Source organism: Rattus norvegicus, chromosome 7 (assembly GCF_036323735.1).
Source record: "Rattus norvegicus strain BN/NHsdMcwi chromosome 7, GRCr8, whole genome shotgun sequence".
NCBI lineage: Eukaryota > Metazoa > Chordata > Mammalia > Rodentia > Muridae > Rattus > Rattus norvegicus.
Window position 1 is genome coordinate 92154366 of NC_086025.1, and position 144179 is coordinate 92298544.

Consider the following 144179-nt stretch of genomic DNA (forward strand, 5'->3'; position numbering starts at 1 on the left):
CAGGAAGCTGGAGTGAGGCAGGTGGGGGAGATGGGGGTGGGGAGATGGGGAGGGCAGCTCTGGGAGCTTCAATATAACATCCTTTTGTTACAAGTCCTCAGATAAGGCTCTGCTGGGGGCTAAGCCCATTTATTCCATTATACGCTAAAGCACTAAGGAAACAACAGAGTTAGTGTAAGCCCCAGTGAGTCAACTGTCAGTAGCAATCGAATTGACTGGCCTACAGTAGTCTGTTCTGTTGGTAGTAACCTCAAAAGCCAGTGTCAAAGTCCTAAAACCTGGAAAAAAGTTTTTCCTCTCAGAATACTTGAACCCTGTAAATGGCTGCTGGGCCTTTTCAGAAAGGGAAAGCCATGTTCTCCTAAATATTTACAGTGGTATCCATAGGCTCTTCCTCCTACACCTAACCTCCTATTTATCCAAAGAACTGTTACAAAACAGATATGAAGCCAGGATCGCCTGCGTGCATCCGGATTCTCTTGTGGCAGCCTGATTCTCCCATTGCAGGCTGATTCTCTGTTATAGCCTGATTCTCCTGCAAGAAACCGGATTCTGTGTTGCAGGCTGATTCTCCCGCATGCATCCTGATTCTCCTGTTGCAGCCCGAGTCTCCTGTATGCCACATCCAAATAAGCTGCTTTCCTTCTATCTCTTACTTTGGTGGAATCTTAATATTCTCCCCTAAGCTAAGTATCTTAAGCCATTTCTAGCACAGTGCACATTACATTTCTCTGCCATATGGAAGCTCAGACACACCAGAACTTCCTGCTTCCTAGGGAGTCTAAGTCCACAGAACAATACTTTTATCAAAAGAGGGGAAACTTACAGGAAAAATGTCAACACTAGGATCTATATTAATATTTTCTCATACTTTGAGCACCTATTATACATCAGGTTATCGGATGTTTCATCTCATTTATTTTTCACTAGAAGGCTCTGGGGATAACATATGATTCTGTGTCACAGACGGAGAAACTGAGGCACAGAGAAGTCATGCTGCTTTTCCCAAGAGAAACACATCAATGGATGACATAGTGAATCCCCTTGACTCTGATACCTGTCACACTATACTACATGACAGCCTTTTGTTCACACTAATTATTCAAGGTTCCACTCTCTACTGCCTGTATTACACCGATTTTCTCTAGATCTGCCTCAGCTAGTGAGATGCCAATTGGATGACTGACCCTTTCCCAGGCCCTTACTGAATCTCACTTAGCTCTGTCCGGTCCTCATCCAGATCTAGCCACTAACAGGTGTGCAGTATATGTGAGGCGATCAGCATGCACCAGCATTCCGCACACGTCCTCCAGGGTGAATGTGATGCTAATGAATTCTGATGAGGGAAGCTCTTATAAACATCATTCCAGGAGAAAAACCATCTCTATCATGCTGTCCCTTCCCAGTATCATCAGCTGAACCTTCTTCCCTTCCATCCCCCACCACACATCCTAGAGTGGTTGACAGTTTTGAAGCTGCTAAACCAGTGGGCGGGCATATGGAGTCCAGGAATATGGAGTGTGAGTGCCCTCAGATTCCCCTGCTGTGGGCCTGGTTAGTGAATGAATTCAGCACAGATGTGTGGAATGTGGGCCCTGAAAGGTCATCCTTGGCCCTGGGGTCCTGCTCATTCAAATCTAGACTTGCCAAACTCCAAGAAGTTCTGGAAGAAAACAGGAGCAGAGAAGGGGGTCCCTGGCTACACGGCCTCTCTATGCAGAGACCTGTTGCTTTGTCTTCTGTGGGGCTCTGTTTGGTCCAAGTAGTACAGAACTGCAAAGCGCAATAGGGCTTCATGTTGGCTCAGCAGCTGGCAGGGTATAAGGATAGAGTGTGTTCATTTTCATTTTGCCTTGGGAGATACAAACCAATATCTACTCATAGCAGACAAGGCAAAAACAGCAATGCTACCAGACTTCCACTCAAAACAGATGCACTAACTTGGGTTACCTACAGGACTATGCATAAAGGGCTACTTACAGGATCGTAGATGACTCAAATACATTACTGAAAATCCCGCCCCAGCCTAGGGGATGACTCACCAAAGCTGCAACCCTGGAGGCTCTGTGCACGACTTGCAGGCAGACCAGTAGACCACAGGTCCTTACTGCTTACATAACTTTACTGGCTGGTTTTGTGTGTCGGCTTGACACAAGCAGAAGTTATCACAGAGAAGGGAGCCTCAGCTGAGGAAATGCCTCCATGAGACCCAGCTGTAAGGCATTTTCTCAACCAGTGATCAAGGTGGGAGGACCCAGCCCATTGTGGGTGGTGCTGTCTCTGGACTGGGACTCTTGGGTTCTGTAAGAGAGCAAGCTTAAGAGGGGAAGCAAGCCAATAAGCAACATCCCTCCATGGCCTCTGCGTCAGCTCCTGCTTTCTGACCTGCTTGAGTTCCAGTCCTGACTTCCTTTGGTGATGAACAGCAATGTGGAAGTGAGTGCTGAATAAACCCTTTCCTCCCCACCTTGCTTCTTGCTCATGATGTTTGTGCAGGAATAGAAACCCTGACAAAGACAATAATCTTGAGGGGCCTTGTGGGTCTTTAAGTTCTAGGTGCTTCCTGAGATGTACAAGGTTGTTTCTTTCCTGAGCCTTAACCTCCCTCCAGGATGGGATGTTTCTATTGAGAGGAAATTCTTCACAACTAGACAGAATCTGGGACAGTACATGGGGGTGTCTGTCTTGCATTTAGAATCAGGACCAGCTTCTACCAAGAATGTCTAGCATCTGCTGTGCTGAATCACAATTTGCCTGGAGATACAGTTTCCAATGCTGTATCTCCAGTCTTGCTGGCCCAGAAACAGACTACTCTGTTTCCTAGTGGAAATTTCCCCACTAAAGAGGGTATTTTCCATTTGAACCATTGGATAAGTTTCAAATTCAGGGTTGAGAAGAACCCTGACATCCCACTGTGGTATATCATGTGCTACATGTGTTATCGCATGTTATAGGATCAATATGACTTTTAAGTCATCACCCATCCCCTTGAATGTTCTCAGGCACAACCCAAATCCTTTCTCTCCCTCTCTGGTGCTGCCACCCTCATCCAGGCCACTCTCACCTGGGCACTGCCATGACCTTTCACATGGTGCTTCAGTCTTGCTCCATCCTACTGACTAGATCAGCTTTTGGAGGGTATAAGCCTCCTTTGCTTAACTCTTCCTATACATCCCCGTGTGTTTAAATTTAAGGAACTCCACAGGAGGACCAACAGAGCCAACTAACCAGGACCCTCGAGGCTCTCAGAAACTGAACCGCCAACCAAAGAACATACCTAGGCCTCCCTGCACGTATGTAGCGCACGGACAACTTGGTCTTCATGTGGGTTCTGAGGGCCCCAAACAAGTGGAGCGGGGGTTGGGGGGAGGCATCCCAAAAGCTGTTGCCCATACATGGGATATGTTCATCTAGCTGGGCTGCCTTGTCTGGCCTCAGTGAGAGAGGATGTACCTAACCCCACAGAGACTTGAAGTGCCAGGGTGGAGGAAGACCCAGGCAGGAGGATGGGGTTAGGGCTGTGAAAGGGGGTGACTGGGAGGGAGCAGGGAGCAGGATGTAAAGTGAATAAGTAAAATAATAATAATAATAATAATAATAATAATAATAATAATAATAATAATAATAAAGAAAGCTCATGTTGCAGTAGCCTGTGAAATCCTAGCTGGTCTCGGGTCTCCCTCTCTCTTCTTATTTCCACAGCTCCCACTAATTGGCCTTCCTACACCTCTGAAACATGCTTCTGTGCTCCTACCTGAGTCTTTGTGTTCTTGCCCTTCTTTTACATAGAACACAGTTGTCCCTGTTGTTACAGCATCTGGCTTCTCACTGGTCCAGCACAGCATTGCCTCTGGGGCATCCTTGTTCCCTTAACCAGCGCTCTCCAACCCAATGCAGTCTTCATCCTGCATTGCTGATCTCGTTCCTTCATGACTGTGTGTCGAGTTCCTTTATTGGTTGGCTAGGTTTCATCTCTTTCTTTAAAATGTGAGCTCACTCATCCTTTGGGGTCACGGCCCTTTCTCCAGCACCTAGCACAGACAGGAGCTAGACTTGAACTTGTAGCCAAAGATGACCGTGAATGTCTTATCTTCCTGCCTCCACCTCCTAAGTGCTATAGTTACAGGCATGAACCGCTCTACTTAGTTTTAGTAGGGCCCTGAGATCAAGCCCCAGGCTTCATGCATGGTAGGTGAGCACTCTATCGTCTCAACTACACACCCAGACTTAGTAGAAATTCAGTAATGTCATGTTACGAATGCACTGGACATGGCCAAAGTATATGAAAAAAATGTATTACAACAACAACATGCCACAGAGGAAATAGCAAACTCTATTTGTGGTGGGGTCAGGCATCTTGGAGAAGCCCCGAAGCCAATCTGCGTCATAAAGCATGGTGCGAATTTCAGGCTGGGTAAATGGGATGGGAATGAAGAAATGGTGCTACCACTAGAACCATGTGTGTAATGAGCAGAATAAGGGCCTGGGAAGCCTCAACAGGAAGTGACCCTTGAGCTGAGGCCTCAGGGCTAACAGAGAGCACATCAGGCAAAGACAAGAGTTGGCATCACAGACTTTCCAGGCAAGACAGAGTTGTGTAAGAAAAATGGAAGAGGACACTAGAGAGACAGAGATGTCAGGACTGGATCATCCAAGGGCCTGCCTGACTTGACCAAAAAGGATAGATTATTCCCCAAGAAAATGTAGAAATAAACAAAAGCACACACTAAACAATTCACATATGCAGGAAAGGTGACTGGGGCCCCTGAGGAGATCTCAGTGGGACCTACATCACGAATTATAATGTGCACCCAGAGCTCAGGTTTAAAGGATTTAGGCTGCATGGATAACCAGATTTTCAGATTAGGAAGATTATTCTAATGCTAGCATGTGATCTCCTCAAACCGTCCTGTACACTTTAATTCCCATTGTGCTGTAACTGATACTTGGTAGAATATAGTGAAAGTTGCCACAGTTGTTGAGTCTTGCTGTAGATGTTCACAAATACTTATTCTTGATCTCCATCTTCAATTCTTTCTAGACTTGCAAGAAGCATATACCAGAGAATATGCCTTAAACTATAAACCACACTGCGAACTTGACTGCACTAAGAGCCACAAGATGGGGAGGTTATGCAAAAGAATATCTGTGAGCCTCTGGGTAGCCTTGCTGTTATTCCTTTGCTAATGTCTTCACCCCCACTGTGGGCCTCTGCAACTCCATGCCCTTTCTGCCACAAGCCTGTAGAGTTAGCAACAAGCTCACTAAAAAGCTCACCTTCCTGAGGAATGACTCTGCAGAAAAGTCTGCTGTTCTCCATGACCCCTGCCAGTTGATCCTCTAATAGGCGGAAGAATGTTACTTTGCTAATACTTAGGCTCAGAGCTCTTTTATGTATTTAAAGTAGCACAGAAAAATATTTCTTAGGTGTTCACACCCAATTGTACAAGTTGTGTTTCATTCAGATATTTCCAACACATCCTTTTTATTCCAGTGATGGTCATATTGAGTTTTTTAATATTATTATATTGATAGTTTATTGTAGATGGTTTAGAAAAACAATTGACTGTGGAATCTTGGTTCTGCCATTTTACCAGCCACATTTGGTGGGTAAAATGACTGAATGACTTCTATGATCTCCACAAAAAAAGACAGAAAAGAAAAATTTCATCCCAAGGTTACTTTGAAGTCTGAGTTAAGTAACTTGTGTGAAACGCCCAGCCTGCGTAAAATGCTCAGCAAGTGTTCAGCCCTACACTTTTATCATTTTGTCCCTTGTCAGTACCCTTAGCTGTGGTCTAGAGGAAACAATGACTGTCTCTGACTGATCTTTCAATACTCAGAATAAGAATTAAAGGTTGTCTGTTAACCTGTTTCTTCTGCATCTAATGCAAGTTCCTCATCCCTAGAACTTATCCACAAATGCATAGACTCCATGGGAGCCCAGCCTGGTGCAATCGGTGTCAAGGAAGCAAAGCTCTAAAATCTCATGAGGCTTCTGATTGTCCCTAAGTGAGCTTGGTGTGGAATCAACTTCTACATGACCCCTCCTCCTTTGACCTCTGTTAGCTATGTGAATTTAGTTTATAGACCTTACCCCCAGATGCATACAACTAACAGGAAACTGAACCTGCGGGAAGAAAACTGCAATTGTATCTAAGCCCAGCACCTTCTCATGGAACTACCAACATGCCCTCCAAAATGCGGGGCTCTGTCTGCCAGATGCTGCTCTGGCCCACTGCTCTCTGACTATTCCTCCCAATGGAATGACCTGCCCTTACGGTCGTGTTGGATATTACCCATGATTCATGAGAGGAAGGTCAGAAATACCCTGGGTCTCCTCTCAGTTCCTCCCATCACTAGCTGCATAGCCTAGACTCGAGTCTCAGCTCTGTCCCCTATAGTGACGCCTGCCTAATGAAGTTTCCATGCAGTTGATGAAGATAATGCATTAGCATGCCTCGTGTGGTGCTTGGCAAAGAGTGCGTGTTCAATAAGTACTAGCCTTTATGACAGTTATTATGTTATTATTAACAAGGAGCTATTATACCCAGCTCAGCCCATCAAAGGCAAATTTATTTCCTGAGTGTACTGTAACATTATTATAGAAAGGATAGCTTCCCACTGTGATTTTTTTTTCTCTTGGACAGTCCAGGGGCCAGAACTCTAAAGTCAAATAAAGCTCCCAGAGAAACCACTCCCATTGCTTGCTAGCCATCTTGGGTAGTTTATATCATCATTACTCAAGCCCATGTCCCCAACTTCACTTCTGTATCTGCTGTGTCTCTCTGCCCTCTCTTCTTCTTTCTTAAACCTCTGTGGTTTATTCGCTGGTTCTAAGGATGGAGTCATGGTCAGTGATTTTTAGATGCCACCATTAAAGCCACTTCCTAGAGCAGTTTAGTTTGGAGACCAAGACTGTGATAGTGAATCTTGACTATAACCTTGATGAGTCTGAAATCAAGAAAGAGGCATGTCTCTGGACATGTCTGTGAAAGCCTTAACTAAAGGGAAGTAACCTACCTCAGAGCCAGAATGGGTGACCCAGACATAAAGCGGTCCAAGAAAAGAGCAGCCTACCTGTGTCCTACCTCCACTTCTCTAGGGAGTCCATTGTAGCTGCTGTTGCCATCTTCAATGACATCAGGGACCAGCTTCTTTGGAATTTTAGCACGAGAGACACTAGCAATTCTCCAAGGATGTACCAGGCCTTCAGTACCAGATTGACACTGTAGTATCCAGATTGATACTGTAGTATCCAGCTTCGTGGACTGAGTAAACTACTCAGTGCTCAGCCTCTCCAGCTTGCAGGCAGCTATCACTGGACTACCCAGCCTCTGTTGTATAAGGGGAAAGACCCCATCTCAATAGAATGTATCCACTTTAAATGTATATGTATGTGCACGTGTGTGTTGTATGTGTGTTGTATATGTAAAAAGAGTTTAATTGTTTTCTTAGTTAAGGTTGCACTGCTGTGAACAGACACCATGACCTAGGCAACCCTTATAAGGACAACATTTCATTAGGGCTGGCTTACAGGTTGAGGGGTTCAGTCCATTATCATCAAGGTGGAAGCAAGACAGCATCCAGGCAGGCATGGTACAGGAGGAACTGAGAGTTCTACATCCTCATCTGAAAGCTGCTAGGAGAAGACTGGGTTTCAGACAGCTAAGATGAGGGTCTTAAAACCCATGCCCATAGTGACACACCTACTCCAACAAGGACACACCTCCTAATAGTACCCCTTCCTGGACCAATCCTATTCAAACCACTACAGTGTATATACACATTCTGCTGTTTCCATTCTGCAAGACAACCCTGCCTGATATGGGGATTTTGTTTATTTTTATTCATGAGTCTTGAATCCTGACAGCATTTCATTATACATCAAAATCTCTTTGAGGTCTTTCTCTTCTAAGGACCATTTATGGTTCATCCTACCAGAGCTCAGCAGGGTCCCGAAGATCACCGTCTTTCTGGAACCATGTTTCAAACCAGACTAAGAACCAGACTGAGAGTGAGCCTGACAGTTGGCATGATAGAATTAAATAGACCATAGTGACAAGGAGGCACTAGGAACAAAGGAATTCTTAGGAGAGTAGAGTATCAAACGTTGGCTCATCTTGAGCCATTATATGTAGCTATGAAAGCTCGACAGAGAGGCTAACCTTGGACCATTTGGTCATACATTATGGACTGTTTGTGAGCTAAACCATTATTAATATTTAGTCTTGCCTTTAATGGTTTTGATGACTTCAATAACTTCAGAAATAAAACCATTATTTTCAATTCCTGATCACTAGAAAGCCAAGAAGCCCTACTATATAATTTATAAATATTTTGTGGAGCATGAAGTCAACAGAGAACACTGTATTTGTATACAGTGGTAGCTTTGTGAAAATCCCACAGGAAGTTGGAAGAAAAGACCCTGTCCAGGACAGAGGCCTCTAGCAGTTCCAAACCATGAGCTGGTGGGAGTAGACAGGAAAGCCTGTCTTCCCCCACACTTGATCAACCTTGATGCCTTCTCTGTTCTCCATTTACGGGAAGGTTAAATGAGAGTATACTTAATAACTCTCCCAATAACATCCATTCCCTACACCCTGGAACCAGAGGACGTACAAAGACTTTGCAGATATGAGAAAATCAAGGATCTTGAAATGACCAGACTGTTCTGAATTATCCACATGGCTGGAAATATAATAATGGTGTTCTCATTAGGAGACAGAAGACAAGGGGGAGGAGAGGAAAGGGGAGGAGTGGTGAGGGAGGAAAGAGAGATTGACCAGCAGAGGAGTCAGTAAGATGACTGAAGCAGGGATAAGAAGATGTGGCACAAGCTGGGAAGACCAGCAGCGAGCACAAGTGTGAAGTGTGAAGGACGAGAGAGGCAAGAGACGGAGTCCCCCTGAAGCCACAGAAGGCCCCAGTCCTAGCAACACATCGATGTTAACAGTACACACATCTCAGGGCATCCAACACTGTAAAAACAAGTAGGAGGGAGGGAGAGAGGGAGGGAGAGAGGGAGGGAAGGAGGAAGTAAAGGAGGGAGGGAGGGAGGGAGAGAGGGAGGGAAGGAGGAAGTAAAGGAGGGAGGGAGGGAGGGAGGGAGGGAGGGAGGGAGGGAGGGAGGGAGGGAGGGAGGGAGGCAGGCAGGCAGGCAGGCAGGGAGGGAGAAGAATTCTGATGTTCTGGGGATAACCACTTTGTGGTTCCATGTTCCAATGTTCCAGCAGCAGTAGAAAGCATAAGGGTGAGGCTGTGTATATGCAGTAACGACAATTTTATTAATGGCCCCTGCCGTTCTGAAGCAGGCATTGTATCCATTCACTCCTTAATCCTGACTCTAGCTTTGAGAGTTAATGCTACAGTTTCAGAGAATGAGAGTTGGAGAGAGTAATTAGCTTCCCTACAATCAAACAGTAAGTGTCTAGCTGAGATTAAATCCCCAGCCCAGTTTCCCGGAGATCTAAGAGAGTACAGGTTCAATATGAACAGATGTATTAAGTTTTTGGGTTTCTCTCTTACTTATTTTTTAATTTGTCCTCTCTTGCTTCAAGATAAAGGAATCCCCTTAAGCTCCTCAGGGGAACTCAAGCAATCCTGTTAGCTCATTCTGAGGTCCTAGTCCCATAGGCGAACCTATCCTAACACATTTCCAAACAACTGGGTCTAAGTCACTTGTAGTTCACGAAGACCCAATTTTAGAAATACACAATTAATTCGGTGGATAACTAATACTCAACCATAATATTTAATAAAAGTAAAAGCATTAACAGGCATGGTGATGCATGTCTTTGATCCCAGCACTTGGGAGGCAGAGGCAGGCAGATCTCTGTGAGTCTGAGGCCAGCCTGAGCTACATAGCGAACTCCAGGACAGCCAGGACTATACAGAGTCTGACTCAAAATGCCAAAATAACAACAATAATTTTAAAATAAAATCATTAAAAATGTACCAAATTTTTGAAAATATAGCAGAGGACAGTAGCTTGTGTCCCCTCAAGGACTCACCATAGTGTTGCTTTAGCAGACCCACTCAAGGATGGTTAAGTTTCTTGACCAGTGACTCACAAAATTTTGGCCTCAGGATTTCTTTACACTATTAAAAATTAGTGAGTTCTTACAGTGTCTTTGACAATGTACATGTATTACAGATATATAATATTTTGTATATATATAATATTGTATATCATATATATGAGTTATATGTATAATATTGTATATACATATTCTTTGATATTTACCCATATAAGAAATGAAAACATATACTGTACAGATACAATATATTGTGTATATATTGTATATATGTATACAACACATTATATATATTGATTGATTGGTATTTACCCATATCACAAATTAAAACTAAAAAAATCAAATTACTATTCTAATTTAGCTAAAGCAACAATGGAAACTACTGTTACCTATTAATGTAAGTAACATGTTCTGAAAATACACACATACTTCCCATCACAAGACATCTAGGTGAGAAGAGTAGCATTATTTCACTTTTGGCAAAGTCCTGAAATGTTGGGCTCAACAGAAGACAGCCAGCTTCTTGTTTGCTTCTGTACTCACGATGTGGTCCGCAAGCTCATTTGGGTGAAGTTCATGAGGAAAATCCTTCCTGTTTAGACACATAGTTTGGAAAGGCTGGGATTAATGACTTCTCCAGTGAAGTATAGATCTTCTTTGATACACCATCTAACTATAGTAGGTTCTCAAACATTAGCATGGGATCTAAAACTGTTCACACGCAGAGAATGAACTTTCTGATCTTTGTTACCCTGTGGTCCACTGGTTCATCTCACATTTTAGATGGATCCTTTACTCACAGGAAGAGTTTTGTCAAATTAGTGATTATTCAGAAAATATTCATTCATTCAGTTCTGCAGGTCCTTCCAATGCTAGCAACAGTTCACCACACAATAACAAAGACAGCCGTACTTGTTTTAGAGCTTCAGTATGACCCTGTCATAGATACCACTTCCAAGTACCTACCCCAAATAATCAAAGTCAGCTAAATATAAAGATATCTCCATTTCCACACTCACTGCATATGAGTCTAAGTACGCCAGTTACAGATTCAGACCAGGTTCTCATCAATAAATAAATGGTTAAAGACAATGTACTGTGTGTGTGTGTGTGTGTGTGTGTGTGTGTGTGTGAGAGAGAGAGAGAGAGAGAGAGAGAGAGAGAGAGAGAGAGGTGGCAGAGTGAATCTGTGTATGTGCCATACATATATGGGTAGACAGACCAAATTGACTGACAGAAAGAGAGAAAGCTTAGTTTCACTTGTCTATAAAGAAAAATGAAATTATTTTTTTCCTTTGCAGTAAAATGGCTGGAACTGGAGGCATCATGCGAAGTGAAATAAGGCAGTCCCAGAAAGATAAGCAACCTCAGTGTGGAAGTTGAGAGGGGGGAGGGGTTGGCTATGAAATTTAAGGGGGCTATTAGGGATGTGGAATGGGAAGAGAAAGGGGACAATGGTGTATGAAGGCTTCATTAGAATGGTGGGTATGAATAGTTTGTTATAGGCACGATTGTTTGCATATGCTTGGCCCAGGGAGTAGCATTATTATTAGGTGTGACCTTGTTGGAGTGGGTGTGTCACTGTGGGCGTGGGCTTTAAGACCCTCATCCTCGCTCCCTGGAAGCCAGTCTTCTGTTTGCCTTTGGAACAAGATGTAGAGCTCTCAGCTCCTGCACCATGCCTGCCTGGATGCTGCCCTGCTCCCACTTTTTTTTTTTTTTTCCGGAGCTGGGGACCGAACCCAGGGCCTTAGCATTTGCTAGCCAAGCGCTCTACCACTGAGCTAAATCCCCAACCCACCTGCTCCCACTTTGATGATGATGGACTGAACCTCTGAACCTGTAAGCCAGTCCCAATTAAATGCTGTCCTTATAAGAGTTGCATTGGTCATGGTGTCTGTTCACAGCAGTAAAACCCAACTAAGAAAACAATTAAACTCCTTTATGTGATTAATAGACACTAGCTTGAAACATGTAGCACTTAAAATAGGTGTTAAGTTCGATTATTGAAAGATAAAGAAAATTCTTTTAGAAGGCAAAAAATATCCCATTTGTAAATACTCCCATTAATCTCAGGAACCTGCTCCTGTCTCCAGACTGTCTAGGCTCGGTGACAGATAAGAGATTCCAGGTTGTAATTTTCACTTGAAATTGCAGGTTTTGTCATTACAACAAACGCTGTCTGTAAGCTTCTTTGAAGTCACAGTTTCACTTCACATCTGAGAGGCTGTCTGCCAAATACTGGAGACTGGGTAACCAGTTTGTCAGTCATTTTCTTAAAGTAGAAAAGCAGTGCCTGGAGAACACTAGCCAGTGTAGCCATGACTCAGCCACACCACAGTGTCTCCACTCCACAACTGCCATGTTTACAGTACACAGAGAAGTATCTCATGGCCCTGTTTCCCCCTTCGTCCTATTTTGATATGCCACAAAGAGGTCAACTCAGGTTTTAATGAAATCCATACTTCCTTATTCTTTTCCTTTAAAGGTAAAAATTTTATTTTTTGAGGAGATTGTTACTGCATATTTCAGAGAAATATAGAAGCAAGCAAAAATATTCTTCCCTCATTAGGAGAAATTCGTATTTTGTTTGTTTGTTTTTGTTTTAAGGATGAGGTTGGTTTTCGAAAACAGTTTCTCTGTGTAGCCCTGGCTGTCCTTGAACTCGCTCTGTAGTCCAGGTTGACCTCTAACTCAGAGATCCCCCTGCCTCTGCCTCCCAGGTGCTGGGATTAATTAAGGCATGCATCACCACACCCAGCTATTAGGCTTCCTGAAGTAAAACAAGAATTATGTCTGTGGTAAAGATACCAGCTTCCAGGCAGGTTGGCACAACTGCCTTGATTTGTGCTGAGGTGACCATCTTATTAGTGTGCTGACATTAATGTAGAAAAATAAAAGCACTAAATGGAGAGAAAGATAAATCCTCCTGCCGGAAAAATACAATTAAATAGAAACCTCGATGATTTTAAACCAACAGCCATAACGGGCCTCTCAAAAGAAGTAAGGGTAGCCTCAATGTCTGGTTACCACAGTAACCATGTACCCACTAAGATTCCCCTTGAAGAACTATTATAAGATCACACTTGGGAGTCAATGACATTCAGGAGACACTTACCCCACATCCCATGCTAACCTTGACTGGGAAAACAGAGAAGAACCCCCACCCAGGTTCCCACCCAGGTCCCCACCAGGTCCCCACAGCATCCCAAAGCACCCTCCAGCACACACATGTCTTTTCTAGGCAGAATCCTTTTGGCGGGGTTGTTTATCTCTGCTCCCAGTTAATCCTTCCTGCCATCTACCAATAGACACATAAGCATTGATAGTCTGGGGCAGCCATTCCATGACTATTTATAGCTCTTCAAGAACGCTATTACTTTTTCATTTCAAGATGACTGATTTCTTTGAAAAGCTAATTATGGAAGCTCATAGAAACAAAATTTCAAAAGGTGTTTGGGGAACAGAGTGACTTGATAAATAATTATTTTTTCTTGCACTGAGCTCTTCAGGCACATAGAAGCCTTTATCCTACAATCCTCACTGCTGATTAGCGGCTCTTAAGAATCCTCGAGCTTTAGAGATCTGGGGGAGGAAGAGAGGGATGAGATTCACTTCGGGACGCAAGGTTCCTGGAGTGTCCCAGGAACACTAATCCAAAGTGTCCCAGTGGGGCTAGCAGAGTCGTTGCAGAGAACTCAGTGGTGTTTTGAGAAGACCTGAAGAGTGTCGGAAATGAATCTAGGGAACAGGCTGATCCACGTTTGGTGTAAGGTTGAAATTGAGACAATTTCACCACAGTGAAAATAGGTAAGCACAGCCAACCTCACCAGCTACCTGAGCCTCAAGAGCCACCAAGATGGCCTCCTCCATGACCTTAAGAAGTGAATCAAACCTGTACAAAAGGTACAGAAATTTCCCCCAGAGAAAGCCAAGTAGCCAGTCTCCACATAAATTAAACTGCCCCCCCCCCCAACCCGGTTCATCCCTTGGTGAGTTTTCTTGCTTTACCTTTAAGCTGGGCTTGTTTTATACGGAATTGGGAATAAGATAGCAATTATTGGTATAAAGCTATATCCAAAATTGTCTGGGAGATGAGAATCACACAAAAACAGTTATGAAGTCAATAAATGTGATGACTAAGAACACAGCTCATTCACTCTCTCTGTGGCATTAGAAAAGTTGTTTCAGGTTTCTAAGCTTTAGTGCCCCGCCCACCCCACCCCCCATCCCCGTATGGTAGGGGTGGCCTTAGTACCTCTCCCACAGGTTTGCTTTGGACAATAAATAAAATGCGGCCATACAAGTACATATATGACATTCAAAGCATCTAAACCAATTATGGCAACTGGTATTTTGTGGGTTTCCATGCCCACTGTTATCAGGGTCCATAAGTCTCAGTTTGGGGAACCTGAGGCTCAGAAGAGTGAGACAGGCTGGCTACCATCATGGGGAGCAGTGGGAATGTAGCTGAGGTCCAGGAACTTGGGGTCCACTGATGACAGACAGGGGCAGGAGAACAAAGATGTCCCTTTCTAGAGCCTGGTTCCAACAACACGCCACAGGGATCAGGTGTAGGACTGTAGAGGAAGCAGTGTGTGGGAACCTATAGGAGTGGTGGCACCAAAATCAGTAAACCACTTCAGTGACCCACCAGACTGGCCTGACACACCGTGTCACCAGGCTGACAGAAGGCATGTGACATTCCTAGACATCAGCATCATTCACTTCAGCCCCTGTCCCTGCCTCTCTGATCACATCACAGCTTACTGCGGTGGTTTGAATGAAAATGGCCCCATAGACTTTATATAGGCAGTGGTATTACTGGAGGCATGGCCTTGGTGGAGTGGGTGTGGCTTTGCGAGAGGAAGTGAAGGAGTTGGAGGGTGGGGCTTTGAGGTTTCAGAAGTTTCAGATGCTCAAGCCAGGTCCACTGTCTCATTCTCTTCCTCTCAATCCAGATGTAGAACTCTCAGTGTGCCACTATGCTTCTCTTCATGATGACAATGGACTAAACCTCTGAACCATAAGCCAGCCCCAGTTAAATGCTTTCTTTATAAGAGCTGCCATGATCATGACGTCTCTTCGCAGCAACGGAAACCGCAACTTAGAGAACTGTCTTCAGTGACAACAGCAATATACACACAAGGAAGCACACACACATCAGGTGTGTCAGTTACTCTTATACTACCATGGCCAAAATACCTGAGAGAGACACTTTAGGGTTCATTGCGGCTCTGCAGTCCACCATGGTAGAGAAGGAGGGTGACAGGAAAGGCTCCATGTGTGCCTAGCTGCTCTCCTGGACTCTACCATGAAGCAGTAAGTGAGGAACATAACCAGGAGAAGGCAGCAAGCCACTCCTTCCTACTCCAGGCCACCATCTCCACGGTCTGGTTTGCTTGCCAGCTGCCTGCTGCAAGGATCGCGGTGATGATGAGGACAAGGCTCTTCAGAGCCTCGCCTGGTTGGAATAAGACAACTTGAGAAGGAAGGCCAGGGATTTCCAGGACAGATGGTGTCATTGTCATGCCCCGTTGTCAAGGTCTGGAACACCTTCTGGCCTCCTGTCCATTGATTAAATGTGCTTTTAATTTTTGGTACCTCTTTGAGGTTCAAAGAAATTAACACACACACACACACACACACACACACACACACACACGGTGAGAAAACCAGGCAAAATGACGATGGAAACAATGAATTAAGGTAATAAATTTCTAAGCAGTAAGGACATTCCTCCAGTGATGTAAAGACTTCTCACTAAACCTCACCTTCAGTATACCTGAGTCTTGAGACAAATGCATGCACAGCCCTGTAGCAAAAGCTTTATACAGAGGTCATCACATCGATAAAGTCGGAGGTAATGAGAGAGAGCTGAAAGCTCCAACTTCCCCTCGTGGCTCTGATCCACGCTTGCAGGCTCCAAATCATCCTTGCTCTCCTCTATGCACAGCCATCCTTTCCTCTTAGCATCTAGGGCAGCTTCCGGCTCAGCACCAGCATGGGAACAGGCTTGTATAGGCTCTTTCCCTACCTGCAGCCATTGCACAGGCTCAGGCTCCGTGTTGCCTCCCTTAACCATGACACTCAGCTAATAGAGCCAGTAGAGAACAGATCAACCGGTGGAGGGCAGAGCAGCAGAGTCAAGCAAAAGGAAGGTTCTGGGCTCTTTTAAAAGATTGGATTGTTAAGCCGTCAATATGTTAGCAGCTTCTAACATCACTTTCCAAACCCCACTCATCCATTACTGGGCGGGGGGTGGTGTTTCAGGCCAATATTTTCATCTAAGAGTCTATCAATTCCCTAGGCATTGTCCTTAACCAGCGCCATTTGACAACCCTCCTAATCCTTTCATATTGTAGGCACAGTACTTGGTAGAAAAAAAAAAAGCTAAACGTTTAAAAGTGATTATAACTGTGCGGTTTAGTACAATTATAAAATGAAATTTTGGCTTTGGAGTCCTAATTGGGAATAGATGTTGGGCTCCTGCTTGCTTTCTAATCACTTGGCTTTAATCACATTATTAACTCTCCTAAGTCTGTTTTGTCCTCTATAAAATGGGAGGATAATCCCCGTATCCCTTTATGTAAAAATTAAATAATAAAATATATATAAAGTATTTTCTCTAGTCGTTTTTAAGCACTTAATAATATACCAAATATATGTATATGCTCACGTGCGTGTGTGTGTGCGTGCATGCATGCATGTGTGCGTGCTTCCCATTAGGAACCATTATTTGGGGATATTGCATCATAGCCTCAGAAACTAGGATAACATGCATGCTTGACACACTATGAAAAGCTAGATCAGTGGATGGATGGATGGATGCACAGGCAGATGGTCTCCAGAACAGACAGGGGGAAAACGGACCTGGAAACCATGCCTTTGAAGCAGAAGGTGTGTCAAGGACAGCCCCGCAGAGATGTCCCTCTAAACTTCTGCAGCATTAGGTTCTGCCGGATTTTTGTCCTTAGTTCCCCGGGGTTTGCTCCTCAGCCACCATGTTTCAGCAGATTTCCTTCACAGAATTTTATTCTGAAAACCCTTCCCATGAAGATAGCACCAGATGTTTAAAGCGGCGTCACAAGGCTAAAACCATGATTGGTGTCCTCACTTAACAGACAGGTAGGGTGAGAGTCCGGGAGGCGTGGCTGTCTGTTCATCATGTGACCTAATGAAGGGGAAGAACTCAGGCCATGGGGGAGAAGCCGCTTCTCTAATCCAATAAAATTACTGGGACGGCAATATATAAGGTCTCTTAAAACACCCTTACTGCCACTCGGGGAGACTAAGATTATAATTTGTGAGTGTTTTTATCAGCCATCTTTTGGTGCAGAGAAGGGGACATATATTGACTTTACAACGAGACATCTGAGCTAACTCATGCCTCTGCCCCTGACTATCTATGCCTGCAGGCAAGGTACTTTATGTCTGATTTGTGGTTTTTGCAATAATTAGAAAAGTGAGATAATCTCTCTGAGTTATAGTTTTGCAATAATTATAAAACTAGGAGAATGTCCCATTTTCTTGCTTAATTGTGGTGATCCGGCAGTGTTTGGAAACCAGTCAGAATTCAATCAATAATAACCCCCACTGCCTGTTTCCACTTCAGAACAGTGAGAAACATCAAGCCGAAAAGTAAGAGCACAGACCTCAGGGCTGGACTGCCTGAGTTTAAATTCCAGCTTTGCCAGTTGTTGCTTGTGTGGTCTTGGGCAAATTGCTTAGCTTCTCCACATCAGCTCGCTCTCCTGTAAAATCTTTCGGATAACGAACAGAGGTATCTTCCTCACTGTGTTATTTTATGATCAAAGAATTAACATACGTCACACACTTAGGATGCCCACCTATGTCCTGGGGATTCCTGTTTCTGATAAACTTTCAGTCAGGAAGCAATGGCAGAAATCCTTTGTGAGGTCGACAGTGTTGGCCTCATTCAGGCGGGAAGCAAACGTGACTTTACCTTTCATCCCCTCCCTGCCGTTTAAGATTGCACCTGGGTCACTCTTGGATGAAAGCAAATCAACTAAATAGAAAAATTAAAACATCTGAAGAGTCCTTTGGGTCTGTGGCCAGGTGTGAAGTCCCGTGGCACACGGAGGACAGGCATAATGGGCAAGGCTACTTAATTTGCTCTATTGGAACAAGGCTGGGTGACACTGCCTGAACTCTGGTGGAAAGACGAGCAGACAGACCTGAGGATGCCCATAGATGGAAGGCGGAGGGGCTCCCAGTTGCTGACCAAGCTGAGAACTGTTAGACAGATGTATGTACCTATACAGGAAAGCAGTGAGCGGTAGTTCTGTGCTCATCTCAGGCCTACGACCCAAGGAAGACACAGCTAAACTACTGTGGCACCTCACCAACTACCATGACTGATGACACTTCAGTCACGAGCCTGAAGTATCGCCGTGGTTCCACTCAGCAACACGAGGGTCGTGTAGTGAGTTCGGGTAACTGTTGGCCACTAGAGCCAGACTGACCACATTCAGGTACTTGCGATCTTTGCGACATTAGTCACATGACAGAGACTCTGCTCCATCCCATCTCAGGGGTTTTGGTTGTTTTTAGTTGATATATTGCTTTGTTTTGTTTGTGGTACTGGGAGGTCCTTACATATGCCAATCAAGTGTTCGGCCGCTGAGTTACAGCCGCTGTGTCTTAGGGCTTCCATTGCTGTGAAGAGACACCATGAGCAAGGCAAGCCTTATAAAGAAAACATTTCATTGGGGCTGGCTTACAGTCGCAGAGGTTCAGTCCATCATCATCATCATGGCGGGAAGCATGGAAGCCTGCAGGCAGACATGGCGCTGCAAGCAGCCAGGAGAAGGTCTCTCCCCGTGCCCGGCAGAGCTTGCGCACAGGACCTGAAAGTCCACCCCCAAAGTGATGCACTTCCTCCAACGAGGCCACATCTCCTAATACTGCCCCTTCCCAAGAGCCAAGCAAATTTAAACTTCCACACCTCCCAGCTTCCCATGACAAACATCTAACATGCCTAATATCTTCAAAATTACGGAGGATCTCTAAAGTTTCGCTGTGTGTCCTTTCCGCCTATCATACTCAGGGACAGCCTGGAGTTTGGTTCAGAGCCGAGCACTGGCAAACCCCAGAGAGGCAAAAGTGATGACTCCAGAACTGGTCCCAGCTTGTCAAGTTCCGTGCTCACTGGAATGCAAAAAGAGATGACGTCAGTGAATATGGAGAGAGAAGTCAATGTGGCCTGAGCTGGATCAGCCCGAGTGTGCACGCTCCGTTAGCTCACTACCCACAAGTTCTATATCCATTAAAACAGTATTATGTTAGAAAACGCCACTGGGAGAGTAGCAAAGGACCCAACAGCAGCTTTGACGGCCATTCCAACCTCTGCTGGGAGATGCTAAATCGTCACAGACACGATATCCAGAATTTTACAGGGAGAATTCTAAGAAAACACAGAAAAACTTGGGGCTGGTTTTATGCCGGACGCTCAACCCAAAAGAGCCACTGCCTGCATAGTTCTTGTCTTTCCAGGTTGAGCTCTTCCATAATCCTCCTCACCGCTTGAAACTGCCTGCCTATTCATTGTTAAAGTTTGTCTTCCCCTGTATGAATACGAACCCCATGAAGCAAAGGACTTTCCCAGCTTATCTACCCCTCACGACATTTGCATTTGTTAAATATTTACCGAAGAGATAAGAGAGTGAAGGTTCTCCCAGCTCAAGGCAGCCCACGCACGAGAACAGCTCTGTGACCACATCTGAACGATCTACTACCAATAAAGAAAACAAAAAACAAAAAACAAAAACGCTAAGGGCTTCCATTAGCCTAATGCTGGGCAGTTTCCACAGAGGCGGCAAGTATCACGTGACCAGCCCCTCTCAGGTTTACTAAGTATTACTGTTTCAGCTTTACAGGTGAGGGAAAATCAAGCCTCAGAGACATCCAATAATATCTTCAAGATCACATGACAGGTAAATAGCGGGATTAAAACTCAGGGAGCGAAGCCCAAGATGGGTCTCTGGCCCGTGCGTAAGGAATGCTTTAAAGGGAAATGGCCTCCTTAACATCAATGAGTCCTGCTCATTTGAGTGCCTGCCCACCTAAGAGGGCATCTACATTATCCCTACTCTATAGTGGGCGTGGCCAATTCCTGGGCGGGGAAGCCACTCGGGAGGGAGCTGTGGGAATCATCAATACAAGACTCCAAACAAGTCCCAGCTCCTCTCATCCGGAACCTGCTTCTTCTCTCAAGCTCTCAAGCACGCGTCTGCTGCACTGTATGCTCTGAGATCAGGAAGAAAAAAAAAGAAGATGAAAGAAAAAAAAGATGAAAACAGTTGATGTCTGGTCACTTGGGTCCTGCCCTCCCCGTTTAGAAATCTGAATGTGAAAGACCCTTAGCTTTCACACAGTTTCCGGCTTACACTGCTGCCTTGATTTTCCCAAATCAGGTCCTCCTTGTAGAAATAGATAAGGATCATTGCATAACTTGAAAATACAGGAGAAGCCATTGGATTGGGATATTTAAGTGTAGCCTGTGAGTTTGTTCGCTCTTGTTTTAAAAATCAGAACTGCTCTTTACTTTCAGTCTATAGTTAGTTGCCCGTACATTGTAAGGTTGGGAATAGTCTAGAAAACCTCAAAGCTGTGTGTTTGGCAGAGGACGGAGCAAGCCTGGTAGATTTGGAGGCTTCTCAGCCAAAGGGCTGGAAGGTGCTAATTTAGCAGAACCCTCCCCTCCACCTGCCTGTCTGATTATTTATACTAACCAGGGAAGGGTGCCAAGTGCACCTCAGGTCCCAACGCAAAACCAAATGGATTTAATATCAAGGATCCTCACTTACGTGTGAGGAAAAGAGCTCACACTTGGGCTGGTGGGTTTCCCCTTATCCTCTTGAGGTCATTTAAGCCACACCATAAAGTCAGAGATGCTGGTGAGCCTGAGAGATGAGGTTTCAGATCTACAGAAAATCAAATTCCCACTGCCTTATGTCTCAGCCTTCTCGGCCTTTGATGGGAAGCCATCAGTGTGACCACTTGGCCATTTTGACACTTGAAAAATCTCGAGTAAGGCAGGAGTGTAGCATCTGCATTTCTCCACCACAGAGGAAAGAGCTTTCCTTCTTCCTCACACCAGCTCATCTCAGGCCTACGACCCAAGGAAGACACAGCTAAACTACTGTGGCACCTCACCAACTACCACGACTGATGACACTTCAGTCACGAGCCTGAAGTATCGCCGTGGTTCCACTCAGCACCACGAGGGTCGTGTAGTGAGTTCGGGTAACTGTTGGCCACTAGAGCCAGACTGACCACATTCAGGTACTTGCGATCTTTGCGACATTAGTCACATGACAGAGACTCTGCTCCATCCCATCTTGCACAAAGCCCACAGAGTGCTCGCATGATAGAGCCATGTCATGGGTGGGTTCCCTCAGAATTTAAACATTCCCTCCCAGGGACGGAGAGAGACTCTCGGAAGCCCAACAGAATGTTGTAAAACATATAATAATCATGTTTTATACTGAGGTACAGAAGCAGTTGCTAGGGGAGACAAGACTCTGGTGGAGCGATTGGTTGTCTGAAAGTTGCAAGGACTCCAGGAATGCAGCTTCTGTGAGTGGCCACCCATGCTGTGGTAGACTACACGGAGATACAACGCTCAAGTCACCCATGTAAACCCACTGGACTGGCATGAATGGTTTCTTTGGTTCACTGTCACTCTATCAATCGGGGATAAACAGAAATGGTCTCTCCAGGAAATGTCACCCAACACTGTCATAAGGATGCAGACAGTGCCAGGCTACCCGTGTGAGAGCATGAGAAAGCTAAGACACGGTCACTGCATGCTGCGATAGTTGACTGTAGTCTTACTGGGGCACTTGGGGTTTTTGAGTCAGTCTCTGACTGTCTCACTCTTCGAGGTGAAGCACTAGGCTGTTCAGCTTTGGGTGAGTCAGCCTTTGCACAGCGCTGAGCCAGACTGTCCTTCCAACGCTGACTGTTACGGGAGGAGCCAAGCCCTATCTCAGGGCTGTGTGAAGGAAGAACGCCTTGTCCATGGTTGAATTAAAGCAGACCCTGACTTTAGGGCAGGCAAACAATGGAAATACAGGGAGGCAAGTGCTCTGAGACAGTCTTCCAGCACTGCATACAGTGGGAGAGAAGCCATTTACACCTCACCTTCCCTCCCCATACAGAGAATGATCAATGACTTGTTCAGAGGAAGCAGGCTTTCTTTACCAGGGCACGATGCATCTGCATTAGGGAGATTAAAGCTCGTTCCTCATCAACTTAATGAGTGTGGTGTCCGAGGGCCGGGAAGGCAAAGGGGAGACGGAAGCTGATACCTGCATCCCAGCCCCCCCGCTCTGCCACCCATCACCTCTGTGACCTTGGGAAAGCTGCTTGGTTCTCTAGCTCTGTGACCTTGACTATCCATGGAGATAATGATTTTCGCTCTGCCAGCTACTGTTGAGTGTCAAATGAGACACTGCCATGTGCACTGCTGTGCATGTTGTGCCAGACTGAGAGGAAGCAGACAGTACAATGACCACAAGTCTGCCCTTCCCTTCCTTGGTGGGTTAGTATGTCTAGGTGCACAGAGCTTCTTGTTGTTGCTGCTGTTATTCTTTGGGGGGTGGGGGTGGGGATACTAATTACACGTTTCTCCCTTCCTTTCTCCCTTCAATGACCCCTTATACCCCTCTTTGCTCTCTTTCAAATTCATGACCTTTTTTCATTGTTACAGACAAGTATACATGCATATGTATGTATATTCCGAAATACATAAAGAAAACTTGTTCAATCTGTATTATGTTCCTCGCATATATATGTTTGCTAAACCATCATAATCCCTAACTACATTCTAAATACTTCTCCTTACCCACAGATAATTATAGTCCCCACCCCTTGTTAAGGAAACTTACCTCTGCAACAGACAGAAATTATTATAGAAAACCATAGGCAAGAAAAACGCAGAGTTGGGGAGTCCAGTTCCAAAGGATACATCTACATGTGTGCTTAGGCATGATTGAGGAATAATGGGTAGAAAGATTGTAAGAGCCAATCTCAGGGAGTTTGCTGTAAGATTGTGTCTCCTAGGAATGCCAAGGGGAACACCCATCAAGCCTTACCAAGATGACCACCTAAACATGGACAAGTCCTTGTTTACAAGGACAATAACAATAGCAATGCTGGTTCTAGTACTAGAACAATGACAACAACAACAAATATATATATATATATATATATATATATATATATATATAGAGAGAGAGAGAGAGAGAGAGAGAGAGGAGAGATATCTAAAGTTGTGACATTTGTGTTTATTTTTACGTTAGTGGCCCCAATTAAGATGGTTAGTAGAGGGTATCAACAGCCACTGACCTGTGTATCACCTTCCTAATTTAATACTTAAGACACAGGCATTGCTAGATAAATCTTTCTGACTTAAGGCCTGAAGATCAAATCCAGTGTCTTGCACATGTTAAGCAAGCATTATACCTCTGAGCTGCAACCACAACCCCAGTATACCTTTCAAAAACATATTTGGGGACTGGAAGTATAGCTCAGTTGGTAGAATGCTTGCCTAGCATGCACCAAGCCCTGGATTCAATCCTCAGCACCAAATAAACCAAGCATGGTTTACAGTCTCATGACTCTAGAGGCGGAGTCAGGAGAATCAGGTGTTCAAGGTCACCCTCAGCTTCATGGAGAGTTTGAGGCATGAGATACATGAGAGCCTGACTCAATAAAATAAAATAAAATAAAATAAAATAAAATAAAATAAAGTATGATTAGAGTTGAGCTGTCCTTCCTCCCTAAATTCTTTAATTGATTATAACAAATCAACTCAACTCTACTCCAATACACAAGATACACAATACCATTTGCTGTAACTCTAGATAAACGATGCCATACCCTGGAAGCATCAAGAAAATGTCTGTCCATATCAATGGAGCATCACTAACAAAAATGTGCTCATAAGAGAAGTCATGACCTAGGTATTTCCAAAGTAGATTCTGTTGCCATCTGCTTCCCTTTCCTACACACCTCAAGGCAACCTACCAGGGACTCCACTTCTAGCCATAGCAAAAATAACACCATAGCTGCTATCTACTCTCATGTACTGACTGCTCTCCACACACTGTAACAAGTGCTTTATGTGAGCTATTTGCATCTCTCTAACAGGGCCAGAGAGAGAGAGTGAGTTGGACATGTTCTGGTGTCCACTAGGACAGCTGCCCAGGGTCAGTCAGCTAACGAGTCTAAAGTCAGATCCCTAAGGTCAGGCTCCAAGGCTAAGAATCTCTGCTCCTACACTCAAGCTCTCACAGACTAGAAAGTGGGCTTCCAAGATCTATCCCAAAGACCTCACTGCCCACTGCAGGTTTCTGACCCAGAGTCTCTTATGCTTAGCCAGGAGGAGCCTACTGCCCTTAGACATAATTCCTGCTCCTCTTAGCTGCTGCTCAGGGAATGCTTGACATCCAGATGTTTTTCTCTCTGCCTCCACACATCTGGTATCTCCAGCCTTCCAGACTCAAAATGTTATCTCCAGAAAACTCTTTTGGGACGCCCTATACCATTGAACCCTCCCTACAACCAGCACATCTTCCTTCTTGCTTGACAGAGTATTTTTTTTTTCACATTCTTTTACACTCCACACTTTACACTTCATCCCCGGCATTTAAGTTAGCACCACAGAGGTCCCTGTTCCTCTAGGATTTCTACAGACAGCATCTACATAGGGTCCATACATCATGTACTAGGTCTTGACTCAGCACTCAGTCTAGAAACCTGTGGGATAGAAGTCTGTCCGCCCTGCATCTCCCTGACTCAGGTGGTTTTGTCTGCCACACAAATGACAGATTATCTTCCTGGTTCCTCTCATACCCCTCAATTCAATTGATTCAGCGGGCCTTTGTGGGACTCACCAGTGAAGCACAAAATGGACCCACATGCTGCTGAGAGCCACCCCATCAATCAAGGACTAAAGAACAACAAAAATGCTTCCTAAGACCAAAATAAGTAATTGCCAAATTAATCATCATCTGTGCCTATTTGTCAATAGGTTCCACAATAACTCTCATCCCACCTCCTACCGGCTCACAGGGCATGATGAATTCTCAAGAAAAAGGTCTCAAGCTGAAGCTGAGAGCCTTTAAGGACTCACAATGTACCCTGTAAAGTCGATGGACTGCATCAACCTATCAGACACCTCCCACACAGCAGGTGCTCTGGTAGGTACTGGTGAGGCAGAAGGGACATTGTTCTGTGGTAGAGAGCTGAACATATGCATGGGCTCAGAAAGAGATGGACAGAAACTCAAAGGACGACTTTAGCTTGACCTTGTAGCCTTATGAAATGTCACTGTCCTTGGCCTGTGTTCAGCTCTTGCATATAGTGAGAAGCAGGTTATGATTGCATAAGGTGGGAGCTAACATTTATATAGACCTGGTGTCTTCATTAGGGTTTCATTGCTATGAACAGACACCATGACCAAGGCAACTCTTATAGAGGACAACATTTAATTGAGGCTGCCTTACAGGTTCAGAGGTTGGGTCCATTATCATCATGGCGGGAAGCAGGACAGCATGCAGACAGATACAGTGCTGGGAGAGGAGCTGAGAGTTCTTGATCTGAAGGCAGCCAGGAAGAGACTCTCTCTGCACTGGGTGGAGCTTGAGTCCTTGAAGCCCACCCCCACAATGACACAGTTCTTCTAACAAGACCACATCTCCCTCTCCAGCAAGGCCACTCCTCCTCATCGCGCCACTTCCCATGGACCAAGCATATTCAAATCAGCACACCTGGACAACGGGTGCTTCCTCCTTAATCACTCCGTGGGTAAAACTTCTTCACACAATGCTAGAGGAACAGGAAGAACAAATACTCAATTGGAAGGCCATGGTGGGAAGTCATGGAAATGTCTCCTGTAAATACAACCAAGCTCAAGAAATATTCCTTGGGTCTCAAAACACTCAAAATAGGTGTGCCATTGTCTTGGAGGCTCTATTGCTTTGATGAAGCACCACAGCCGAAAAAGCAAGCTAAGGAGGAAAGGGTTAATTTGCTTTATTCTTTCATATCACTGTTCATCACAGAACTCGGGACACAAACTCAAACAGCCAGAATCCTGGAGGCAGGAGCTGATGTAGAGGCCAAGAAGGAGGTACTTTTTGCCGGCTTGCTTTACACAGCTTGCTCAGCTTGGTTTCTTATAGAACCCAGGACTACCAGCCAGGGATGGTACCACCCACCATGGGCTTGGCCCTCTCGAATGATCACTGAGAAAATGCCTCCCAGCTGGATCTCACGGGGCGGGGATGGCATTTCTCCTACTGAGGTTCCTTCCTCTCTGCTGACACGAGCTTGTGTGAAATCAACACACAAAACCAAGCAGAGCAAACATACTAGCAGCTAAATGGTACCAGCTGCAGCACTGCCAGCGATTTCTCAAAGACTCCAAATCAGCACACCACAGAGGCATGCACACATCAACGTTTACTGCAGCACTATTCACACTAACTGCGGTGGAACCAACCTAGGTGTTCAAAAGAGGAATGGACGAAAATGTAGACTAAAACGTCTTCCTAAATAAGACCTGAATGATTTCAAGGTCAGTTGACATTCCAACATAGATGAAAAGTTTCAAGCAATGAACTGCTAAGGGGGGGGGGTGGGGAATGAGACTTCTCCAGAGAGTGGCCCTGACTAGGGGACAAAGGGTGTTGGGGGAAGAGGAGAGAGGCTAGGACACATGAAGGAATATACTAAACATGTAATATATACTTGAATAAAATTTAAAAAAATAAGAATGATAAAAAATGCTCCTAGCAAAATAATTAGCTTCAGAAACACTTTTTTTAAAACCTCAGATGGTGGCCCACAAATTAAACTATCTTCAAAAGTATCTACCCTCAGAATCTTAGTTCCCTGATTTGTGAGTAAAAAAGTTCATCTTCATGGGGAGTCCTCATGGGGAGGGAATGAGATGACTCTCAAAGTTATTCAGTGCTCCGCGGGTAGCTACGATGTGCCCTCACTGTTCCAGCTGTCAGCATCATGGCAGCGAGCAAAGCAAACTTAAAAAAAAAAATCCTTCTAGAGGGTGCAGAAAGGTGACAAACATCAAGGTAATAAAATATGTGGGAAAGCAGCCCAGCTTTCACATGAACAAAGTATTTGATACAAGATAGAACCCAAAGTAAACATTCTGTCTTTACATTATTGGAGAACCCAACTCCTTCAAAGCCATTCCACAGCCATACTCTGCATGAAAGGAAGAGGGGGGCATCTCAGTTCCCACAATTCTCTACTAGAGGAAAGTCAGATCATCCATGCATTCTCAACACCATGACAAAGTAAACAGTCCTTTGGAGAACAACGGTAGAAAGATTTTCTCATACAGCTTCATCTCTGATGTACTTTTCCATGAATTCAGGGGCCCACACATCTCCAGGACTTTCTTGCACGGGAAATGAAATTATGTTGAAGTATAACACAGATAACTTAGCTATGGATCTCTGAAATTGGCACTGGGACAGTCATGAACACTAGAACCAAAGATGGGACAACTACCTTAGAGCACGATTGCTGGATTCTAAGTCTGCAATTAAAAACAAAACAGAGTTTCCCAGCTTTGTCCCAAATATTTTTGTTGAAAAGCCTCACCCCACAGAAAGAAGGGCGTGTGCCCATGAACATATAGCAGGGAGGAAGGTACCATTCCAAAGCTCTTCCCAGCAGCATCTGGATCAAGAACCATGGAAGAAGACTGTGCAGGAGATCCTTTAGCAAGTTTGCTGTAGGCAGACAGCTCCCTGGGGTAGATACAGTTTCTGTTACCCATTGGGTCTAACATCCAACATCAGAGTGGGGCACAATGCAGATATCCTGGTGACCTTCTCCTGTCCCCCACAACATTCCACCCTGCCCTGGGCCCTTCCAGGATGCCCTCGGTTGTCCACTCCTAGTGCCTCCCTGTCCTCCAGCATCTGGTTGGGCTTCAATGGTGAGGCACAGGTGTTGAACCCAGGTCTCCCCCTGTGGGTGGAGGTGGGATGATGGAGTCCCCGTGGAGACTGTATAAAGGCCTGACACCTCATTCTATCCGTTCAAGGGAGTGTTCTTTCCTGTTGCCTGTCAGGCCTAGAAATAGTGACAGCTGCTGGGTTGCAGTACTCTGAGCAGTGGTACTACTCTTTGGCTAATGAAAAAAAAATCCCCTGTCCTGCATTTCTAACAACTAATTTATTAAACATTCATCAAAATAATAAGAGATTCCAGAACCCTCACTGACAAAGATAGTGACTAATAATGTTGGCAGAATGAACTCAAATTGATTAATGGACTCAAAATGTCTTCCTGTTCACATGTCAGGTCATTATAATCCAAATGAAAGACCCAAAATCTGGTTATTGAAATGACCTGGAGGACGCTTAAAACAAATGTGTGTAGGTTCATCCCAGACACATAAGAGACTGCTGGCTCCCAGTGAATGACGGGCCAGACGGCACTAACTTCTAACTGAAGGGCCTCCTTAGACTCCCTGGCTCCTTGGGAACTGTTAAGACTTTTGCTGCCCACATTGACTTATGGGTAGTTTCCAGAATAACTGAGCCTAGGGGAAAGGGACCTTAGCTCTTATGGGTTCCCTTCTTCCTTTAGGAGAAGGGCAGGAAGAAGAGACCAAGAACTTTCTCTCATCATTGTATGACGATTGTTGATGAAAGGAAGCCTTAGGACCACAGAAGGGTTGCTAAAAGTCTTCTATCATGCATGTACCTGTCACAACAAAAACTGCTGCGTGGCAGTCTTGGGAGCGGCATCTGAAGACCCAACAACAATGCAAAGAAGCAATTGGATTGGGAACCAAGTTGAGTCCACTATGTCTGACTGGCACAGTGGGGATGGAAGTGGGGTTCACCTCCGGTGAATTAGAGTTGCCTGTCACACATACTAGATGGGTCAAGTGATCTACCACCATGATCATACCAGAATGAATTCAACACTGTCCCTTATATCTAATGGGAACTGGAAACCACAGAGGGTCTGAACCCAAGGAAGAACTTGACTGAGATTCAGGCTGATCTCTGGCTGCAGTTCATCCTAGGAAACTCTCAGCTTAGAGCCCAGGCCAGTGTTTGAGCCCTGTGACTAGATCCTTCACCCCATCTCCCATCAGCTCCTTTTACAGTCAACTCTGAAGCAAAGGGACTGATGAAGGAAGGAGAAAGTTTTCACCACAAGGCGTGCCCCTGAATTCGCTCTCAGGAATTCCCATCCATTAGCTCAGAGCTCAAACCACTTGGCCACAGTGATGGCCTGCAAGGTCCTAGGTTACCACTGACAAACATATCTCACAGTGAGCACTTTCTGAGATGGGAAGGAGCCCCATGGTGACAGGCTGGGAAACCCATTCTACTGACCCAAGACAGGCCCACACATCTGCTCTGGAATTATCCACCAGCAGTAAATAACAGCAATGACAAAATTATTATCCAATATTGTATGACATTTGTCATGTTCAATTCCAAGAATTTATGAATTGGCTGCCAGTATCACTTCCATTGTATAGCTGTGAGATTAAGACACTTAAAGGTAATTACCTTAAGATTAAATGTTAGTAACTGCCAAGACTGTCTGTGTCCAGTGTCCAAGGGGTGACCTCATGGCTGTAAATCAGCCCCAGGGGAGCAATGACAGTTGCCTTTGCTCCACACACTTTGCATCTAGTCACTCACTGAGGCCTTCCCAGGGCTTCTTGGAGGAAGAGACACAGAGATTGAAGGGTGGAACCAGCATGTAATCCTCATCTCCCCATCCCAGAATCCTCATTACGAACCCAGTGAAGTCACTTCCCATGAAAATATCACCAGGAACTAATAGTAACAGTGTCTTCTACTTATGAAAATCATTAGAAAGTGCCAGACTGTGGTTTGTGCCTACACGACCTCACTTAACTCTCTCCTTACAGAGAATGAAACTGATACAGAAGGTAGCTGTGAGCCATATAGCTGCATTTACCCTTTCCATTGGGATGCAGTGAAATTGAGTGTTTCTTAGTGAAGAGATCATGCAAATCCCCAGACATGCTTTCATATGCATGCCTACCTCGTCCCTTGATTAAACAGCCTTTTCTAGGTTTCCAAAACATGCAACAAGGGACCTGTTTCTGGCTGCATCTGTCATCTCTAGCTCTGGTTCCCATGGACACTGGTTCTACAGGACCCAGAGACCGAATGAGGTGGAATGCCCAGGCTGTTGGCATCTGGGTGTGCATTCCATGAGGTGCAAGCTTCTGGTGGGACTGCGAATGGATCTAGCAGACCAAGCTTCCATCTGTAGGCCAGGCATCAGCCAGGAAAGCTGGATGGAGACCAGAGTCTCAGATACTAATTCCAGATCTGGGAGCTTTGATAGAATGGATTATAAATAGTGTTCTAGTTTGCTTTCCATTGCTGTAATGAAGCACTCTGACCAAGAGTAACTAGGGGAAGGAAGTGCTTATGTGGCTTATACTTAGGGTCACAACTTATCATTGAGGGAAAATGTGACAGGAACTCAAGGCACAACCCATAGAGGAACACTGCTCACCTATCCATCCACAGGCTCATGCTTAAGCAGCTTTCTTATATTACTCAGGACTACCTGCCTAGGGATTGGACTGCCCACAGTGGGCTAGATCCCATCACTTTGATTAACAATCATAATAACTACTCAGACATGCTCAAAAGCCAATCTGATCTAGGCAAGTCATCAATCAAGGGTTTCCTCTCAGATAGTTCTAGACCATGTCAGCTTATCAATTAAAGGAAGTGAGGACACAGAGCTATCATATACAGAGCATCTTTGGTGTACCAAGCACTTCTCTAGGTACTTCAAACCTACGCTTTAATTTAACTAACACAAAAACCTATGGGATTAATATTAAAAAAGTAGATTTTACTAACAACAAAGACAGGATACAAAGAGGGTAGGTAGATGGCCCCAGTACCAGAGTGCCATATTATCACTGTCATAGTTGGCTGAGATGTTAAATCCAGATGGACTTTTTATTCCCTTTGCTCTGAAGTAAACGGTAGTAGAACAGGTCTTGGGAGTATGTCACAGTTGCTCAGCACACAGTCAGCATCCAGGACCATAGATACCAGCAGAGTCTTGAGGGACACTGAGAGAACTTGCCTCTGTTGTAAGAACAATGGCCACTCAGGGCAGAGTTTAAAGAACAGGGACTCAGATTGACTTTGAAAAACTCATCCTGGTAGTATTTGAGGTTCTGATGAGCAGGGGCTAAGGAGAGATGGGAAGATGGCAGCAAGCCTGTGAGGGTTCCTGGGGATGCCATCATTCAGTCACAGATGGAGAGGGGTGGGACAAGGTTAGCAGTGGTACAGATGCCCTTGTCTGCTCCCCACTGGTAGCAACACTCAACCAAGGGTCTCATTTTTGATGACCTGGGATAAGCCGACCAACCACAGTCAGCCTTGCTTTCCACAGCTGTAAATAAAATTGTTTTCACTGCTTTGCCCACTGCCAGGATTTGCTGTGTCAGATATGACAGTCACATATCTACGGGCCACCTAGGTAGACGCTGAAGCCCTCTGGCCATGATGAGTACTTTTAAAGCTTGGTCCTACTGTGACTCCTTGAGCTAACTTGTCTTCCTTTCTGTCCCTCTGCCTCTGCTTTCATTCAAATCAATTCCACAGGAAAATAGTTAGCCAATGCTGAGTAGAGATTAAATTAACAGATCCCCTATCATATGTCTATATCCACTTATCTACAAGGTCCTTCTTATTCTGATGCAAAGTTACCTCCTTGACAGCATTCTGACCAGCCAAAATTCTGATCAGCCTTGGCCCTCGATTTGTTTAAGCTTCACTTGGATATGTTGCTTACAAAAGCCAGGGTCTCCTGGCTTACAAAAGCCAGGTCTTCCTCATATGACCCCCTGTGGAATTACCCTGACTTCCTCTATCTCTTCCCCTCCTTTTCCCTCTCCTCCTCTCCTGCCTCCCTCTTTTTCTCCCCCCATCCCCAATCTGGGTAACATAAGGCCATTTTTATGCAAGCCTATAATACAATGTAATTCCTCTTAATAGAATAGAAATGCCTCCTTCCTCAAGGGCCCCATCCTGAGTCAGCTTCCCCTTTCTCACAAGTCAAAAGCTTCCATTCATCCCCCTAGGGGCCTTGTGACACTTGATTCTTGCCACGAGGCATTTAATAAATTTCCCATGCACTGTTTTTCTCTTGAATATGAATTTCTTCTTTCAACTGAACTGCTAGAATGAAAAGGTCAGAACATCATGTAGATAATGCTAGCACACCGTTCTCAGTGACGTTCGTACAATTATGTCAAGTGGCCCGCACTGGGTCAGGCGCGCCAGCTGGAAGTACAGAACGGGGTGCTTTTTAAAAGCCCCTTAAGATTCGTACATTCACCTTATTACATATGATACACAAGTGGTTCAGGAATGTTATGTAAAATTATATGTCTCCTCCTAAAGAATTTAAATTTAACCTAAACTAACTTGAACCAAAAGCCCCTCAGGAACCATCCACATCAGTGCCCCTGTTGTACAGTCATGTGGAGGGGGGGACAGCTGGCTCAGTGGTTGAGAGCTCTTGCTACCCTCCCGTAGGCTAGGAGTCTCACTCCAGGCACCCACATCTGGCAGCTCACAACTGCCTGTAACTCCAGCTCCACAGGGATTAGGTATTTCTGACCTCTGCAGGCACCTCATGCACAGATATGCACACGTAGACATAACCAAATGTAAAACGACTCTTTTTGTAAAGACTATAGCTTCACTTCAGTGTTGCAAGCTACAGATTTTGTGGCAGTAACTAGTCCCTTCCTCCTACTATGACCACAATAGGTCTCGGCAGTATAATTCAAGAGACATCTCAGGGCATGCCAGCCTGCCCAGATTCCTGTCAAATCCTGCAATAGGGTGGCAAACCCTCTCCCCACTCTGCTTCTCCAGAGTAGAAATGAGAACTTTCAACTCTTTCAGACTTGGGATGTCTTGTTCTCTTGGTTCAGATGGGTCATTTTAAGAAAGAGGAAGGAAAATCACATGTCAGTCCTAGGATTAGTCACACATTAAATCACAGCTTAAACAGTTTAAGACCTTCTCCCACTACAGTTTGGATGGAGGGAGAGTTAATGAGTTTCCACCCTGATGAACAACATCAGGGAGTGAGGAAACTTCTCAACCACTGTGTGTCGCCTGGAAGCTCTGCGTGACCATTCTGAAGGGTTAACATCAGCACCAGGTGCTCTGGGTAGAGATCAGCATGGGGGAGAGATGTGGGGAATCTCAGGATTGTTACTCCATGAATATCACCTCAATCACAGAAGGATGTCACACCCTGCTTTGAACTCTCAGATACAATGGGCTAAACCCCAATAAAGAGTTTCAATGCTGGCAATGTCACTCTGGGAAGACTCGGCTGAGGTTTGACTCTGGTCGTTCATAGAATGAGACCCCAGATGGCTGACTGAGGCATCCCTGACCGGTACCATGTTTGCTCAGTCTCATTCCCCTCCTGAAGTCTCACATCAGGAACCAGTCAGGTTAACAATGTTCAGTTAAGAGTGAGGGGGACATTGAAGTGCATTGCCTGGATGTTAGTTTAAGATGGGCAACTGGTAGAACAAGGCCTCAAACCCAGGCCTACAGACTTCAGGAACCCTCTGATTGGAGTGACTTCTATGTCCTTTATCCCTCTAGAAGAGGAGATCAAAGTAGAAGCCAGCTCCCTTTTTCCTCTCTTTCCACAAACTCAAGCAAAGTGGTCTCTGAGAAGCATACAAGAGGAACGGTTTGGCAAGATCCAACGCTACTTCCGGATTCAGTGTTGGATTTAGAACACTGAAGAGCTGGCTCTTTGCTCTCTTCCGACGGGGCTCCTGGTTTGTCTGTGAGAGAACAGAAAGAATGGTCCAGCAAAGGCAAGAATCTGCCCCCCTTTAGAGTAAAGCCACAAAAGTGGCTTCTCAATATCCCCCTTTCTCCTCTTCTTCCTTGACAACCTAGAGTCATGCTCCTCCTTAAAATCTGTCCCACAGGACCAGCTCTTCAGTCCTGAAAGACAGCTGGACATTTCAGCATAGGACACATCTGAGCAGTGACCAGACGACACAGAAAACACAGACAGCATCACGCTGTCCACCCTGTCAAAAATGTTCCTAAGGTCACCAACCAGGCTCCTGGCTTCCCAGAACTTGCCTCCTGCTCTGTCCTCGATAAACAGCTAGTGTCTGTGCCCAGTTTCTGCCTCTTGAGAAGCGAGTCTACAAAGTTTTGCCAACCTGGTGGGATCTTTGTTTACGTGAAGGACAAGACACCCTAGGGGACAGAATGAGATAAAACAGGAGCTGTTTCTTTCCTTCTGCTCTGTTTGTGTGTTTGTTTTTCTACTCCATCCATTGCTTCTGGGCATGACTCATCAGGCTGATGAGAGGAAACATCTGCCAGACTGTCAACAGAAATGTCAGGTCTTGTAACAGCTTAAAGGAGAGGCTGGCACCATGCTTATGCTTCTGACTCCAGCACATGCAGCCGCCTCCCTATTCCTCCCCACGAGTTTGGAGACCTAAGCTGATTGGCAAAGGATGGCTTTATGAAGATTTGCTCCCTAGAGAGCATTTGCCCCTCTACAGGTCTGACCCTGCAGCAGCCACCTCGCCTGCCTGCCTCTGTCAACTCCAGAGCAAGTGTGTGGCGTCTGCAACTGGGTTGTGCTCACCCCTGCTCTTCTCATCCTTTGAGCTAGAAGATGACCACAGCTGAGCGAGTGCTCAATGGCGTAGTTGATCCAATTTAAACTTATCCCCAGCGAGACTCAGACTATGGTTATTTTATTTGGCTTTGACAATTTCTGGGGGGAGACCCCTAATCTACTTTTCTGCTGACCTACTTAACTGCTGACCTGACTACTTCCCCAGTGGTGTACCCCTGGTTACTTGCTATTTCTCCTGGTCATGTCCTCGTGGCCCATCTTCTCTCATGGTGGCTTCCACCTCTCCACATCCTCCTCCTTCCTCCTCTCTCCACTACCCCTAACTAGGTAACTCAAAACTGGCCTACCTCTAATATCTCCAGTAATTGTCTGTAGCCATTTTTATTTAACCAAGAGTTTTAAATTAAGGGACAAGGTTTGCACAGCAAAAGCTGATAACTGTGAGCATTCACTCATAGGAACCTAGACCTTTGGTACAGAACTTAGCATTGTATGAACATTTGTTAGCTCTTTGAATGAATGGGGAGGGGAGGGCCAAACTCTAGGGCCGAAAGATTTTCACTTGGTTTGGGTCTGTGCTGTTTTAACAGAATCTCTATCGTGCACAAGGTGGTTTGTGGGCATTGATTCCGGAGCCATTATGAGAAGTGGGTATTCCCATCACAGATGCCAACACTGAAATGTAGGTTAAGTAATAACTGTTGGCCTGAACTTCCCCTCCAGCCTCTGCCTAACGGCCAGCCCCTTCCAGCTTGCCTATGCTTGGCTCACAGTGCAGCCAGAGTCATCCTACTGATGGTCTCTTCTCTCATTTTCTCTTCCCTCCTCCTCTTCTTCCTCTTTCTCCTCCTTGAAGGGATTCTAGCAGGCCCAAACATGGCTCTCAGGACTTGCCCTTCTCCCCATTCCCTCTGCTTTACTAAAACCTTTTAGATGACATTCCTAAAGCTGGCCACCAAGGTCCATTCCCTTATTCGGCCACTTCTGAGGCTGACTACCAAGGTCTAGCTGTCAAAGTGTTGAAGTCCACCAATCAAATGCCCCGTTTGGCTCACTTAATTAACATGCCCAATCAAAATTAAACACCTCATCCTAACACGGAGTTTCCCTCTTTACCTTTATAAACTGCCATTTGCCTACAGGCCAGTTCTGTCTCCTCTCTATCCAAAGGCTGACCTTTGTCCCTCCAGGACAAATATCCCTGCCCTCTCTCCCTTGTTCCCCTCTCCTTCCTTGTTCTCTACCTCCTGTCCTTGTCTTTTATTCCCCGACCTTTGTCCCTCTGGGGCAAATAAATCTCTTTTGTGCTGAGAACTTGGTCTTGAGGGCCCTGAGCTGATACTGATCTTTATAACTTCTTCCTCCTCTTCCTCTTCCTCCTCCCTTAGACAGTTTCATTACCCTAGCCTCACCTCCAACTTGATTTGCACCTGACGATCCTTGAACTTCTGATCCTCCTGTCTCTATCTCTCAAGTACCAGGATTACAAGCGTGTGACATTATGCTCACCCTATGCCATGCTGGGGATCACGCCCAGAGTTTCATGCATGCTGCACACTCTACCGACTGAGTCACACTCTCAAATCCTCCAGTGCCATTTCTAGAACACCAGCATTCCAGGGGTAAACAGTCTCTGAGGGTCAGCTGGGGAGGGGCGAGTCAGCTGTTTTCTCTGGCTTGGATTAAAAATGGGTCATCAAGAAAATCTATGAACCCATTTTACTTATTGTACTGGCTAGTTTTGTGTGTCAACTTGACACAAGCTGGAGTAATCACAGAGAAAGGAGCCTCATTTGAGGAAATGCCTTCATGAGATCCAATGGTAAGGCATTTTCTCAATTAGTGATCAACAGGGAAGGACCCAACCCATTGTGGGTGGTGACGTCACTGGGCTGGTGGTCTTGGGTTCTATAAGAGAGCAAGCTGAGCAAGCCAGGGGTAGCAAGCCAGTAAGAAACATCCCTCCATGGCCTCTGCATCAGCTCCTGCTTCCTGACCTGCTTGAGTTCCAGTCCTGACTTGCTTTGGAGATGAACAGCAATGTGGAAGTGTAAGCTGAATAAACCCTTTCCTCCCCAACTTGCTTCTTGGTCATGATGTTTGTGCAGGAATAGAAACCCTAAGGCATTTATAAACTGACCTTTAAATGTGTCTCCAAGGAAAAAGGACAGTGCCTTTGGGTGGTAAGAAGGAGCTGCCTCTGGAAGCAGCATCTTGGGTCCTGGACATTTCAGCCATATTTACTAGTCCCTAGGATAGGGATCTCACTCCTGATCTAGCTTTTGTGTGACTGATGGGCTCTCAGAAAGTGTTCCGGGGGAAGGGATCACGCTATTATCCTTCTTGTACATGTGCAAAGCCACCATGGTCACAGCTCAGTTGGTGCCCTGAGCTATAGAAAAGACAGGCACAGGCCCTCTGGCCCCAGCTTCCTCTTTTCTGAGAAGATCCTGAATCACAATAAAAGCACTGTGATTCAGATGTCACAGAGGATGGAAAGGTCACGGTCATCTTATGCTAATTTAGGGGCACTTCTCCTTAACCAATCTTAGTTGTCACCGCTTGCTAACAAATCATAGGCCATAGAAATGGGGACTTTACGGGAAGAGGCACATCAATTCAGCCTCCCCGACACAGGCTGGCCTTTCAGGGTACACTGGTTTATCACATAAATCTGAAGCCCAAGGAGACATGAGCTGCAGGAAGCCACTTGGTTGGCAAAACTAGACTTGAGAGACCCGAATTTCCCTTTGGGTCTCAACTTAACATGCACATCAGAAAGCCCTAGGGTATGGTCGAAACGCCTTGCCAGGCTCCCTGTCCGGATATTGAAGACAGGGTGCTTGAGGTACTGCAGTTTCACGAAGGTGCCCAGTGATGAACCAGCTGCTAGTCCAAGACAGTCTGAAAACCCCTTGAAAGCATAGCTTCAGTTTCATAAAACACAGGCACAGAGGAAAGAGGAAGTCCTAAGAGACAACATTAAAGGAGGCTGTTAGGATACCAACCCACTGACATCTCTGGCATATAGACAGAAGGACAGACAGACACATACACACGTTCACAAGGCTACTAACACCTCTATTCCCTGAGCAGGTATACCATTTAGAGATGCTCCTTGGAGATGCCCTGTGGCTTCTGCCCCTCAGAGAGTCAGTCCCACTTGGAATCAGTGGTTCTCAGCCTCTGGGTCTCGAGGAGCTGCATAACAGATCTTTACATTACAATTCATAACAGTAGCAAAACTGCAGATAGGAAGTAGCCATGAAATTGTTTAATGGTTGGGGCTCCCGCAACATGAGGAAATATGTTAAAGGGTCACAGCATTAAGAAGGTTAAGAACCACTGCACTAAAATCTCACTTTTACAGAAACATGGCCTCCTGTGACCTCAGAAAGCTTTTCTCTGCTGTTTAGTCTCCTAGCAATCTAAACAATACAGAGCATGGGTGCACACAAATGGCTCCAAGAGGCCAACCCCTGCTGGTTGCCCCCAACCAGGTGTTGGAAGGGGTGTCTATCTATGATCTGTATCTTAGAAGAGTGTCAGGTGCTGCACACACACACACACACACACACATACACACACACACACACACACACACACACACACACACACACACAGGTTTGTGATCCATTCACAGCTGTCCACAAAACCACAGGCAAATGACAGCCTTGTCCCCAGCACAGTGAAAACCGCAAGAAACCAGTTAAACATGTATTGAAGCTGCTGGCAGAAATACCAGCTCAGCCAGTGTTCTAAACATTAACGTTTGGAAAATGATGCCATTTCTAGACGCCAATAGTGTCAAGTGATTGCCATTTACCTGGTCACGAGAGATGGATCAAACTCGAAACAACTGTGACCCAGTGAGGTTTCCAACCCATGAGGGGGATGCTTGATGTTTGGGGAAGAAATGAGAATGTGAGGTTTGGAGTTGGCCAGGAGTTCAAGGCCCAGTCTGGCTACTTACTAGCCGAGTGACCTTAGACCTATTCTTCTACATCCAAACCATCACCGGGGATGGTGAAATAGCACTGGAAGAGGCATTTGCACAGACCTGACAACCTGAGTTTGATTCCTGGGTCCCATGAAGCGGCAGGAAAGAACTGGTTCCTGAGAATTGCCCTATGCACCGTGGCACACAGATTCACATATTCACATTCTGTCAGTTCTGTTTCTGCAGAGACCCCTGACTATTTCAACCCACCTGCCTGAGTCATAGATTTCATTTCCATCCACCCTCCAAGGACTCACTGGCCACAGTGACCGTCATTCCTCACTCAGATACAATAGGTTTCCTTCCATCTTCTTTACTTATGTTCCCATCACCCAGACCACCACCCCAGGTCTCTGCATGGCCAACAACTCCCTGCCATTCAACAGTCAAGCTGACAACTTTAGATCACCATAACAACGTAATCACTGATATGCCTGGCCACCCAAAAGCCCATCCTCCTAAGTGCCACCCTCAAACAAGACAATGGCAGTATTTTGATGCCTATGATGTCGGAAGTGCACATTTATACACTGGGTTGTTTTTAGAAGGTAATGTTTGGGTTGCTTTATTGATTGTCTATATCACCATCTGTTTTGATCATATTTTTAGTCTGTAATTTATCATCAAGATTTGAAGGTTCTTTGAGTGAAAAGGTGTGCTAAAAATAATTAACAGGGGTTAAAGACCCAGAGACTCGCAGAGCCCTACTCATCCATCTCCTGGACTAGGATGTGAGTTCTATGAATTCCCCGTATCTACAGCAGTATCTGGCACACAATAGGTGCTCATTAAGCAGTGCTGAGGGAGTATCTGACTCTCTGGTCCCAATTATTCTTACTGTGAAAACCAGTATGGAAACCATGACCTATAATAAATGAGAAACAAGTCACAAATGTGCCATCAGAGCCTCAATACAATGGTGATTTCTGTTGTTTCCATGGAGATGTAAGCTTTAGAAGAGACCATAATCCCTAAAAGTGAAATTCAGACCTGGTATAATGGTCTAGTACCCTTTCTTTAAAATAACAATTTTTTCATTTTGTGTGTATGTGTGTGTGTGTGTGTGTGTGTGTGTGTGTGTGTGTGTGTGTGTGTGTGTTGTGGGCATGTGTCGAGGTGCATGTATGAAGATCAGGGAACAGCTCGGTGGGAGTTGGCTCCTTCCTTCCATCATATGGATCACAGGAATGAAACCCAGGTCATCGATCGGGCTTAGTGGCAGGCACTTGACAGTCTCAGCCATCTTGCTAGCCCCTAATGCAAAGTTTCTTAAGCCCAGCTGAATCTGAGAATCACTGGGATGTGAATGAAACCCAGCGGAAGAGATCAGCAGGAACTGCATGGGACCTGAGTTTGGTTCCCAGACCCATGACAGCAACTCCCAAGCACCTGGAACCCTAGCTCCCACAGCTCTCTTCCAGCCTCCACAGGCATCTGCACTCTTGAGTTCTGTTGTGTGACAACCTCTTCCTGGGGAGACACTACGTGCACACCTACACACCCCAGATAGGGAGCACACAACAGATTAATGTGCAACTTGGTGAGTCAATGAGCTTCGGGGTTACTTACAGGAGCAGAAATGACCCGGCATGAGTGACAGCTCATAAAATTTAGGAAACCTGGAGCACCCTGCACAGCCTGCAGGCAGCTCAATGGGTTAGAGAGGGTCTTTTCCAAGTGACTCTGGCTTGGCTGGGTTCTGCTTCTCCCAGGCAGCTGGTCTTGTCTCGAGTCTTCTTTGCAGCTTGGCTTGAATAATAGCTTTCTTTACAGTTTAGCTGCAATAGTCTATGAGGGACTGTCAGCTTCTATTGCTTACTCTGGCAGGGAGGGGTTTAGTGAACCTTGTCAGTTTTAGGGACTTCCTGATGCTGTTTTGAATTATTTGCCTTTCTGTTTAAGGAGCTTCCCTAAATGTTCCTTCATTTACATCACACACATGCACACCTGCATGCATGCACACACAACACACAGAATAGAGTTCATTATAGTGGGGAAGGTATAGAAGCAGGACTGGAAAATATCTGGTTATATTGAATCTGCTGCCAAGGAGCAGAGAGCAGACAGGAAATAGGACTGGTTATAAAACTTCAATCCCTCCCCCAGTGTCTACTTCCTCCAGTGCATCTCCACCTCCTGAAGAGTCAACAAACTTCCAAAACAGCTCTCTTACAGGAGGTGTTGCTTTCCAGAGCATCGAGCCCAAAGAACAAGAACAGCAGCAATGTGATTCTTCTTGGGTTTGTTTAGAAGCAAGCAAACCATCTTTCAGAAACAGGCAGAAAGCCTAAGCTCCTCAGCCATCCATCAGTGTCAGGCAGAGGGAAGGGAATCGTTGGTTAAACGCTGAGAAAGCTGTACATTCACCATGAAAGCCACCTCCTGAACCTCTTCTCCAATGTCCTCTGTCAACCACTTAAGTGATACGACAGCTCCAGTCAACGGAAGTAGAACCAGACAAGAGTCTCCCGTTACTCCCAGTTTCCACCACCCTCCCAACAGTGTCCCAGGCTTCACTGCTTCCCAGGCATAGTGTATACATAGGTCATATGATTGAAGAAGGTAGTGCTAGGTGTGAAGCCCCTAGGCTCCCACGTGCAATTAAACAATGAATTGGATGTTTCTACTATCACTTCACACAGACAGGAAGGACCACAGAGAAAGGGTAATGAACACAACAAACTGTTCCAATGTGTATCACTGATTTTTGTTTGGGAGACAGAGCCTTTGAAGAGGTCACTGAGCAAAACAAGGTCCATAGGGCAGGGGGATGAATACAGGGTGATGGAGAGTAACATCAGGAGAGTAACATCTTCCTCAGCTGCTTCTCTACCTTAGTTTGAAGCAGAGTCTCTCACTGAATGGGGATCTTACAAGTTGACTGGAGCCCCAAGCACTCTCCTGTCCCAGCCTCCCTTGCACTAGGATTACAGCCAGCTCGGTTGGCTTTGTTTTTTTGTTTGTTTGTTTTTTGTTTTGTTTTAAGCATGGGTGTTTGAACATCACTGTGTTCACTGAGCCATCTCTCCAGCGCCTGACCCTGTTGCTTTTATGAGAAGAACTGTGTGACAATAAGGCTTTGCTACTTGAGCCTCTGATCGACGGTGCTGCCCTCTGAGTAGTCCCATCTGGTCTCATCTATACATTCACTCTGCAATTCAGACAGACCACAGGCCTAATTTAGGGGACAGCTTCGGGGAATTGTGTTTAGCTGATGATGTCTGAGGTGACACCAAACAGAATAGGAAATGAGCAGCAAGCATTCACGTCTTCCCAACCCACCCCCTCTGCCAGAAAGACTGCAGGCCCCTGACATGGGGAGGAGCAGGCTTCACCCCAGCTTCTTTCACATTTATGTCTAGGCCTTTCCCTGGGCCTCTCCTCTCATGAATGTGCCCCAGAAAACCCACAAAAGAAATTCAGCTCCAGGCCTAGGATCTCCTCTGCTTGGTAAAATTTTCATCCAAAGCACTGGGTACCTTCATATCCAAACGGTTCTGTTAGATTTTCCTGTGCGCCAAAGGCCCCATATATCATGTGTTGCATGAACAGCCTGGGAAGAGGGAGACCACTGCACAGACTACAACAAGGATAGAGCACTCCGGGGTTGCACAGTGCACACACTGCCCATTTGTACCAAGTGACTCCAGCAGGAACCATGTTTTGTGCAATTCATCTCCTCCCTTGGCTTCATGCCAAGCAACTAAAATGCCCTTTAGATATATGATTGATTCCTTGACATTTCTAGATGAGTTCCTTTTCTGTACAGCAGGGACAAGAAAGCAAAATTAAACAAGGAGTGAAAAAGACCTTACTGGACAGAATATAAATATTGCAGCTCCTCAGTTGGTAGAATAGCCACTCTGGGTGCTTGGAAAAGGCAATTAACAATGACTTTCCTGACACATATTTGTCTCTGAGATGGAAAGAGAACTTTTTCCCACAAGATTTTTTCATCCTTCTTTTAGCCCAGTGTCTGAATGTTACCTTGTGATTATCTTTCTTATTCAAAAAAACGTATATGGTATATTCTGATTATATCCCCCTCCTCCTAGAGGAAACGGACACAAAGTCTCACCCCTAACCAAGAAGCTATTCACAATCCATATTTGATAGGAGAGGGAACATGGGTTTTCTCCAATGAAGTGTCACTGGGTGTATCAACCACACCCCAGGGTGAGTCCATGCCAAAAAGCAGTTGGCCAACATAAAACAGATTCCATGTTCGTGTGTGTGTGTGTGTGTGTGTGTGTGTGTGTGTGTGTGTGTGTGTTTTGTTTTATGACTTTTTTTGTCTTTATCAATCTGATTTTTTTTTTTATTAACTTGAGTATTTCTTATATACATTTCGAGTGTTATTCCCTTTCCCGGTTTCCGGGCAAACATCCCCCTCCCCCCTCCCCTTCCTTATGGGTGTTCCCCTCCCAACCCTCCCCCCATTGCCGCCCTCCCCCCATAGTCTAGTTCACTGGGGGTTCAGTCTTAGCAGGACCCAGGGCTTCCCCTTCCACTGGTGCTCTTACTAGGATATTCATTGCTACCTATGGGGTCAGAGTCCAGGGTCAGTCCATGTATAGTCTTTAGGTAGTGGCTTAGTCCCTGGAAGCTCTGGTTGCTTGGCATTGTTGTACTTTTGGGGTCTCGAGCCCCTTCAAGCTCTTCCAGTTCTTTCTCTGATTCCTTCAATAGGGGACCTATTCTCAGTTCGGTGGTTTGCTGCTGGCATTCGCCTCTATATTTGCTGTATTCTGGCTGTGTCTCTCAGGAGCGATCTACATCCGGCTCCTGTCGGTCTGCACTTCTTTGCTTCATCCATCTTGTCTAATTGGGTGGCTGTATATGTATGGGCCACATGTGGGGCAGGCTCTGAATGGGTGTTCCTTCAGTCTCTGTTTTAATCTTTGCCTCTCCCTTCCCTGCCAAGGGTATTCTTTTTCCTCATTTAAAGAAGGAGTGAAGCATTCACATTTTGATCATCCGTCTTGAGTTTCGTTTGTTCTAGGGATCTAGGGTAATTCAAGCATTTGGGCTAATAGCCACTTATCAATGAGTGCATACCATGTATGTCTTTCTGTGATTGGGTTAGCTCACTCAGGATGATATTTTCCAGTTCCAACCATTTGCCTACGAATTTCATAAACTCGTTGTTTTTGATAGCTGAGTAATATTCCATTGTGTAGATGTACCACATTTTCTGTATCCATTCCTCTGTTGAAGGGCATCTGGGTTCTTTCCAGTTTCTGGCTATTATAAATAAGGCTGCGATGAACATAGTGGAGCACGTGTCTCTTTTATATGTTGAGGCATCTTTTGGGTATATGCCCAAGAGAGGTATAGCTGGATCCTCAGGCAGTTCAATGTCCAATTTTCTGAGGAACCTCCAGACTGATTTCCAGAATGGTTTTATTTTTTTAACCTTTTAATTATCTTAAGTTTTCCACTTCCTTTCTCCCTCCCTTCCTCCTCCTTTGCCCCACTCTCTAACTCACTTCCAAACTCAAGAGTACTTTTCTCTTTTTTAAACAAATTTTCTTCTCCCACTATCCATATGTCCTATGGTCCATTTCTTTGCTCCAAGACATAAGAAATCTCTGTGATGCCCTCTGGACTCTGACCCATTCCTATAAGAAGGATTGATCATTAACTTAAGATGAGAAGTTTAACAACCAATCAGAGCTAGCCACCCGCTGAAGTGCCTCGGATAGTTTTCCCTAAACACCAAGTACCTGGACATCAATACTGCGATCCTAAGCTGGTTAGATGAGTGATGGCCCAGCTGGGTGTTTGTACGATGAGTTACACATGGGGAGGCTATCTGAAGCCAATAGTAGGGATGGTGATACCTAGAGTGTAACACATACCCTTCCATGGTTAGAGAAGGCTTGGCTTCTTCCCCCTCTTCCAGGTGTGATAGCTAGCTTTAATTATTAAGTTGGTACAAGCTGGATTCACCCAGGGAGTCTCCATGAGGCATTATCTACCTCAGGCTGTCCTGCAGACGTGTCTGTCGAAGATTGTCTTACTAATTGATGTGGGAAGAGCCAGCTAACCATGGTTGGCCTCATTCCCTAGGCAGAGGCCCTGAACCGTGTAAGAGTGGAGTTACAGAGCTCAGTGTAAGCAGGCAAGCCGTTGAACACACAAGCCTTCCTTTCTCTCTGCTCTCGATTGTGGATGTGATAAGACTAGACGCTTGAAGTTCCTCCCATGATGTTTCCACAATGATACACTGAAACCTTTCCCCCAGGTAGTTTTCGGTCCCCTTGGGAGATTTTATCACAACAGCAGGAACAGAAGTGGGACACAGGGCTTTCCTTTACTTTTCTGCAGCCTGCCTCTTGCCTTTGGTTCCCATAGCAACACCATAAACTATCAGGGAGTTCATTTCCAACCATTCCACAGATTCCTGCTTGTCCTTGGGGTTTACAGCTTAATTACCTGAAATAGTTTCTCCGAGTCCCTGGCTTTTACGTGATTTTTATGGCATGAAGACATGGAAAACATGTCTATATCCCAGACAGGGACCTCAGGGACAATTCCACCCAGGTCAAGCTGGGTGAACCAATGAGTTTCTTGGGGTTAGTAGAAAAAAACTGGGTTACTCAAAGATACCAGTGTTACTAAAGCTCACCCTAGCACAGGTAGAGATGTACAAAGCTATGTGCCTAAGGCTCCCAGCCCAGCTAGAAGGAAGAGGCAAAGAGGTCTTCTCCCCCCTGCTCACTTAACCTCAGGGAGGAGCCCTGTGAGCGTGATAGCTTTCTGAGCTTCTCTAAGTTTTACCTCCAGAGTTCTATGAGCCTCCTTCTCCCTCACTTCATGGGGATATTTCAGTTTTGAAGAAAGAAACTCAATGGTGGCCATCTGGTTTCTCACCCACAGATGAGACGGGCGTATTTCTAACAGGAGTATGGTTCTCCTGATGTAGCCTCCCAGAAAAAAGGCTTTTTTCTTTGCATCCCAGAGAACAATAAAGCTCACTCTCCTGCTTCTAAGAGATGCCGAGAGTCCTCCCCTGCCCCTACCCTGGCTCCAGCAGCTCTGTGCATGCGACCACACCATCATAGGAAATATTTGGTGAGGACTGCTGGAATCCAAACCTTACCCTTACGCTTCCTACCTGGGAAGGCAGCCACGAGAGAGGGAAACGTATATGGACACAGAGAGCGGCAGGCAAGTCACAGAGTTAAATCTCCAGAGGCAGCAACACTGGCACACCACTGGATTGCCCAGTGCCCCTCTGATGGGGGCATTAGTTTGCCCTCCTGTCTAATGCCAAAGCCCTTCACAGATTGCTTTCTATCAAAACCTCTAACTCAGAGGTGCAGGGATGGGGAGGATCTGACGACGTAGAGATAAAACATGATGTGCGGTGCCAAACAAGGCTGATGGCCTCCCCTCGTTTACCTGTGAATAATGAAAAGCCCTTATGTTCACCATGTGGAGATAGAACACGGCTGTTCAAGGAAAGCATAACACAGACATTGACTCTCAGAGACAAAGACGCTTCACATGTGTTCAGGGATCAAGAGGTAGCTAGCCCTTCTTGCCCCTCTGGGAACTGTAGTGTGCTCCTTACAGACAGTTGCCTATGTTCTCTCTAGGGGCAACTGAGAGAAGCTGTTTGACATTCATAGTCTGTGTGTGTGATCATCTGATTTTTAAAGTAACCAGGAAGGTAACCCCTATTATCATCCCTGTTTCCCAGGGTCGGGGGAGGGGGATGTCTGAGGCCAACAGGGTTGAGTAATGGTTGGCCGAGGGTCACATGGTTACTCAGTAGTTAACAAGATTCAAGTGGTTCAGTAACCTCTCCCCACAGTGTCAGTACCTAGAGGAAGGGGTCTACACACTAAGGAATGTGTAAGATGCTCCAAGCTTCATAACATCTTCCCTTTCTGTAGCCCTCTGGGCCCAGAGAACCCAAACAGCAGGCTGTGGACGCCAGGAAAACACACTGAGCATGCGCAGAGAGATGTTGGGGGAGAAGCTGAGGGATGGTTATATCCCACAGGCCAGCCGAGCAGGGTCCACATCTTCAGCTCCGTGTCTCAGCCAACTGTCTGTAGTTTCTCCCAGTCCTCAAAGATACACTGTGAACAGGCTCAGCTGCGGTGGGACCTGTTCCCTGAACTCTTTTCTCACAACGTCTGTTCTCTCCTGGAGACCACAGACTCAGAAAAGCAAGGCTAGAGGGGCTCAGACAGAAAGGAGCAGCAGCCCGAGAAACAAATCCTGAGATTAGTGTCAGCCCGTGAGACCAATCCTCGCCTCTGCCCAATCATCTTGTCCATTGCTACAGCTCTCTTGTAGGGCTCCATGGGGCCTGACTGAAAGCAATGACTCTGGAGAAAAACTTCAAAACCACTGCTAAGCTGCCAAGGCTCTTCCAAATGCAGTTCTGGGGCCTGGGTACTAACGTATGAGGGAAAGGCTGGTAGTGCAAGATTGAGCTCAATCCCTAAGACCTGTGTAAAACCAGGGCACGGTGGCATGGGTTTGTGATCCAGCAGACAGGAGGAGCCCCAGGGCTCACGGGCCAGTTAACACAGCCAAATTAGTGAGTTCCAGGCAACTGAGAGACTGTCTCAAAAGAAACCCAAGATAAATACCTGAAAAATAGCACCCAAGGTTGATCTCAGGCCTACACACACACACACACACACACACACACACACACACACACACACACACAAACACACACAAGCACTCATGCAAGCACACATGCATGCATGCACACACCCCTTTAACTCTGACTTTCTATTTCAGCCTCTACGGAGACTGAAATCATAAAGAGAGTTGACTCATGGGATAGAAGCACAGGTTTTGGGATCCAATAAGCACAAATCTGAATCCCACCTCCATGTTTGAGGAGCTTTATGACTTTCTCTGAAGGGCTTCTGACAACATTAAAGGAAACAAGAAAGGTTTGAGTACAGCACATCCAGCAAACGATCACTGTAAGGTTCACAGAACTGAATTCTGGACACATGTATGCTTGTCCCTGGCTGATACAGTTATCCTGCCCTGAAAGTCAGCAGTCTCTAACGGTGACATCCTATCCATCCTCTGTCCTGGGTTAGCTGACACCTTCTCCAGGAAGTAGTTCTTGATTTCCAAGCCAAATGAGACAACACACAGAGGGAAATACATCCATGATATGATCTTATACAAAAGCATTGTTTGATTCTCTGTTGCCTGGGGAACACAATGTAATCTTCTTAGGGAGAACAATGAGGTTTTTCACGTCTGAGTCTTCACCAACTGTCTCCCAAGCCCACCTTTCTTTTGTATTTCAATTCATGCATGGACTGTGGTTTCCTCCATACATCAAGCTCCCTCATGCACTTCTGGGGACTGCGGCACCAGAATGAAGGTGGCTAAAACAACTTGCACTTGGGACTCTGGGACATGAGTCATGTGTTTGTTCAGCAGCAGCAGGGAGTTAGTGGGAAAGGCATCTATCCCAAGGGCAGTGGAAACACAAGGCCTCTGGCATCGCTCCATGCAGGAGACTAGCTCACTACTGTCAGTCCCCTATTCCTTCATCTAAGAGACAAAAATAGTAAGAACTCTCTCAGGAATCATGAAGGTTCCTAGCCTAGTAGGTGCCCAGTGATGCCTACTGTTGAACCTCTGGGGGTAATAGTTCCTTTGAACTATTACTGGAACCCAGTAAACACTTGAGGCAAATTTTATGCAATGTTTGGGAGACTAATTCAAGTATCTTAGCTGCACCTCTAGCTTAACATTGCAAGGTCAAAGTTATGTCCTCCAGTCTCACCTTCCCCTCTAAACTTAGTGGACATTGTAGAGCTGGTGAACACCTCCTTGGAAGCCATCTTTGGCTCTTGGGAAACATGCTTAAGATTTCCTCTGCTGCTACCTTGATTCTTAGGGGCTTGGTGTGTGGTGTGCGGGTTATGGATGAGGAAGGTCAAGAGTCCAGAAGCAAGAGAACCTAAAATCTAACCATGGCTTTGGCATGAGTATGTGGTTCATGTTGGCAAGGCCCTGGAGCCTCGCTCTTCCTCAGAATCCTCATCTGTAGGATGGGGTACCTCAAAAATAAGGAGAGTTTTTTTTTTCAACCTATGAAGTATGACTCAGGTCTAAGGTTCTGGAATGTTCTTTTTCCTCTTGGCCTACTTTACTACAAGTTAAAAATGTCTGTTTCTATATTCCAAAATGTACAAACAACTGAAAAGCAGTAATTTTTTTGGTGACTCATTTGGTTGCAAAGCCTGACCTGAATTACAAGTCTATTAACAGGACTCCCCAGTTATATATTCACATTCACACTTTGCTGAAGACATGGTGGGTTTGAGTGGCCGTCTCATTCACCCTGCGGGGGTAGGTGATGTGCAGCATTGTATATTCCAGAACACATCTAGCCCACCAGCGTTTCTTCAGATGTCATGGGCTTATCCTCTCAGAGTGTATGTAGCCCAAGTGGGTCGCATTCACACCACCGGTGGGATGATCACATCACTTTGTCTAGGCATTACTGCCCCATTCAGGCTTCACTCAAGTGGCTCGTTTGATTAAAGTATAATGTAGTAAATATCTAGCTATAAGTAAAATGTCTGTGTGACAACCCGCCTTTGTATCCCTGTGGAATGTACCCCATGAGTTTAGTAGCCAGGTAACACCAGTTGAGATCTGGATTCACCCAAGGCATCCTCAGTGACCATAAACAATAGCACAGTTCCACTAAGGACCACGGACAGGACGTTGACTGTAACCATATCAGATATAAAATGATGTTAAAAAGCCACAGAGGGGCTGATGGAAGGAAGGCAAATCCCAGCTTTGGACCAGCCCGCTCACGAAGTTCCTCCCTAGAGTCATATTTGAACATTTGGTCCCCAGTTAGCATCACTGTTCAGGAAGGTTATGGAAGCTTTGGGAAGTACAGCCTTGCTGGAGAAATCTGGACACTGGCAAGCCTTGAGGTTTATAACCCAGACCACTTTTCATTCTGTAAAGATGAGGGATCCCAGCCTCAACCCCCCACCCTCCCGGCTCCTGCGGCTATGACTTCCCTGCTGTGATGGACTTTATCCGCTCAAACCATGACCCCTAAACCCTTTCTCCCTCACGTTGCCCTGTCAGGTATATGGTCATAGTGACAAGGAGGTAACAAATTCTCCGTACGTTCCCCCACAGTCATTTGCGTCTGGTTCCCATTGTCACAGACAGGGTCAGTGCTCCTAGTGTAATTTAATACAGGAGTTCAGAGTCATGCAGGGCAAGCGCTTGCCCTACAGCTCAGTAGTCACAGGAAAGCTAAGAGCGAAGTCAGTTCCTGCTGTGCCCAGGGCTCTCTGCCACCGCAACTTGCCCAGTTCTTAACCACCCAGGCTCCATCTCACTGCTTTCAGCCCTGTCTTTCTGTGGTTCCAGTGTCACAAAAACTGGTGGGAACCTGGATATTTCCAAAAACAACGGGCTTTCAAACATGGTCCCTGTTTCCGGGCCAGTCTGTTGCCAGTTTTCTGGAGAAAGGTTCATCAGTGGTGGCATGGGTCTCTCGGGGTTTCTGGAGGTTTTGCAAATCTTTTAAAGTAGACTGAGAAGAATCAATTGTCTGAAGCATTTCCCCCAAGTAAGAATGAGGGTTGGAGAAATAGGACAGAGAATAGATTGTTCTAAGCCTACCCACCCCGTCGTAATATGAACATTAAAAATGACAGCGAAACTCAGTTGCAGGAGGAATGGAGACTCTCTAGATGATCCAAAGAAGTAAAGAAAATGGTGATGGTTAATTTTGATGGTCAATGTGACATTTGGAATTTATGATGTGGGGGTGGTCAGGGAGGGCATTTCCAGAAAAGATCTATGGAGGGAAGAAGACTCCAGCTCAATGTGGGTGGCACCTTCGAATGTAAGGAGGTGGGGGTTAGGGTGGGGGTCATGTTGTCTGCCTGCTTTCACTGCCTGTGGTGAGAGCAGTTGCTGACAGTGTTATTAGGAAGAGGTCGGAAAGGCTGATGAGACGGCTCAGGGGGGATGGCTCAGTTGATTCCCAGAACCAACAAAAAATGGAAGCAAAGGACCTACTCCATAGAGTTGTCTTCTGACCTCCATATGTCTGCTATGCCACATACATTTACACATGTAACACACACACACACACACATATTAATACGTTTTTAAAAAAATTTAAAGAGGTCTGAGGAAAAAGCATTTTGTTTGCCTTCTTGCCTTCAGTTCTGGTTGATCAGAGCACCTGTCATTGCTGTTGCTGCCGCCGCCATCAGACTCTAGTTCCTTAAGCCTTCCAACTGATTTAGAAACCAAGAAACCACATAAGGGTTATTCTACCTAGGGTTTCTGTTGCGATGAAACACTATGACAAAAAACAACTTGAGGAGGGAAGAATGTTTTTGGCTTACACTTCCATACCTTACTCCATCATGGGAGGAAGTCAACACAGGAGCTCAAACAGAACAGGAACCTAGAGGCAGGAGCAGATCCAGAGGCCATGGAGAGGTGCTGCTTACTGGCTTGCTCAGACTGCTTTCTTATAGAACCCAGAACCACCAGCCCAAGGATGGCCCCACCCACAATGGGCTGGACCCTCCTCCATCAAACACTAAAGAAGAAAATGCCCCACAGGCTTGCCTACAGCTGGATTTTATGGAGGCACTTTCTCCTTTGAGGCTCCCTCCTCTCCAATGACTCCAGCCTGTGTCAAGTTGACTACCTGTAGGAGTCAGTCCTCAGTCCTCCCCTGTGTGCTCCCAGATCACCTGCAGGAGTCAGTCCTCCCCTGTGTGCTCCCAGACCACCTGCAGGAGTCAGTTCTCCCCTGTGTGCTCCCAGATCACCTGCAGGAGTCAGTCCTCCCCTGTGTGCTCCCAGATCACCTGTAGGAGTCGGTCCTCCCCTGTGTGCTCCCAGACCATCTGTAGGAGTCAGTCCTCCCCTGTGTGCTCCCAGATCACCTGCAGGAGTCAGTCCTCCCCTGTGTGCTCCCAGATCACCTGTAGGAGTCGGTCCTCCCCTGTGTGCTCCCAGACCATCTGTAGGAGTCAGTCCTCCCCTGTGTGCTCCCAGATCACCTGCAGGAGTCAGTGCTCCCCTGTGTGCTCCCAGACCACCTGCAGGAGTCAGTCCTCCCCTGTGTGCTCCCAGATCACCTGCAGGAGTCAGTCCTCCCCTGTGTGCTCCCAGATCACCTGCAGGAGTCGGTCCTCCCCTGTGTGCTCCCAGACCACCTGCAGGAGTCGGTCCTCCCCTGTGTGCTCCCAGATCACCTGCAGGAGTCAGTGCTCCCCTATGTGCTCCCAGACCACCTGCAGGAGTCAGTCCTCCCCTGTGTGCTCCCAGACCATCTGTAGGAGTCAGTCCTCCCCTGTGTGCTCCCAGATCGCCTGCAGGAGTCGGTCCTCCCCTGTGTGCTCCCAGACCGCCTGCAGGAGTCAGTCCTCCCCTGTGTGCTCCCAGATCACCTGCAGGAGTCAGTCCTCCCCTGTGTGCTCCCAGACCACCTGCAGGAGTCAGTCCTCCCCTGTGTGCTCCCAGACCACCTGCAGAAGTCAGTCCTCCCCTGTGTGCTCCCAGATCACCTGTAGGAGTCAGTCCTCCCCTGTGTGCTCCCAGATCGCCTGCAGGAGTCAGTCCTCCCCTGTGTGCTCCCAGATCACCTGCAGGAGTCAGTCCTCCGCTGTGTGCTCCCAGATCACCTGCAAGAGTCAGTCCTCCCCTGTGTGCTCCCAGATCGGCTCCCCACACTTAACAGTCTCTTACTCCTAAGCCTTCCTCGCTTGCCGCTCACTCTAGTCTCTGACCACTAAACTCAGTTTTACAGAGATTGAAGCATCTTTTGGGTGTGGATAATATTGAAATTATTTGTCACAAACTGTTCTAATTTATTAAAAACACTGACTCTAGAGCTGGGATTCAGCTTGCTTGTTTAAAGGTTTCCTCCAAAGTCTCTGGTCAGGCTGTCTACTTGGTGACAGGGGAAAGGAAAACAAATCAAAACAACCCAGAAAAGGACATCGTATGCTTAAAAACAGGTAAGGAATAAACTGCTCCCTATAGGGTTTGCTGCTACTTATGTAGCTCCCACTTGTTTTCTTGGTTGTGCTTACTGTCCTTAAAGATGACAAAGTACAATCACAGATGTGTCACCCCCTAAATACCCCTCTCTTAGATGTCTAAGACTTTTACTACAGTGTAAGTTCACTTGATGTGGTTTAAAAAAAAAAAACCTATAAAATCTGTAACAGAAAGTTAGCTTGAAATTCTAACAGAAAGCATTGCTAATTTAAATTTTATACAAAATTTAAAACTTTTTTTTCAATCAAGTTACCTGTGTCTGTTAAATGGAAAAGGGCTTGGGGACTGAGGCACAATTACCTGCCACCCTGGATTGGTTTCGTGTGTAAAAAATTAGCCTCAACCACTTCCACCACCTATACCCCTCCCCTCCCCTTCCCTGACCCTCTCACGCCCCACTAAGTCACCCCTGAGAAAGGCAGACTCACAGACAGGTTTCCCTTGCTAACAGGCCTCTGGCTGGAAAGGGCAAGCTCACAAAACAGGTGGCCATGTAGAAAACAAACTCAAACTACTGTTGCTGACTGAAAATGTGCTTCTCACTATTCCTTTACTTTTAAAATGTGCTTCTCATTGACTGCTCTCAATAACCAAACACTTATGTCACAGTAAACGACCAGATGCTTGCAGATAAAACTTCCGAGTTCAAAGTTCAGTCGGTGGAGCTTTTTTAAAAGTTAAATTACCATAGTCACAGGCTCAAAAACTTTAACGTTCTTCTGGCTGTTTTCTAAATATAGACTTAAAGATACTTCTCATTATGCTGAAAACATCTCTGTCCAATATACATACATACATACATACATACATACATACATACATGATACACACATACATATGTATACATGTATATATACAATGCATGTGTGTGTTTATGTATATATAGAGACACATATACATATATATATCCATATACATACATATGAACGCACACACGTGCACACACACTTACATCTCATTGGCTCGATGATTTCCATGTGTCTTATGATAATAATCACACACACACACACACACACACACACACCCGTCTCTTTGGTTTCTTTCAGGACAGAATTGGAGAAATTACCCAGTTGTCAGTACGGAAATCAGAGGCTATTAACCAAACTTCCCCAAGTCTCATACCATCACCTGTCTGAATCCCCTCCCCCTTCTGACCTTTGGCCAGCATTTCAGCCTTTCTAGGCCCACGATCACCCCACCCTTCTCTCAAGCACTCAGATATTACACACCCCTACCATCAACAAAAGGTTAGAATATCAGGCACAAAGGGTATCCCCTTTTTCCCCCATAAAGGGCAGGCCCAGTGACTTGGTCCTAAATTGAGTGTAGGCTCAGCTGGAGCTGGAATGTAGAAGGATTTCTGGTAGTTAAAAGCCAGCATTTCAGGAACCCGGGAGATGGATTCCCCTCCACTAAAAGGAGTCATTTCCCTTGCCTCTGACAGAGAGACATTTGATTCTCTAATGACATATAGTTGTGGTGCCTGTCAGCACATCAAAGCCATGCTGGCCTTCAGGTTCCTTCAGTCCTATTCACAAATATAGTCTCAAAGCCCACCCCAGCATCTTGGCCCTTCTCAGCTCCTCCTCTACCCAGGCTGCTCTAGTTCATGTGCTTCCCCTCCCCCAGCTCATCCTCCTCCTCATAATCCATGATTTTGCCATTTCCTGCTGCCCTAGCCCTGGCTATATCCAGTCTGCCTATTTTTCCCCCTCTGATGTGTACTCTTCCAGGTGTCTCTAGATATTCTCTCTCTCTCTCTCTCTCTCTCTCTCTCTCTCTCTCTCTCTCTCTCTCTCTCTCCCTCCAACACTAAAAACCGTCCCTCTAATCATGAAGCAGCCATTTCTTTCCCTTACCCTCATTTACATCTAACTCTTCACTAGCCCCAGAGAAAATAAGAGGTAAATAACTGTTATCTGCTATTGCTCCGGCCCATTCAGATGCTGGGCCTTCAGACCAAGCTGTGTGGACCTTTGTAACAATTACATTCAATGATTACAGACGTATCGTCTGGAACAGTATGACTTGACTGAAGAAGCACACAGCTGACCACAGCCTCTCCGGCTGCATACATCTCCCCAACTTTGAGGCTCTATCCTGGGATGCCTTGAGGATAAATCTGTCAGCATCATGTGATCTCCTCCTTACTGTTGGCAAAAGAAATCAGAAAATAGTCATGGATATCAAAAAGTAATGACTGCTTCATCTTCACTGTTCCGGGACATTCCTTTGTGATCCAAGCATGGCTTCTTCATTTGAATTTCACAGAAAACCTCCCCATCCCTATGCAACAGAGGGAGACAGCCCAGGGGAAGCAGTAAGAGGCCAAAGGACACAGGACATATCGGGCTGGAACTTTGTCAAAATGGAATTGCCTGACTACTTATAACAGGGTCTAGGTGACCCTAAACATGCACAGACCCCAAATGAGACTACCTGGGGAAAGGTTTGAACATATGACATTTGACATGTTCCCTTGGAGCAACTTTGGAAAGCACTGATATTAATTGGGCCATGTTTTAAGCACAAGTGATGCTACACATCATGGGAACATCTTCTCAGTAGTCTGCGTCTGCAGCAGAAATGCACAGCATGAGAGCAGCAGAAGACAGGTGAACAACTACCCCGGTAGCTGTTCAATCCAGGTGAGCACGAAGTCTGGCGTTCTCAATGAGCCTGCCCAGAGACCTTCTTCCCACCAAGTCCTCCTCCTCCTCTGATGTGTGTGCATGAGTGTATGCTGAGTGTGTGTATGTGTGTGTACATGTGTGTGTGGTGTGTGTGTGCTGAGTGTGTGTGCATACTCGTGCAAGGGTTTGTGAGTGTGTATGTGCACTTCTCACCAACCCATGCTCATGCAGCAACCTTAACTAGTCCCACTGATTCCCACACACACAGACATGCACATACATACTCTCATGCACATGCACACTTACACACACACACACACACACACACACACAGGTGGAGGACTTGGTGGGAAGAACAGTTTCTTCAGGAGTAGGGATGAGAGAGAGTGGTGAGGGTAAACGTGACTAAAATTCATTAAATGGATATGAAACTGGCAAAGAATTTTTTTAAGCACTGCAAGAGCTTGGCTGATCTGAGGAGCTGTGGTGGTTCTCTGTGTGACTGGAAAGTGAGGAACAGGAGCTGGAGGGACAGCAAGGACGTGTCTCACAGTGCAAACTTACTTTTCTTCCTTGAAGAAGGAGGCAGCATCAAGTCTCTATGGTTAAGATGCAGAACAAATTTCTCAACTCTACTACGTCTCCATTCGGTCTCCATTCGTTTTTTTCTCTTCCTGATGCCACTACAAGTCCCAAGCTAGATATAAAAATAGCTTGATGAGCCTGCTCCATTTCCGCTGTGGAGTCGGCCTCTTCAAGTGTGATTCACATTCAGATCGGGATTGAGTTTCGTCAGATAATTTCAATCAAACCAGATAGGCAGGTGCACACACACACACACACACACGCACGCACGCACGCACGCACGCACGCACGCACGCACGCACGCACGCACGCACACGCACACACACGCACACACTCCATTCTTATGATTCAGAAGCGTTATCTACTCTACTGTTGAGTCTTCAGTTATCTGTCATTATACAGTGAGACAATCTCAGACTTGATGGCCTAAAACCATTTGCATTTCCTCCCTGAGTCTCCCTTAAGTGGACAAGGCACTGCCAGGCTTGGCCATGGCTGGGCTGGGCTGTTTCCTTCAACTAATCACTCGCTGAAGCCCCAGGGGCCGGCTTGGGACAGGGCTCAGGCTCAGAGGCTGGGAGGGAAGGACTTTACTGACCTCTTCATGAGATTTTCTAGCTGCATAGTTACCGTTATAGCTTATTACTGACATCGTCATTCTAGAGGGGAAGAGAGGAGGGGAGAGACTTAACTGGGCCTCACACATGCTAGAAGGGGTCCACCAATAAGCTATATTCCCAACCTTTTGTTTTCAGACAGGGCATCACTGAGTTCCTAAGTAGGTACCATCTTCCTGCCTCAGCCTTTGAGAAACTGGCCTGGCAGTAGTTAACTTTTTGAGTAGCAGCTAAGGGTTCTCAAATCAGCAGAGCAGAAACTCACAGTGTCTAAGGCCCTAAGCTGACATGGTGCTCCTTCTGCTGCACTCTCCAGGGAGATGGATCTGTGAAGCTAGCTGCCTGATTCTCCAGAAGAGCACACAGAGCCAAGTCTGTTGGGTCATCAATAAACCAAGCTGTAGTACGTGACTCTCAGGCCTCTAATGGCTCCCGGCTCTCCACATATAAAATGCCCTTATCTGGGCTGGAGAGATGGCTCAGTGATTAAGAGCACTGACTGCTCTTCCAGAGGTCTTGAGTTCAAATCCCAGCAACCACATGGTGGCTCACAACCATCTGTAATGGGATCTGATGGCCTTTTCTGATGTGTCTGAAGACAGCTACAGTGTACTTATATATAATAAATAAATAAATAAATAAATAAATAAATAAATAAATAAATAAATCTTTTTTTAAAATGTTTTTTTTTAAATGTCCTTAGCCTCTAGAGTCCTGAGAGAGTTAAATCCTTTTCTGCAAAGGCTCTGGCTCAAGGATTAGACCTTGTCATCTAATCAGGTCCTGGTATAGATGGGATGTCTAGGGATTTGAAGCAACACACTGTTTCTTCCTGTACGGCAGCACAAGATGAGCCTAGACATTCTCACCTGGAAGGAGTGTTGGGGCTGGGGCATTAGTTTTGTCTGGGAAGTCCTTGCCTTGCCAGCAGAAGAACCCTGAGTTCAATTCTGAAAGTCCACATAAAAACGCCAGCTGTGACGGCAGGTGCTTGAATTTCCAGAGCTGGGGAGGTGGAGAGAGGCAGCTCTCTGGGGCTCACTGGTCATCTGTCATAACACCTGTTCGGCAAATTCCAGGCCAATGAGACATCCCGATGCAAAAAGAACAGGAGTAGCTTGGGAAGAATGACATCCTAAGATTGCCCTTGGCACACATGTACATGTGTGTGTATATGCACGCACACTTTTACACAAAACAACATGGAGTGGATGCTAGTCGACAGTCATTTTGAAATCCAGCCTGGTGCATTCCATCTGCTTTAGGGACAGCTGTGGTCTCTGAGGGTCATTCTCTACATTCCTGGAACTGACTTCCAAGCATCCCTCTTTTTCAGAAGACAAATAGCCTATTTTTATAACCACGTAGCTTTCTCTCCCTGCCCCCTGCCTTTGAGCCTACAGATAACTTTACTTTTTTTTTTTTTTTTTTTTTTTTTTGGTTCTTTTTTTCGGAGCTGGGGACCAAACCCAGGGCCTTGCGCTTCCTAGGCAAGCGCTCTACCGCTGAGCTAAATCCCCAGCCCCAACTTTACATTTTTAATTGTCCTACCTTTTAGTCCAACTCTGGTTCTTTGTCATTTCTGTTGTCTGCAGTGCAAGGGGTTGAACAAGGCCCTCGTGTGTGCCAGGCACGGGCTCAACACTCTTCACATTTTAGTTTTCAGACAGGGTCTCAATAAGTTGACCCTGCTGGCTCCATCTCTCTCTGTATCCCAGACAGACCTTGAACCTGTGATCTTTCTTCAGCCCCAAGAAGCTAAGGAGTACAGGTTTGTGCCATCAGGCCCTGCTCTGTTTAGCTGATACAGTTTTTGCTCTTGTGGGACTCATACACACTTGTCAGGCTCCATTCTGCTAGAAAAGAACAGCTGGGTTTCATTTGCAGTAAGCTTCTCCGTATACAGGATGTTAGCTGGGGGGGGGGGGGGGGCAGCCTTACATTCTGGGCAGCAAGTTTGTCTAGAGGCTCTGCTGAGATCCACTGGGATCTTAACAAAGAGTGTCAGAGCCCTGACATGATGTCCCATTGTCCTTGTTCTTTGAACTACACACACACACACACACACACACACACACACACACACACCAGCCCCCGAGCATATCTGGGAACTCTGCAGACTGAAACGATGGGCAGTTTTGTTCACTAAATCAGTAAGCCCCGAGTCGGAATGCTTTTCTGTTCTGCTAAGTTCATGTTTCGTCCTCTCCTCTGTGTCTTACTTTATGAAGCTAAAAGCAGCCTGTTAGCAATTGAAACATTCTGCGTGGAAACAGTTTCTTAGGTTCCCATGCTCCTTGGACATCTTTTCCATCTTCCCCGATAAACATAGTGCCAAACTTGCAACAACTACATGCCATAGGTTGTGTCTCCTCCTTCCTAAGTGAAGAATAGGTATTTTATGCTTTTATTATAGCAGCAGCTTATATCCAATGTCTGACTTCTGTTTTGGCTAGCTATTTTTTTTTAACAAATTCAGTGATGTAAAATGGTGTGTGTGTGTGTGTGTGTGTGTGTGTGTGTGTGTGTGTGTGTGGGTGTGTGTGTGTAGGTGTGTGTGTGTATGTGTGTGTCCCCCATAATTTTGAGATCTGGGGTAGAACTCAATCCAGTTTTGCTGGTCTTGCTCTGGATGACTAAGGAGTGGAATCAGGCTCAGACTGAATCGACAACTGTTGCTGTCAATGACCCAAAAAACATAAGCTCCAAGACATTCTTTCCTCTCAACAATTCTGAGCAATCTAGTTTCACACAAGACAGATGTTTCTGAAAGATTTCATAAATGAAGGTCTCTGTTTACTCCTATGGGTATTTAACGCTGTTGTGAATTTAATATGGTTGCTTCAGTGAAAAAGCCATTGTTCTGTAATGTCTTGCTGAAAAAGAAATCTGAGGCAAGTAATCATTTACAGCAGAGTGAAATGGTTCAGCTGGGACCATAGTCAGGCCACAGAAGACTTGTGACATTGTTCTCAACATCATTCCAAAGACACCACAATAGTTCCTAGGACTTTATCAGCTTTTCCGAAGATGTCAGGAAATACTGGGGGCACCTAAATCATCACACTTCAAGTGCATCTGTGCAAGGATCACAAGTGCAGCTGTATAAGGTTCACAAGTGCAGCTGTATAAGGTTCACAAGTGCAGCTGTGCAAGGGTCACAAGTGCAGCTGTGTAAGGGTCACAATGTGTGTTTGACATGGCTCCTTTGGATGACACTTTGCTTTTAGCAAAGATTCACCAAATCTCAGTTGGATAAACTGAGATTGCAGTACTGAAAACAGCAGAACAAAGAGGTAGAAATGGAATGGTTTTACTCCTTGTTGTTCTTCACCTTAAAACTATCAGCCATATTTTTTTTCAAACATTTACTACCAAACTGACAGGAAAAGAAGGTGTCTAAGAGTTACTACTCCCGTAGACCGGTACCTAGTCCCTGTTCTATACCATATACCAAATGTGGCCACTCCCCGTGGGCCACACAATTAATCAGGCTCATAGCCCATAGAGCTATGCCACTGCAGTTTTACAAGAGAGGCTTCCCTAGAACTTGGAAAGCTTGGTTTTACATCCACAGAGTAGCCTAGAACCATAGGTCAAAAGACAAGTGCCATTAGCATGTTTTCAGAAAGCCTCCAATGTAACAGAAGTGCCAGGTTTCCTAGCAACAATGACTCCCATCCCAGACTGAGAGGAAGAGAGGATTCTGAAGACCACTGAAGAGGGATCAATGGTATACAATCCGACTATTACCATGGGTCTATAATTCTCTATTGTGGTGGTTTCAATGAGAATGACCTACATAGGCTCACAAATTTGAATGCTTATCCCCCAGTTGATGAAATGTTTATGAGAACTGGGAGGCATGGCCTTGCTATAGGACTGTGTTGCTGGGGGTAGGTTCTGAGGTTTCAACTCACCCACCTCTCTCTTTCTCTCTCTGCCTGTTATCTTCAGGTCAGGATCTAAAACTCTCGGCTACTGCTCCAGTGCCACGTCAGCCAGCTTGCCACTATGTTCCTTGCGTACTATCCATAGTCTAACTCTGCATCTATAAGCAAGCTCCCCACTAGATGCCTTCCTTTGAAATTTGCCTTCGACACTATTTCTTCACAGCAATTGAACAGTAATTAAGACACCAAGGCTTTGAACTTTGAGTTTTATGCTGACACTAACTTTTTAAATGATGAGTCTTCCTTTGTAGAGGCAAATTGTTTTCTATGGAAATTATTAGATAACCAATTTCTCTGTGGATGGACAGATTCCAGGGAGCTCACAGCAAGTGTCCAGCTCCTTCTCCAGAGAGAGGGACAATCTATCTTGTAGCATCACCATAATTACCAAGGACAGAAGTAATGGATTAACTAAGAATACCTTTGCATTCAGGAGCACAGGGTGTAGCACGAACAGCATAGAAGCCATTAGTGTCCTGAGGCCCACAGGCCAGGGGAACTTAACTCATTACAATTGATGTCTTGAGCTGGATGGTGGTGGTACACGCTTTAACCTCAGCACTCGGGAGGTTAAAGACAGACAGATCTCTGAGTCTGAGGGCAGCCTGGTCTACGGAGTGAGTTCCAGGACAACCATGGCTACACAGAGAAACCTTGTCTCAAACAAACAAACAAAAACAAACCTGTTTGAAGACATTGTAAAACTTCCCTACAACTAGACTGTATGGAGAAAAATCTAAAAAGTGTTTGGAACCCCAATGATAGGAGTCAACTTCTCATAGCTGTTTGTTTGTCTAAGGCAGGGTCTCATGGAGCCTAGGCAGACCTTGCCTGAGAGTCTCCTGCTTCTACTTCCCAAACCACAGCTACTTTGGTCCTAAGACATCTGCCCCTCTGCACATGGGGCTAAGGGGCTCATGATAGCAAGGGGTGAGAAAGTCAAAAAACTTTGGGAGAGTTCATGAAAATAGGGGAGAGAAACCAAGAGCAGAAATGAGTGAGAAAAAATGGAGAAAAGCAATCCTGCTGTTCTCATTCTCTCTGTCTCTCTCTCTCTCTGTGTCTCTCTCTGTGTGTCTCTCTCTCTCTCTGTGTGTGTCTCTCTCTGTCTCTCTCTCTCTGTCTTTCTCTGTGTGTGTGTCTCTCTCTGTCTCTCTCTGTCTCTCTGTCTCTCTCTCCCTCTCTCTCTCTCTCTCTTTCTCTCTCTCTCTCTCTCTCTCTCTCTCTCTCTCTCTCTCTCTCTCTCTCTCTCAGAAGCTGTCCATTCCCAGAGCTGTTTAAGAGAGAAGACTATGGTAGTAAGCATGGGGGAAGGGTGCCCTAAGGAAGAGCAGGGTTTTAGCCATCTCACGACCTAAAAAGAAATAAGGACGGATGCTCACAAAGAATTCAGAGGAAACCTGAAGTGAGAATCAAAGGAGGACTGGGAGGACTGAGTCAAACAGAGAATAAGGTTTTCTACCAAGGCTAAAGGAGGCATCAAACAACACTAGAACAGTTTGCAAGTACACGCCAATACACCAAAATGTCCAGTGAGAGACTGAATCGGCAGAAAAATATAAGTAATCAAAGGTAAAAGAATAAATTGTTACAGGAAACTTAAACCATCTTCTAGAACTTAACGAAAATCTCTAGCTAAAAATTTTTGTTCACAAAAAATTCTCTAGAGTTGGAAGATCTTCATGGTAGACTCCTCAAAACATTTAAGGTAAAAGTATTAGAGAGAGGAGAGAGGAGAAGGGGAAGGAAGGGGATAGAGGAGACAGGAGACAGGAGAATGAAAGGAGACAGGCAGACAGGCAGGCAGGCAGGCAGGCAGGCAGACAGACAGACAGACAGACAGACAGACAGACAGACAGATGGACGAGAGAAAGAGAGAGAGGAGAGGAGAGACAGAGGACTAAGACTGACTCGGGGTCCCTCTGTCACAATAGATAATGTGACACATGGTTTCTGAGGTCACATTGTTCCCAAGATGCAAATTACAACATTATTTAAATATTAAGCCAACTTTAGAATAAGGTAAACCTCCATGAGCTGGCTGGCTAATTCCTCTAAAGAACCTCATCTTGTAACCAGAATCCTCAAGGCTTTTATGAATTGTAATCTGTTTCTATTTAGGGAGAAACAGGAGGGCTAATGCAGTTAAATTTGAGGGCACAAATACTCTGGCTTTCAGAAAGAATAGTCTGCTGGTTTTAATGTCCCTGTGGAGACGCCCTTAGAATAGCCTGGGCTGGAGCAATTCTGTTCAAGTTTCTAGACTTCAGTAACCAGGAAAGCCGAGCAATTGTCAGGTTGAGAAATTTTATTTCTCCTGCACCCTTAACTTTGCTTGTCTTTGGGGGCTGCTCAGAGAGAGCTGAAACTGAGGATTAGACACACTAGGAGCAAAGGGAGCGGTTACAGATGTTGAAGAGCTTTCTAGGCCAGGGGTGGGGTCCTGTGCATGTAATCACCACATTTACAAGGTGGAGGCTGGGAGGTCAGGAATCGGAGGCCAGCCTCAGTCACAAAGTGAATTCATTCCACACCACCCTGGGAGGCATGAAACAATGTCGTAAAAGAAAAAAGGAAGCTATCTTGGCCCCAGCATGATGGCTGTCAGGCAGGAGGACGCAGAGAGGGATCAAAAGCAAATAAAGAACAGTGTAGGCAAACCCTGTCTCAAAAATGAAATAAACTTAAAAAAAAAAGTCAGTTGATTGCTTTGGTGAAGAAAAAGCAGTTTGTAAACTCCAGCATACATTTATGATTAAAAAACAAAACTCCTACCAGATAGGTCAGAAACTCTGATAAGAAACATCTATTAAAAAAAAAAAACTGAACAAAACTAAAATTTTCCACTCTAAGATCCTTCTGCTCAAAAGCTGAACAGCCACTGCCCACACTGTGCTGATGATCACCACCCAAGTACTAAGCTAAGAACAGCGTCTCAGCATAGGAGGATCAACCTCTCACAACCAGGAGGTGAGATGACCAGGCAAGCCAGAAACAGAGACCAGGCAGGCAAATGACTATGTAAGTAGCTTGAGCAAAGTCAATAAAAACCAAACAAACCACGCAGAAACTATACATAGAAAACAATTAAATGCTATTTCTATATGACAAGAACAATAAATATCTAGAAAGAAAATACCAAGAAACAGCAAGTAGCTTGAAGAAACAAGAGACCTGGTTTTCTATACACACCAACTACAAATTGGATTCAAGATGGAGAATGAACTGTGCACACCAAGTAGGAGGCTTGGTGTTAAAAATACATCATATTTCCCCAAATGGAGTTGGGAAGCAGCGCAGTTGAGGAAAAGTGCCAGTATGATCGTGTCGGTTTGTTGGGTTTTACTCTTCAACAGGCTGGCCGGTATCTGCAGGTTGACCTTAAACTGCATACAGAAACACGAGGGACCAATTGGGGCACAAGCAGTATCAAAGAATTATTTGGCAAAATATAACCAGCTTAGGGGGAAGAACAGAAAATACAGGGGTTCGAGTATGCACTATATCAGTACCATTTCTCCTCTTCCAAAATGAAGTATCACACATCGCTGATGTATCAGGGTTGTAGGTCAGAAGTCTTGTGGGCCTGGCTAATCTCTCAGCATTGGGTCTCACAAGGACAAAACCAAAATGGCAGGGTCTTTGTCGCTTTCTGGACTTTCTAGAAGGGACCCCATTTCTTGGCTCTTGCAGGAAGCTGGGGATATAAAGTTCCTGTTTTCTTGCTAGCTCAGCCTCTGGAGGTGCCTCGAATTCCCTGGATCATGGGCTCTTTCCTCCATCCTCAGGGACAGTAACAGAGCTAAGAGTCTTCTGTGGTGCACATCACTCCATTCTTTCTACAGCATCTCTTTCACTTCAGTTCTGGGTACTGAATTATCCACATTCTTAAATAATGCCACATGCAAACCCACATTATATAACACACTCCCAAATTCCAGAGATTGGGGCCCAGCATCTTCAGTGTGTATGCGGAAACGTTCGGGGCATACACCTCATGATGATCACCTTCAGACCCCTCCTTCTGATGGCTCCTCAAGCCCAGTCTGTTCTGTGGAGCCTTCTGCTCTGCTTTCCTTCCATTCTAAACAGTGCCCATTTCCCAGGGGTCCCCAGGGGGAAAGCAAGCTTGAGACCTCTGGCATCCCTACCCCAAGCTCTCTGGGTTTCTGCACTCTTGCAGCAGGCTTTTAGTACTGCAAAGCCCAAATCACCAAGTAGAATTTCAGCCTCTAGGCTGAAGGCAGCTACAGAAGCTAGCTCAGCTCACAGATGCCTACTCATCTTAGACCCTCCCCGCTTTGCCAAATTCTTCAAACAGGCGAGCTCTAGTCTTCAGTCATATTTCTGTTGGATGGTCAGGATGGATTTTTGTTGGGTAGTGATCATTGCTGGAACTGGTGACCACTGTACCCCAAGTCTTTCTCTGCCTGAATGGAAATTGTTAGTGCATACTGGGTGTGTTGGACCAGGTGTTTTCCATGTGTAGGTTATCTGATATCAAAGGGTCACACTTAAAGATAGGACAGGATGATGCTGTTCTTGATCAAACAGTCACTGCTCAGAAACTCGAGCCTTCTCCCAGATGGGTGCCTTCACGCTGAGGGCACAGGTGAGGTATGAATATGTGGAAGTCATAGTGGCAGATTGCCACAGACAGCTGACTCCTCAGATGCCCTTCTCATTTCTTGCTACAGACTTGGTCACCCAGAATGGAGACGTCTGTGAGCTTCTAGATGGAAATTTGAGAGGCCATGTCACATAGTGATTTAAGTCACTTTGAGCCATTTACCTTCTTTATTCCTTCTTCCAGTGCAGGGTGTGGGTATAACAGAAGGGACTCAACCAACTGCTTTAGACTATGCATTGACTTTACGTATAAAAGCTGTACTTGAAGCAACAGGAATCTGGGTCTCTAACAATTTTCTGAAGTGTAACCCCTTTACCAGGTGGGGATAACATGCTGTTATACAGGACATAAGTTTCTGTCTCATTTCTGCTACTGTTGTCCTGGGCTTTTTGATATCTGCACCTGGAGCAAATGTAATCAGGACAGTTCAAACCACGGTTCTCAAACTGGAGGTATGATCTGCAGAATTTCAGTGTTTGTTTTTAAAGCAGTTTGTGTTTTCAAAAATTTTTTTCCTAATACTTTAGGACATTATCTCTTTTTCCACCATGGTATGTTCCCTGACAGAGCAAAAGTAAGGGTGTGCCTGAAGCTACAGAGGGTGAGGCAGGGTGCCCAGAGCCCAGGAATCTGAGCTCAACATTGGAAATACAACTAGATAGGAGAGGAAGAAAGGAGGAGGAGAAAGGGAGAGAGAAGAGGGAAGAAGAGAGGGTGGAGTGGAATTGGGGGAGAGAAGAAGGGAGAGAGGGAGGGAGGGAAGGAGTCACAAGGAGGAATGCACTGTGGAACAAGCCTAGATCCAGGCAGGGCCTAAGCAGACATTGCGCTCTTCACTGTCATGAGCTTATGGTTTGGACTCAAAGATACAGCCAAAGAAAAAGCCACTAATATGTATTCACTCCATACGCAACCAGGTATCTGTGTGAGGTTTTATGTTCTCCAAGCCAAAGAACATCCAACAGATCAATAGAGGTGAGAATTCAGTTGTTTCTAGTATTAAAGACATTTGGAAAAACTAAAACTCTCTTCTCAATAGCTTTTGAAAAAGAGTTTCCATAAAGTATGTATCATTTATATAAACATGAAGTTGGTTTGTAATTATACTAAATGAATAAATTGTTTTTATGTTAGTTGCATCCCTAATACAGTATTACAAAAAGGCCACTTGGGGAACCTAAAATGTTTGGAGAGTAAAGGCATCTTGAAAAAAAAAGATGCTTAAAATCTTTGGTTTATAATACTGAACTTAAGACACAATCACAAAGCTGTCCTTTTATGAAAACACACATGCCATTAAGCCCGAAAGTGGAGAAATTAGCACAATGCTAAGGAAATGGGAGGGGGGAATGGGTAGAAAGTTTCAAAACTGTAAATAAGCATCATTGGAGTGAAGCTTCAGGGGAAAGTGAGGTTACAACAGTCATTAGCTCCAACACAGGCACTAAGAATAAGCCAAGAGTATTTCTTTTCTTAAAAAGGGGTCTCCACAAGCATTTCTTGGCATCTCCAATAGTGTCTAGGTTTGGTGTCTGTATATGGGATGGATCCCAAGGTGAGGCAGTCTCTGGATGGCCTTTCCTTCAGTCTCTGCTCTTTGTCTCCATATTTCCTCCCTTGAAAATTTTGTTCCCCCTTCTAAGAAAAACTGAAGCATCCACACTTTGGTCTTCCTTCTTCTTGAGCTTCATGTGGTCTGTGAATTGTAGCTTTGGTATTCTGAGTGTTTGGGCTAATATCCACTTATCAGTGAGTGCATACCATGTGTGTTCTTTTGTGAATGGGTTACCTCACCCAGAATGGACGTGCTTGCTGACAGGAGCCTGATATAGCTGTCTCCTGAGAGGCTCTGTCAGAGTCTGATGAACACAGAGGTGGATGCTCACAGCCAACCATTGGACTGAGCACAGGGTCCCCAGTGGAGGAGTTAGAGAAAGAACTGAAGGAGCTGAAGGAGTTTGCAACTCCATAGGAAGAACAACAATATCAACCAACCAGCACCATAGAGACTCCAGGGATTAAACCACTAATCAAAGAGTACACCGCATGTATAGCAGAGGATGTCCTTGTTGGACATCAATGGTGGGAAGACGCCCTTGGTCCTGGGAAGGCTCAATGCCCCAGTGTAGGGAAATGCCAGGGTAGGGAGTTAGGAATGAATGGGTGGGTGGGGAAGCACCCTCATAGAAGCTGGGGGAGGAGGATGGGTTAGGGGGTTTCCAGAGGGAAAACCAGGAAAGGGTTTGAAATGTAAATAAATAAAACATATAATAAATAAAATAGCTGATAAATGTTTAAAAAACATATTCAGGAAATTAAAAGAATAATTATCTGCTTTTAAAAAAAGCAGGCAAGCACTAAATTAACAGAAATATACTGTCTGCATTGTTGTTAAAATAAAGAAAGAGGGTCTCACTATCTATTCCTGGGTCGTATGAAACTAGATATGTAGACCATGCTGGCCTTGAACTCTCAGAGCTTACCCCAGAGCCTCCCAAATGCTACGATTAAAAGCATGCACTACCATGCACAGCCCTTGGAATTGATTTTTAAATATGGAATGTATGTACATACTGCATTCTCATTGTTTGATTACCTGTAATAAAAACAGTGGCCCAGAGAACTGACTGTAAAATAACTAGCCTTCTAGAAGCAAAATGTGTAAAGATCAGAAGAGGTGGAGAATGTGACACGGGAAAGGAGACAATCTGTTAGGATGGATGCAGAGGTATCCAAAGGACGCTCTGAAGATCCTGTCAGCACTCTAGTACCCAAGGAGAAAATCAGAGTGACCTGGGTGACAAGGACCCACGGAGCACCTAGTAGAGGCCAGGCTCCAGTGAGCAGAGGGCGACATCTCTTCCTCAGACCTGACATTTAAAACGAGGCTAATCTTTTTCTTTTGAAATATGGGCTTTTTCTCTGAGTCAATGTAGAAGAAAAAACAGTAAAAAATGTTAGTGAAATAAACTATTTAACTTTTATTCTACCCCCAAGTAGGAATGGAGAAAAGAATGCTTGATTGGCATGGTTTTAAAGTCCCAGCATGGAACAAAAAAATGTATCCTAAAAACGACTTCTGTCGTCCTGAGGTTAGGGAAAACAAGGAAGAGGAGAAAAGCTCAGGAGACATACAAAAATAGGATCCCTCAGAAAATTGGACATTGAACTGCCTGAGGATCCAGCTATACCTCTCTTGGGCATATACCCAAAAGATGCCCCAACATATAAAAAAGACACGTGCTCCACTATGTTCATCGCAGCCTTATTTATAATAGCCAGAAGCTGGAAAGAACCCAGATGCCCTTCAACAGAGGAATGGATACAGAAAATGTGGTACATCTACACAATGGAATATTACTCAGCTATCAAAAACAACGACTTTATGAAATTCGTAGGCAAATGGCTGGAACTGGAAAATATCATCCTGAGTGAGCTAACCCAAACACAGAAAGACATACATGGTATGCACTCACTGATAAGTGGCTATTAGCCCAAATGCTTGAATTACCCTAAATGCCTAGAACAAATGAAACTCAAGACAGATGATCAAAATGTGAATGGTTCACTCCTTCTTTAAAAGGGGAACAAGAATACCCTTGGCAGGGAAGAGAGAGGCAAAGATTAAAACAGAGACTGAAGGAACACCCATTCAGAGTCTGCCCCACATGTGGCCCATGCATATACAGCCATCCAATTAGACAAGATGGATGAAGCAAAGAAGTGCAGACCGACAGGAGCCGGATGTAGATCGCTCCTGAGAGACACAGCCAGAATACAGCAAATACAGAGGCGAATACCAGCAGCAAACCACTGAACTGAGAATAGGACCCCCGTTGAAGGAATCAGAGAAAGAACTGGAAGAGCTTGAAGGGGCTCGAGACCCCATATGTACAACAATGCCAAGCAACCAGAGCTCCCAGGGACTAAGCCACTACCTAAAGACTATACATGGACTGACCCTGGACTCTGACCTCATAGGTAGCAATGAATATCCTAGTAAGAGCACCAGTGGAAGGGGAAGCCCTGGGTCCTGCTAAGACTGAACCCCCAGTGAACTAGACTGTTGGGGGGAGGGGGACAATGGGGGGAGGGTGGGGAGGGGGGAGGGGGATGTTTGCCCGGAAACTGGGAAAGGGAATAACACTCGAAATGTATATAAGAAATACTCAAGTTAATAATAAAAAAAAAAAAAAAACAAAAAACAAAAATAGGATCCGATGAACTGACACAACAGAGAAGAGTGTTGTTGCCGGAACTTCTGGGTCAGTGTCCCAGAAGGTCCTTATTCCTGACTAAGGTGCCTCCCAGCTTGTTTCTGCTATTTTGGCATTAGCAGCCATTTGAAGCCCATTTCTGTGTAGTAGCTATGCAAGTGCTTTGTGAATGCTAAAACACTATGTAAATGTACAGTTTGCAGATTCTTACCAAGGTCAACTGATTTTCACAATCTCACATATTTACTTAATCCAGCTACTCTGGAGGGTCCCCTCTTTAACCCCTCCCTCATGTTTTTTCACTTAAACCAGAAGTTCTTGTAATTACAGAAAAATGGTGTACCTCTCCGAAGCCTTTTTAGCCTTCAAGGCAGTGAGGTGAGCTCACACATCCTCAAACCTCGGCTTGTGGAACATGTCAGTGGCATCCATGCTCAGTGTAATGGGCTTCCATACAAACACCAAGGTGAAACATGAGTCTATATCATCAGGAGACATCACCCCCTACCCCACATCTCCAACCCCCTCCACCTCCCCACCTTCATCCCCCAAGGTTTTGACACCTCAAAAGGAAACATCTTATGTGACTGTCTTGATCACTACTCCATTGCTAAAACAACAACAACAACAACAAAACCACCAAAAAGCCAAGCCCCTGGCCCAAACCACCCTAACTCTGCTGTCAGTCCTAACTTAATAGACCAGCAGCATAGATTGCTTTGTGGGACACAAGTGACTGCCACATGGTCAAGAGCACACACAAACCCAGGTACTGACCAGCAGGTTATCGACAGGCTTTCTGAATCCCAAGATCACCATTCCACACTTTTGGGGCACTTTCTTCTACTGCTATCCATTTAACGTCCGATGTTTACTCATCTTAACACTTAACATGTTGATGTTCAGGGTTAGTGAAGACACTGGGTGTGAAGTAAAGAAGGAAACATTCACAATGCACTCCAAAGGGAAATATTGATTAGTGCAACATCGATTTCCTGGAGTCTGTCACACTTGAGTGCACAGACGTCTATCTGTGCTGTGCATGCTCACTTCAAGTCTTCCCTGACAACCCCATTTATACACTAGCATTTTATAACCCCATGCTCCCTGTGCCATTTATCAACCATAACACCGAAATAAAAACATTTTAAGTTTGCATTTATTTCTGTGTTTTTCCCCCACCTTTGTTCTTGGCAGAATAATCTTCATTAAGACAAAGATACTGAGCCTGGTGGTACATGTCTCTAACTCCAGCACTCAAAGACACAGATAAAAGAAATGCCCTAAATTTGATACCAGCATAGTGAGACTTTGTGTCAAGAAAAAAAACCATCTCACAAACCAATAAGTATTGGTGCCTTGGACAGTCCCTAAGCACACTGTATGTAACCAAACTCACGGAATTCACCAAGTTTGAGATTTCAAATAAGAACTGCCAAGTTACACATGAGAAGATTTTTTTTTTTAAAGAAAACTTACTTGTAAAAAAAATTTGAATTTCTTTGTTAAAATAGCAGATAATGCTCAGTTCATGAAAATGATGTCCTCTGGCATAAGACCATATGCTACATGCATGGACACAACTAATCCAAGCCCACTGATAGGCAATGCCAACTGCACCAGAGTGCTGATAGGATCACCCGTGGCAATATGTGTGAAACACTGCAGCTCACGGCAACAGGCAGTGTTAATAGAAGGGAGGTAATGGTGTTGTTACTGCCACCGCCATCACACTGGAGTCCAAAACACCATTCCTATCATCCAAATAATCCGTGGTAAGAATGGGAATCCACTTTCTAAGTCTACATAATTTAGACGGGGGTGGGGGCAGATTACGTAATCGTTCCCAGAAACCAGAGTACCTCAAAAGAGGTGGGGATGAAACACTGTGATTCTATTTCCCAGGTATTTCATTACACTATAAACTATAAAAATAAAAATGTCCATAAATAAAGTGGAATTCTAAAACTAGGCAGATTTACTTCAAAACAGTTTACACAAACTTTTGGTGTAAGACAGAAACTCGTATTGTCTTTTGCTAGTTGCTGGGAAAGGAAGGGTCTGTTTTCTCTAAGAGTGTGTAGCCAGGCCCTGATAAGCCAACCACACTCCAGTGAGGTCATCACTCGGCCCAGAATATTTGTCAGCACACCTTGGCCTTGGCAGGGTGGAGGGTGGGGGTGGGGATGGGGGGTTAGGGGGTGAGGGATGAGGCGGGGGCTCAAAGTCAGGTGTGAAAAGAACCTGGGAAGAGCTTGGGGGGTGTGGGGGGATGTGAATAAGACTGAAATGCACTATAAAATTTAAAGCCTTCTACTGATGTCCTGCCTGGAGAAAAAGCCAGAAGTGGACTGAAGTCTGGGGTGGCTGGGGCTGGAAGCGCCTGGCACTATGACCCAGCGCTCGCTCACAGCTGTTTTATGGAATCATTTCTCTCTCACACTCCACAGGGTTCATGTCAGTGGGGGCTCTAAGGGGAGGTCTGTGCTCCAACTGGGGTGTCTGTGATACCATGGCCACACCATAGCAAACCTGCACTTATTGATCTGTTCCTCTGTCATAGAATAACCCAGGGCCTCTGAGATTGATAAAAAAAACCGAATCTTAAAATCAAAACCACATTCCAAATGTCTTAAAAGATATTTTTTGTTCAATTCTTTCGTAAAAACATTGGTCACTATTTAACATACAGAGGCAACAAAATGCACCTGGTTTACATGCATCAACAAGTCAATGAATCATAATACACAAACAACATGGATTCTGAACAAACAGTACTACAGCAGCTATGTATGACACAGTTCGAGGCAGCTCTAATGCCGACAGAGAACAGCTGCTCTGAGAACCAGGGCAGTCCACTTTCAGCTGACGTCAGAGTCTCCGTGTCGAGAATCGCTCAACACGGGTGGTATGGAGTCATTAACATAAGGGGGCCACCTTCAGAAATCACACTGTGCACAGCACCAGGTTAGGTCAGAGCCAGAGCTCGAGAAACGATGCCTTTGGTCAAAGACAGAGAGACTTTAATTTTTTGTTTGTCTGCTTTTGAAAACTAAGTATGGTAATGATTCAAAGCATTTTATTGATTAAACATGATTCAAAAAATTTCACTGAAAATTAGAATGCCTTTCATGTGAAAGTTACATCTTCCATTATTTAAGTCTTCAATGACACTGGCATAATTCTGTTAACAGAAATTCCGGTAATAAGGACTAGAAGATTTTTAAGAGAAAGAAAAAGGAAATGAACAGTCAAAAGTGTTTTCTAAACTCCAAGACGAGTTTCTGGAGATGGTATTTAATAAGGAGAAAAGTTAAGCACCACAATACAACACTTAAAAACAAAGACAGGAAAACCACCAATACGCAAGGTAAGGAAACCAGCACACACGTGTTTACACAGAAAGTAAAAGGTGCCTTCTAGTCTATCATCCTGAACCCTGTGCTTGCTGTCTGTGTGACACGTGGACAAAGATACAGAAGAGTCTGTCTGCGACCTCAAGTCACGTGATGCTAATGTGACCAAAGGAGAATGTTACTTGTGTATATGAGAATTTGATGTCTTTTTACCTTTATGTTATCTTTCCTTAAATTCTATGATAAAGGACAGGACTAAGTTACCCCAAAGAACAAAAAGGAACAATATGTGACGTGATTTCTTACGGAAAAGAAATCTTTAAAAGGAGCCCAAAGAAAGTTTGTGCAAACAAAACTCCCAAGTAAGATTTAAAAAGCATGGTCATGTGACATTTGTCTTGCCATCTACTCAGCAGACATGAATAATTTTAATTCCCCAGGATTAAATTCTAACTTCAGTCTCTCCCTTCCTTATGTTCACTTATTCTGCTACATGTAACTTTTTAGCAAATGCGGGAAAGGGTTCAAAAGCTAAAACTCAGGATACTCAGGATTCTCAGGACCGTGTAGGTCAGACATACAACACAGACACAAGCAGCTTTCACCAGCTGTGCTATGATCGCCACGAGAGAAGAAAAAAGTTCAAAAATAGGAGAAAGGATCACTCCTCATGTTACATTTGACTAGATAGCAAAGAGCAACAGAAAATACATGTTGTTTCTAAAACACTCTTCCAGAAAAAAGTCACAAAGCAAGATCTAATGCGATTGGGACTCTGAGCATAGACTCATTCCATTCCATGAGAAAATAACACATTAATCTTTCCAAAGTCGTAGAACCGATGCTTCATGAACTTCCCAAATACCACTTGAACTTGGTCATCCACTCCCTAGACCTCCTTGAAGATTTCCATTTTCTATTTCTGTAAAAAAAATTTTTTTAGCCTAATTTCCAAATATCATTATGGGTTTCTTAGTTACCCTGCTCTCTTAACCCTACTCTAAGACACAGGAAGTGTCCAAGCGCTGCCTTCTCTCTCAAACCAGAATTCACTGTGATTGCTCAAAGTTGGGAAATGAAAGGTAAAAAGCCAATCAGAAATAAGTACACTTGTTAGCGTGTATGGTGTATGTAAAAGGAGGGCCAGACAATTGTTCTTTCTGATTAACCTCTGACCTTTAAAGACAGTGTGGGTCAAAATTAAAATAGTCAGATATACTTAAAACACTGTTTCATTTTTGAAAAGATGTGGAACTTTAAAAATTGAATGAATTTATATGATTGTAAATGTTTACCGTAAAATACCACAAAAGGGATGCCACCAGGCAGGGAGTTACAATTTTTAACTGATATTAAACATCTTAAATAATTTGGAGAAACCTCAGCATTGAATTATGTCCATCAGGGAAAAAAAATAAAGACATAAATAGGTATCCCGTGCAGGTTATGTAAGAAAGCAAACCCCAAGTCAGTACAGTACAGTATCAATGACTGAAAGTTAAATAATATGTTGATACATAGAAGGAAAAGATAACATGTTGACAGCCATTGATGAAAAGCATCTCAATAATTTACATAAAATGATACTAAGTAGTTGTTAAAAAGATGTCTTAAGAAGACCAAGCCACAATAAGTTAGTGTTTCCGAAGTACATGCTGAATTATTTGATCCCGTATCTATGCACTGGTACTGTCTGCTAAATGTTGTGACAGTAGATTTAATGACTGAGGTACATTAGTTTACATCTTTTATAGGTATTCTAAGATGATTAATTTGATGTTTCCAGTTTTTCATCTTCTTCACCTCCTCCAAAGAAAATCAAAGGGAACATTCCTAGAATGCAGCCGATCGTCACCCCAACAGCCTTGCCCTGAGGAAACAGAGGAGAGTATTTCTTAAAGGTACATGGCCTGGAAAGAGGTATCCTTGATTAAACATTGATGACAATGGTCCATCGTCACACACTATGCAATTCCCACTACAACTGTAATCCTGTTGATTACAGAAACCTACATATTAAAATAAGCTACCAAACACTCAAGAACATGTCATATTAAAATTAAAAAGAAAAGGAGAAAAAACAACATGACATCAAAGAAATATTCAAGTATAAGATTTTTAAATCATATGTGTTTCTTGATATCAGAAGACTGGAACACAGGAGGGGGAAATGTACCAGTTATTCTCAGTCCCTGGACTCCATACTCTGTATCCTGTCCTTCAGTACTAATCCATGTATGCTGACTTACGTCACATACAGCCATCTTAGAAACAGTGGTTCTCTCTGCCTCTCCGCCCTGTGCAGTGTTTTGGAATAGGTTAGTTTACGTATACATCCCGTATAAAGACTTTCCAGTTCCCCCAGTTGTGGGTTCCTGACCTCTGAAAGCTTTCCTAACGGTAAGGACCCTACCACGCACTCCCACAATTGAGACACAACATCAGAGGGTTCTATGTCCTGATGATTTAAAACTTAAATGTTAAGGTTTGTGCATCTTCATAGACTATGGTCATGGAGTCTTTCATACTTGACAAAAATGCAAATGCACATCTGCCAACCTTAATCAACTATGTAAGTATACACATCACACGAAGATTTTTGCAATCTTCATTGTGAAACCTATATGGTGAAGTTTTAAAGTTTTATTTCTATAAATGATTCCAAATTTTACATTCCTGGTAACTATCAAATTTAAACTTCTCAATTAAGTTTTCTTTCTTAAAAATGCCTATTTTATTATTTTTAACTATTTGTGTGCATGTGAATGCAGATGCCCACAGAGGCCAAAAAAGGACACTGGATACCTTGGAACTGTAGCAATGGGCAGTTGTGAACCCTGAAGGCTGGGAACTGAACTTGGGTCCTCTACAAGAGCAGTAAACACTCCTAACGTATGAGCCATCTCTTCAGCCCCTCAATTAAGTTTCCTTCTTTCATACAAACAGTTACTGAGATTCTGTTGTATATTAAACCCTGCTGGTTAAAACAGAGACAAGGACCAGCCAGACACAGTTGATCTTTCCCCCTGGAGCTTCTAGTTAAGAACAGAGAGACACAGTCAGTCCCCTCTGACACTACGGAAGCTATGCTAGCTCTGTAATAGGCAGCACTGAAGTGAATGTTTTCTCTTGGACAGCATCCAGTTAGCAATCAGATTGTGGAGTATCTGTAAAAACTTTCAAAGTAGACATCAACGTTTTGACAATACTGTACACTACACTATTTCAGTCAATTATTATGGTAGTTTGTTGTTTGCTGTGGTGGTGTTATGCCTGTGATTTATATTAATAGTCAAACCTGTCAATCTTATTATGTAAATTATCTTTAAAGGGACTACAGTTTCAGAGAGATGCCATAAAAACAACTTGGTTCTGTCCAGACACTAATAAAGTCAGTCTTAAATTCTTATTTTGATCTAAATATTTCGTCCATTCATATTTCAACAGAGAGACTATTATTTGGCTCCTGATTGCCCTAGGATATGACTGTTGCTAAGAGACCTCAATCGCCACCCATTCTGTTAAAATCCCTTTCACTATTTCCCACTATGTCCCCTCTTGCTCGCCTTAGAAATGCTAGAGCAGGGGTGATCCTTGCCACCACCAACATTTCAATCATTATTATTTGACCTTTCCTCCCCTATCAGTCCACAGAAATGCTCAGAAATGAGCACCAGTGAACAACCACAGTATAAATGGGAATCCATTCCAGAATGAACAAAGGATTACAAAACCTTTGGGTGCTCAAGTCCTTCATATTAACTAAGCTGCACAACAATTTTTGTGTTTTTTTTTAAATCAGTCAAGCATGCTAATAAAAAGATAAAGGGATAACAAATTATTTTTTTCTGAGAATGTCCAAGGCCCAGGTAAAACTCAAATCAATGATAGTCTCAAAACTGCCATGCTGACCACTGGGTTCATGCTTATAAGTCATGTAACTTACCAAATGTGTGCTAACACGTGTTTGCCACATGTCAACTTGCTTTGGTGTAAGATCAGGAATTGAGAGGCCTAACCTGGACGCCAAGGCCTCAACATAACCTGCAAGGCTTTAAGAGAACAAGAGAAGGAGAAAGTTTAAAGGGACATGCAAGTGTCTGCAAAGAGTAAAAACCAATCACTGCAAAAAGAAACGAGAGTCCGTCCCTGTGCTCACGCTAGACAGGGAAATTATAGCTTCCATTTTATTATGTGTAGATGACTCTGGCTTAAAACACTTTCAAATTCATATTTGATACACAGTGACTAAGAGCATTTAATTTTTATCATTACTTTAAGAGAGCAATCATGGTACATGATATATACAAATATATGTGTGTGTATATATATAATACTAAAATTGCTGTACCCCAAACTTAATGCAAATGTTTGAACATATAATTTGATTTAATAATTATGATCAGAAGTAACAGTTTTTTAAATTTATTAGACTAATGTGGGATGATGCACAGGTGAGGCAGGTACAAGATAGAAAGAGGCCTATCATTGGACGAGAAGGAAGGATGGGCGGGAGAAAAGTTTGAGGGAAGAGGAGGAGATGGGAACGGAAGAGGGAAGGAGAGAGAGTAGCTGGGAGACAACATGGAGGCGGATGTTAAGATTCCACGCTGCACCTTTACAGGTTGTTACGAATGTGCTTAAGAGATGGATGTGCACAGGGCTGTGTATGTTTAAGTGGGCAATTATATCGTATCAACTGGGTCAAAGGGTATTGTGTTATGTGTCCTTTCGTGTAGCGATTTGAGTGTAGGAAAGTGTGCGGCGGCTGGAGACACTGGGCCGTGCAGAATTGGGACGTGTGTTTCTGGCATGGAAACCTGCCTTGGGAACTGGACAGGTAGAGAGACGGCTGCCAGCTCAGAGAGAGGCCTTCGGCAGTGTGATATGGGATGGAGCAGAGCGGGTGAGAGGCTTTGCCGACTGAGATGACGCTGTCCAGCAGATGTCTTGGGCACTGCGGTGTAGATTTAGTGGGGATAAAGGCAGCCTTTTATTTTTTATATTTTATAACAACAGACTAATGTCCTAATGGCAGCCTAGAACCTTTAGCCTACAGGGAATGTGATCAACTCTAAGTTTCCATTAATCTTGTTCTAGGTACTAGCAGAAAGAAAAGAGCTTGCCAATTATGCACACCAACAGCCACAAGCTACATTCTGGCTTCAGATATGAAGTGTTTTGAAAGTGTGCATCCAGGAACACATAAATGATACCTGTGAGAGAAAGGGAAACTAGAGGGAGAAATATTCTCAAACATAGAAGCTCTTCATAAAAGTCCAATCTAAAACTAAGTGGCTTTAAAATCTATCAGTTCATTCCATTGATACATCAGAAAGCTATATAGAAGCTCAATACTGTCAATTATTAAGGCTAAAGTTTGGAAATAGAAAATGAAATGTCAAAGAGATAAGATAAATGTCATCAAGATAAGATTTATGTCAAGAATTCTAGGAATATAAAATCGTTATCATGCCCTACAGGAAAACAAAACAAAAGCCTTAAAATTAGCTTTAGCCTCAAACTCAAGTGCAGATGTCTAATATGAAGGGTCAGATCACTTATAAAACTGTTTCTGCCTAGACTATGAGCTGAATAGACTCCTACTAGATCCAAATCTCAAAATATACTGCTTCAGTAGCGAAGAGAGGAAGACGACAATGTCAATGACAAAGCAAGAGAGAGAAAGACGTTTGCCCTAATACTGAATGCCAACTTCTGGGCTGTCTCAAGCCCAGGAAGCAGCTCAGGCCATCTGCCACCTGGAAGAAAGAGAGAAAGCTGGCTTTTCAGGGCAGCCGTCCTCCGTTTGTGTTATCCTGCCTGCCACAGGAAAGAAAGAGAAATGGCCAAGTAAACACATGCCTGCAGGCCGGGGGGTGGCTCAAGGTGGGGTGCATAAGTGCATATGACCCTATGTTCACTGTTTTACTGGGAGAGGGGGGCGGGAGGAGTGTGTCTTAGACATTATTTCCTTTGCAGGTCAGTGTTCTCAAATTTGGGCCATATCTCTTATCTTTGGGCTTTTTGTAAGTAAAAGGAAGTGGAAAAATGACAGAGGTTTGCTTTTAGGTCTCTGTTCCCATTGTAGATGTCCACAAAATATATCTTCCATAAATAGAAATTCTAATTTGCTTATATAGTGGCATGGTTTTATCTAGCCTTGGAACCACTACTTAGTTTTATTGGCACATTGTCCCGACTACATTTAATGTCCACCAAACATTTAGTACTACTGACTTAGAAATATTAAACTTAAACTTTTAGTTTTAGAACCCAAAGGAAAATAATTGTCCTTTTTAAAGGCTTGTTAATTAAAGAATAATAAAAACAAGAACGTGTAAGAACATAACTACAGAAACAAATCATGGATGAACCTACCCAAGTCCAGCTAAATCTGAAACAAGATTTCCCAAAGCAGCAGCTGGAAATTTGAAAAACACACAATGAATTATCAAAGCCAAGCCAGCAAAGGTCACAGTATTACATCGCGTGAGAGGCACTGAGTGCTGGGCTTCTGGAGTCGAACTATTCTTGGATGTAACAACTGTATTCGGGAGCAGCTCAGGAATAGCTCTAGGTGCCAAGGGTTTAAAATGGAGCATAATCCTAAAAGTATAATATTCTACCTCCATTAATAGAGTGTTTACCTATTATAGCAGAAATTTTCTATTCCTATTTCCATACTAAGATTTCATAGTTTTGTCTTCAGTATGACATTTGCTTTGGGAAATTTGGATATTGGTATTTCAAGGACAAAGCCAAGTTAGGAAACCCAACTCAAGAAAATAAAGGAACGAAAGTACTTCTTTTACAGTTTTTCTTCTACTCAACTTGAAAATAACTTAATAGTGACAAAGGGTAAAATGATTTGGTGATAATATTGAATTATAAGAAAAAATTGCCTTAACATAGACAATTTAGTTGAGTTCTGTTACCCACTAACTAACATAAATTACAAGTTCTCAGGGGGAAAAACATATACAGAAAACTAAGAAACAGAAGATTAACATTAAAGATAGCTAAACAAATAAACATTTCAATGAGCAAACTCATTTAAAATAAAATATCTTTTAAATCTGACATTTTTAAACCATATGCAGACAATAGAATTTTAACATTTGCTATTATTAAATACCTGCCATTGTTGAAATTCCCAAAATAATTCCAATAGACAATTCAATTTGGGTTCCCTGAAAAGTGATTGGGAAAAAAAATTAAAGTTGACATGGCTCTAAAAGAATATCAACGTGCTAATAAAAACAGACTGCAAAGTCAATATGCTGCTAACATACAATTACACCCGAAAACATCCATAAATGTGCACAGAATGAGATGATTCACTTAATTCTCTCTATATATTCTATGTTAATTCTACATTTATATATTTATTATATATTCTATATTCTAATTCTATGTATACATATACATTCATGACAAAATAACCAATTGCATTTCATCTGCTAAAGTTGAACCTTCCTAAAAATAAATAGCAGCACATGTAGTAATCAATTCATCATTAATAGTCTAACCTCTAGTTTCTTAATTTTACTTTTCAGTCTCCCAGAAATACATTTTAAAGCTCTTTGAACACAAAGATGGATGCATAGATGCTAAATTCTGTAACATATTGTTCTATTGCTTACTCTTACCAAAAGATTTGAAAGACTAAATGATTTTCTAGGGAAACCACTGTTAGAAAGATTTTCCTAAACACCTTTGGCTCCTTAACCATTAACGCAGCTGGGCTTCATGTGTTTATGTGGGACAACGTTAACTCTGACAGGCTTGCAGCACTGAGAACTGAGTAATGAGGACCCACTGGATCTACTCATTGGAAGGCCCCACATTTACATCCCCTTGGGTAAAGTGGAGGAGCTCATGCTTCCCACCCACACAACAGAGGTGGCATTGAGGTGACAGGGATGCATGACTCCCAGGCTGTCAGACAGAGGAGGTCCTAGGTCTATTTTGCTATTTCAGTTCTAATCCTTGATAAAGATTAAACTCTCTAGAGATCTGGCAGTGAACATTTTAAAAACTAACTACCAATAGTAAGAAAAAGAAGCCTCAGGTGTGGTACACAAAACCAGTGCTCATCAGTTAGCCCAGAGGGCAAACCCTGGAGGACACTTTCCTCAATTCTCTTGTCCCTCCGCTCAGTCCTACCCCTTGAAGACATAACTCGTGTTGAATATGACCAAACAGCCTGATGCACCACTCTCCTAGACACATAAAATTATTAACTTCTGAAGGCACCTAAAATAGCAGATTTCAGAGGAAAATAAAAGGAAAGCATGAACAGAGAGAAAATAACAAAGATACATATTTTTCTTACATAAACATGAAGACGGCAGAGCACCACTACAGGGCCGTGCACACGTAAATCCTAAGTGTGACAGCACCCTTGACAGCAGGCAAGCATTGTCAATAACCCAGGAAGAATGTTAAGGCCTTTGTGTGAGCTGAAGATGTAGCGCTGTGTGCAGAGTATCTAACATGCATGAGGGTCCAGGCCTGAGCCTACCGCTCCCTACACAGAGTAACAGCAAGAAACCAAGAGGAGGCTGGAGAAACGGCTCAGTATGCACACGGAGGCTACAACCGTCTGTGACTGGACCCAGTGCCTCCTCTGGTGCGTCAGCGACAGCTAGCTCACATATATAAAGTGAATAAATCTTCAAAAAGAAGAACCAAGAAGTGTTTGTGTGCTTTATCGCTTGGGGAACAATTCCCTAAATGTATTTACAGTAAAATACAATCTTTATTTTGTTCTGTATTCTGAAAACTTTTGTTTTAATAGATGAGATGGGAATTACAAATAAATCTACAGCAGATATCAAAGTTACACTTTATCACCTTCATTACTCTTACCTTACAACTAACCTATTCTTAAAAATTCTATCCTAGTCGAATTGTAAAACAAATCAATTACCAAAATGACTAAATTATAAATTACAAAAAGCAATCCAGTAATATACAATTATAATAAGCTATATAGCCTAAGAATATTGGCTGAATATTATTATTACTAGCAGTCAACAATGAAGGTCTACTTTACCCTATCATAGTTGACTATAGAGAAGTTTGAGTACAAAGACATTGAGGGACATCTAAGAGAAGGAAGAGGGTGAGACAGGGCAGAAGACTGTGTAACTCGCCCTGTCTGAAACACTCACATCTGCTCCACAGTGAGAAAAGGTGATTTGTGCTTTAAACCATGGTGAAGGGCAAAAACAAACCAAATGGAAAAGACACATTGGTAGATGGCAATGATTACTCTACTTGGTTCCCTTCTAGAGAATCGTCCATTGTGTTACTCATCTGTGTTCATCTCTAGTCAAGTGAAACACCTCATGGGAACATGTCACCCTCTCAGCACTTTTGTCAAAACCATTATTACTCTTCACTGGGTGTTAAAGTCAGAGATTTAAATACTTATTCCAGTAAAAGCTGGAGATGTGTCCTTGAAGATGGATTTATGTAAACAGGTTATTGGTAACCTGGAGTTAAGAATCTCAGGTCTGGACACACACTTTACTCTGATATGCTAGGGAGGAGACACAGCCCCGAGGAAAGCAAGTAGCCAACAATACTGAAGTGACTGGGGTCTGTGGCTGCGTTTGGTCAGGTCCCATCAACAGTTCCTTTGCACACAGACACTTCAGCTTTTTTAAAAGATACTGCACAGGGTCCCACATCCTCCCCTTTATTCAAAATGTGCCATCTCCACAAGTGCTCATAGCAAAGGACAGTATTTCAGCATTTGAGTCTTTAAGGTGAGCCTTATTATAGAAATGTGTTACAATGGTGGCTTCGAGCGCTAAAACGTTGGGAAACTGAAATATTTAGCACACAGATGCTCTCTATCAGACAACCTGCTCACGGGTACACAATCAACTACAGTTTATAAACTCAGCACAAAGGAGCTTTTATTACAAGTAGATATGCTTTGTATTAATAACAGTAATTTAGACAACTCAATGTTAGCAGCCTGAGAAAAGCAGTGTGTTTCTAAATAATTAAATACTCATCTGACATTCATACACACACTGATCAATTTTATTCTTCTATGTATACTAGGAAAATAATCCTAAAAATGACCATTCTGGAATTATATCTTAGGCCCACTCAACTAACCTGTGTCAGCCTTTGGAAGTCTGGCCTTGCTGTGGCACGGTACCAAGAAGCCCTGCAGAGGTGCTTATGACCCCAGCTGTGCACAGGCCAGAGTCACTGTGACTGCTGACTGCAGCTGACTCGTGCTGCTGTGACCCCTATACCTCTTTTAAACCAAAGGGACAGGTGGACCCACTGGAAACCCGGTTCTCATTAATTTGGATGCAACGCTAGACCCTGTGGCAACCACATCATCCCAAATGAGCTCAGTTTACATTTTAAACAATGCTGTAGCCTATTAAACAATTATGCAATTTACTTTTTAAAATTTCTATTTTAAAACTAAATCTATTTATCTTCATTCATAGGACAGGTGAATTCCAAAACCCCAGAAATTCTTCCATCACTCCTCCCTTCCCACCACCGCCCAACCTTCTCCTCTCTCCCGCCATCTTTCTGGGTAGTTTCCTCAACAATAGTTCATAGTTCAGTAAATTCTCAGCATTCTAACTCAGGGAAGCATTGTTTTTTCAAATGAGTCTCAGTAAAAAGCCCTCCTTAGGACTTCACACTGGTACATAGAAAGAAATAAGTAATTTATGCTAGTTTCTCTTCTAGGGATTTAGGTAGCCCACAATCTATTTACTGTTAATATCCAAAAGAGTTGACTCCATAAAGCAATCTAGAAGCTAAAAGGGGACTTTTTATACTACAGAAAGCAACAAGGTGGAAGAGGCTGCAAAGTGAATCTGAAGACATTTTAGGGTTAAATGCTGAGACTAAAGCCTTGACTATGTCCAGACACCTAAGATAGTCTAGAATGAGAGAATTCAACTAGGAACCAATCAAATACCCTGTACATAATACAAAATATATACGCGATAACAGACACCAACACAAGAACCCCAGATACGTCACACACATTTGCTCCGTAATAAAAATGTTAGAAGAAAATCAAATAAACCATAAATGTTTGTCTGCATGCCTTGCCAAAAGTTTCATAATTAATATATGTGATGCTTTAAAATTGAACTTGTTCACTGTTAATTAATTTGACAGGTATAATATATAAGTTATTAGGAAAATGTAGTGCACACTAATCCCTTTATTTACTCAAAATACAAATGGTGAGGACTTACTGCAACAATCATAATTGCGTTATCCAAAAAGCCAAACCCTACGAAAGGTATCGCATTGTGGAAGAATACTGAAAAACATCAAAACACAGAAAAATATATTTTAATTCCTTGATAACTTTAGAATAAACAAAACAGGACATGTAATTAAAGGATTAAGAATGATCAGGGATTTGTGCTGCTGCACGTTTATTTAACAGAAGTTAAATAACGCACAAATATATAACACATAAAAACAGCTTTTGGCCTTTATGTCTCCTTACTGGCAATGCACATACACACAGTTCATGGAAGAGTAAATCTGTAAACATACAATGACCTCACGTACCTGACACATGCCAGTCTATCTCTCTCTCTCCTGCCTGAGGACCATCGCAAAGCTACTCATCTCAGTGTTTGTAATAGTAATCTTTAAAAATGCCTGCACTCAAATTCCAGGGGAGTTCATCAACTCTTTAAAGAAATTTTAGGGAAAGGAAATTACCTCAACTTCACCTGACATCTATGTGCAGCCTTTAACATCTCAGAACCTATCAGAATTCCCAAGTGCTGCTGAAACTGTAAGATTCAGAATTTGCTCCATATCAGAAAGTGGCTTGAAGGCCTCTTCCTGCCAAAGACACATCTCATGTCATCTATCTGGTGCATAACCTGAAACATGGTATATTAAAAGTCAAAGTAGCAAAACATATTCTATAATCCCACCTCATTTTCTCAAACTTGCCTCTTTAGCACACTATACAGTGCTGAGGACAGAGCAGATGCTCAAAAATAACTAATTACATTGAGGACTACTAACCTGGAAAAGAAGCTAATGTCATAGTTAGACAACTGGAGGAGGCTGTGAGGTCACGGATTACAAGCTGGAACGGGAAAAGACGATTCTAACCGCTCTTTACAACTACTAAGGCACGGAAGTGTCAGATCAGCTGACTACATTTTCCAGTAAGCATCAAGAATCTGAGCTTTATACTACATTTCCTTACCCCGCTGGTTATATTTGCTAGTGTCTTCAGAGTCACCTTTAATGTAGCTAAATATACAATGTCATTAAAATACAACCCAGAAGTTATGAAAACATGACACTGCTATGGTGAGCTCTACAAGCCAAAAATGCTACTAGGCAGGAATTTTAAAAAATAAACACTTTTTTTTAAGTACTCTCTCCCACAAGTACTCTCAACGAAATGTCACATTCAGCATAATAATATGCACCATCGTGTATAGTTCTTACATCGAAAGGGCACAATAGACATAACCAGTCATTTCAGTGTCACTTGTCATAGTAGCAATGTTCATGACAGGAAGCAGAGTATCCCACCGTGATCATCACTGCAAAAGCTGTTAAGATGGTAAAAGTCAACTGTTCCACTGATGGCATGGGATTCAACTCAGAACTCAGACTTACTTCTCTGACTTTTCACCTACGTCCTTTGGATGCCTACTCAATATCCTGACTTTTCATAGTAAACAGCTTCCAAAATACACACTTCCAACCACAGATAAACTTACAGGCAAAGGGGCACACTGGAATGTTTACAGTCACCCACTATCCGAGTGTACCTAGATACACCCTTCTCTGTGGTCTGTGAAACATGAATATGCTAATAACACGGAATCAGCTGAGATCACTTGGCATTTATTTGAATGATGTGATGGCATCTCAATAAGATGTTAATGGCATTAAATTAAGATTATGCTGATTGCTTATCCTGGGAGAGGCCTGGTCAGTAACATTAAGGCATGCTGCCAAACTAATCAGCTTGAACTATGGAGTAGGCCTTTATCTTTATATTTAAACAAGTTGGTCAAATAAATTAAAAACTACTTTCAATTCAAAGGAGAAAAACTAAAAAAAAGGATGCACTGGGTACCCCACATAAAACTTGGTTGCCACTGCAAAGGATTTAGACATAGAAACCTATCTGCATAAACAGTTAATCTCAACATCGCCTACAGAAATGAGAATAGTATTGTATGCACTATAAACACAGAATCAGGAATCTGGGCTGGGAGAATCAGAAAGATTACCTGTGAAGAGAGATCTTAAAGAACTCTTAAACTATTTTGGTGTTTGAGGAAAGTTACTAATTTCTAACATAAATTACATTCTACCTGAGAGAGAGGGAAAAGAACTATCATTAGTTATCATTAGTTTTTTCCTGGTTGTTTGAATTTGCTTTCCAGTGAATAATGATCTCCTACTAGCTCACTGTTTCTTCAATTTCCTTTGGCAAACGCTATTCTATAGCTAAGCAGCTGTTAGCAAATGACATTTAATATTTAATTACCATTTAATTACCACTTACTTGAGTTCACCACCAGTTTTAAATGATTCTCTCCCACCGACTTTCAATAAGACCCTAGACTGTTTTACACCTCTCCCATGTTAACCTGCAGCGTTCATCCTCATCAGGAAAGAAAGAACAGTGCAGCTCAGTAACGAGGTCCTCCTCCTCACACGAACTGCACTTTCTTACTGCTGTGAACGCTGGCTGCCCAGAAGCACTTTCTGCATCAGAGAACAGTGAGCCTAAATCTAAAATTAAGTTCTTCAGTCACCCAACTAAATCCAACACATCCTTTTACCTAGGAAGTAAAATATAATACATATTTTATGCAGATTAAGAAAACTTCTAATATAAATTTACTTTTATTACTAGATGATAAGAACATTTAAAAATATTAGTTATATCATAATACGGTGATATATCTTCAGCCAAGTTTAGAAAGTGCTCTTACATGAAAAAATAGGACAACCCATTACTCTATCAGGAGGGTTTAATTTACTGTTACACTACTATAAGAAATAGTTCTTTCAGGTCCAAAAGAGAAATGCATATCAGTTTAACAATTAGAGAACCATTACCATATCTCAGCTGTCCTGGAGTGGGTGGTAGAGCTTCCAATTTTTCTAAAGGGGAAGAAAGGGTATGGTGCAAGAATTAGTTACAATAGTATAAAACAGGCTACAAAATGGAAAATGTACGTAGGATAGTAGATTTAAATTACTCATTTTAGAGAATACTGCTGTGGCTTAAATTACAAGACTAGGAACTAAACAGCTTCAGCCATATGCTATGGGTCACACACATAAGCTATGGGTCACACACATAAGCTATGGGTCGCACCCATGGGGGTTCTCTTTTATCTAGATATCATGGTGCAAGGAGTCCATTTGCATCAATTTCAGTAGAAACACAGTCTAGAAAATATGGAAACTCAGGATGACTTAACAAATATATGCAAACTAATACTGAGGGCAAAAAAGACCCCCAAATATGCTTGTACTTGTTTATTTATTTAGAGACAGAGTCTTGTCATACAGTCCAGGTTGGCCTCAAATCCACAGTCTTCCTGCTTCCACATTCCAAGTGCAGCTAAAATACCTGTGCCACCACAATCACTTGGAAATTACATTTTAAAGGCAATGTCATTACAGTAATGGTTTTACAGGCTTGTGTAATGTCCTCCAATTAACTCCATATAACAATACAGTGAATTTTTGAATTTTCAAAGCACTAAAAAGACATAATGTTTTTTATCTAAAATAGCAAACAATAATATGCTATTTATAATGTATGGCAGACAGTTCATCTGTAATCAGGAAAGCTGAAAGGCAATAGGTAATATATGACAATGTTTTTCCAAGTATTAACAAGAGTATCATGTCTGCCATGTAAAAACATAATTATCACAAAATGATTATAACAAATAATTATAACAAATAAGCAAATAAGTACCATGTCTGTCATGGAAAAATTTAGAATTATTACAAAATGCAAGTAGAACATCTTACATCTGTGAAAGTTGAAACGGTTAATAACTGGTAACTCGGAGAGGAGCCTGCGTAGATTTTTCCCCAGCAGGCATCATTACAGAAAGCTTGGTTCCCTGTGCAGCTGGGTTCAGAGAGGGGCTCTGTGGAGGTGCTACATCACTGGGGCCCGGACTTCCTCAATGGATCCACCCTTTACTGAGCAAGTGGTGGAACTGTGGCATTACTGGAGGGGGTGGAAGTAGGGTGTGGGTCCTAATTGGAAGAAATGCTTGGAAAGAGACACCTTCTTTGTGCCCAACCCCTTCCAGTCTGTTTGCTAGCTAGACACCCCCGGGTGAGCAGCTTTGCTCCTTGTCCTTCTGCCATCATGGCCACCTGGAAACACTGGAGCCAACACACAGTCTGAACCACAGGAAACTGTGCGCCAAGATGAATCGTTCCCTCAAGGATTGTTTTCTGGTCTTTTTGGCTTGTGTGTGTGTGTGTGTGTGTGTGTGTGTGTGTGTGTGTGTGTGTGTGTGTGTGTGTGTTTTAACCTCTCATATTTGGTCACAGCTGTGGTTTATATATTTTCCAACACATTTTGAGAAAAGAATAATACTAAAACCAAAGCCTAGCACATAACAGCAAATATAGAGCAGGCCAGAGCTCTAGCTCAGAGCTAGAGTGGTTGTGTATTAGAACAAAGCTGTAGGTTCAATGCTTGAAATCAAAAGGATGGAGAAAAATTGAAAATTATAGGCCAACTTCCTTCATGGACACAGTTAATTTGTAGTTATACAAATACTAAAGTAATTTAATATTAAGAAACTGATTTCTGGTTTTTTTTTTTTTCTTTTTTCTTTTTTCTTTTTTTCGGAGCTGGGGACTGAACCCAGGGCCTTGTGCTTGCTAGGCAAGTGCTCTACCGCTGAGCTAAATCCCCAACCCAGAAACTGATTTCTGAAAATGTAATTAATAAAGGGTGCTGGAGAGATGGCTCAGTGATTAAGAGCACTGGCTGCTCTTCCAAAAGGGTTCAATTCTCAGCACCTACTTAGTGGTGGCCAGCACCTGTAACTCCAGTCCCCTGGGGTCTGACAACCTCTTCTGACCTCAGCAGGAACTACATCGACATAGCTCATAGCAGTGTGTGTAAGCAAAATACCCATGCGCATAAAAAAAAAGTTGATTTTTTAAAAAATGTAACAAAAGATAGAGTCCCAGTTTTCTGCATGACTGAAACAAACCAGAGAACTAGGACAGCTTGTAAAACACTGTGACCACCCAAGGAATAGCTCGTTTTCACTCCTTGATGACTGAGATGCTACACCACAATAAAATCCCCTGGGAAGCTGAATCCCTGTACATCTAGGAAATGTAACACTGAACAGAGCCACTATACAAACCACAAGTGAGTCAGGAAAGAACGTTTCCCCTCCTAACCCAGCTGCTTTCAAACTTGTTACATAAACATGTAAGCTTTAAACTCCACTCATGTAAAGAAAATGGCAAGTTGGATAAGAAAGAAAAGAACAAAACAAAACAAAACAATAAGAAAAATGTAGACGTATTTTAAAAATAAGAATTAGAGATCTGATGGCAAACAGATTTTTAAAAAAAAAAATTTTTTTTTTTTGAGAAGAAACCCAGGCCACACAGGAAGCTAGAGCCTGAGCTTCATGGTTGGAGCACAGGGTTTTCAGCCCCTCTGACCCATCTGCTTCATACAGAGATCTCTAGGCATTGAGTCAATCACTGACTGACAGACAGACAAACAGATTGGCACAGTGCCAATCACCCGGAGCCAGCAAAGAATCATCCAAGGTGTACCACACTGTGCTTGCCACTAAGGTTCCAGGACCCCTTGGTTATAGCTAAAAAGTTTACGCTGAATTCTTAGCCAATTGCTTAGTTGTTTTCCCTTCTGTGTCTAACGAGGCATCTGGTGGGAGAGGAAATGACTAACTGAAGGTTGATTCTAATGAACTGAACTCCAGCTAATTAGGTTTTCATTTTTGCTATACTGGAAAATATCCAAGAGGCTTTTTCATTGGTGGAAATTCTTCCAGGAGTGTAGTGGTACTGCCTTTAATCCCTGCAGAGCACCGTGAGCACAGGCTGGTGGACCTGAGTTCAAGGCCAGCCAAGGCTACACAGGAAGACCCTGTCTCAAATAACAAACAAAACTGGGCGTGCTGGTGTGCACCTTTAACCCCAGGATTCTGAAGGCAGAGGCACATGGACCTCTGTGAGTTCCAGGCCCTCTATGTTTATGTAGAAAGACCCTGTCTCAAAAATAAAATAATAAAATAAAATCCAATAGACATATACAATACTGAGGATAGTAGTCCTAGATCTGAGCTTGTACTAGTGTAAAACCCTATGACCTAACCACTGTAAAGCGAATATTTCACTTTAGAGCTCACCTCTGCTTCAATCCTAGGATACTCCTGACAGATTTTACCATAACTCACAGCTGAAATGTGATTTACATTAAAATATTATAAAACCTAAGGTTACGGCAGAAAATCAAGTGACACTGTGCTCTACAGGCACAGGAAGGCAGGCTGTGTGTGTCAGTTCAGGTCAGAGGCTCTGCGCAGCCTGAGATGACAGGAATACAGATGGTCAGCTCTACTGCAGTACCAGATAGACAGTCCGGCTTATCACTCACAGGGGACACATTAAGAACAGACTGAAGAAACAAAACCCTAATGTCAATCATTATTATTTTGTGTGGAGGAATAAAAACACCAACAGCTTTTAGAACAACAAACAATAGAGTTGAAACTTTCTCCTGGGAAGTGGGCTATCATTTGAGGTGTAAACAAATGGAATGATTAATAAAAAAATAAAAAAAACCTTTCTCCCAACATTCACTGCATTAGCAGTGGATGACTTACTTCCCTGTGACAAAGCAAAGAAAGAACTAAGCCTTTGCACACAAACATGCACATGCACACACACACAAGTACACAGTGTGTCCTGCCATGTAGGCATCAGTGTCTCTGACCTGTGGTCACTCAAAACATGCAGAGTATTTTCCCTTACTCGTGAGGCAACATTTCCCGCCTTCACTTTGATATAACTTTGCTGTTATACAGAATTAAAATGCGCACATGTGACTTCTGTTATCTATTATAAGACATACATTCTCACATTGCTTTTGCCCCTGAAATCAACATTAGTTGCTGAATCTGTGATGTGTCACAATCACCAAGAGAAACATGGTTGAGTAAATCCCAGGTTTCTTGAATCTTATTTTTGCTAAGTCTTTCATGAGATAACATTTTTTCCCAATGAAGAGATATCAATTTTACATTTGAAAACATCAAACCCTTACCCTACTCCAGGAAATAATTTTCTGACAGCAAATTCCCAAAGCAATTTATTCTAGTGGCAAAAGCCCATATGGCTTACTACTGATTTCAAAGACTAAAAAAGTCAAATAAATTTGTACTCACAGCAAAATTACTAGTAAAATAAACTACACAAAAACAAATGTAGTGATTATATATTATCTAATAATGTTATCTGGAGAAGAGGAAACAATATTTGTTTATATCCATCTGCCTTAGCCAAAGTGATTTTACAACAAAATTCACTAATTTTTGAATCTGAGTTTTTCTATTACTTACACAAATGTATAACAGATTAATTCTTTATTGGAAACTTTAATTAGTTGTTTTTTCATACCTAGGATTCCATACCTAAGTCTCTTGTGTTCATCAGAAAAGTCATTAAGTGGCATTTCCTTGTGGTGTTATTGAACACAAAATAAAAGCAAGACATAGATTTAAAGACTACACTAAAGCTATAAAATGTCTCCCAGGAAAAGTATGCCTAATAAACTCCACCATACCACTTTCCATTTCTTGGGATGGAGGTCACACTTAGCTGCCCAGGCTAGACTAGAACTAGTGGCCTTCTGGCCTTAGCCATTCAAGGGCTGATGCTACAGGGGTGCCAAGAATGTGGCCAACCATTGAACTGAGAATGGGGTCCCCAATGGAGGAGTTAGAGAAAGGACTGAAGGAGCTGAAGGGGTTTGCAACCCCACAGGAAGAACAACAATAACAACCAACCAGACCCCCCAGAGCTCCCAGGGACTAAACCACCAAACAATGAGTACACATAGAGGGACCCACACTCCAGCCACATATGTATCAGAGGATAGCATTGTCCAGTATCAATAGGAGGGGAGGCCCTTGGTCCTGTGAAGTCTCAATGCCCCAGTGTAGGAGAATGCCAGAGTGGGGAGACAGGAAGGAGTGGGTAGGCGGGTGGGGGAGAACCCTCATGGAGGCAGGGGGTGGGAGGAGGGTTTAGGGGGTTTATTGACAGGAAACCGGGAAAGGGGATAACATTTGATATGTAAATAAAAAATATCCAATAAAAAATGGAAAAAATGTAGCTTATATTTCAGGTCAAACTCTATGAAAATATTTTCATGTTTTGAGATGTAGATGAAATATAAGAAAGAAAGAAATTTTAAAAATTTCAAGCTCCAACTGCCTTTCTTTTAAATGACAAGACAACAACAAAAGGATAAACCTGAGTTTACTCTATAGCTCGAGTTTTAATCTATAACTCTTCTTTACTATATCTTCCTTTAAAGACACTTTCTTTCAAAGGTGTCCGTCTGCACACCTGCCTACTGCAGAGCCACCCAGCATCTGTCTGGGGAGCAGAGCCAGCAGCACGAATCAGTCTCATCTACCAAGGAACTCATGAAGGAGAACAAAGACAAAACTGATGTTTTTAAACAATAATCAGAGAACTATGATCCCAGGCATAATGAATTCCTGTTTTGTTTCTAATAGGAACCAAACCATCAAATGGGTATGATGAAATTCACAGTAACACTTCCTTAAAGAATGCATACAAAACACAAACCATACTGCGTGCAAAACAATTTAGCTAGTTATATTAGATAACAAAAAGTCGTGCACCAGAAAAGGGATTTAGAGCGTAATTTATAACATAATCGTGGCTCGGGAACATATATGCAATAAAAAAAAAATGAACACTTTTTAGCAACCACAAAGAACTTAACTGATTTAGTAGAGTTAGTTACTATGTCCTTTTAAATAAAGATTTTGAGTAAATATTTTTAATTATATTTTAAATACATGCTTTGGGTTAAACCCATGAAAGTATTTGAATGTAGGCCTGTAGTTTTATTTAGCAATTAGAAGTGATTGTTGTAAGATTAAGATAGATAGATAGATAGATAGATAGATAGACAGACAGACAGATACAGATATCTAATATATGTATGTAAATATGTAGCGATTGTATGATATATAATCAAAGACAGTCCTGCTCAGAGTTTTAGCAGAGCTGCACCACCCCCTTGACCTTCTGGAGAACCTGATGGACTCTGTAAGTCTGGACTCCACCCAACCCAGTACCTTGAGGAACCACTGGGCCAGTGACACCACAACTAAAAGCAGGAGCTGACCAGTGGTGTTGACAAGACAGCTACTGTGCTCAACTAGATATGAACTTACTAATCCATTAAACTCTGGCTTAAGTAATAACCACTACATATACTAAGGTACAATAATTTTATTTTCTTCCTATCCTTCATTTCACCGTATCTTTCTGTCTTTTAAGATAACCAAACAAAAGAACATTGGTGTGTGGCTGCTTTTATATACGTAGCTGAGTACATGCAGCAATTACAATGCTCCCTAACACAGACTTCCCTGCCTTTATGCCTATGAACGGCAGGAAATTATTACATGTGAAATGTCTTTTAAAAAGGTGAACACATCAAAACAACAGTGTAGCTTTAAGAAAAGTCAGCTCTTGGTACTTTTCCTTATTGTGGGTATTAGCGTTTTCTTTGAAAAAAGAATCATATAATCATTTATAATATTACAGATAAAAAACTTAAGCTGAGCTAGAACCTACCTCGTGTAAAATATCATAACTAGTACACCTGTCTGTGAGTATGGTTACATCACCCCCACAGACATTCAACTCAAGATAAAATGGCCGAACATCAACGGAAGAGCAGAGCCTGTTCAGTGGATTGCTACCCTTTCTCTTTCCATCACTCCTTAGCTAAGAATCTTTCACAGAGCAGCAGTGATGAAAGGGTCCCTGAAAGTACAATGTTCTCAGTGGGGTGCTACCTCCCTCTAGAAGCAAACGCACGGCTGCTTTGCATATGGTAAGAAATATGAACTGCTACTAGTGACAGGGATTCTAAACTTCTTAGCAAACTGATAGAGTCCATCACGACTAAGAACTATTCCGTCTAAATGCCTGGAGTGTGGCCATCAGGAAATTCTCTGCTTTGAAGATGTGAAGATGTAGCCATAGAGACAGTGACTCAATCATGATATACCTAGATTCTAGGTCCAAATTCCCTTTGATTTAATAAACCTCCAACATAAAATAAATAACCATCAAAAATACCAACACACACATATAGTATTATGAGGACACTCGTTATGTGTTAATATTTGAAACAGGAAAAAACTGCACTTAAATAAAATACCAATATCCTCTTTAAGTTGGTTTCCCTCTCTCCTAGGATATAATTTCTCTCAGACATAATTTTCCAACAACAGTCATTTAAAAGAAAGTAAGAAATCTGATGTACCTCAACCCCACTCATCATGAAAGGAAAATAAATCACCCTATGGCTCATCACGGTCACCAGATAAACACTATAGGAATGGGTGTGGGGCGTGCACGCATCACATTTCTGCTGCTTTCAGAACTGCGTGGCCTCCAGTGTGGGGCCAATCTCCAGCTCTAACACTGAACAAATGTGTTGTCCTGAAGTGGCACTGAACTACGATTTCATAGGGCCTGCGGCAATGCCTGCTCTGACAAAGACAGATGCCAAATCCTGAACACAATTTCTCGGTGCACAAATGAGAGATTTAAATCTCTGCACCCCAGATCCAACTGTGCTCCCTGTCTCTGTTGTATACTGGTAGCTTTTGGAAGGACGCCACCGAAATGTTGCAAAGAGGAATAGTTAGGGCCATAAGTAAGACTGAGTTCCAAACACTGGCACCAAATAACCCACACTGTTAGTCCAGTTACCATTCGGCAGTGCGGAAAGTGCTGGGGATGTGTGCTATCAGCTAAGGGACAAGTCGCATGTCTCTATGTCTGTGCTGGGAACAATCTCCAGAATAATTAACCACCAAAACCAGTCTTCAAAAGACGCTCGCAGTAAATGTGTGTGCTTACCTGCTTACTTTGTTTTTACACTGGCATTAGAATTAGCAAAGTAGGACATAGGACTTTACAGACAAGGAACTAGTATGTTAATGTGAGTGCAAAGATGTGCACACACTTGTGCCTCTATATTTCTCTGAAGTTCTGACAACTCACTTTTGTCCTTGACCCCATAAATACTGAGTGGTATTTCATTCTTATCCTTCAAAATGTCTTCAACCCATAAAGCCATAAAATAATTCAGATGTCTTTTCACACCCTGTACTATATTCTTGGGCAATGTTAAATGTTAACTAGTCAATATTAAGTGTTACGTAGACTACGAATTGAAATTATGCTAGAGGACATTGATTTTAAACTTTTCTTGGTGTGAATTTCATGCATACACACGCGCGCACAAACAAGTCCACTAGTGTATGCAACTGTACAGCTACCAAATCTAACAAACCCATCAGGTAGTGAGGCGTGCGGTTATTACTCAGACACAGCCGCACAGCACCAGGGTTAGGTAACAGAAACGGTCTGCTAACAATCTAAAATATTAATGCCAAAAATGCTTTTTAAGCATTCTATTTGGAACAAACAAGCAGTCCTGTCAAACAGATGCTTTGCTGGTTGCAATAAGCATCTGCCAAGCACACTGTAAGCTTGTACTGTACCAAAACTATCAGGGGTCTCTGCTGCCGACACCTCCTTCGCACGCTTCGCAAGGACCATCTCAGGTTTGGGAAATCTGCATGCTAAAAATATTCTAAAATCAGAATGCATTCAAGCAATGAAGTCGTTACAACATGTGCAGATATAAAATATGTAGGAATATCATAAAGTAATGCCTACTAGCATATAGCCAGGCCTTCCTATATCAAGAGTTAAGACCAATCTGAACTGCAGAGTAAATTCCAGGGTACCCTGAGCTCAGTGAAACCCTTCCTTAAATATAAAAAGCAAACGGGATAGGGCAGGTTCCAGAAGCAGAGGACAGCTCCTATCATATGACACTATAACCAGGCATGATTGAATCTTTATCAAAAGGCCGTCACCTTGGTCTCAGGCCTCTGGCTATGATAATAGAAACCAAACCAATGCAATCGTGCCGCCGCCGCCTCCTCCTCCTCCTCCTCCTCCTCCTCCTCTTCCTCTTCCTCTTCCTCCTCTTCCTCCTCCTCCTCCTCTTCCTCCTCCTCCTCTACTTCCTCTTCCTCCTCCTCCTCTTCCTCCTCCTCCTCTTCCTCTTCCTCCTCCTCCTCTTCCTCCTCCTCCTCCTCTTCCTCCTCCTCCTCCTCCTCCTTCTCCTCCTCTTTAAGACAGCACCCACTATATAGTTGGTTTGGGATTAGAGGTGTACACTCTTGCACTCAGTTCACAATTTTATTTCTCTGATGCACCATTTCCATTTTTCCCATCACTCCCTCACTCATTTGCTGTTTGCTGGCTGGCTGGCTGGCTAGCTGGCTGAGCCAGGGTTGCAATGTGTTACCTAGAGGGGCTTAAACTCCAGAGTTCAAGTAACCGTCTTGCCTCATTCTCCCAATAGCTACAGTCTACTACAGTCATGTGCAACCACACTTGATCTTCAACTCCAGGTTGGTTATCTACTCTGTAAAATGTCCCATGGGTATATCACTAGGGGACAATAAAGAAACACAATTGCATGCATTTCTGTCTGATAATGAACTGAATAATGGATACAGTGGTCAAATACAAATGCACACACGATCAACTCACACATCTATGTTTACAGAGTGATTTGTGAGCTGAAGCGCTCAACAAAATTTGCAGAAAAGTTGGTACTTTATGCAATTATTCAAAGCTAATAAACAAATAAATTGGAGTCCTGTTGTTAGAGACATATCATTTAACTAAAGCGTTATCATTTAAATCCATGAGATTTAACCTGAGAACCATTAAAGCAGAAACAGCCTATGAAATGAAAAATAGATTATTCATTAAGTCATGCAATAAACTCTACATTTGCAAATTAATAAATTATTTTCCTTAAAAGTTTTTTTTAATTATTCAATTTTACTATCATTCGACTATCAGCCTAGGATTTACTAATCTACAAAGAAGAAAGTTCATCTGTTGAACCTTGCATTTAAAAATAAATGAGTTTCACCAAAAATTTGACTGGAAAGTTTTTTAAATCTGCCTTTCCACTTATGACTAGAAAACAAAACAAAACCAAACGTTAAAAGTGTTTTAAAAAAAAAAAACTCATAGAAAATTACCCGATACCAAAGCGTTATACAAATAGAGTCAACAGAGGGCAGAAATGCACAGTGTGCCCTTGCACCAGGAAGAATCCACTCCTAACAGAGGACAGGATTCTAGAAAAGAAAGGCTTGGGATAAGCCCTAAAGTACTGTGAACTGGAAGCAGGTAGGAGGAGAGGAGGAGAGCCATTTCTTCTCATAAAACACAGTCCAAAGCCATGAGGAGACTAGGTTAGGTAGACATTATGCCAAACTGAGGAAACTGAAGTGCTGTATCACAGGGTTCACAGCTGAAGCAGGCAGGGTAATGGAAATGCATTAGGGGTGGCGGTCAGTCAGAAACAAGGCATTGAAATCCACTCTGGGTGACAAGGCTTCTTTCCATGTGATAGAGAGGAAGGGATTATGGCTCCGGGTGTCAGGGCCCAAACTAAAGTGAAAGACCATTTGCACGAGAGGGAGTTGGCAGTGCTGCTGGTGGTACACTGGTGACAAACAGAATCAGTGACCAGAAAACAAATACACCGAGAACAGAAGGAATCAGGTATCTATCCATCAGAGCATAGAGCTACACACAAATGCACAAAGTAAGAAAATTAAACCGTACCATGTAGTACTGGGTTAATTACAAATTATTTACAATACACACACGCACACACACACACACACACACACACGCACACACACACACGCACACACACACGCACACACACACACGCACACGCACACACACAGACACACACACGCACGCACACACACTGACACACACACACGCACACACACGCACACGCACACACAGACACACACGCACACACACACGCACACACAGACACACACACACGCACACACACACACGCACACGCACACGCACACACGCACACACACACGCACACACACACACGCACACACACACGCGCACACACACACGCACACACACACACGCACACACACACACGCACACACACACACACGCGCACACACACACACACGCGCACACACACACACACGCGCACACACACACACACGCGCACACACACACACACGCACACACACACACACACCTCTTTGTTCCCTAACTGTTCACTTAGAGAATAATACCACTAAGGGTCCAGATTATGTATCTAACGGATCTGAGGAGCCCCCACTGAAGTAACCAGTAGGCATGATGACAGCTCGCCGACATCTTGCTCTACAGAAGTACTGGATAATTGCTGAAACCTTAAAACAGTGTGCGAAGAGGAGCGCGGTGATGTAGTCATGTGATGTGGCCACACAGGACTATGCTCTTTCTTTAAATGTTCGTACATGTGTATAGTGTATCTCACTCACAGCCACCCCTCACTCCCTCTCTCTAGTTCCCTCATAGCCCCAACAAATCTCCCTCTCCCCGTCATGGTCATATCTTCCTGTCTCTACAACCCACTGGATTCCAGCAGTGTCGCCCATATGCATGTGAGTGTGAAGGCATCTACGAAGGCAGGAGCTGACTCCCAGCACCCCAACCCCAAGACCCACTCTCCCGTCCTTGGCAGCCATGAACTAGTAAATCCTCAGCTAGAGGTGGCATTCGGAGTCTTCCCTCCCTCCATACTGGAAGTTTAACTGGCTTGATCTTGTGACATCATCTGTGCAACTGTGGTGATGTCCTGTCCAGAGGACAGCATTTCACATCCCTGCTCCCATCCTGACTGTGATGTTCTTTCCACTCCCTCCTCAGCACTGTTCCCTGAGTCTTGAGGACACTGAGCTCCAGCATGCACTGCTGACCACTCAGTCCCTTACTCTCAGCACTTTCAACACTTATGGGTGTGTATCTGCATCAACCAATACCTGATACAGTAAGACGTTTCTTCCACTACGACCAGAAGCAGCACATATAAACACAAATGTAAATATCAGAAGAAGCTAAACAACGAGGCCCTTAGCAAAACAGTATCAATAGGCTCTCCCCTTAGGCCCGAGACTTCTCCAGCCTTTGGTTTTCCCAGTGTTTTCAGTACCAGGACTGCCTTCAGTCCTGTGCAGCAGGCCTCAAATCCAATCAAGGGAGTGGATTACTCCACACACCGTCTTGCCTTTATTGCCTATATCGCACCTGGCAGTCAGTGTTGCAGCATGGAGGATCCCATACTGGGTAAGACCTCTCACTAATGTCCGTTCTCTCCCAGCAGCCTGCACAGCACCGTCTAGCTCCAGGAAAGCCAGCCGGTGAGGAGAGTTGGTCAGTTCAAGGTTGATTTCATCAAGTCCAACAACCAGTATGTTAGCTTCAGCAAGAATCTAGTTGTGGTGGGTAACATAACAGGAGCAGTAGCAACAGCCTATAGCATATTGATGACTGTGGGGCCTCCCTGACTCTACAGCACGGGTTCACCCTGTTCACTGCTCACACTGTTTGCTGTAAGGGTGCTTTGTTCAGATGCCTTTTTTTTCTTTTGATTGTATTTTTAATTAGCTTTCAAACTAGTTGGGTTTCATAAGATTTCTTCATACATCCTGAGTTTTGCTTAGCCTTTCTCCAATTCCTCCTTTCCTCCAGAAAAAGTGTTCTACTTGTAGGAAATGCACACTAAAGTACTCTGATTGCACTGAACCCTGGACTGTACATTACGATCCTCAGCTGCCTGCCGTCCTCCTAAGAGAAGGCTCTCGGCATCCACTTGTCTTGGGGAGTGGGAGGGCTACAGATGGAGAATCCTGCTTTACCTGAGGTTCTACACTCTGCCCAGAGCAGTCCACAGTTTACAGCTCCTGTTCTGTGGAGTAGAGACCGGGAACTGTCAGCCACCTCAGGACAATAAAGCAGGGTTATCCCAGAACTTCCCACGAGTCAGCTGAGGCTTCTCTTCAGACAAGACTAAAACTTCACTGCTTCCCCTGCTGAGCCTGGCCTCCTTTCCCTCCTAAGGTAAGGACTGCAGCAGCAGCGCCCAACATACTTCTTGCCTGTTTATCTTTGCCTCACAGACTGCTTCCCAAGGAACTGTAACCTATAACTGAGATAACAGAACTTTATCCAAAGGGAAAGAAATGTTTATTAAACAATACTCAGAAGTCTATAAATATGAGATTGTACCAAAAATTTCTAAGTAATCAAAAATGAGTGCAGAAAGCACACGAGGAGAACAGCATTTTAAAAAGCAGATGAAAAAGGTCTGTGCCTTGAGGCATGTTCGCTGAGGAAATACTTCATTGGAGAGTATGTTCTAGACAACAATAGGAAATAAAAGGAAATGAGCAAAAAGTAATCCAGCCATGCACCGCTTAATAGGGACGCATCTGAGAAAAGCGGTATCAGGAGATTTGAGTTGTGCAAACACCAGGGATGCTGTCGGCAGGCTATTTCCTATTTCAGAACCACCATGGTATATGCAGTTCATCAGTGCAATGGTCTGACTGTAGTCTGACTGTCCTCTATGGGTGCACTGTGCCCACAGTAGACAGAACTTTACAAGGCTTTGAATGGTTCCTTGGTCATTGGGAATATGCCCTAAAAGGGATTATGGAAACCTATGAGACACAGGGTCCGTCAGTCTCTCACTCACACCCTCCCTGCACTGCCCCTGACTTTCTGTCTAGAGATCACACCTCTTGCACCTCTTCTGGTCCACTACTGGCTCTCACAATCCTATGCTGAGGTCTGCACTGTGAAGGGAGGGTAGCCAAGAGGCGACTGTAGAGCTTGAACAGCCAAGCTGTTTAGACTCCACCCAAACCTCTGAGCTAAGCTTTATCTTTTGGTAGCATTAGCTGTCTCAGGCTCTCACTACAGCAATACAAATCCGACATGGGCACAGCATGCTTCTGAGGCACAAGTTACACAATGTTCATTTCTCAAACATATCAAACATAAAAAAATATTAACAGGTACCTGTTTTCTAATGTCTTTACAAAGCAAGCCCCTCTGAAGCAGAGAAAAATACTCTAGGATAATATTTTTAATATAAGATCATTCATACATCCAAGTATAAATTTCTACCATTTTGCAGAATGCTCCACATCTTATACCATCATTATCACATTTGGTTTCACTCTCAATTCAAATGTACCTGTCTGCATAGTTTCAATTCTCTACTGGAAAACAAATGAATAAAAAGCTCTAACCTTTGTTATTTAATGTATAAGTCCTGAACCTTTAACATGGAAATCCCTTAGGAAGTATGATGTTTTTAGACTTCCTGAGGTAGAATCTTCATTTATACCACATTTCCTCGGGATGTGTGTGTAGTACGCATTGTTAAACCAAGTCTACTTCCCACTGAAATACAGAGAGCTCCAAAGAGTATCATTCGCCTTTATAATAAAATACTTCCAAAGTCAATTCAAATCCAAAGCTCCTTTCAGGCTCTACGAGAACAGTAGTCACAGGGCAAGCAACTGGAACCTCATCAAGAGCCTGCGAGGGCAGAGGAGACAGCACAGTTGTTTACCTGGGAAGCATGCAGCCTTACACCATGAAGAGCCCAGCTAGAGCACATGAAGAGCAAGGAGAGGCAGCGAGAAGGCTGACAGGAGTACAGAGACAAGCTTAGACCGGGTGCTTCTGCCTGAGTCTTCTTGAAGATTTCTACCCCGAGTTATATGAAACGAACCCACAGCGTCTCTGGCAGTGCTCACCCAGATGGGTAGTGCCTTGGTTCTGACTGCCACTCAAGAGCAACAGACATGGCTTGGAAGACCTTGGCTCAAATTCAGGACTATCTATGAACTGCAGTGTTTCTGCTACCCACAGAAAGGGTCCTGCTCTTAAAAGAACAGAATGGTTTAACTACAGAAAACAAAGACAGTATTTTAGTTCTCCATCCCTCAGCATCTTTTTATTTATCAAATTAGTATGTCTCTAGATTACATTGTTAGAGTGCTTAATTTTTCAAAACTGTCATTTTTAAGTGGCTTGATTTCCATTACCAAAACTGAATTTCCAACAATTTCTGACATGGCCCTAAACACACTTCTGCTATTTTGTACTATGTGTTTATTTATATGGAGCCATATTCATGACAGCAATGGTTATACAATCAAAATATAATCAACCTTGAATAAGACGCTCTGTGCAGAAGCAAATATTCAGCCAAGATTTAGCCTCTACCTAAAATAAGGAGCATGTCTATTCAGTAGTGTGAACGTTAGTTTGTATAACTACGTCATATACCTATATCCCCAAGAACCTATAAAGACTTCTCAGGCAGAAAAAGGGAATCATAGCAGGTAAATATTTTTTTTCTTTTTTCTTTTTTTTTTTTTCTCTTTTCTTTTTTTCGGAGCTGGGGACCGAACCCAGGGCCTTGCGCTTGCTAGGCAAGCGCCCTACCACTGAGCTAAATCCCCAACCCCCACAGCAGGTAAATATTAAAGAACATTTATGCTACAAAACTAAGATTTATATTTCTTGACCCCGATGCTGCAAGTAATATGACCACTGTGTAAACATAAGAGATATTTTTAATAACAAATATGTTTGCCCACTATAGTGTAGAAATGATTTTGATGGGGGCATGGGAGATAGGAAAGAGGAGAGATCTGTAGAAAAGTCCCTTGGCCCTCTGTTAGTCCCTGCCCCCCCTTTAAATGTATGTGTATGAGTGTTTTGCCTGTTCTATGTGTATTTGTGCACCATGTGGATGCACTACCCACAGAGGCCACAAGAAGGTGCTGTACCCTGAGACCTGCACTATAGACCATTGCGAGCAACTATGTGGGTGCTGGCTCTGGAACAGCACTCAGTGTGCAGCGCACTAACTCCTGAGCTGGCCCTTCTTAAGTATTTTCATTGAAAAAGTTTAACACTGACTACTTAATTTTTCTGCACTTTGCAATGACACTGTAGAAAAGTAAAATAAAATGGTTGCAGGAAAACAGGAAAATCACAATGACAGCAACACTAGACAAGATGTCAGGCTGTGACAGAAACAGGACTCAAAACCCAGCTACCCCTGAAATGCTAGCTTTGGTCACTGCCATCCTTAGACCACAAGCACCTGGAACTCTGAAGGAATGTGCAAGGCACACAAGGCACAGTGCCAATGGCTGATGATGTGAAATCAAGATGTTAATGGATTCTGGTCTTATGAGCACTTCCATTCTGCTAACACATTCTTGTATCCTCCACAGCAACAAGCCCATGTTCCAGTTCAGCATGTAAGTTCCCTTCTTCCCTGTCTTCCTAGGGACACGGACCCAGAGCTATCCGAATTCACATCTCCCAGCCATAAGACCACCTGAGCCCCCCCAATGTACTTTTATAGTTTGAACTTACCACAGCTGACAATTTATCTAAATACAAACTAGAATTCCCTCACTTTATCTACATATGGTACAAATGTAAATGCTGGCAACTTCCACTTTGCCTGCAAGCTTCTCACAAAGAACAGACCCTACCTGCTAAATGGCCCACACATTTTCTACACAATGCTGCCAAAAAGAATGCGATTTGTTTACATATAAAATTTAAGGTTTTCATCATGAAAAATTTGAATTATTTTCCGGTTTTCTTCAAACCTGTAGAAAGCACAGAGTAGTTTTCTGAGATTACAGCAATGGAAGATAACCCTCTAAACATGTGCCTACAAGGTCACTTTTGTTGTTGGCAACTGGAAAAAAATCGTGTTTAAATATCATCCTGCTGTGAAACCATGTTTCAAAATATATAGCATGAGAAGAATGCTATTTTCAAATTTGCAAATAAATTGAGGGTCAGCAAGATGTAGAGACAGAGAAAGCAGAGCTATATGAGCACATAGATTGGGAATCCTGACTGTGATGAACAAGAATTCTACTCAGGAAACACCTGTGGAAATTAGCATATTAATTAATGAATTAACATGAGCACAGAGATCAGGTAAGATCTAGCACCATAGCTCCTTTCCATACTCCAAGTTCCCTTCACGGAGATAAACCCTTCCTTATCTATATTTCCTTTTCAGCCAACTAAATCTTGCTACTCCCCACATGGCTATCAGAAACTGCTTCTGACAAAGACACTGCTCCTTTTTGTTCTCGAAGCCAAAGGACCCCACCCAAGCGCCCCTCTCACTATCTGAATTGCCAGATCACTCTCTCTTTTGAAATGCTCTCTTTGTTACTTAGCATCCAAAACATATCACTATGATTTTCCATCTCTCTCTAGATATTCATCACCATCTAATCCTGGTTTTAATTCTTCACCCGTCCGGCAAGCATTGGTGTTTCTCAGAGGAACCTTCTAGGACAATGGTCATCAACCTGCGGGTCATGACCCCTTTGAGGGTTGCATATCAGATATCCTGAATATCAGATATTTACATTACGGTTCATAACAATAGCAAAATTAAACTCAAAGTCACAGCAAAATCATTTTATGGTTGGGGTCAGCACAACATGAGGAACTACATTAAAGGGTCGAAGCATTAGGAAGGTTGAAAACCACTGTTCTAGGAGCTTCTTCTTTTACTCTACTCACTCTGCCTGCTTCTGTTATTACCTATGTGAGTAGGATGCTCAAGCTCGAATATTTCCCTGGAACACCAGTGTCCCGACACCCTACTAACTACTGAATAATTATCTCACAAGAATCCAATATACATACAGAAAGCTATGAATGAACTCAAATACTACTTCCCTTACTTTTCCAAACTTTTACACAATCTTATTGACTATTATGCACTTTGAGATCTCCTACTGACAAAGCAATGATGCCATGTTTACTTTTCTATATTGAATACATATTTGTGCAAAAATACAGAAGACAGACTAGGAGATGTTACCAGATGGGTATATTACCAGCTGGATTCGGTACTGCAGGCCTACAATGTTACCAAATGAGTGTGGTACAGTAGGTCCACAATGTTACCAAATGAGTGTGGCACAAAAGGACTTCAATGTTACCAAATGAGTGTGGTACAATAGGACTACAATGATGTTACCTCCTGGATATGGTACTGCAGGCCTATAATAACAGCAGCACTTAGGAGGCAGGATGATAGTAAGTTTGAAGCAATCCTACCTCAAAAATGCAAGCAAACAAACACACACACAAAAAAAAGATGATACTGGTATATTTGTCTCTGGTTTTGTTTTGTTCCCCACCCCCACCCCCCACCCCCGTTAGCTATCTGGATATTCCTGTCAATACAAAGTTTAAAAAAAAAAAGTAAAAATTGAAGTTTTAAAGCTAGACAAAGCTGAGTTATAACTCAAATATGACAAGCAGCTTCAACATCTTGGGCAAAGTAGCCTTAGCCTCTGTTTCTTACTCTATAAAATGTAGCATCTTCCAAGAGTTGTAAACAAGAGAAGTACATGGAGAGTCAACTCGGTGTGTGCAGCATCTCTCAAGCACCCAAAACCTACAAAGCAGCTGTGACAATGCACTTACACTGCAAAAAGGCAGCAACAGCACACGGCTAAACTCCAAAGTTACTCACTTTCAAATTACAGATTTTTTTAATATGCTAAATAGTTTATCCTAAACTCAGAAGGAAAGCAGAAAATCTGGACTAAGCCAAGAACACCATTCTAACTTAAATTTCTCTGCAACTTGGAGATCCATAAAAAGTAATCCTGCACAGAACTACATTTCTGGTATTTAGAACAATGATAATCCAACCACAACCCAGATACTTGCAAGAAAGAGTTTCACTGAAAAGGCAGAGGCCAGATATATAACCATGTGATGGATGTCTGCAGCTGTCTGAAAAGGGGATTGGTCCTTGAAGTGTCTGTCGCGATGAAACAACCTTCTGGGAGTGAAGTGAAAGTTTTGTTTTATGAGTAAAAGAAAAATAAGTTATAAGCACTGTGGAAGAGTAACAAATGGCAGAGTCGCATGCCTTAGAAACAGTGGCAGAGAGGCCAAGAAGCACCCTCCTCAGAGGAGGAAAGAGCCACCAGGAAGAGAGCAGAGTTGAATGTGTAAGCATTCCAGAGGGAGATGGAGAGCAGGCTAAGCCCAACATACCTCACTCTCACTGTGACAGTCTACAGAGATGCCACCTAAAACAGCTGTGTTCTGCCAGCATTTGGTGTAAAGACTAGTAAGTCTACAAACAGAAGTAGCCTCGGAGAAAATCACTGTACCAAAATACAGTACAGAAGGATGGTGGCACTTGATGGAAGGTACATTATAAGCATACTCACATCTTCTCTAAGACAGAGAAGGAAATACGACATCAAAGGCAAGCAGAATAAACGTTTCATAGTTTCCTGTGAAACATTAATCAGATTAAGGTGATTTTCAACATGTAACTGCTTGTTACATGATTGTGTGCCTTAACTGAAAGAAGACATGAAGCAATAAGGCGAAGACAAGACTGGAGTCCTGTAAAGCTACATACTAATTAATTCAACCGACTTGAGCAAGAAGCTAATAAAATCTGCACGCAGGGATTTGGTCTCTATTTGTTCCAGTGATTTTATAAGCAGGCATGCCACAGGAAAGCAGACAAGAATCTGATTATACAAACATCATTATTTTTAGAAAAATTAAATCTCTTCTACTAATGATTTAATATCAGGTCATACCCAACATTCAAGATCACCCAGTTTCTTTCGGTTCCAGCTAACCTTCTTCATGAGCCTATAAATGACTTACTTCACACTATTCCAACTTTCCCACCCACAATTTTTTTATTAAAAATTTGCTTGCCCCAACTGCTGTCTAAAAAAGAAGAAGAAGAAGTGTCTATTGGATGGAAGACGGTAAATTACACCAGAGCAATATTTGACTTATTTAAAAGCTGTATTTTCTTTGCTCTGTTTAGAATTTAGTTAAGTGAAGAAACAACACAACGGAGGAAAACAGTTACTGGTAAAGTTCAGACAGATGATAGGCTAGATAGGTCAGGAATTATCTTCTGTCCTTATCAAGACACAAACACATGGAAAACAGTGAGGTGGGCAGAGTGGTGGAGTGAAAGCATGTGGCTAGCAGCAAGCACTGCAGATGAGAGGACAGACAGGCAGATGAGACAGGCAGATGAGAGGACAGACAGGCCCGAACAGCTAAAGAAACAATGTCAACATTTCATGTAAGCCATGTCTCTCAGCCAGGAGATTTTGATAAGCCTCTCTCTGTGAGGTTTCACATTCTCAACCATCCAAGAAACATGTAGCTACAGTTAGAGACATTTTTGGCCAACACAACTAGGAAAGCGTGCAAGGGTGCCACAGTCAATGGTAGGTACAGGATAGAAATGCTGTTATAGGCTATGAGGGGACAGCCCCCACAGCAAACAATTTCCCAGCCCCAAATGCCAACACTTAGAAAGTAAAAAAATCCTGGTAAGGACGGAGGAATGCTGTACATCTCGGTGTCTAAAGAATCACTGTGCTGGCATCTGATGGGGGAACAAATGTTCCAGATGGGGCCCTGTAACCTTATAAAAACTAACATAATGATCTGCAAAACCTTCAACAGAAACATTAATATATAGATTAAAGGAACTACAACTATTCTACATGGTCACTCACATAAAACGCTAGCTCATGATTTCTCTTTCCTTGAATCTAGAATAGCCCTAGTGACTTAATCTCTTGATCAATAGCAGGCAGCAAAGATGACAGTGTGGGCTTCCAAGATTAGGTCATAACAAGTTTGTAGGAAGCTGGATCCAGGACCTCAGAGTTGTCCACAGCTATCCTCTACCCTTTGAATATGCTATCTATATAGCAAAATGACTTCACAAATGTGATTTAAGATTTTGAGAGCTATCATCCTGAATTCTCATTGGGTCCTAAACATCACAAGCTTTGTACAGTGGTGTGTGCCATAAGGTTTTCCCAGGGCATGATTACTGCTCATGAAAACTAAATGTAGTCACAAGAGTCCCTACAAGGGGGACGCAAAAAGGTCAAGGGAAAGAAGATAATGCAACAACTGAAGCGGAGATTCAAGTGATGAGGCTAAGAGCCAAGGAATGCTAAAAACTGGAAGAAGCAAGGAACAGATTCTCCCCTGAGACTCCAGAAGGACAAGGTCTGTTGACAAGCACCTTTAAGACTCATTTTGGACCCTGAGTTGCAAACTCTACAAGAGTGTGTTGTTCTAAGCACCAAGTGGGTACTAAACTTGTTACAGCAGCAATAGGAAACTGATACAAAGTTTTACAGCTTCTCCCACCCCCCTTGGAACATTTTTTTCTAGGAACTCTGACCTATTACCTAAATATTACAGCCATTCTGAAATGTCACAGACACTGTTGCTGAGGAAACCTGTATCTGCCTGGGTCAGCAGTTCTAGCTGGGCCCAGACCCCTGTGAGTAAACCCTTCTTGGACTCTCCGGCTGAGCCCAGTTTGGGCTAGCCCTCTGTGATGGTTTGTATATCCTCAGCCCAGGGAGTGACAGGGTTAGAAGGTGTGGCCTTGTTGGAGTATCCATATCACTGCGGTTGTGGATATGGGATTAAGACTGAAAGTCAGGGGCTGGGGATTTAGCTCAGTGGTAGAGCGCTTACCTAGGAAGCGCAAGGCCCTGGGTTCAGTCCCCAGCTCCGGAAAAAAAAAAAAAAAAAAAGACTGAAAGTCAGTCTTCTCCTAGCAGCCTTCAGATGAAGACTAGAACTCTCAGCTCCTCCGGCATCATGCCTGCCTGATGCTGCCATGCTCCCGCCTTGATAATAATGAACTGAACCTCTGAACCTGTAAGCCAGCCCCAATTAAATGCTGTCCTTATAAGAGTTGCCTTGGACATAGTGTCTGTTCACAGCAGTAAAACCCTAACTAAGACACCCTCCTTTTATTCCACTTTTATTATCCCAACTGAGGCACTGAAATGTCTTTATTCATGTGTCTTAATTGGCATAGGAAATGCTTTTCTCTTTGAGCAAAAGTTGAGCTCATCCAAATCCATCCCAAAGGCTAAGAGGTAGGCACAACTGTTTCTTTCTCATATAGTCCTGAGGAACAGACTGTAAAGAATAGGGGAAAAGTTTTTGAAGGTACATGATCCCTAGTAATGTGATCTCCGTGACAAAACTTGTTCATGTGTAAGCACTCTATAGTGTCCAACCCAATAGCTGCCAGACTTTCATTTTGTCTAATACCCTTTAGGCTACTTGCCAAGTACTCCAAACAGAGTGCTTTATCCTACCTTTAAAAACAGCCGCAAAGGGGGAAGGAGTGAAGACTTACACTTTAGAATTATAAAAGTAATATGGAGTACATCAGTAACAAAAACAAATTTTAAAAGTACATAGTTACTGTTTATACAGAGAAACAAAAAAGAGGAAAGCTAATGAGCCTGCTGCTAACAGAAAAACTGCACTGTTCACCTGGAAATGATCTTTTTTCTTTCTTTTTTTTCTTTTTAAAGTGTGAACACAGTCCCTTACTACCACAAACTATACAGTCAAAGTTTGCCCCACATGGGGACACCAGAGGAGTCAGCCAGCCCTGACTGCCATAGACGAGCCTCACCTTAGGGAAAGCCATGATCATGTTATCACCTCTGCCAGGTAACTAGCACTTTGATATATCTTATTTGCAATATGTAAATTTTTAAGTTTTGAATATATATGACAATAATATTCCCTAAGAAGCTTTTTTTCAAATCTCATCTCTTATGATATCTCTGCCAGAACCAGCTCTTGTCTTACATAACTCTACAGTAACTGTTCACTAAACCTTAGTAAGTACGGCAACCAGTCTCCAGCATGACCTCAGCGGCTTCCGATCTCTGATGCAACAGTCACATCCCGTGTTGGAACCTCCTACTAGGTACCACAGCAAACAAGAGATGATACTTTAAGCCTGCATTATAAAAGACGGGCTTCCCGTACTCCTTCCTTCCCCTGAGCACTGTCCTCCCTCCCCCAACACCCCTTCTCCCCCTCTCTCCAAGAATTCTGTCTTGAAAGCTCTCAGTCCTGTAGAAAGGCCCATATGACAAAGAACTGACACCACCAGCCAACAGCGATGTGAGTGAGTCAAGCCAGGAATGAATCCTCTAACCCCAGCCAAGACCTCAGAGAGCCAAAAGCTTGACTTCAATATCATGAGAGACTACGGATAAGAAATACCCAAATGAGTAGCTCCAGGATTTGGGAACATTAGAAACTGTGAGGTTCTGTGTTTCTGTATGTTTGATATAACTTGTTTCAATGTAACAGGTAACAACTAATACAGTGACTACTGCCTTGTTTCAAAAGCAAAGTGTACTTTTAAAGGCTTTAAAAATAATAATAAACAGAAATGTTAGTTACAAAAATGAGGAAGAAGGATTCTGCTTTGAAAATCGTGGCTAATGTTCACAGGCAATTGTACCAACATCAGCTCCTCAGCTCTACTTGTGACAGGGCCAACCCTACTGTCAATGAACGCCTCCCACCTCTGGAAGAGAAAACAAGTTGTGCAGGTAAGAGTACAACATAAACTGTCTTCAGATTGGAAAGGAAAAATCAGTGTGTCATTTTTAAATCGAAATGACCCAACTCACTAAGATAAGATATCCCACAAGGTCGGTCTCATCTGTTATAAACTGATTCTAGAGTGATATCTTGTCACAAATTATACCACAGGCCTACTGATAGACACATAAGAAAGATAAGGACTGAGTGACAAATTTCAGCAGATCGTATGACCCATCTCAAAGCAGAGATGATTTTTTTCTTTATGTAATGTTTTATCAAAGCCAGGATGACCTCGGCACCTTTTCAAGGACACTCAGGCTTCCTATAATAAGAAACAGTCCACGTCAATTCCTCTGTCTCCTGTGTGGGATACGTATCGACCCGGGATCCCACTAATAGGGATCTCGTTAATAAAGTTAAAAAAAAAAAAAAAGAAAAAGAAACAGTCCTTCTTCCAGTGACTGTATTTCATTAGAAAGTAGAGTTAGTACTCAGACAGTTGGTCCATTCGTTGGTAGCTTACAAAGTAAGGTGGATGAGATGGCCCACTGGTGAGGTACTTGTTGCCAAGCCTAAGGGCCTGGGTTGGATGATCTGGGACCAGTATGGTGGAGAAAGACCAGACAGTCCCCACACATTGTCTTCTAGCCTCTACAAGCATGCAGGGGCATGCTCACACAAGTAAGTGACAATAATAATAATAATAACAACAACAACAACAACCAAGAAATACTGAAAAAAGCAAAGTAAACATGAGAGGTTTTCATTTAAAAAAGAACAAGCAGACTATTTCAGCAATAGTATGTATGAGGGACATGAATTCCCAATGCAGCGAGATCCTTTTACCTTACGTAACTGGTGAACAAGGTAACTTAGTCGACCTATCCCCTTAGCTGTGTGTACTGGTGATAAAAGTGTTAAGAGAGCACCAAGGCACGCTAAAAATTAATGCAGCAGCACCTCTAAGTGTCACTTAACTTGAAAGTTAGTCAGAAGCATCAATAAAAACAGATGCCCGAACTTTGAAGTGCTTTAGCATATAAAGAGGAGGCATTAAACCACCAAATTGTTTCTATATATTTACCCCCCCTTTTCCCCTGAACAAATACATTTAAATTACCAATGGCTTCCCCAAATAACTTAGACCATTAAGTTTTATTGATGCTAATGACCTCCACGGACTTGAGGTTTTAGGTCCTTCCAAGGATATCTAAAACCATCTTAGATTTAAAAATACTGTCTCCATTAGACAATGTAACACTCCTACATACACTGCTGGTATGTGCAAAAATCGAGAAAACTTAGCAAGTCAGGTATTGGTATTGTGGAACATGCTTTTCAATAACGGTTATAAAATTATATTCAAAGGACCCTCCAATCTTATAGCATGTTGACAATGTAGAATTTTCAAAACCTTGCTTTAGAAAAGGGAAAATGATCACCTCACCTGAGTGACAAAAGCTTTCTAAGATATGGCTGCCTATATTGTTTTCAAAGAGCACCTTTTCAGAACTGAGTCTTTTTAAGCCACACATAGAATACACACATAGACTAAAGGTATGCTAGTCTTCAGTTACGATTTTCTGTAATGTGATTTACTAACTGAATTGATTCTAATACTGCATTTTCCTGTAAAAGGTGTGTGGGTAAGCAATGCCTGAAATTATCCATTACTTTATGTTGACTTGCAATCTCCTAAACTGGAAAAAAAAATTATAGTGGTAAAGGATACTAGTAATAGAAAGTTTCTTAAGTTGTGATGGTAAGCCGTGCTAACATCAGGAAAGAACTCACTTTCCTCTCATGCAAAGGCCAAACGCAAACTTTCAAGATGACTGAATCCATTTTGGTCTTTGCATCTTTTCAAATCTTCTTCTGAACTTGTAGCCTTTCCACGTACACTCAATTCTGACCTACCACATTCCGCACTTGTTTTAAAAATACACTATCTTAACATGTCTGTTTAAAAATAGCTTTCCTTTCATCCTTTCCCGATTATTTTTAAGTGGAAGTGTGTTTTTCATTTTCAAGTCACAGATCCCCTAACCCCAACCACCCAAAACACTCACTCATTTCACTCTTTCAGACCCCACGGAAACAAACTCTGGAGTTCAATGTGAATCTCCAGGCTTCCAGTACACACTCTGTTGCTGGCTCAATACAATCTTTCCATTTGCCAGGAAAAGATTTCCTTGGGCCGTTCCACCGCCAGATGTGAGAAGCAATATACAAACTAGAGCATCTTGTGGGGGAACATCCACCCACCTTCAAGAAAGTTTCCTCCTGCCTGCCCAGTTCCTGGTACTTTCTTAGACAAGGCAGGGCATGCCACCTGCATGGGTACAGGTTCTCGGGAAGACACAAAGGCTTAGGGAATGGAGGTGGGGCTGGAGAGAGGAGACACAGGGCAAACCAAAACAAAACCTGAGACTCAGCTGGCATATCAGGATGAAACTCCTAAATTCCACTGCCAGGGAGGCACCAGCCAAGCTCGGCCTTAGCTGCCTGGCATGATCCGCGCGTGTCCTGTCTTGGGAACGCTTGGGAGGTGGAAAGTTTCCCCTTTCGGCAGTGCCAGGAGCGAGACCAGAGTGTGGGGAGGCAACAGGGGTCCGGGAACTAGGTCTTCCCGAGCGGCCCCACCCGCTTACCTTGTGCGATGGCAATGGACTCGAAGCGGTGCAGCTCTTTGAGCAAGCAGCTCCTTTCGGTGGAGTGCAGGCTGTAGATGAAGTCGCGCGCGCCCTGCGCCGTGTTCAGCGCCTCCATGGGCTCCTTCTTGGGGTGAGTGCCCAGAAGCCGGGGACCACTGGGGACCCCGAGAGCCAGCAGTCCCCGGCCGCAGCTGCACCAGGACGGCGGGCGGTGCGCGGCGACAGGGCCCGGCCTCAGGCTGCGCGCCGTCCGGCTCCCCAGCAGCGGCAGCAGCCGGGACATGACGCTGGAGCGCGACCCCCGCGGCAGTCCCAAGGGAAGATCGCTATGGACGCAGCTGGACAGAGGCTCAGGAGCTGGGCTCAGCCCGGCCCCGCCCCGGGTCCTCCAGACGAGCGGCCCGGGCGCCCGGCACCATGCACTCTGCGGGCCCGCGCAGCGACCGCCTCTCAGCCGTGCCCGCTCCGCTTCCCGCAGGCCGTGAGCCCAGGAAAACTTTCTGTGCCGCGGCCGGGCCGGGAGCTCAGAGCGGGCGGGCGGTACCGGCGGGCGCCTCCCGGTTGAGGAGCGGCGACGCGGGCGAGCTCGGCGAGCGAGTCTGATCTTCCAGAGGGATGAGTCACCGCGCGCCGCCCTCCTTCAGCGCCGCCCTCCGCCGCCGGCCGCTTTCCCACCCTCTGGCCTCACGCCGGCCCCACTCAGTAGGATTGCTGCGCCCTCAAAGCAACCGCGCCGAGACTGTCAGGCCTTAGCTGCAGCCGCAGCCGCTACCCCTAGCGGTGGAGCCCGGGATAGGAGGGCGGGGCGACAGGAAATGGGCGGGACTTGGGTGGGACTACGCCGGCGCATAGCAGCTCGGGAGGGGGTTCATCCAGGAGTCTCCACCCACTCCCTTGCGTGGCAAGGAAACGAAGGGGCGCGTACCCTGTCAGACGGCATCCGCCTGTGTTAAGTGCACAGCAAGAAGCAGCAAAAAAAGAGTTCAGGGTTGGATGCCCACCGTGGTGGTACAGCTGCCGCACTGTTTCCGCGACGTCGTCCTAAATCTGGAGCTCGGACGACCCTGGAGGAGCAGCGGGACCAATAAGAGCCTCGTGGGGTGACAGCACCCTGCCCAGGCCTGTGGGACTTGAAGCACAAAGAGCCGCGCCCTTCGCCAAGCTAGTGCCCACCCTGGTCAGACAGTGCGGCGCCTAAACACCCTCTCTGGCAGCTCCCTGGGGAAGGCTGGGCCGGTTCAACCCGTCCCAAAAAGAGGAGGGTTTGATACTGAGACTTAAGGTTTGCGGAGGAGACTATTCTTGCCTGGCATGACAGCTCTTTACATGCAGATTGCTAACTCTGGAGCCAGGGCAAGAATGTTGTAAATCTTTTTCGAGTGGTCTCTAGTGGTCTCTAGCGATTTACGTCCCTCTTTTGGTACCACACAGAGGAGAGAATTCTGTGGTTCTCTCATCCCTCTTATCCAGATCCTAGATATCTTCAAAGCCAGGGCCAAATGTCACCTACTCCATGAAGCTTTCCCTTCTTTGTAAGGAAGATCACTGCTTTATCTGAACCTATCTAAGGACACTTAGGCACCCTATCTTAGAAACATAAATCTGCTTAGATGATAAATCTACTCAAGTGTAATTAAGATCCAAATCCCTTTATCGTAACCAACGCTGCAACCAGCTCAGAACCTTGCGTGTAGTGAGTGAATGTACTATACACGTGTAAGACAGCACAGTCAGACCCCCTCCCAATCTGTGGCTTTGAATTTGCAAATGCAATGAACCTCAGACCAAAAGTACTTGGAAAAAAATGTGCGTCTGCCTGAAGCATCTGCAGACTTTCTTCTTGTCATCATTCCATTAATAGAACAGTGAAACAACTATTTCCGTGCACCTCACTGTATTGGTTATTATAAGTAATCGAGAGATGATTTAAAGTATGTCGGAGAGCCCAATCGGCTGTTATTTTTACAAAACTTTCGGTTAAAATTAATGCCCCCAAAAGTTAACTGGGGGGGGAGGGAACCCTCCTCTAGAGTGGGTGGCGCCTTCTGCCAGGTGGTCTAGAGAGGAAGGGGACTCCGTGTGAAACTGGTGCTGCTTGTTTACACTGCCTTCAAGTCTTACTGGCGAACATGTCCTTCTTTGTACTACTGTCGTCCTCCATGATGCCACTGTCCAGATTCTTCAGCCTTCTGATCTGGAATGAAGACCTGAAACCCTCCGGGAATCTCCCAAGCCCCAAGCACCAGATTAGGTCTGTGGGCACATTCAATTTCATGTACAGGCCCGAGGGTGGGTGTGGGTGGGGAGATTAGGGGGTAGGGGATGGGGGGGTCCCTACAGCAGAGGGTGAATGAACAACCAGGCCAAGAAGGAAGCTCGGTTCAGCAGTTAGCTAGTGCTGACTCAAAATTCTGGAGTCTGACACCAGGACAGTTTATATTAGACTTATTTAAATACAGTACAATTTTGAAAAAGTTTCTTGGTAACGACAATCCCAATCCCACCTGCACAGTAAAGCTTAAGGCAAGACTACATTGAAACTCTTTTGTAAAGTACACCATCCTTCCTTAGCTTCAGGGCCTAGGATCTGGTGTGATCTTGGTCATACAGATAGAATAAAGGTCACCAGGTTATGAAAGTGTAATGACACCTCTAAGGATGGGTTCCATTGACTGAGAAATAGAGATAGAGGTCTAGGGAGAAAGAGTCTGGGATAAACATTCTGATGGATTTGAGTGTAGCCTAGCTCTATAGATAGCAAAGGTCTCCAGGCTATTAACAACATCCACTCCCAAGCCTTCTGGATGGAAAACATACATTTTCTCCATTGAGGTGTGAATAATATTCCTGATTTCCCCAGTGTTTATCTTTGAGCACCCATGGTCTCTACAGTACTGAGGGTTTCTCTGCCTTTCCAGCATACAGATGCCATTGTTGGAATACATACACACACACACACACACACACACACACACACACACACACACACACACAATGGGCTCTGTTTCTCTGCAGATCCTGCCTGATACACTTATCAACCATTGCCTAAATGTGTTAATAGTACATTGGTGAGCAGTGTATGGTGATGCACAATTGTAATCTCAGCACTTGGAAGGCAGAGGCGGGAAGACCAAGGAGCTCTAAGCCAACCATAACTACATAGCAACTTCAAGGCCAATGTGAGCTACATGAGACCTCTGATGGTTTACATATGCTCAGCCCAGGGAGTGGCTCTATTAGAAGGTGTGGCCCCATTGGAGAAGGTGTGTCACTGTGAGTGTGGGCTTTAAGACCCTCATCCTAGCATCCTGGAAGCCAGTATTCTGCTAGCAGCCTTCAGATGAAGATGTAGAACTCTCAGCTCCCCCTGCACCATGCCTGCCTGGATGCTCCCATGCTCCCACATTGATGACAATGGACTGACCCTCTAAACCTATAAGCCAGCCCCAATTAAATATTGACCTTTATAAGACTTGCATTGGATGTTCAAAATACCATGAAAACAGTCTCCATGCCACATACTGAAATTCTTCTTCACTGATACCTCTTGGGCCAGGTCTGCACAGTTCAAATCACTCTCAGCAACAAAGTCTTCCACATTCCCACTAGGATAAACCATGAAGCCCCATTTAAAGCCCCATTGCTTTCCAAATACAAAGTTCCCAAATCCACATTCTTCCAAACAAAAGCATAGTCAGGCCTATTCTGACCAACTTCTGTCTTAGAATTTTACTGCTGTAAACAGACACCATCACCATCCAGCTAATCCATTAGCTACAGCCCATGAGTCAGTGAACAATTGTACATCTGGCCATTTCTTCTTCCAAACTGCAATACTGTGTGTACTGCTGGAAGTTCTGCCCACTGCGAAGATTTTCCTTCACCTGTACCTTTCAGGGTTGTCCCGGAAAGGGGTTGTAATGCTGCAGCTATCCACTTTTGGGTTGTGCCTGTGTAACATGCAGGCACATCGGTAAACCAGGTCCTAGCTTTCTCGTCTTCCAATGTCCTTATGAGGGTCTCCAGCAGAAGTTGTGTACCACCATGCCTGGATATGGGACTTGTTTTGTCCCAGTCTGACCGTGAACTCAGAGATCTCCTTGCCTTAGTCTCCTGGGATTCATAGCTACTATGCTTCAAGATCTCCATGTCAAGTTCCACAGAAACTTGTGTCTCCCAGCCTCAAGATCTGGATCACAGATGAGCCTTCCAATTCTGGATTGTAGATCATTCCAGATATAGTCAAGTTGACAACCAGGAATAGTCATTACTTGTATGACTAATGACCCTCTCCTTAAAATAAAAGTAGTAGGTTGTCAGTAGTCACTCCCAGTGAATTAAACCATTGTTGTCTTCTGGCCTGTGTAGTTCAGTGTATTAACTGTAGGCCTAGCCAGGTCATTTGCCTTAGCTGATGAGAGCTCTGATAAGCACTTGCTCCTTTGAGGGCTTACTGTATTGCCTCTCATATGTAAAATAGTAGGAAAAATAGAATGTATAAGCAAGACACTTGTGAGGCAGGTTGCAACTAGAATAAATGGGTAAGTGTTGAACTAGAGTAAAAGAACGGTTTGCAAGACAAGTCATGGGAAAAATGAGTAAACTTTAAATACTAAGAAATTCAAAAAAAGTGCACCTGCTCCTCTCCACTTGGGATGAAAGTGTAGCTGAGTGGTATGCAGCGCTTGCCTTACACATGCGAGGCTCTGGGTTCAATCCTAAACAACGTGGAGATTAAAGCAAAAATAAAGGCAAAAATCATACTACCTTTAGATTGGTAGGTATGCCATTCCTGAACTGAACACCTACTGGTAACACCCATGGCAGTCCAATTATAGCCTTATGTAATCTCTGATAAAGCTCAGATAAAGAGGATAATGGCAGAGACACCCAACTAATGACCAGCATATTTCTGTCTTACTTAGGGTTTTATTGCTGTGAACAGACACCACGATCAATGTAAGTTTTAAGAAGGACAACATTTAATTGGGGCTGGCTTACAGGTTCAGAGGTTCAGTCTATTATCATCAAGGCAGGAGCACGGCAGCATCCAGGCAGGCATGGTGCAGGAGAAGTTGAGTTCTATATCTTCACCCGAAGGAAGCCAGGAACAGACTCTCTGCTACTGTAGCCAGGAAATGTGGATCCCATCTTATGATTGACTAACACACTGGGATGAAGGCTAGAACTTCATAGGTCATGGCATGAACCAGATAAAATAAGACAAGGGGATAAATTCTCAGTGGCCTCATTGGTGACTTCCGTTCCCTATACCCAGCCTTTGCAGAGGAATACTGCCCTCTTTCTACAGAGGCAGCTGGAGTGGGGAGGGCGGGGATGAAAAGGGAGGGAGACTGACAGAAGCAGGATCATGTGCACAGTCCTCATTGTCCTGCTTAGTCCCTATAATACACTTCCTGGAGAGAAGACCAGCACAGCTCAGGAGCAGGGCACAAGAACACTGCCCAGGCATCATCAGTGAGTCAGTTGTGCTAGCTGGTCGTTGTTCTTTGAGTGAACCAAACTTTAGTGGCTTAGTTTATTTTGCCTGTGATTTTGCAGCTCTTTCTTGAAGTCTTTAAATTAGTTGCGATCAGATGCTGCCATTCGAAGGTTTATGTGGGCCAGACATCCAAAATGACTCACCATGTAGCTGACATGTGACACTGGCTGCTGGCTACCTGGAAACTCAGCCCTTCCAACACGGCAAACTTTTGACCTGGCCATTGACTTTCCCCAACATGAGACTCTGAAAGGAGCCAGGCTTGTGTCCTCTTCAGCCCTGTCCTTGGAAGTCAGGTAACATCTCTCATATTATATTCTCTGTTCTACTAGCTGGGGAAGCAAGCCACTAAAGCCAGCCCAGAGTCAGAGGGAAGGCACTCTTCTGCTTCTTTAGTTGCTGTGACCAACATGCCTTAAAGAAACAAAGTATCAAGTTGTATTGTGGGCTCACAGTTTCAGAGTGTCCGGCCTCTGGTTGTTTGGCTTTGAGTGCTCTGAGAAGTCATGGTGGTGGCAAGAGCAGGTAGCACAGGGCAAGCCTCCCTTGCTGGGGGAGGGGAAGCAGAAAGAAAAAGGAAATACCAAAGAGCCAGCCAAAGCAGGCCCTGAGGACATGCCCCCAGAGACTTCCTCCCAGGAGCCACCACTTCCTATCTTTTACTGCTACCACATTAGGAATCCATCAAGTGATTAATCTATTGATTAAGCCTGAGCCCTCATGATTTAATTGTCTCTGTGTGTGTCATTACAAGCAGCTCCAAGTGTGCTTCACTAATCTCCTAGGCCTTTATTAATCCAATCAAGTTGACAGTCAAGATTGAGCATCACCAGTATACAGACCCCACTTCTAAATGGGGACAAAAGAATTTAAAGGCATGTTTTTATGTTAAACATGTGTGTGTGTGTGTGCGCGTGCGTGCGTGTTTTTATATATATGTGTGTGTATGTGTTTATATATCTGTGTGTATGTGTTTATATATGTGTGTTTATATATATGTGTGTGTATGTGTGTGTTTATATGTGTGTTTATATATATGTGTGTATGTTTATATATGTGTGTGTTTATATATGTGTGTGTTTATATATGTGTGTGTTTATATGTGTGTGTGATTATATATATATGTGTGTGTGTATGTGTTTATATATCTATGTGTGTGTTTTATATATGTGTGTGTGTATGTGTGTTTATATATGTGTGTGCATGTTTATATACGTGTGTGTATGTGTGTATTTATATATCTGTGTGTGTTTTACATATGTGTGTGTTTATATATGTGTGTGTTTATATGTGTGTGTGTGTGTGTGTGTGTGTGTGTCACTCAAGGATCTTGATTTGGTCTGCCTGACTGTGTGTTCTGTGTGACAACTCAGTGTGGTGACATATTTGGAGGCTGCTGCTGCATCAATGTAATTCTCTGGATGACATTTGGAATTCTTCATATCTAGCTACTAAGCAAAGAACCCGAAGTACCCTTTGAAAAGATCACTTGGAGGAGGGGGCCTGAGCCTACAGCCTCAGATAGTTGTCCAGCATATGCATGAGGTCCTCTTGGACAATCCCGACCCACTCAAGCTTTAGATGACAACAGTTGAAGGAGTTATGCTAGAGCCACAGGTGCTCAGGTTGACTCTTCACTACGTATTATCTGCACTACCCCACGATGATAAGTCAGCTTTTCCATTGCTCATCTCTCTGTCTGGACCTGAGGATGTAATGTTCACTTGCTAATCTGTTAAATGGAGATACAGGAATCTGTTCCACAGGGCTGCGATGAAACCAATGAGTTAATGCACACGAAGTATTTGAAATGGCATCTGACTCATGCTAAATGCTTAGCAGGCTCCCAGTTCCCATAGGCCACCCAACCCCCACCCCACGTGACCGGATCCTAATTTCAGACCCAACAGCTGATAGAGGTGAGATAGATCTTCTGACCACGTCCTTTCTCTGAAAACCTGAATGAGCTGGAGATGAGCAAATGGAGAGGAGGGAAAGAAGGAGACTTTATGTGATTGCATGTGCATATTCTGTGCAGAAGTGCACAGTAAAGCAGGTCTTCATGTGGGTGGCAAGAAAAGGCACTGAGCAAACATGAAGGGCAAAAGAGAAGATGCTAAAGAGGAGAAGAGGAGCTCCAGAGGCGAAGTCTAGCCTGGCCTCAGCTCAGCCCGCTTTTCACTTCTCAGGATAACAAACATCACATCTCTGTTATAATCCCGTTCTCCTCCTGTGGAGGGTGGAGTGAGAATGGCCCCATAGTCTCCTGTATTGTCACATGCTTCTTTCCCAGCTGGGGAACTGTTGGGAAGGATAAGGAAGTGTGGTCCTGTTGGAGAACGTGCATCACTGGAAGTGGGCTTCGAGGTTTCAAAAGTCCACACCCAGCCTAGTCTCTCTCACTTTGCCTACTGCCTTTGGATCAAGGTGTAAGCTCTTGGCCCCATGCATGTTTACTTTCTGTCATGATGATCATGGATGAACCCTCTGACTGTAAGCAAGCCTCCAAGTAAGTGCTTTCTTGTCTAAGAGGTGCCTTCGTCTGCTGTCTCCTTGCAGCAGTAGAACACTAAGACACCTCCTCGTGTGAATTTCCTTCTGAGTCATGAGTCTACAGAAGGCAGCATTATAAAAATACTCTCCAGGGTTACTACCATCCTCAGTGGTAGCAGGGCACAGGCCACTCACTGTTCCTTGTGTGTGAAGTTACTCATCCGACTATTTCTATCCACTTTGAAATTCTGTTCCTTAACTTAGGTTAGAGCCTTTGTTACTTCTGCCCGTGGTTGGTAACTTCGTTAATGCATCTGTCATTCACTGAGTTCTCACCCTAGTATTCTGATCTAGGACCACGCCCCTTTAGAACTGTGATGAACAATTTGCCATGTCTTGAAAAAATAACAACCACAAAATACTAGATATACTTAAGAAACTAAAAGAAATGGAGAGAAAGAGTCTGGAAAGTAGTAGTGCAGTATTCCTTCCCAAATTTTCAATCGGGGTTCTTCAGAGAAACAGAAGCAGTAAGGTACACAGACATATAGAGAGAGATTATGAGGGACTGACTTGTCTCAGTCCTCAAAAGGCACAGTTGCAGCTCCAGCCAAAAGTTTATAAGAACTGAGGGGCACATGGATACAAAACTCCAGTGTGCGTTCAAAGACCCAAGAACCAAGAGTGCCGGTGTCCAGCACAAGAGGGGGAGATGTCTAACCTAAGCAGTGCGAGTCTCTTCCTCTGCCTTTGATCCTCCCTTAGCTCTTGTGAATTGGATTGTGCCCACCAGCATTTGCAAGGGTGTCTCCTTGCTCAGTCTGCTGACTCAAAGGCCATCCTCCAGAAACAGCCTCAGAGACACATTCATAAATAGGACTTTCAAGCTCTCTGGGGTCCAAATCCCTGAATCCGAGTCATCTAGTAATGAAGTCACCATTGCATTGCGGCATCGATTGGAGTTAGGAAGACAGTCAAGTTGCCACTGCGGTAACATGGAGATATGGCAGGGTCTGGATCTAACTCTTGGACTTTCAGACACCAAAAAGCCTGTAAGAGACAGGAGAGCCAACAAGGTAGAGAAGCAGAGTCGATCGTGGTTTCTGTTTGATCTGCTCATATCGTTAGAGATGCTTGAAATGATACTTTCTTGATGTAGCACCAGTCATGCGTCTTGTGGGCATGTTAGATAGTCTTCTGAATAACTCTCCCCTTTGCACTGCTCTCCCCATGGGGCTGGGGAGTAACTCTGGTTTGCTCGGTGATGTGGAAACTTGCTACACAATCATGTGCACCCAAGTGACAAGCTGGGCAGTTCAAGTGTGCTTGTATCCCCAGCAATAGGGGGACCATGGCTTGCTAGCTTCCAGCCTAGCTGAAAAAACACAGTCCCTAGTTTTAAGGACAGACCCTACCTGAAAGGAATAAGAAAAGATGACAGAGGATACCTGCTCCTCCTTCTGGACTGAACATTTGATGGAAAAAGTTCCCTTTTAAAATATCTCATCATAGGCTGGAGAGATGGCTCAGGGGTTAAGAGCACTGACCGTTCTTCCAGAGGTCCTGAATTCAAATCCCAGCAACCACATGGTAGCTCACAACCATCTATAATGGATCTGATGCTCTCTTCTGGTGTGTCTGAAGACAGCTACAGTGTAGTGATATAAATAAAATTAATAAGTCTTTAAAATATCTCATCACAACATTCCAATCACTATGGATAAAGAAATTGTCTTACTGTTTCTAGACACGAAGTCCATGGCGATGATTTGTGGGGTGAGAAGCCAAACCTATTCCATGTTGGGACCGGCCTCCAACTTAAAAAGAAAAAAAAAAAGCCTGAGAACTTGACCTGCAGCAGAATTCAAGCTGCACTCACTTACCAGGAAGGACTAAAACCTGCTGTGAAGGTACAATGGCCACATCATGTGCAGAGGGCAGCATTTCAAAGCACTCCTTTCCATAAATCTCTACATCCAGTATTTCTTTCTTTCCATCCTTGCCTGTCCTTGGTGAAATTTGACCATCAAAATTTACTGAGTGCACAGTCACCTGTCTATACTTGCAAACCTATGTGCATAAAACAGCACATTTAAAGTGGGTGTATAGATCTGATTGCAAGGTGTTTTTATAGCTGCATATCTCGATAATTCCTTTTCCTTGAGCCTAACATTACTCTCTGAATACTCCACTATACCCCGGCTCCACACCCATGATGCTGTCACTGTCCACCCTTGTAGCGCCATCTTCTCTACCTGTCTCTTTCCCTTTCTTCAAGGGGGCAGATCTAATACCTTCTATGTTCTCAGATAATCCTTGGGGATTAAAGACTTCTTCTAGGGAACTCTCCACCCTTTCTGTGGTACTCCAACACCAGGGGAGCCTCCCTTTACACAACCTGAACAAGTCCTCCTTCATATTCACCTTTGCAGATAACATTGTGCCTGGACACAGAATCCTCAATATGCTCGTTGAATTTCTAAGCTACGTAGTCAATCGACGTCCGATTTTTAGGACACACCATCATTTGAAAGGCAAAGGAGAGGAGTAATCTTGGGGAACTGTCATAATGGGACCCTTGAATGTTGCCCTGAGACATAGCAGGATATGAAAATGTTTATTTGATGACTAAAGGAAATTTTTTTTAAATTGCTAAAAGAAAAAGTAAGTAATATGCATATGTTCAATGTCATGTCCACGGTATAAATGACAGTTAAGAGCAGAGTGTTAGAGTCCCAGAGAATCCAGACTAAAATCTTGCCTATGCCCCTCAGAAACTTTAATCTTTGGATCCATTAATGTCTTTGAGCCTCAGCTTCATTCTTGTAAAAATTCAGAGAATGATGGTAGCTGTGCCCTGTTCATTTTCTTCGGTAAAGCATGCATGTAAAGAGTTTTGTGTAATGGTTAGAACACATCATAAAATCCAGGCTTCAGTTTTACTATCAGGTGGGAACTGTCACTGGCTGTTACCAAGAGTGCTGGCTTAGGAATCCGAGGTAGTTCTTCCACAACACTGATGGCTGCTGGGGGGATGCAGACCAACAGTAGCAGGATTCGGGACAGTTACAGGCTCCCAGATCTAATATGGCTTTTAACGAGACCGTGTTTACCTCAGACTTCATCTTTTCGGACCTATAGGGCCCTGTATCCACTACCATGAAAGTCTGACCCCCACAGAAAGTCCCCAGAGTTTGGCATGAACAAAGATGGGGCTCAGGAGAGGAAGAGCTTGGTTGGGTGTTTCTCTCTCACTCTTAGATGTTATAATGAGCTGTAGGGTTAAACCTGATGACCAATGTCAAAGTAATACAAGCTAATCATTACCTAGCATAGTGCACAGCTGTGGTGCTTGGTACTTTGCATATTTCAACTTGCTTAATCTTAGGCTTGCAATGAATGATAATGATTATGACTGTTCACCACTTTTACAGACAGCATTATCAGTTACTGTATTAACCCCTTAATTGCTTATCCTCATCTCCATTTATAATCCTTTGAGGTAGGAGCAATTTTTTAAAAAGATTTATGTATTTTATGTATGTAAGTACACAGTTGCTCTCTTCAGACACACCAGAAGACATCGGATTCCATTACAGATGGTTGTGGGCCACCATGTGGTTGCTGGGTTTGGAACTCAGAACCTCTAGAAGAACAGTCAGTGTGCTGAACCACTGAGCCAACTCTCCAGCCCAAGGTAGTAGCAATTTTAAGCCTCCTTTTTTAATTGTTTATTTATTTACAATTTAAATGCTGTCCTCCTTCCCGGTTTCCCCCCCACAAGCCCCCCATCCCATGCCCCTCCCTTTTGCCTCTATGAGGGTGCTCCTCCACCCACCCACCCACTCCTGCCTCACTGCCCTAGGATCCGTGTTACACTGGGGTATCAAGCCTCCATAAGACCAAAGGCCTCTCCTCCCATTGATGTCAGATAAGGCCATCCTCTGCTACATATACAGCTAGGGTCCCTCCTTGTGTACTCTTGGATGGTGGTTTAGTCCCTGGGAGCTCTGAGGAGTCCAGTTAGTTGATATTGTTGTTTCTATGGGGTTGCAATCCCCTTCCCTTCGGCCCCTTCAGTCCTTTCCCTAGCTCTTCCATTGGGGTCCCTGGCCACCAAACTGCAACACTATTGCTGATGCCAAGAAGTGCCCAATCTAATGGTTGGCTGTGAGTATCTACATCTATATTAGTCAGGTGCTGGCAGAGCCTTTCCAGGGACAGCTATATCAGGCTCCTGTCAGCATGCACTTCTTGGCATCAGCAATAGTGTTGCAGTTTGGTGGCTGCATATAGGTGGGGCAGTCTCTGGATGGCCTTTCCTTCAGTCTCTGCTCCTTTTTTTCCCTGCATTTCCTTTAGACAGGAACAATAATTCTGGGTTAAAAATTTTGAGATGGGTGGGTGGCCCCATTCTTCAACTGGGGCCATGTCTATCTATTGGAGATGGTCACGACAGATTCGCTCTCCCCTTTGTTGGGTATTTTGACTAATGTCATCCCTGTTGGATCCTGGGAGCCTCTCACTTTCCTGAAGTCTGGGACTTTCCAGTGGCTACCCCCCCCCCCACACACACACACACACTGCTTCATATCTCTATTCAATTTCCTGACCCTCTGTAGTTTTCTCCTGTTCCTTCCCTTACCTGATCCTGCCCCCTTTTCTCCCTCTCCCTCCTCTCTCCCTCCCTTTACCTCCTACTTTGTTACCCCTTCTGAATGGGATTGAAGCATCCACACTTTGGTCTTCCTTCTCCTTGAGCTTCATAAGGTCTGTGGGTTGTATCATGGGTATTCTGAGCTTTAATCCTCCTCTTTTCAAATGAGAAACTAGAAATACCAATAGATTACGAGAAATTCCAAGGTCACTAACCTAATAAGTGATGGAGAGAATTCAAACCTCATTTCCACAGCGCCAGAGCTTGGATATTTTTCCCTGAAAGGCCAAGCCAAATTCAAGCATGAGCATGATGATCTTAACCTGAAAGACATTGAGTTATTACATCCTTGTCCTTGCGTGAGTTCCAAGGTCTCCTTTTTTTTTTTTTTTTTTTTTTTTCGGAGCTGGGGACCAAACCCAGGGCCTTGTGCTTGCTAGGCAAGTGCTCTACCACTGAGCTAAATCCCCAACCCCCGAGTTCCAAGGTCTTTAGATTTCAAAAGTCTATTTTTCTTCTTGATAACTCCAGTGGCAACACCCCCTGTAAATGATCTATTACCTGCCTAGCTTCTGATGTAACACTTTACTAATCTCCAGTTTGAATTTTCCTTTATTGCTATCCTTTGTAACCATCTCAAACAACGTCGCTCCTGAGATATTAGAAAATATAACTTTAGGGAAATGTTTTCAATGAGAGACCACTGAATACAGGACTCATTACGAGTAACCAACCTGGAATGTTCTTATCGGTCAACAGACTGTTGTTAGTTCTCCATTTTTCTTGGGCTTTCTCCTAGTGTGTGCTTCCAGATCCTGGGTATGGACCAATTGTCTGATGGACCAGGAGCCAAAACAGTCTGGTAAAGACAGCTCTCGATGTTTACAGGAAAGGCTACCAGAGCACAAAGGACTGAGGTATTTCTGTCTTGTTCAGTTGCCATACTGGTTGGCAATTTCTTATTCTGCCTAGCATGGGGCAGACACCCTGCCCTGTTTCCCTGCTGATCTCACCTCAGTCCTCTCTTCAAATCCTTCCACTCATGGTCATAGCCATGGCCAGTCAATGCTTTCCAGGCCTTCTGTTTCTACTGTAGCCTTCCACTATTCCGGATCATTTGTCCTCAGCCCTTGTCACCTAGGATCCGTTCCTGGCCTGTGATCTATTGAGATTTACCACATGCCCACAGTTCATCAGACTGCTCATGTCCTTCCTTCCCTTTGAACGCAGGAGTCCAAAGCCTTATAACATCCTCATTGAATACATCTTTACTTAATTTCTCTCCCCATTGTATTTATCACAATCAAATGCTGCCTTGTGCAATTAATTGGTAACGTATTTGAGAGACTCGTCCAAAATGCATGAGTACCTGATAGTGGGGGCTCTGTCCACCTAATACCTGGTCACATCCCAGTACCTAGCCATACCTGGCACCAAAGCAGATTTTCAATAAATAAACAAAAATTTCTAACAGATTCAGAAGTTCTCTATGTGTCTTTTCCCCCACCACAATCAAGATAGTAGTTTTCCAGATAGGAGCCCAGTTGCAGAAAAATGAAAAAACCCACAAGAAGTCAGCTTAGCTTTAAAACAATCAGCTGAGGAGGGGCTGAAGCCTGGGGGCACAGTGCTCACTCAGGATGCTGGAGGCTCTGTGTATGATTGCCAGCACCGCAGTAAAACTAAACAAAAGCAAAAGGCCCATCTTTAGGGGGCTGGAGATATAACAGAATAGTAATGTGCTTACGTATTGTGCATGAGGCCTGGTTCAATTACACACACACACACACACACACACACACACACACGAGATAACCAAACAAAGCGCTCTAAAATGAATGAGTTATAACTTGCAACTACGTCTCTCAAAAGACATCCTATTCACCGGGTATTCCCATAACCTTTTCCAGTGAGCAGAATGAGCTCAGGTGGAGGCACTATTGTATTTATTTACCTTCTAGCACATTGTCATTGCCATTCACTATAACCAGTTTTCTGGGTAAGTCTCCATATTTCATTTTATGGATTTAATAGTCTCCATCTCTTCAGCTTACTAACTGCATAATCCAGAGAAAACTAATTTTCCATCTACAAAATGAGAATTTAGAAAGCTATACCACAGGAGTGTCCTGAGAATTCTGAGACATCTTTTATAAACAAACACAGCAACCACTCCTTTTTTTGATATAATTTATTTTTATTTTATGTTCATTCGTGTTTTGCCTGCATGTGTGTCTGTGTGAGGGCATCAGAAGGCCTGGAAGTGGAGTTATAGACAGATGTGAGCTGCCATGTAGGTGCTAGGGATTGAACTCAGGACCTCTGGAAGAGCAGTCAGTGCTCCTAACCACTGAACCGTCTCTGCAGCCCCCCAGAGCAACCTCTTCATAGTTGGCAGTCAACAAAATATCTCTGTCTGCCTCCTCAAACATTTATGACTATGGCTCCTTAACAAATGTCTACATGATACTAAGCATATGACATAATGACATTTTCCAGACCTAAGAAGAATTGCTGAACCTAAATTATATCTACTTCTAAAAATATGTAAGACCCTTGCTTAATCTGCCTTTGACCTTGGCGTCGTTCAATACTGACTGTTTGGAAGCTTACTTGCATTCTTGACCAACATTCACTGAAAAGCTTTGGGTAAGCCATTCACTGTTGCTACTTATAACGTGGCTCCTTTCCCTTTGAGCAGCCTTCAGTACATGTGCTCAACTGCCATTTGTAATGAAGAAGATAGCAATAACAACAGAAAGTATCTCATAAGAAAAATCATGCACAATAACTCTTAATGATTAATAATAAACCCAAGGTACTTAATGAACTATATCCTGCCAGTCTGAAATATGCCCTGGTTAAGCAGAACAACCTTTGCAATCATTACCTTTTGGGTATCTTTCTGATACCAGTAAGTGTGGCATAATTGAGGAACTGGGATAGCTAGTCTCCAACGCTCAGCCAATTATAGATCAGTAAGTCCTTACAGTCCTACTTCACTATAAATTATAGATCAGTAATTGTAGATCACTAAGTCCTTAAAGTCCTACTTCACTATAAATTACTTGAGGGCAAGGAGCAACTTTGAGAGTCACGATTCTTTGAGCACATTGTTTTTTTTGGTTATGTGAATGTGTGTATGTCTTATCTGTGAGGAGGTAGGCACATGTAGGTGCAGTACCTGTAGAGATCAGAAGGGGGCATCACACCATGCAGGAGTGAACAAGTAGTTGTGTGTCACCTGGCATGGGTCCTGGGAAATGAAGTCAGTTCCTTTACAGGAGCAGTACACTCTCCTAACCACTGAGCCATTTCTCCCGCCCTCAATCTGGATACATTAAATTAATGGTTGTCTTCAAGGATTTTAGGTTAACCAGTTTTTTGTTACTGTAACAAATTCATGAAGCAATCATTTGCAACAAAAAGCTTCTGGTAACCCTCAGTCTAAGAGGCTCTGGTCTATGATTGATTGGCCACATTACTCTGGACAACACAGCATATGATAGTAGGAGCATGTGAGGGAGCAAAGAAACCTCGTCTCATGGCCAAGAGCAAAGAAGACAAGAGGACTGAGGTTGGTGGCCCACAATCCTCTTCACAGGTGTGTCCCAATAACCTAAAGACCCGCCAATGGGCTCCACCTCTTAAAGACTCTACGGCTCAGTAGCTCCATCCTAGGAAATAGGCCTTTAATACAAGGGTCTTTAAGAGACATTTAAGACCCAAACTAATTCAAATTGAAAACAAGATTCTGGAAAGCCAGAAACTACACACAAGCTTTTCTTTGTCAAAGATGTCCCATTTTTTTAACATCAATTTCTATACAAAACATGTTTGTATTCATCTAAGAATAATTTCATAAATGAAATGATAATAGGATAATGTATATTATAAAACTTGTTAGATATATTAAATATACAATATATTATGTTTCTCAACTGATCTACAAACTCTAGTTGAGCCCTCAATAATGCATTTTCATGGCACTGTTTCCAGCCCGAGATCTGTGGTGTTTAATGGACCCATGGAAGGTGTTCTGGGTGACTCTGTAACTTTAATTTTTTTCAAATCCTATTTTTAATGATGGTTCTTAAGTACTTTAACCTTCCTTGTAACCCACCACCTACGAGAGGTGGAAAAGAAAGGATACTGGGTGGGGGCCGGAGGGGGAGGAGTGGACTGTTTAGAAAGGTTCTTTGGAGCAACTCTCATCTGTGTCGTCTGGAAATCGGCAGTTCAGTTCACAGGTTAGCAAGAGGCGGCAGCTCTATCCACTTGCAAACACCTCACGGATACTCCAGCAGTTTGGTGGAGCTGGGTTAGCGATATCAGTGATGCCCAGGTCTCATCTTCAGCTTGAGTCAGTAGGAGGGACCACCAGGAACGCCAGGAGAAGCTCAGCTGTGCCTCTCAGGGAAGTGAAGATCAGCAAAGACCTGAGATCCACAAGCATTGCGCAGCTAGCTGTACCAGCAAGCCAAGCTCTGTCTCTATCACTCTATGGAGTCCAATTTATACCCTTCAAACATCATGCGTCCTCCATGTGCCTTGCCTCATGAGGCATGGCTCGGTCCGAGTCCTTGGAAGCAGCAACGAACTGCAGTGCACCATCACGAGTCTTTTTGTTTTTTAATGTGCATTTCTCTCTATGGTTTCCCAATAAATGCAGCTCAACTATGCAATGTAAGGTGGACCAACAATGCATGTCGTTAGCAAAGAATCTTTCACCACGTGTCCTTTCCCGTGCTTGCTTTAGCAGAACATCCTCTCTCCTGTGTCTGCTTCAGTGCAATATTCCTTCACAAGTCGGTCTTAGCCTTTCAGACCTGTGTCCACTTTTTAAGGAAACACTCCTGCAAAACACCATCCAACTGACTTCCAAAGAGCCCTCAAGTTTCCACTTCGTGACTCCTTGGAAGTGTAGTCAAGGTATAAGTCACATGCACATTTTCTATAGAGGACGATTCTGAAAGGGTGCTATAACCCAAACAAGAGGTGAAGACATAGTAGCATTTGCCCCCCATAACACTTGGTAAGGGTAAAGGGGACAGTGAGGGGGACTCTAAGGTCTGTGCATTTCCTGAGCTCTGGGGGGGTGGGGAGTGTGGTATTGATCTTGCTCTCCTATTTAGCCTTTAATCCCGGCTTGGAACTCTGAGGTCTTAGTGCCTTGAGATGTTCTAGAGAGTAGCAGTATCTTTTCTTCTAATGAGGTGACTGTCAGTGGGACACTGGGTGGGAACTAGTCATGAGAAAGCCTAGGTCATGATCAGAGGCTGGGACATTTAACTCCAGCCTCAGGGAAGGGAGAAGGGCTGGGTGCTGAGTTGTTAACTGATAATGCCTACAAGAGAAAGCTTTTGCAGGGCTCTGGAGAGTGGCAGCCCCAAGAGCTTGGCAAGTCTGCACTCTCCCATATGCCTGACCCTGTGGGGGTCACACTCAGTCATGAGCCTTACATTAAAAGGTGCCTTATATTAAAAGACGAACCACAAGAAATTAGTCTCCCTAAATTCTGTGGACTGTCCTAGAAAATTGTGGTACCTGAGATGGAATCCTGAGGACCCTAACTTGTAGTCACCTAGTGAGAATTCCCCTGAGGACTGCCGTCTGAAGTGGGGGACCATCTTGAGGAGCCTTCATTGCATAGGATCTGGTGCTAACTGCAGAGAAGTCGTGTAATGATGGAATTGAAGTGAAAACCCTCTGGTTAGCATACACAGCAGAGTTGCACGGTGTGGGAACAGTACCCACACGTTTTGGAACCTAGAAGTGTAGATGAAAGGATAGTTGTTTGTTTTTCCTCTCCAGAAGGGATAGATGGAACTCAAAATGCAAGTCTCCACTTTCTATTTAAAGTGCACAAATGCTGGGATAAGGCATAGTCACTCTCTCAAGGAACTCACTCTTTTGCTGGGTTAAGGGGTGTAGAAGTTGGGTTAAGTGCACAAAATATAAAATGTAATGTTGACTTCTGAAACTTCCCATCTCCTGAAACCTTTCCCTAGATCGCCATAGTAGAGGCTCCATAAACTAAAATTTTGTTTAGGCATTGTGTTGATGTTAGATGTCATAGATAGGGATAAACATAGAATTAATGAGTGATGTGTGGTACTGTCCACTGCCACAATTAGTAAGAGGCTAGAATAACTAGGGGGAAAAGCTACAAAGGTGAGGCAGCTTTGGTTGTGCCAGAAACTATAGGCAATGTGTTTTATTGAATCAGGATGCTTGCTGTAGAGAGAGTGAATGTGAAGACAATATTGGAAATAATGCTGACCTCAGTCACACTGATGGTGTGTGTGTGTGTGTGTGTGAGAGAGAGAGAGAGAGAGAGAGGGAGAGAGAGAGAGAGAGATGAAAGAGACAGATGTCTATATATCTATATCTATATATGTATATGAGAAAAATAACAGAGAGATCAGAAATGATGCTGACCTCAGTCACACTGATGGGGTGTGTGTGTGTGTGTGTGTGTGTGTGTGTGTGAGAGAGAGAGAGAGAGAGAGAGAGAGAGAGAGAGAGAGAGCTTTACAGCCAAACTCTTTATACCCCTTATGTAACACAGAAAGCAATGTGCACAAAGCCATGTCCACATAAGAAGCGCTCCAGCCCTCTGGACTCCCGCACTTAGGAATCTTCCCCTGCTCGGCTGCTATGCTGGAGAGTAGTGGAAAGAAAGGCTGGCCAGCCAAGCAAGATGGAGCTGATCATCAGAACACGGGTGTGAAAGGGCTTGGGCACTAGACAGCCAAGGCATAGTAGTGCTGAGAATAGTTCATAGTGTATGCTTGCCTCACACATACTTACAGGGAAAGCTGAGGCAGTGCATGAATCGGGGGCCATCACAGAAAAGACATGAGAAGGTGGTGGCTAGGTAATCATTTACACCACCAGCAAAGGACTAATGCCGTCAAACTGCTAATGGTTTGGCAAATACCCAGCATCAGAAGCAACGCAAACAATGAAGATAACCCAGGTATACCGCAACCTGGCCCAGAGCTGTGATAACTAGGAGGGAGCTAGCTCTCTGTAGGTGATAAGTCTCAAACACAGGACAAATGGCTGAGGTGCTGACCTAGCATATCAAAGGGGACTTGGCCTCCAGGTTCTCCCAGCATCCCTTAGTCCTTACCTGTTACAGGATAAGGCTGGCATACCCTGGCCTCTACCCTGAACTCTCCAGCCCAGCGACTGGGCTGTCCTTCTCCCTTCATGATATAATCCAGACATTTTGGTTCCCCACCCCTTTGTACCTTTGGCCTTCTCGCTACTGCACCTGGTCCTGTATTGTTGTCCCCACTCCCATCCCTCATATCCTCTCCCGTCCTCTCACAGTTCAGGGCCATGACCACTCTGAACTGTCCCAGATGTGTCTGCTTCTGGCTAAGCTCTTCTTCAAATTCTCCACCATACCTAGGAGCAGTCATGCCCTTTCCTTATTTCTGTTTTGCACTCAGTAGGTAGCACAGGAAAGGGAAAACTGGGAAAACTGCATTTGGCAAAAACTCATATACATTGTAGGTTAACTTTAAGGTTAAGGGATATTGGGATTAAACAGTGAGGCTAGGAACCCTAGAGATGAACAGAGGAGCTTGTAGCCTGATATGAGATAATCAAGCTAAACAGGTTAAAAAAAGGGGGGGGGACAAGGTTGATTGACAGCAAGCTCGTAGGCTGCCCCCAAAGCTCGTAAGGAATATACTTTTACACTTATTTTGAACATTTGTATGGGGGGGGGTGCCATATGTGTGCAGATACCTCCAGGGTCCAGAAGACGATGTTGGATCACCTGGAGTTGGAGTTATAGGAAGTTGCCAGCTGCCACGTGGGCAGTGGGAACCAAACTCAGGTCCTCTGGAAATCCAGCAAGCAGTCCTAACCACTGAGCCATTTCTCCAGCACCCTCATAGACTGCTACTTCTAATGCAATTGGTTGTCACAGATTAAAGGTAATTCGTTTAAAGAAAAAAAAAAAGCCCTCCGGACCAACTCGTAGACAAGGAGTTAACTGAGAATTCAGTTAACTAAGCCTCAGTCACTTCTTGGTAGTTGTCAGTCATGTGCAAGGGTGGCAGCAGTAACCATGCCAGGGACTAACAGTTAAGGTCAGCAGCTAATAAGGCCAGAGTGAGAGAGGGACAGGGTGAGCGCAGCCCACCTATGATGAGGTAGGCATATAGAAACAGCACCTGAGCATTTCCTAGTTGGGCCTGGGAGCATGCATAGAATGTGTGGTTTCTCCAGTGATAGCCCAAAGAACTGATCGATCATAAGGATGACTCCCTGGTTTGTCTGTTTTCTGACATATCTCTATAAAAACTTAATTTAGACAGAAAGTTTAACCACCTTTCCTAACTTGTGAGCTCCTCCCTCTCTTAGGAGTTTTTATTACTTTTCCTTACTTTCTCACTTTCCTTAATTTCCTATGAATACCCATCACTGGCATGAGGGAACAAATGGGGGAGCCATTGTCCCAGTTGGCCTTGTGACCATGAGCACCTAGGTCGTTAGACAAAGTACAACTGGGCTAAGAAAAGTCCTGTAACATACTTGGAAGAAACAACGCCGTGGTCTAAATATTCATGGGTATAAAAGACATATCTAGCCCCCCCTCATAAAATACTGATGAGTCCATAGGTCCACACACTCCATATCATATGCTAGGAATGATCATTAAAAATGACAAGTGACCAATTAAAACATGTGACTATGTGGGTCAATGGATTGTACCAGGAAACTTGGTAAGGTTGAGAGAGGTCAGAGACTCCAGCACCCATCTGAGGACTGTAGGCATCTCCCTGTTCCCTACCAGGTTCTTACCTCGGAACTCATGACCGCATTCCCCATATAGAGATGTAGCCAATGGTCATGTAGCCCAGAACAGAATTCTCCATGCTAATGAGATATCTAGATGGGCCTCAGGGTTTAGCCAATAAGCTTCCCTTCCCAGACATTCCTTCCTAGAAAAGGTATTTAATCTTTGATGCACCCTGAGGAGGTGGTATGCATCCATTTTCCTTGATGAACAATCAAATCAAGGACCTCTGTGGGGAGCATGGAGAAAGCCTTAGGCTACAGAGCTGCACCGGAAGGCCCTTGGTGCTTGGACAATCCGGGATAAGCTGAGCTGGAGTTCCCCATACACACATCCCCAGGCTTGCCCCCAGCCTCCGGGCCTTCTCTGTTCCCAACTCCCTGAGACTCGGCAGGGCCCCAGCCCCGCTCCTCATCACAGACCCATGGGCCCCCTCTGTTCAGACTCTATGTGGTTTCCAGTGTCGGCTGGTCACCCAGGAGTCAGAGAACCCCAGTTTCAGCCTCAGCCTACTTTGTTTCTCACTCTTGTGCTGAGGCCCCCACCCAAGGCTGAGCTCTCCCACTCCCGAGAGCAAAAACATCAAAATGGTCTTATGGAGTCACACACTACATATCTGCCTTGCATCTTGCTTTATATGAAAATGCCCAAAGGTGTGTTATGATTTAAATCTGTACTGTAATATATGAGCAGTGCATTGGTGCTTCCCACAAGCTCAGGACCTGATGGCAGTGAAGGATTAATGCAGTCTAGCATTCCACAAAATGCAGCAAGACAGAATGCAGAGGGGCGCCTTCCCTTTCAACTGCCCAAGCAGTGATCCCATACCCCAGCGGCCGGCGGAACCACATGACCACCTTTTTACCATGTTGATAAATTTTCAAGAACTCCACAAGAAGTCTTTGTGCGTAAAATACTAGTTTCCTGTTATAGACTCCCGTGTGCTTCCCACTGGTCACACTAAACAGAAAATACACAATTCTTTGGTCATTTTCAACTTTTTGTTTGTTGGTCAAGAGATGTCCCGGATGTCCTGGAATTTATTCTGTAGACCAGTCTGGCTTTTGAACTTAGAGATCCACCTGCTTCTGTCTCCTGAGTGCTGGGATTAAAGGCTCATTTTCAACTACTTTTATTTTAAATGGTTGCACACTTTTCTCTGGCAACGGCAATGGAGACAGGGCCACAGACTCCGGTGGTACATCTGAGGTGACAGAAGGCATTACTGTCCATTGACAATTTCTAATATTTTAACAGTAGAGTCCTCAGGGTTCAGGGTGGTGTGTATGTTTGAGGTACACACAGTGAAGTGTATACTATTTGGTATAAATTTAAGGAGAAATCTTGAAGGTTTATCATAATCTGAGTTATTCACACTCCTGTCAAATACTGAAGACTTCTGTCACCCTAGGAAATTAGCTAGTGCCTCTTCCCACTCACTACCCTACCCCAGTGTTCTCTAAGTCCCTATTAACAGGTCGGTCTACTCTACAACTACACACAGTTGGAAACCTGGATATATAGTATTCTCTCACCGGGCTTTTGCACTCCTTAAAACAGTGGTTTGTCACTGACAGGTATGTCATTGTGTGACTATGCCAGTTTCTTTTGTTGATAGACACTTGGATTGCTTCTATATCCTGGTAGTCACACATAAAACAGCGGCTTCGATCTTGTACTGGGTCTGTGTGGGTGTATGCTTTCATTTCTCCTGAGCAAAAACATCAAAATGGTCTTATGGAGTTATACACTATGTATCTGTCTTGCTTTATATGAAACTGCTCAACGGTGTGTTAGAGGAGTCTTATGACTTTAAATCTGTACTGTGGTGAGTTTCTGTTGCTCTGTCCTCGCTTACAATTCGTAGTGTCGGTATTTTAAAATTTCTATCCATTCTCCTGGGCATGGGTATCTTATGACTTCTGTTTGTATTTGCATGACAGAAACTGTGCTGAGCACATTCCAAAAATGAGCATTTATTACTCATTTATACATCTTTTTGCAATACGATTAGTTAGGTCTTTTAGTAAATTTTTGGTACCTTTCTGCTGCTTGTTTGCTTAGAACTTTTTGTAATGCAAATGTCTTTGTTTAATCTGAGCTTTGTGTATGAATTTCAGGATGTTCAGTTGATTTTTTTTTCCCCTTTAAGGCCTGTGCTTTTACACTTTTCCTAAGAAGTCTTTGTGTCCATACCAACTTACAGTGATCTTTTTCTCTTTTTTTTTTCTTTTCTTTTTTTTTTTAAATACTTTCAGCTTTTATATTCAGGCTGATAATTCACCTTGAATTATTTTTTCTTGTGTTATGTTACACAGGGATCAAAGGTTTTGTTACATCTGAACAGCAAACTTTTGAAACTATTGAAACTACTGGACCCTTTTGCTCACTGAATTGCTGAAGTGCCTTCATTAAATATTAATTAGCACTTCATTAAATATCAATTAGCACACATGCACAGTAGTGCTCACCTGTAATCCTGACAGTGGGAGGGCGTCACACAGGCCGGCTTGAGCTACGAGGCAAGTTCTGCGTGTAGCTGTGTGTGTGTGTATGTGTGTACCTATCACTGGATTCTTTCCTTTTTTTCTTTTCTTTTTTTTTTTTTTTTGGAGCTGGGGACCGAACCCAGGTAAGTGCTTTACCACTGAGCTAAATCCCCAACACCCACTGGATTCTTTTTATTAAAGATTTATTTATTTTATGTATATGAATACACTGTCCCTGTCTTCAGACACACCAAAACAGGGCATCAGATCCCCTTGTGAGCCACCATGTGGTTGCTGGGAATTGAACTCAGAACCTCTGGAAGGGCCGTTTAACCGCTGAGCCATCTCTGCAGCCTGCATCTTTGGATTCTTAATTATAACTTTTCATTCCATTTTCCATTTGGTCATTGCACCATTATAGTAAGTCTTCTAACTGCTCTCGAGCCGTATTTGGCCCTTGAGATTCACCCATACATTTTAGAACTAACTTGTCGATTGTCAACAATACAATAGTTCTACCAGAAAGTTTCACTGGGTTTTACAAAATTCAAAAAAAAATTCAGAACCCACAGACATGGACACAGTGTTTCACCTTCCAATTGATAGACATTTCCCCACTTCCTTAGGTCTTCACTAAATTCTCAGCAATATTTTATGGCTCTTAGTAAGGAAATCTTATACAGCTCCTAATAAATTCATCATGAACACTTGAGTTAGTGGTTTTTTTTTTTTTTTTGGTTTTTTTGGGGTTTTTTTTTTTTTTTTTTTTTTGGAATATGTCAACCAATTGTTTATTACACAGCACGAACAAACACGAACATCAAGCCTTTTCCAGATCTTGCCGACAAGCCTATGGTGTCAAAACTCAGGGGAAAACAAGAGGCAAGACCAGGAGTTAGACCAGCTAGGCCTCATGGAGACCTTGCCTCAAGCAGAAATAAACAGGGTAGCACACATTGAACTCTGAACATCAGGAGTATGCACACCCACACATGCACCTGTAAAAAACAAGTCCCCCATCTCCAATGGCTCGTTCTAATCTGTTCTGTGTATTTATTAAAGATAACAAATTTTCCTTTATTACAAATTTCTCTGTAAACTAGAAAATCTAAAATAAAAGATCTATTCCAATTACCTTCTAAATCAAACTACCGGGCTTTGACTCATGCTCAATTCTTGGGTAAATCTGTCATTCCCATGAATCCAAATGTCACACATCCTATATAATTTAAAGGTTAGCAAGTAGAAGAGATTTCCCCAGCACCAAGAAAAGTTTAATCTTAACAAACAAAAAAACAGCTTTCACATCTGCTGCATGGCACCGTTAACGGCAAGGACAGTGTACAATTCAAACTGCCCTAATTCTTCTGGTTCTGCCCGATTTTAGCATTCTCAGAAGGATCCCATCTCTGATAATGGCAGAAAGTGCAGAGACATCTGAATGGCTCATCTCGTCTCTCATTTCCTTCAAGCTGTCTTTGTCTCTGCTCAGTCCGAACAAATCTTCTCATCCTTGCTATGGGGTCTTTCAGCACCAACAACAGTGTGCGGACCCTTCTCTTGGGAAAGGCGCTTTGAACTTCCCTCATGATTCTTTCACTTCTGTTCTCCACAGGCTGGCTCTTAATCCGGAGACGAACCCTTTGACAACGATGATATTTTGTCGGCTTGGCACTGGGGTTCAGGGTTAGCTTTTTCATGACCTTTACTAGTGTTTCTGGTTGTAGGATTTCTGAATCATCCGGTGAGTCCTCTTCACCTTTCCTCTGAGATCCATCATTCATCTGAGTTTCTGGGTTCACAACTGGGTCGACTTTCTCGGATGGCTCATCCATGGCAGTGGGCAGAAGCCTCAAAAGCTAGCTCCGAACAAAATTGCTAGCTAATCTTTAGAAAGACCTAAGCTCTAGCCCCACATAGCAGAGACTGAAGAGTAGAGTTAGTGTTTTAAATACAATTCTAAATCATTTCAAGAATCATATTCTAGTTAGAATTTTTCTTTACTTTTCCCTCTTTTAAAAATAATTGTTAGATATCCCTTTAAAATACGTTAGCCTATACATTTTATCTGAGCTATCACATATGAAATTCTTTTCTTAAAAAAGATTTATTTATTATATATAAGCACACTGTTTGTCTTCAGACACACCGGAAGAGGGCATCAGATCCCATTTCAGATGGTTGTGAGCCACCATGTGGTTGTGAGATTAGAACTCAGGACCTCTGGAAGAGCAGTCAGTGCTCTTAACCACTGAGCCATCTCTCCAGCCCCACATATGAAATTCTTTTTTTTTTTTTTTTGGTTCTTTTTTTCGGAGCTGGGGACCGAACCCAGGGCCTTGCGCTTCCTAGGTAAGCACTCTACCACTGAGCTAAATCCCCAGCCCCATGAAATTCTTAAAGTTTGAGAAGTTAGTCTGTGCTGCCTCATAAAGAACAAAATGGGAGAGGGATGAATTTCTGAACAGAGACGTGGTTTGGAATATTAACCTCAGGGCATGGTATAGCTCAGCAGAATATCAAAAGCTTCCACAGGAAGCCCTGGGGCAATCCCCAGGACTGAGCAAAGGGAAATGGAGATGTTATTAATTCCCATATTATAACTATAATCCTTTATTACACATGGATCCAGAAAATTAAGATATATAATTCAAAATAGATGATTGTGCTCTTGTTTTGAATCCAGATTTTTTTTTAAAAAATCAATAGTAAGATGTGGTGGCACATGCCTGTCATTCCAGGACTTCTAGGCTAGCCTTGGCTATATAGCAAGCTTAAGGCTAGCCTAGTCTACATGAGACTATCTCATATTAACCAAAGCAATAAAAAAAGAAAGAAAGAAAGAAAAAATTCAGTGTGTCAAACTTTTAAAGCTTTCAATTTTACTTTCAACTAATGCCTCAGTGTCTTTCCTGTTAAAGTGATTTTTAAAAAATCAACTTAGAAGAGATGCTTATACTGGTGTATATTCCAGGGACACAGTCGTAGCAGGGAATTGAAACAGCAGATTGAGGCAGGTGGGTAACAAAAAGAGCAGAGAGCTATGAGTTCATGAATGAAGGCCAACACTCAGCTGGCCTTCTCTACTTGTATACAGTCCTGTGTGGAATTATAAAACAGATACAGTCCTGTATATACACTGCCCACAGTTAGCAGCTCTTTCTACTTCAAATAAAGCAATCAAGATAATTTCCCAAAGGCATGCTCACAGGCCCATCTCTCAGGTGAATCTGGATTTTGTCAAGTTGACAACACTAGCCATCATAACTAACACATACCATTTGTATGTATAATGCTTTCACACACACACACACACACCACACACACACACACACACACACACACACACACACACACACCACACACACACACACACAGAGGCTGCTGTTCACTTTTTCTGTAAACTTAGAACCAAATAAGAAGCATTTCTGATGAATCGTGGATCCTCTGTATCACAGCATGTACATTCATTAAAGGAGCTGCATGCTACTCTAATGAATTTCAAGTTGGAATTCATTGGAACATCATGCAAATTCTTGTTCTGGAACATTCTATAAAGTTATATAACATGTATGAAATAATTATAATGGTGTTCCTCCTTATGTTGCAGTCAAGTGTGTCAGTGTGCTTGTGATTCTCAGCTGTAGACAGAAAACAACTCTGGAACTGTCTCCTGTGCTCAGGCAGTTCTGTTATTCTTGGTACCCAGTGACCAAATACTGAAGTTCAGGATTCATATTTCATAATTTCAGACCTAAGTTTGCTAAGACTAACAGAAAAAAGAGCAGGCTTAAGCTGACCCCGTTGCCAGGTGCAGGAGTCTCAGAAAGGGAGAGACCAAATTTTTGGGTTCAGCTCCATTTTAGAGAACCTAAGTTTAAACTCAAGGGCAGTACCTAGCATTAGTTTCCAAGTTACCCCTTAACAAAACCGGAGCCTAGCTCCACTTTCTAGGTTAACCCCCAATAAGAACTGTATCTCTGGTTAATCTTCCCTTAAAAATCTCGTGTTTCCAGGTTAACCCCTAGCAAGCCCTCCCTCTACCTAAGAACCACCAATTAGAAAGAAATCAAAAGTTTAGTTTATGATTGGGCTCCCAGCAGCAGCCAATTCTGCCAAAGGCCACAGTAGCACACCAATTAGATGTTTGTCAGACTAGAAACTCACCCCTCACTTGCTACTTTCTGTAAACCTTGCCTTGATGAAAGTTCAGGGTTTTTCCTCCACCTGAACCATCCTGCGGACAGCAGTGAAGTAAGCCTGGAGTTAGGTGGAATAAAGACCTGGTGTGATTACATCGGCTTGGCTCCTGACTGGTCTTTCAGGGTTCACGAACAGTTCCTTGGTACAACAAAAGCATGAAGTCATAGGTCTGCAGCAATTCGAGCTGGTGGTGAGGACAAACCTACAACCAAATAAAAAGAGTTGCATGTGAATTGTAGATCCGCTGTATCAGAGCTTCATGAATGGGAAAGGTCTGATTCCCATTTGAACTGAGGCTGAGATAAGGAAAAGAAGCAGCCAGCAACATTCAAAATAATGTATTAGTTACACTTCTGTTGCTATGAAGAAAAAAAACCCACCATGACCAGGGGAGCATGCAGATGGCAGTTTATTTTGCTTACAGTTCCAGAGGCACGAGTCCATCGTGGTAGGAGGCACGGCATCAAAGAGTAGGCACAGTGGTAAGCACGGGGTGTGAGGGCACCAAGGGCAAGCAGGAACTGAAGTACGGCTGAGTCTTTCCATCTCAAAGCCTGCCCCTAGTGACACACTGTCCCAGGAAGACTGTACCACGTGAATGTCCCCAAACAGGGCAGTGAAGGGAGATTAGATGTCCAAGACCATGGGGAACATTCCTTATTCAAACTAACACAGAAAGGATTCTGTCATGGGGGCCAGATTAAAGGGGGGAAATATGGCTGTCTAGGCTTCATGGACGGAAGCAGCAGCAGGTGCATACTATGGAGACAGGATACAGACTGCTGCCCATGGGCACTTTGGGTAAGAGGGAAAGATAAAACCCAGACTTTAACTAATCCACCCAACCTCTAACACAGTGCCAAGAATTTTAGTGTTTCCTCACATAATGGGGCGTCCCAACTGAAGGCTGCAGAAGCAGGAAGACGAAATGGTTGCACACTTGTGTGAGTTATCCTACCCTGCACGTGTGCCGTGCAGGGTCACGTTGTGAAGCCGTCAGAGGGAGGAGCTGGAAGGGGGATTTCACTTACACTGTCTCTCTCTAAAGTCTTCACCTTTTTCTCTGGAGCAGTCATGTAAAAGACAAAGGCATTCCAGGTAGTTCCTGTGTTTTTCTGAGTCTCCTTCCCATAAGCCATTCTGGCTTTTGGAGGCTTCTTGTTGATTCCAAGAAACAGAAAAGACCTTAATAATCAACATGTTTTAGCCATCAGGGGAATGGACAATCCTTCTCACCGCAGTCAGAATGGCTGTCATCAAGGAAAAAACAAAGAAACAAAAATCATCAAACGTTGGCAAGGATGGGGAAAACCCACCCACGCCCTGGTGCCGGGGTGTAAATTGGAGCAGCTGCAGTGGAAATCAGTATGAAGTTTCCTCAAAAAGAAATTAACAAAAAAGAACTTCCATATAATCTGGTTACCTCACTTATGGGAATTCCTCAAGAGGAACAAAGCCCGTCTACTATAGAGACATCTATGCATCCATCATTACTGCTACACTGGCCACGATGGCCAGATGGTGTCACCAGCAAGGAAGTCCATCAATGAATGAATGGATACATAAAACGAGAGATACACACAAACCTTCACATACACAGACCAAGCCAGATTCAGAAGGACAAGTCCTGGAAGTATACAAAAGTCAAAGAAAGACTATTGGGATATAGGAAAGGAGAGGTAGTGTCCGGGAGGGGAAACGGGAAGGGTTATTGAAGAAAACCCCTTCCACTGTACCATTAGTATATGTGAGAACTCCGATATACATAATAACTGACTATATTAACATGTGTGCATGGGTTATTTTCTACCATATTTTGCATATTATACACATAAAAAGAGAACTTCAAATATAATGACTTCACATATTTGTTAAAGATCTGTTTCTACGTAGTTGCTTACAAAGCCACACAATACAGCTTTGTAAGTGCCTGCTTTTCTAATGTACTCCTTTAAGGAGTCCTACTGTATACCAGGAGGCATTCGTGAACCCCAAAAGACCAATCAGGAGCCGATCCGATGTAATCACACTAGGGTCTTTATTCACAAGCTCGAGCTTCAGCTTAAGTCGCCTTCAACCTTACAGGACGGTTCCGGTGGAGAAAAGCCTCAAACACTCATCTAGACAAGGTTTGATAGAAAATGGCAAGAGAGGGGTGAGTGTTTCTAGCCCCACAAGCATCCAATGGGGGCGGGGGACAGCTACTGTGATCTTTAACGTGATTGGCTGGTGCTGGGAGCCAAACAATGAACTTAACTTAAGCTTTCCTCCTGATTGGTGGTTGTTAGAAAGTGCCAGGGGCGGGCTTGTAACCTGCAGGTGCAGATTTGTTGAGGAATAACCTGGAGATTGGTGCTAGACCCAGGTGTTGTTGGGGTTGGGGGAATAACCTGGAAACTGGTGCTAGTCGCAGGATTTGTTTGAGGGGGTGGAGCTGGGGGTAACCTGGAGACGTAGGTCTTATTGGGGGGTAGCCTGGAAACGGATATTAGTTAACTTGAGTTTAACCTTAAGTCAGGTTATCTAAGATGGATTAGGAATCCCCAAATTTTGGTCTCTCACTACCTTGGTGGGTCTTCATTTGGGTCCTCCTGATACATGTGTAATTACATAACTACCCCAGTAAGACAAGACACAGAAGAGCAATTAGTGGAGTCCAGCACAAAATAAAAATGGAGAGTTGCTTGTTCAGAAAGTATGATAGAGTGCTTAACACAACGAATCTTGGGCCGGACTCGGAACTGCAGAGGCCA

The 144179-nt window shown here is 43.8% G+C and overlaps 2 protein-coding genes and 3 long non-coding RNA genes across 15 annotated transcripts in view; 2 read left to right on the top strand and 3 right to left on the bottom strand.

Moving 5' to 3' along the window:
* The window catches only part of LOC134479914 (uncharacterized), a 7361-nt gene extending 4008 nt beyond the window's left edge, over positions 1-3353 (top strand). Inside the window, exon 3 of the long non-coding RNA XR_010053812.1 lies at positions 3195-3353. This is a non-coding gene — a long non-coding RNA (uncharacterized LOC134479914). The remainder of the gene's footprint in view (positions 1-3194) is intronic.
* Positions 3354-9266: 5913 nt separating this feature from the next.
* On the bottom strand, positions 9267-114065 carry Tmem65 (transmembrane protein 65). Of its 7 annotated transcripts, NM_001100995.1 has the most exons (8): positions 113258-113813; positions 95729-95809; positions 86970-87014; positions 84104-84171; positions 79984-80038; positions 79227-79269; positions 76792-76897; positions 72748-74715 (listed from the first exon to the last, which is right to left on the bottom strand). In NM_001100995.1, exons 1-8 carry the CDS (start codon positions 113541-113543, stop codon positions 74614-74616), a joined length of 786 nt encoding a protein of 261 aa, NP_001094465.1. In that variant the 5' UTR covers positions 113544-113813; the 3' UTR covers positions 72748-74613. The 7 variants fall into 7 exon arrangements, 5 of the variants coding, with proteins under 5 accessions (XP_063120191.1, XP_063120193.1, XP_038935683.1 ...); XM_039079755.2 differs by lacking the exon at positions 95729-95809 and having other exon boundaries at positions 72118-74715; positions 113258-114065; XM_063264122.1 differs by lacking the exons at positions 86970-87014; positions 95729-95809; positions 113258-113813 and adding an exon at positions 85335-86959 and having other exon boundaries at positions 72118-74715.
* On the top strand, positions 99713-111049 carry LOC120093661 (uncharacterized). 5 transcript variants are annotated; one of them, XR_005487129.2, is made up of 4 exons: positions 108507-108573; positions 109571-109712; positions 109836-109974; positions 110099-111049. It is a non-coding gene; the product is annotated as an uncharacterized LOC120093661 (long non-coding RNA). The 5 variants fall into 5 exon arrangements; XR_010053808.1 differs by having other exon boundaries at positions 99713-109974; positions 110511-110611; positions 110888-111049; XR_010053806.1 differs by having other exon boundaries at positions 99713-109712.
* Positions 114066-118220: 4155 nt separating the features above from the next.
* On the bottom strand, positions 118221-125018 carry LOC103690428 (uncharacterized). The gene is made up of 3 exons (XR_010053809.1): positions 123681-125018; positions 122995-123073; positions 118221-122904 (listed from the first exon to the last, which is right to left on the bottom strand). It is a non-coding gene; the product is annotated as an uncharacterized LOC103690428 (long non-coding RNA).
* A 13419-nt stretch (positions 125019-138437) lies between these two features.
* Dppa3l4 (developmental pluripotency associated 3 like 4) lies at positions 138438-139204 on the bottom strand. Its single transcript, XM_039080202.2, has one exon. It carries the CDS (start codon positions 139056-139058, stop codon positions 138582-138584), a length of 477 nt encoding a protein of 158 aa, XP_038936130.1. The 5' UTR covers positions 139059-139204; the 3' UTR covers positions 138438-138581.
* Positions 139205-144179: the final 4975 nt, after the last annotated feature.

Coding starts and splice junctions, on each gene's coding strand:
- Dppa3l4 (XM_039080202.2), bottom strand. CDS start 139,058: ATGGATGAGCCATCCGAGAAAGTCGACCCAGTTGTGAACCCAGAAACT.
- Tmem65 (NM_001100995.1), bottom strand. CDS start 113,543: ATGTCCCGGCTGCTGCCGCTGCTGGGGAGCCGGACGGCGCGCAGCCTG. Junction 95,810..113,257: donor GTCCATTGCCATCGCACAAG/GTAAGCGGGTGG, acceptor GAATATTTTTAG/CATGCAGATTTCCCAAACCT. Junction 87,015..95,728: donor AGAGACCCCTGATAGTTTTG/GTACAGTACAAG, acceptor CTTCCCCTTTAG/AAAAATTGGAAGCTCTACCA.